Consider the following 144,179-nt stretch of genomic DNA (forward strand, 5'->3'; position numbering starts at 1 on the left):
AAAAATAGTTCCAAATGACACACACACATTAACATTAAATACTGTCAAATATTTTATTTACTGAGCATGCGCGATATGCTGTATCTATATTCAAAATAGTCGATTGTCTTCAAAGATATTTCTAGTCAAACAGCCTTTGCAACCTCTTGACTAAGACTAACAATTCACACCAACACAGCGTTGATATCAGCACCGGAAGATCTCTCCAAGGATGTGCAAATTTAATCATTCTCTAAATACAGACTTGGCAACAATTATTTTCTACCTCTTAATAATTCTAAGAGAGCCACAACTTCTTTGAAATCAAGTCACGACAATCTTTATTAGTAGACCACCTTGGAATTTTCTCAAAGAAAATGTTTATTCAAAAAAAGGGAGTGAAAAACATCGCTAGGTGGCGCTGTTTAGAAACAGGTTTCTGATGGGATACGTACCAATGCGTCCCTAGAGGGCGCTTCACGAATGATTTCAATAATAGAGATTTGTGGAGTACCCTCCCTCCACCCAAATTGAATACATTACAAGGTCACGTGTCGGGAATGATACGCAATCCAAGAATTCGTGAATCTCATTCACGTTGATTAAAAGTCGGACTTCGTTACCATTAACTCTGAAAATTCTTTTAGTAGAAGTTTTTATTGTGAAAGTGATCTTTTATTTAGAAAAAGAATCTTTTCTTTTAGCACTTATTATGGAATGTCCGATTTCCTTGATAGCTTGGGTAGCGATTCTCAGATTAGAGGGAAGTGCATCGCATGCTGCTACTTATTTCAAGTACCTTTTTTTTTGATAACTTCCTGTTGCCATCCCATTAAACAAATCATTAAGCCACAACTTGCCAGCCATTATTCACTTCATTAACTTTGCCTATTAGTGCTTCTCGCATCGTTCTCTCTTGATGACATTGCTGGGAATTGTAGGGACAGTTAGCGTGTCACGTGATGACCTTATAGTCGTAGGAAGTAAAGTAGCGACTGGTTATGACTCGTTTTCTTCTTCGGTAAATGAAACACTCCGATGTTACTTGCTTGTGTGTAATTATTGTTTCAGACAAGGAAAAAAAAGGTACAAATCAAACACAACATTAGATTGAAAAATAATTGCTGCCTTGCCATCTATTAAGCTGGGAGAAACTAGAAAGAAATATACACGGAATTTGTATGATTTTTTATTAATAATAATTTTAGACAGTTATGTGTTTTTAGAAGTATTCACCGCTAGAGGGCATACATCTACACAACGAATAGTCGAAATAAGTATTGTTGTTTGTCGTTGTAATGGTATTTTACACATGTATTTTTTATTTCAATTTTTATCCCCAGATTGCTGCTACTGCCCATTAAACAAATTAGAATATGAAAGATGAAATAAAATTGATTTTGCTGGCCGAGCAACAAGCTCTATTTAATCAAAGTTCCAGGAATTAGAGCTATAAAAAAAACTTCAACACAGACGTTTCTTTCAGTATCCCACAGTACTAAGACAAACATTGATTTTCCGCGGACCTTCTCCTGATTTAACACTTCATTCTCTGCACAAACTAATCGTCGACCTTCTTTTTTTCAGGCGATGAACCACGATTACTCTAACTCAGATCCAATATCGCATTCTCGCCATGTTTCCACCACTCTCTATTTCCAACTGCAATCACCCTACCAGATGAAAAATTCCTCGATGATGACGTCACAACCTCAAAGCGATTCTTTAATCTTGTGGATTCTTCTAATGTCTCTCGCATCATTCGTAATGTTTACGCCATCTTTGGCTGTACGGCAGGTAAGATGCTTTTTTTTTTATGCTGCTATTGGGAATTCATTTCTCTCAATATGACCACGTTCGTATTATTTTTTTGTGTGTGAATCTTATCCACAAACGGTTGTATATCCAAAATGCATTAGCGCTGTGGGTAGAATAAAAGGTTAAAAAATTCGAAAATTCTTCTCCAGAGACCAAACATCGAAGTTTTTCAGGCCGCTTTCTGGATGACATTTATTTCCACCTGATGGCATTTTAGTTGTTTATGCTACATTTAGATTCGAGCCCACACTTTTTTTGGGGGGGTGGGTGGAGAATCAGGCTGCTGTTTACTCAGCCAATCAGGATAGGAAAAAAAATTGACAACTTGCCACTCGATTAAATAAACGAACTTCTTATGAGTTCACATTTTCTTTGTTAATTTTATATTATTCTCTCCAGATGAGCCTAACACTGCCACGTATAATATAATCCAGCTTATCTACTTTATATAATCAGTAAATTAGCTTGTATACTAGTTCAATGTAGAAAGTTACAGTACCAACTAGAGAAACCATTTTAATCAGGATAAAAAAGTTCCATTAGGATTATAAAATCTATACACGTTTACACAATAATATTATTTAATTGTTTACTCTTTTAATACTTAGCGATATAACATCACGCAGCTCGTTCTATGTGTGAATGATCAATTGTTCGTACTCCACTTTGTTTTTTAAAACTATTCCTATGTAGCCACTGAAGATGGTCTGTAATATTCAGACTGAAATATTTGGCAAATTAAATAATATTCTTGTAAAAACGTGTATATATTTTATTTCCTTTACTTGTTTTCAAGTTGGTCAGTGTATATCCTTCCCATTTCTGGAAGTAATACGAGTATTTCAAATTGAAAGATGATCAAGCAATTTAAATGCTTGATCATCTTTCTATTTCGCGTCATCAAACTGGTAAAAGGAGCGATATATGAAGTTATAGTTCTCTTGCATATGCTGGCATGAAAACCAAAAATAATAATAGTTTCATTTATACTCTGTTTCCAATCAAAGGTCAGTTTATCCGGATTAAGGAGAGAATGAAGAACTCTTCAATTTACTAAATAAAAAAAATTATTTAGTAAATTGAGGAAAAAAGAAAGGAGAAAGAAAGAAAGGTCAGAAAGCAATGTTCTTGTGGAACTGCATGCAGTTTTTTTTAATTATTTTTTATTTTTGTTATTTCAGAGCAAACACCTACTGCAATGCATTTAATTACGAGTAACGATGTTGTTACTACACAGCAGTAATTAATAATAACAAATTAGTTAATTAATCCTGACGCGAGCTAAAGGATCGCTTACTTAGCTGGTGAAAATTCCACGGCAGACATTAATCACTTGCTAATGACCAACCGAAAATATATTGCGTCACCTAATATTAATGGCATCGTGATATAGAAGTTAAAGCCTTGCTGAATGTGTTGCACAAGAATTACCATTGAAATCGAGTCAAGTATCGATATTTGAGAAAGCATTAGTACTCAAACTATTCGTGAAATAAAGCGTCACCGATCTCCGTTTGATAAATGGACAGATTTTTCGTTCTTCCTAAAAGAAATATCGCGTTACGTCTTGCCACTCGATTATAAATGCGAGCATCTACTTTCAAACACAATATTGATTTTTTCTTCTCATATTGAAGCGTATACGAATGAACGCAGGTGGTCAGGACGTTTCTCGAACATTCAGCTGTTACAAAGAATGTACTACTGCCGCCTCCGAATACTTGAAATAAAATTTGATCCAATCCTGAACTTCGTGTATTGTTAAGATTCTCGAGATCAGTGCTAAGGTAACGCATGAAAAGAACTGAAAATAGCATACATAATAACAAACTAAGATTTTTAATAACACTACACAAAAGGCTTCAATGGCTCTGGCATATTAGCATTTAATAATACGCAAAATAGTTTTATTAATATATTTCTTAATGGAAGAATCTTAGTATCTTTCTTAAGGAACTGTGATAACTGTGTATCTCCATCAATGCCACTAAGTAGCAGAATAAATCCCCTTATAAATTCCATTCTCGTTGTGGACTAGTGGAACTTTTTCTGATCCTTTTCAAGCTGTTATCCGAGTTACCTGAACAGTGATTCAGATAATCAGGATTTTTTTTTTCTCCCGGAAAATCCGTGTTTTAATCCAACCGCAGTTCAGGAATGCTATCGTCAAACTCGCATTGTTCCAGTCTGTAATACTAGTTAAGGTCGTAAATTAATGTTCCTCTTTTATTTATGCGAATATCTCCCGCAGAATCGTTGTAAGCCTATTGCACATTCAGCACCATACATGAGCTAAACGTTAAATAATCCAAAAATTCTGTTCTAGAGACCACGAAACTTTTTTTTTGGCTACTTCAGGTCTCCAGTTATAAAGGGTGATAATCTCACATCAAGCATTTCATCTGCCATCCCAAGATATTCACAAACATGACAATATGCCCATAGCTGGATTCTAACCCGCAGCTTTTTGGTTGCAGAGCACTTGAACAGTCCAATGGATTAACTAATCAACTTTCGGACACCAATACCACTTTGTCTAGAAACAACAAATGTGGATAGTGAATAATATATGCACGTAAACACAAGAAAGATATTTAATTAACCAAATATTTTGGTCTGGAAATAGCAGACCATCTTCAGTAACACTACAAGAACAGTTTAAAAAATAAAAGACGGTGGAATACTAACAATAGATCATTTAAAAAAAAACAAGCCGCGTGATGTTATATCACTAAGTATTAAAGGGAATATTTTTAAGCAGAGACATGATTGAAATAAAGATATTAATTAATAATATTAAATAACATAAAATTAATATGCATTAATGAGTTATCCTGATTAGACTTTCCCAGATTTTTGATATAGATATACAGTCATTCCGATTCAGGTTAGGACGATGGAGTAAGGCCTCTACGCTTTCTTTGAATAAACGTTCAAATTTATAACGGGATCTATGTAAGAGGCGAGTTTTTGACCAAAGGATGTTGTGGTTAGTTTCAATCCCGTGCTGAGCCAATCCAGATTTTTCAGGTTTGTTGTGATGAATGGAGAATTGATGTTCTTGGATTCGTTTTTCAAGAGAACGTCCAGTTTGTCCAAAATAGGAGAGATCACAGTTGCAGGGAATTTGATAAACTCCAGGAAGAGATAAAGCTGAGCGTTTGTCTTTAGGAGAAGGAAAATGGGAAGATAATTCAATAGGTGAATACGTAGCTGTTAATGTCACAAATACTCTTTATGTCACAAGTATCCTATTTTGTTTCGTTAGTTCGTAGGTCCTTCGTTAAGAAATTATTGGCCATAAACACAAGTACTTGTGATGATTAAGAGGAGAAATTGTGACTCTCGGTTTCCAAAAGCCCTTTCTGTTCACCCTTCGATAAATGGAAGATTTTTAAAGGAAAATGTTAGTTAAAAGATACTAAATTCTCTTGAGCCTTTATCTCTAAAAAATATAATAATCAATTCCCTCGGTTCACAGAGTTATTTTTGACTACGTTAAAACTCAAAAAAATTCCACTGACGCCTTTTCCCCAATCGGAGTAGCAGAGGCCGTTTATTCGTAACTTTTGAAGACTGGTGGGCAGCCAATCTATACCCTAACCTAATAGGGAGAAAAATGCTACTTGCCAAGGATCAACTAACTTGGGAAACGGTTAATGAAAAGTCTAGAAAAAATTCTAATCCGTCACTAGAACCTAAATTCTAACGGTTTCTCTTCGAGCTATGAATGAAAATGGCATTTCCACAGGGCTTAACATATATGAAATATAAACTTCTGTTTATTATTCAGAACATTTGGTTTCAAATTATAAATAAAAGTTCAAATGTTATCATAAAGAAAATATAATTTACTCAGCTATTAAAGTGTGCTCTCCTCCCAAATTAAAAAAAAAAAAGTAAGAGCATTAAAATTTCCGCTGATATGCTGAGGAACTTGAAAAATTATTTGGATAATTATGAAGACGAGCTTGGTACTTAGATATCTGTTTATGAGCTTCAGATTCTCATTCTAGTTCTCTAAGAGCTTGTATGATGTATTTCTGCCTTAATATAATAAGAATCACAGACATATCTTAGTGTCGGAAACCCTGGCTAGGATGCGAGGAACGTTTTAGCGATTTTCAACTGAATATGCTATATTATATCAGGTCGAAATCGAGGGTCTGGGATCTTTTGTAAGCTATAGGTTTGTCCTGGAAGTACGATTCAAGTGTATGTTTGTTGTTCATTTAAGGTTTTGTTTGGAGGGAGTGTTCTTATTAAATACTCATGAATGCTGTTCAAATCCCTTCTAATACGAACGGTTTCTTCTTGTTGTTCAGTTGCAAGCCTTTGGAATTTTCTAAAATTCGGCTAGAAATTTTGTAGCTTTATGCTGATCATAATAACAATAAACTCGCAATGTATATTTAATATATAACCAAATTACAAATCGAAATGTATTTTAAAACATCACTGTAGTCCTTTCAACGCGTATATCCTTCCAGAAAGGTAAAAACATTTTGAAATGATTTTACACGCCATAAGAGGATGTCAAACAATTTTCAGTTTATACTTTGTGTGTGCTGGCAACGGTCTTTATAGAACAACTTTCTATAATGGGTGTTGATATTCTATGAAGTGGCTGAGCATAGCGTGCGAAAGTTCAATGGAGTCAGTCTAAAAACCAGAGTGCTTGGTGTTAAAAACTTTAAAATTAACCGCTCTGTGTTAATTTTTGATGTTATATTCTTACAAGTAATTACTGAAGGCGTAAACCAAGACAGAAAAATATACATTACATGTATGGTCTAATCAACAGGTAAGGAAGGGTCATAGTCCAATTACCTTTGGACATTGTATAACAGTTTATTTCAATGCAATCAAAATGAAAATCCTAATGTGGTCTGTTCGTATTGCCAGTGTGACTACTTTGTTTTAATTATCAGTTTGCATTCCATATTATGTATACTGAACATAAATCAAGCCATTCTCAATCATTTAGCATTTCTCAGTAATCTAATGCCTACAATGAAAGTGTATAGTCGTTCGTGAGTGCAACAGAAGTCACTATGGAAATATTCATAATAATAAATTATTGTTGCAATATTTACTCATTAGACGGCGCTTTGATGATGACGTATGATTCTGATTTCATCCATTTTTTACAGATGCTTATCAGTAGTGATTTTTGTCGTTTGCATTTCTGGCAGTCTTTACGTGAGTAACGTTAAAGCCAAAAACGTTTTAAAAAAAATGCTTTTGAGAAATATTGTTTGTCACCTTTGAAGTAGGTACTTTATAATTTATAGTGAAAGGCATACTACGCAATCTTTATTACTCTCTGAGAGTTCGTAAACAGGCAAGTGTAAATATTTTCTCCCTTTCAGACATTTGTCTGTTAATTTTAATGCAGTATGCTAAGTACATTTTCGTGTACTTTAAGTCCCAGTTGATTATTAATGAGAGTTAATTCTTCTTTAAGGAAACTAAACGGATTGTTAACGAGTAACTTCATTTGTATGCTTATACATGCAAATTTAACGGCAAAGCTTGAGCCCCGTTAACAACAACCGATTCTGTAGACTGTGAAGTCAATATTCATATCCTAATTTCTCTCCGAAATCCATATTTGCTGACATCAGTGACGAAACAAATATCTTAAGGCTACTTCTTATTTAGTAAGAAGTTCAATGACTCACTGACCTTGTCAATATCATTAACAAGAAAAATTAAAGATTTCTATTTAAAGCATTACTGCGATTGCCCGTGTGTGTGGTAGCGTGTAACTGATGTGTAACAAATCTTTCTTATACGTAGATACATAAACGGATGACTACGCAGGACTTACAGAGAATATTTGGTGTGCAGTTTCACAACGCTGGTAAGTATATTTGCTTTTTATCGAGTATCATTTTTCTTATGTTGTCCCAGAGTGCATGAGCACTTCTTTAAAAAAAAAAATTACCAATAACCTAATTCTACACCGCATAAACACCAATTAATTTCTCCTATTTCATTTTCCATGGGGAAGTGAAATTGGTGGACAGATCCTATTTCGTCAAGGTTGCAGATTTTCTGAGGACTTCATTTAGTTCATTCGCTCTATTACGCTTTAGGTATTTGCACAAAACAACTACCGCTATTTATTAACGCCTAAGACTGATGTGTAGAACAGTTCTCGATAGGCAAGTGAAAAAAGTGTGACAGGCTCGCCTCCAGTGTAGGGTTTGGTGAAATGCGTGTATGTGTTTATCGGTTATTATCTTCAGTTGCAGCGTGCTTCTCTGCGCCAGATGCGTTGTTGTTCTTAATGTGTAGGTAAGAGGGAATGCATTCTCTACCTCGGAAGAAAAATTCGTCACTAAGTTGTTACACTTAAATCGGAAAGAACCTTATATTTGGAAGGTGTGGCCGGGACTAACAATTCTCGAATGAAAAAAGTGTGGAATACTAGTAACCAGTGGGGAGTCTTGGAATTTTTAGCATAAAGTTTGGATAAATTCTTTTTTTAAAATAAATGCGTATCTGTGTGATTACAGTTGCTTTATAATTTTTGCATCTTACTATTTTTTGTGCATGGAACAGAGTGACAACTTTCGTTGTTTGTGGAGCAACAAATGGATCACGAACTGTTTCAACTGACCGATGGGATCTGGTTAATCTGAAAATTCTGGAGCATATTTCCTGCATTTCGGACAAGTGTACTGGAAGCTGTGATTTACATATTACAAAGGCACAATGGTTAATCGCTCTTTTTTGTATAATTTTATCAACCGCCAATCGGATAATTACAAACAACTTAAGCAATGATTTTGGAATTGATTGGCCCTGAAATAATATGCAAAAAGTGTAAATGCAAACTTAATTTCTTCCTCTCTAGCTGTTAATGCGAGCTTTGTAAATATCACTATGTGCTTTATACAATGATATCTTATATCGAAGTGTTCTACCAGTGACCTTTTCCGGGTAAATGAAGTCCCTTACTTATTGTGTACACCATTCATTATTATTCATCTTTACGAAAATAGATTTCCATATTGCTCTTACCTTTTATAATGAAGTATTGTCCAATCTAATTTCCTTCTTAAGTTGGTCGAAGTTATTTTTATTTCGAAAGGGGAAAAAATTTAATCTGCCTTTTCAGACAAGGGTAAATGATCTGTCCAGAGTTTATTTTCTCATTTTTATGGATGATAAAAAAAAACTTATGGCTTCGTTTTAATTCAAACATATTCCTGAATGCAGATGAGTATATTTAAGATCCAAAGAAACAGGGTATTGATTATATTTTTTAATGTCAATCCCATACACGAGAGGCCTCAAGACCTGTAATAAGACAGCGCCGTGGGGGCAAGTTATTAAAGAGAAGAAAAATTTTTTTAAATTTAAAAAAGCCTGTTAATGGGTTTTTGAAGAGGAGGTGGTTGGCTCCGAAACTCAGCTGATGATATTTAAGATCACAGAATAGTAGATGGTGCCGATAATGTTTTTAATATCAATTCCTCACACGAGAGGTCTCAAGACCTATAACACGACAATGCCGTGTGCACCTCTGGATGAACAAGTGATGTAAGAGAAGAAAAAAAAAATCTGTTAATGAGTTTCTTAAAGAGCTAATGGTTGCATTCATTGGAGAAAACGATGCGAGGAAGGCTGTTCCATTGAACAGAAAAAGACTGAATGGAGGAAGAGGATGAGAAGTTGGTTTATAAGTTCAAAGTGAACTGTATGAATTCTGACGGCAATTCCCATGTCCCTACATGATTAGAGGGGAGTGGAGGAATGGTGGTGGCCAGTTCAGCGGAGGAGCGTCGATGAAAATACTTATGGAAAAGACGATGCGCAGAAACTGTGTCTATGAAAAAGCTATTGCAGAGTCTAAGGGGGGGGGGGTCATCTATTAAGCGCACAACTCTTCTAGATACAATCCAAAGTGGATTGTATCTAGAAATGGGTTCGTATTCGAAATTCAAATGCGACAACAGTAATCCAAGGTCGCGTGGATTTGGGATTTATAAAGTGTTAAGAGCTTAGCAGAAGAGTATTATTTAGAACGAGAAATACAATTTTTTGTAGACTGAAGACGTTTTGAATGTGATATATATATATATATATATATATATATATATATATATATATATATATATATAGAAGAACTATGTAAAAGCCAGCTCAAGAAGAGAAAAGTGATCTTGACTGGAAATCGGTTCGTTAGCGGGAGTGAAGTAGGTCTTTCTTTCAAGTAATAAAGCAGGATCATATTTTTATAGCGTTGAAGCTCGCTAGCTTTTCACTCTCTTGAAAATGGACAGAGATCGGTGCTTAAACCATTTTTATAGATCTGCAGCTTATGTCATTTGAGCGTTACAAAGTTTTGTCAATGAAGAAGAGGAATAGAATGAACTGCGAATAAAACTATGAAGTGGTTTTTTTCTCCTACATATCAATGACTTCTCATTGATATGTAGGAGAAAGAGTGTATGTGAAAGCACAAAAGCCCTCAAGTATTCTAGTATCAGATGTAAAAATCTGAAGCCTGAACCATCCGTTAAAGCACCCAATGAACGACCAGAGACGAAGCTTAGGATCCACTGAGAGAAGGGAGCGAGTCCATAAGATGACAGTTTAGAAAGAAGACACTGCAATGCCACACGCGATCAAATGCCTTGGAAATATAAAGAGAGATCACATGAGTTTCTTCAAATCTTTTCGTGGACCATGTCCTAAGGTAGAATGTTAGCGAGGCTATGGAGCGAGAGTGGCTGAATTGGTGGGTCTTCAAATTAGTGAAACAGCTGCCGTTACTACGTTATTTTATTATATCGATATCTTATGACTGGGAATGTAATATTGTCTTCACTAAACCTAACGTGAAGTGAGAAGCACCAGAAATATCTGAAGTAAACCGATTGCCTCTACGATAACATGCTTCCATTAGTGTCGGTTTGATTTGTGTTGAGCCTGATGTCATCAGGATCTTAGTGATCCTGATCATATTGTTGGAAAAATGAATGACTCGAATATACACAAGAAATACATTTTTCTTTATTTTATGTGCGAGAATAACTTCACACATACGAGATATTTTTGCCTTGCACGAATTATAGAAAATCATAGAATCGATAGTCCGAATACCTGAGTGTAGAGCTCTTACAACTTTCAGCACCGAAATTTTAATAAGCGCAAACACCGAAACGTGCTGCATGAAAGAGTTTTTTGTTTACTATGTTTCCAAAGCCGAATTGTAAATACAGAGAATTGGGGGGGGGGGGGGCTTTATAAGACCGGTTCTAATCCAAAATCTACTTTCATTATAACATTCTGAACTAATCCATCACAGGATCTAATTAGTATTTGATTTTCTCAGTTCCAGAATATGATGTAGCTCACATACGGTTACTTTCAAAACGTGATACCACCAGTGATGGGAAGCAGATACATTTGTCAGCATTTGGCAAGAGCGTACAGCTGCAGCTACAGAGGAACGATGAGCTTCAGGAGAGAATGAGGTCGTTCAAAGTATACACAGCAGAGAGTACCCAGAATGGAGTGAAGTACGAGGAAGTGCCTGAGGTGAGTGCCTTGCATGTGACTCAATCCTTGTAACTTGCATTTTCCTTATTGGTGTGCACATTCTATAAAGGGACGCATTGTGAACAGTGCGCGCGCTAACGAATCCGAGTGTTCTGCCGACAGTATTTCCATTTTTGATCTGAGTTTCATCTCAAGATAATCCTAATGAAAGTTTCATTTCAGTGTCTCTGTTTGAATAACACACGCGAACTTCTAGTATTTTCTCAGAATTAATTATTCCGTTCTATGCGATAGTGTTCTAGTTAATTTTCCATCTCCTTGTTATTGAAACGGACTAACAGAATCAAAGCTACCCAAAAGTCGTAACGATTGAACAGAGGCAGCTGATTTGTATTTCTTGAAGTTCTGTTTGCTCTCCCTGTCTAGCCTAAAGCATTTCTTCATGGGGATTATGACTAGTTCCTTAAGTAATTTCTTCAAGAATAGTATTCATTTAGACCAGTGTTTTCCTCTTAAACGTGAGTCAATAAATTACACTGGAGTAACGTACGTTGCAAACACTTTGTACCGTTACCATTCTGATTGTGTCTTTTAAATGTACAAGTTCTGTATTCGGGGGATAAAACAAATTGTTTTATCCGAGTGTTCTACCTACAGCATTTTCGATTTTCATTTTAGCGATAAAAAATGTTTTATCGCCAGTAGCGATTATGTTTGTTTGGGATTCTCTGTAGTGCAAGTTCGCGGTGCAGTGTTAATCCTTTTTCTTTCTCCATAATACTAAAACCTACTGTGACGAAAATAGCTGTGAATCTATTTCTTCATTCATTTTCTTAATTTATATAGGTCTTATATATCAATAAAATAAAGTGTTCTGTTTGAAGACCTATATAAATTTTCTTAATTTATATAGGTCTTATATATGAATAAAATAAAGTGCAAATAAATGAAAGGGTCAACGAATCCATGTCTGAATTCGTATGTAAGTAGCGGTGGAATCCTTCAGTCCGAAAGCGATATTTCGTCTCAGTGAACGACTTTCACCTATCGAATCGACAGAATATCACTTCACTTTTATAATATAGAATCAAATGATAATTCAGTAACCAATTTTTCTCTATTTGTCCTATGACTAATTATGTTCGCCGTGACTAATTATGCAAGTTGCATAATTAGTCACGGCGTTATCTCTGAAAGGCATCGGAGATATCACGCTGGAATTTCATTCAGCTTGAGAACTTGAGATTTTATTTTTTTAAATAAAATAACTCCGAGGACTTTAACCTTTCACAGCAATCGCCAAAGAATAAACATTTTTTAAATCATTGAATTTAGTATCGAATTCAATAAAATATTTATATTGGAAACTGCTCCGAACATCAGAACAAAAGACTTTATTCCGAATAGATCCATTGAGAACAACGTGGAACATGTGAAGCCTAAGAGGAAATAATTGAAATTGACATGCAGATGTGTTTGGTCGTTTGTGATTCGTCGATGTAATTCCAACATCGACGGGTCACATAAATGACCCAACCATACCTCATAACAACTTAAATATTCCTCCACAGAGATGAGCATTTCAAAGACACTGATAAGAACGTGAGATTTTAATATTCCTTATTTTCTTTTTTATGCATTATCAGCCGCATCGCTTTAAGAGTACATTGTTCCTTTGGGATGATCATTTAGTTGCCATCACATTCGCTGCAGTTAGCAATCTATAATTATTAAAAGAAAATAGACTAAATATTTATTTTATAGCTAAGCAACAAAACAGCGATTGACTTGTCAGTCTGATTATTTAAGACAGTTTTATTAATTAAAAAAATCTCCCAATAATATCCTTTGTTAGCTCCATACAACCTTTTCTGAAATAAAGCGTTTCCATTAACATCCCACTTTACTCAAACTGTTGCTGATCTGATGAACTCCATTATACTAAATTCTTGAATTCTGTCTCCGCAGATCCTTCTTATGTCGTCACTTATCGTGGAAAAATAAAGCATTTCGAGCACTTCCTCTTCGCATGTAGCTGATATTTTATCTTCAAACTTCTTTCTACTTTCAATCTGTTTATTTTTGTTTCATTTTTCTCATAAACACGGTTGATCTGCGACTAAAAATCGCATCCATTTTTGTGGTTCCACGCTCATTTCGCAAATGCCAACAACCTTTGGACCATTTACGAAGGAATGTTCAAATGTCAAAGAGCTAGTCGTCTGTCTGTTTCCAGTAAGTGGAAGAGAAAAATGTACTTGGATCCATTAAAAATATCATTTTCGTCACATTTATTTGCAACTTTTTGCAATTTCAGAAAACTGACAATTTATTTTTTCCTGGTGACTAAAGCAACTACAGAAATGATACGAGTAGTTGCTTTAGCATCTCAGAAATTGGACATTTTACCCTACAAGCATCATATTGTCACGTGTTACAAATTCTCCGTTACGGAAGAGAATTGTATTACATGTTCCATCCTAAATCATCCATGGTAACACTGAGAAACAGCAATTAGTCAGAAAACGGCGAACTCAAGCCGTATTTTGGGTTCTTAGTTTTTCAATAATAATCAACTCATTGAAAAGTCTGTTCTTGTGGAAAATCAATCACGGTTGAGTCCCGCAGAAAGAGATCGATCACTAGCAGAACGGCATGTATTCGTTTTAATTTCTTCATCGTGAGTTAGTTCTTGCGTTATATTTTTGTAACCACGTTCGAAGGGAAATAAATACTCTGAGAGATATTTGTCGATCTGATCTTTTTTAAGATGATGTAATACCTAATAAGTCATGGTAGAAATAAATAAAAACTAAAGAAATTAGATGATTTCACACCTCCTTAAGTATTACTCAGCTGTACATTTGGCTTCCTCGAAAACCTACAGATGTGGACCCGTATTTCTGTCAGAGGGGTCTAAGTGGTAATGACCTGAAAATAAAAATGCTGTTATATCGTTGTGTTCAAAAGTCGAGTTGCATTTTAGCGACATTGCAATGCAAAGTTTATACGAACAACTTGACCAGGATCTTCCCGCTCCTGTATTACCTTCGGTCTGTATGATGGAAGTTTAAGTTTTGTAGGTTAAGGAGAATATTTTATAGGAAACCTTATGGATGCTGCAGACATGCGATCATAGAATGCCGTTTCTTTGCCTGCAAACAATAAAACTAAACTCTTGGGCTACCATTTAATTGCCGATTGATGTTTGGTTCAATACACTATTGCTTTATATTCTGATTCTCTGTAATAGGGTTTACAGGGAGACTATGAGAAAATAAGGGGGACATTACTTTCCTATCTAACTGCTCTGCATTTGAGATGGCAGTGCTCCATCCATGATCGAATAATTTCCTTGCCAGAAGGGGAGAGAGAATATGATGCGTCGATTTTTTTTTAACCTCTTCGATTTTTGCGGAGCTTCTTTTGAAGAAGGATCTTGTTTATAATTTTCGATTGCAGGAATATTATTTCTGCTATTGTCGCGGTTATAAAGTTGTTTAAGGGTCGCAACTACATATCTTGTAAGTAATGCGAAAAAACTAAGGTTTCTGACTTGCATCCATCCTCGCCTTCCTATGGTGAGATGACTACACATACTTTATAGTACAACATGATCAAATATCGCCAGATGGGGATTTCACTTCAGCAAAAGGAACAACTTCAACTCAGTTTAAAAATACATCATTTGACAACAGAAGCATCAATGAAAAAGAGGGTGGAACTAACGAATACCATGTCGACGTAATTAGTGTTATTTGGACTAAGAAGACTGAAATATTACATCCTTCTAAATAATAAGATTTATTCGACCACTAGAGATCAGAAAGGAATGCGTATCTCCACTATTTGACACTACATACTATTTGAAGCTGAACTGCTTGAATGGAAGTCACTTTTAACTGGAATAATGGGAAAAAATTTCGAAATTGGATTTACTTTTGCCTTTGGTCATTAGAAACATCAGTTGGCATAAATATATACATTCGAAAGGAACTTGACATTGCAAACATTCAAGAATGTAAGTAGACAAACTCTAAGATAATAGGCTCGCTTAAACAGAATGGGAAAGGAAACGTCAACAAAAAATGGCAGGAAAAGAAAAAGCCCTCCAGGAAGATCTAAGTGGATTAATGCACTTAGGAGTGCTTCGGAAAATCGAAATGTAAGAAGTGATCAAATCAGAGACTGACAGGTAAGACCAATTTGTGGAAGAGAAAAGTTATTTGTTGGGAAGTAGTCAGGAAGTGTTAGTGTCTGATATCTGGGCCTCCTCTTTCTTGGGGATATTCACCAGACAGTCATTAGGATGATTAAATGTTCGCATATTGATTCCCTGTTATTGAAGACGGCATATAAATGATTTGACTCGAACATTCTGGATTAATTAAGTTTTTCACAGCAAAAGGCTTCCAGTACGGATGCTATTAATTGAATAAGCCAAAATGGAAAACAACAGCCTAACATCGCGGACGTTGCAATCGCTTTATCCCCTTAAATATTAATGTCAATGTTTTGATTCAAATTTTAACGACATTAAACAAAGCAAATAACATTTGATAAAGAATTGTTTTCAGACAAATGCACTCGAATATTTACGATCACAGAATTTTTTTGACAATACTGGTTCCTTACCAAGGTTGTAAGAAGCAAAAAATAAATAAAAAATATTAAAAAAAAATAATAATAATAAAAGATTTTTTATAAATTCAGAATTTCTCCAATGACAGCTGATTGTAGCATCAGGGAGAGCTGCAACCACTTGGCATTTGATGACGGGGGATTATCTGAAGACACCCCGCTCTTTTAGTATAAAAATATGACCGAGGGATGCGAAAATGAATAATTACTATACTTACTTACTAGAATAATTACTATAGGGATATTCTGCATTAATTAAAAGAAATTAGTTTATAATTGTTGGCAGTTTTTATGAAGAAATCAAAAAGCAAATGTAACTATTTAAATTATTTAACTATTTTTAAATTGTAAGAGTGCCTCGCTTTTTATAACCCTGAAACGTAATATAAGCATATTTATTTATACTTTTATACTTTTTATACAAGATATACTTTTAAAACCATTATTACACTCGAAAATTAAAAATGTGGTTCATAATAAAGGGAAGAAACTACACACGGTGCCAATAATTAATAAAAGTTTCGCAGCTTTCATGGGTGGGAATCCCTCCCATTATTTCTAAGTTCTTATGAAGTTTTGCATTCAAAAATGGCGTCATCACGAACAAGAGCGAGCTCCGTTGAAAGCGGGCAAGGAATGAGCACATAAAAAAAAAAAATATTAGTCAGTGGTATGTGAATATCCCCCCCCCAATGCAGATCCTTTATATCGATGGCGATGCAGTTAAGTCAAGAACCTTTGATCGTCGCTGACTGCTTGAAATAACTTGCAAACAGTCCAACGGATGTGGATTTTAATGATTCTCTTTCGGCAGTGGTGCTTCTCTTTTGTCTTTTCCTCATTCCACTACTAGCGAGTGCAGCAGACCGATAACTTAGAAGCAAAAGAACGGTCTTATTAATAAGCTGTCTTCGTAGCAAAGGGGATACTTTTCTGTGTAGATGAGAAAAGCGAAACTGCTTGAATTGGTGTCACGAACACTTAAAGTAACATCCAACTAATCTTTCGCAAACCAACTAAACAAATGTTCATGTGATTGCAGGTGCAGTGTGAATTTTGTCTTTTTTATTCAACATTAACGAGCATAACGTTGTATAATTCAGTGTTTCGTTAATGTGTTTATTGTATTGTCATACCAAATTGACAGGCAACATTTTCTCAATTTTAGATCTGTCCAAGATTGGCTGGCATGTGGTTCATGGCTTTTATTCCTATCAAATAACTGAATGCCAAGTTAACAACAACCAGCCATACATTTTGAGCATTGGATTAGAACAATCCAAACGTCTGTTTAGCTGATATCATATTAGCAATCATAACTCGATGTCATAGAATATCATGGATCTTTAAGTAGTTCAACAGTGTAGTCTGAATCTACTTAAAGTGCTCACACTTAACATTACAAAATTTCTTCAAAATCTCCAAGGTTTTGTCACGTTCTTTAAATTTAACTACAAATGGATTCGTATTTAAAAAACATCTAGTCATAAAAACACGTTAGAACTTCGTAACCATTCTATCCACAAATGCAAGTCATTTTGGAAGAACTTTTGACTTTTATATTTCATAGTATTTTTTAAAGAAAGTTGCAACAAGACTTGGAACCTAATACCTAAAAAAAGATGGGATAAAATAAAGCCAAAGGATCCCGTCTCTGCTCCTATTAAGGAATAAAAGGGTTTCAGGAATGGAATTTTTCCCATTTTTCTAAAGCAAAAGAAAACTTAAACTACATTTAAAAAATTTTTCTTACTTTGTCATTTGCATTTCAAGTATTGTTTCAATCGTCTATTTTAAGTCTCAGGACTACATGTAAGTTTGCTTTTTTTTTTAATCTGAGAAAGCTACGAAAATTAATCCAACGCGACCACTTACGTTTGTCTTCTACAAATAAATAGCACGAGTCAATATCTGGATTTCCAGTTTGTCAAGATATACTTGACACTATAGGCTAAGAGCAACGAACGCAGAAATTCCCATTGTGACGAAAATTGTTTAGTTTTGAAAGTCATACTTTGACTTATTAATTTATTGTAATTTGTGTGTTCACAGCATATAATGTGAACATATAATCTATCATTTGGTAAACGTAATTGGATTGCAAGAGAATTTTAACATGCAGTTATGTAAAGCATGTGTTAATATACTACAGAAAGCATTCAAAACGGATATCAATTAAGTTCAAGTGAAACATAGCTGATGAATAACAAGATTAAAATACATAGTGGGGGCGTTGTTACAGACACCTGGTGGATCGGTTGCTAGCGATGAAGAAATGCATCACCAAATAGAGCGCGGAAATAGTCATCATAATGAGGGGGGGGGCTTTAAATATCCGAACATTGATTGAAATCGCTTGATAAGAATGAAACTGAATTTATCGGGCTGTCGCGGAACAACTTCCTCAAGCAGCATGTGACAGAAGGAACTCGTGATCAAAGTATGTTAGATTCGGCAGGGGGGAGGGTTCAGTCAACTATTCTGCCTCCGGTTGGTGACAGTGATCATGTGGTACTCACTTGGGAAGTAGCTAAGTTTATGAATGTTCATTCGGAAAAGGTTACACGCTGAACTACAAAGCAAAGCAGGAAATTATGATCAGCTCAGCAGTATATTGGGTTTTGCGACATGGTGTCGGTTGTTGGACAGAAAGGATATCGACAGTGAGTGGGAAGCATTTAAATAATACTTAAACGATGTGATAGCAGAATATGTCTCTAGTGTGCGAAGAATAAATAGAGTAGGAGTGAAGTGGTGTGTCTGATTAATCTAATTAAGCAAGAGATTCTTACGAAAAAAAAAGATGTGGAAGGAATACTGCGTGTATAAGGATGATGTCAGTTATTATAAGAGCAGGTCTGAAGAGTCAAGTGTTGTACGGAAAGCTAAGTCTTAGTACGAAAAGAAACTGTCTCTGCAAGTTAGACAACCCACAAGAATTCTATCATTATGCTCCAAGTAAAAGAAAGAATGAATTTGGAAGAATGAATGCAAATGCTATGCGTGTGACTGGTGCAGAAGTGATTGTTCAACTAACGAGCAGCCATTTTGCTAAAGGCTATCAACCTGGTGTATGCATCTTTGAGCTCACTGCCACCTCTTCACTGGATGAAGAAACTCGGGACTAATGTTAATGAGAAGGAGGTATTAGAGCTATTGCACAAACTGAATAAGTAATTCAGCAAAGGGGTCTGATGGGATATCAGCACGGATGTTAAAAGGGTGTCCAGCTGAACTGGCTGTTCCATAGTCACAGAACAGGGAAGATTCTGCAGGAGTGGAAAGAATGTATGGTAACCCCATTGCACAAGGATGGTGCAAAGACTGATGTATCTAACTATCGACCAATCAGTATGTGAGTGGTGGTGAAGATTTTGGAAAAGTTGGTTTGGACTCGTATTCAGAAATGGATTGACAGAGAATCTCAAAGAATAATGTTACCATTGATCTAGACAAGGGGAATGGATACACCATGATGCTTTTGGGTTTTGCTAAGACTTTTGGTAGATACAGCATGGAAGACTGTTGCACATAAATTGGAGAATATGAGATTGGATTATAAACTATTGACATAGTTAAGAGGATGGCTGACTGACAGATATCTAAAAGTCGTATACTGGGGAGGGGTGAATCTTGCAGATTCACTCCTCCCCAATATACGAGTTTAGTATACGACATTCACCCCTCCCCAGTATACGACTTTTAGACCCAGTGCCTCAAGATCAGTCCTTGGTCCACTGTTATTAAATTTGTACATTAATGACATCGGGGAGGTTTTGACATGTGACATACAACTATTTGCTGATTATGCAGAGATAAGGAGGGTAATCAGGAGTGCTGTTGATATGCGGTACTTGCAGAATGATTTGAATAGGCTGGAATTTTGGGCATGTGAAAATGGCTGTCACTTCAATGTTATTTAATAAATGGAAGATCCATGCACTTTAGTGTGATTAGATATCCAGTGTCGTATTATATTGGTGGGATTATGATAGAAGGAACTGATCAGGATTACGGATCTTGGAGTTTTAGTACACAGGAGGTCGAAAGTTCAAAGGTCATATAGCAAAAATTGTAGATACAACTCAGACTAATTGCAATGCTGAAACAAACCTTGACATGTAAAAATAAGGATGTAATTTTGCCTCTTTACAAGGCCTTGATAAGACCTCACTCGGATTGTTGTTCGCAGGTCAGGTCTCCTGGTTTCCGTAGTGATTCTGACACAGTGGAGAGATTGCAAAGGAGAGTGTTAAAATGACATCAGGATTGTGGAATGCTGATTATGAGGAGAGATTAAGAATTTGTAGGCTGCAGACACTAGCAAACAGGAGAAAGAGGGATGACATGATTGAGATTCAGAAACTTCTGTAAGAGTCATACGGGATTTCAGTTGATGGAAGTTTTCATTTTATGGATGGTTGGGAAATGATGAGATGGGATGGCATCCTTGGAAGCAAAGAATAAATGCTGCCTAGAAGGGGGGACAGGGCTAGAGTTTTCTTTCAGAGTGGTGCGTGATTGGAATGGATTGCCGTTGGATGTTGTGTGTGCAAGTAGCGTGAATGAATTCAGGAACAGGTAAAACAGATGGCGCGAATAGTATGGCCTCCCTCGATGCGTTCCTGACTCCCTGGAGGTCTTAATAATAATAAATAAATAAAATAAATAAAAATTGTTAAGCAAGATTATACATTTTCATTTTCTTTAAGCCTTTACTGACCAAGTTATATTCCTAATAATTGCAACAATGCAAAAATAGCGCCTGTTTAGAGAGCCACCTAAATGCAATCTTTAAATCATTTCGTTGTTTTTAATTGCTGTTTTAAATTGTTTCTCCGCCTTAAATAACGAAATGTTTATTTACTGATTTTGTCATTAGCATAAGTCGTGTGTGATATTGTAATTGCCTTTTATTCATAACTTATTTAATCACCTCTAGGAAGAAGATGCCGACCTAGGCACCCTTTATCATGATTCGCACAATATGGCCGCCTTAGTCATACGTGAGGGCGATAACGGCCACATGGAAATGGTAAGAGTATTCATAAATACACCATCCATTAGTGAGTAATTAAAAACTGGTTAAAGTGAATGCAAATACAAGAATATTTTAATATTTTGGAGCCGTGTCTTTTAAAGAGTAAATAAAATTATTATTGATGATTTATCCATAATATGGTTAAGTTTCCTTCTTTCGTTGACTTTTTAAGGTTATGTTGAAACCGCGTATCGTCTTCATTTTACAGGAAGGTACTGTGGGTAATGACTTGGTGATCAAGCCTGTTCCGCCATATTTGGTGCTACCGGAAGATGGTTTCGTTGATGACGAGATGTTCCTGGACGAAGATGAAGAATACGAACGTCGCCGAAATGCCACTAGAACTCTTGTCATGGATCATTTTGTGAACAGAAGTGAAAAAGGATCCTCTTTAGGCAGCCATATTGTATACAGAAGAGAAGACAAGGACGAAGGCTTCTCTTCTGACTACTGTAAGTGTATGCTAATAATGTTTGTTAGTTCTTTAAACATAGCTGAAAGAGATAAAAAGCAATCTTTCTTTTAGTTGTACGTCAAACGAAAATCTTTCCTCATTTGAGATTTTTAACGTTTAATGTCTCCCCCCTACCACCGATCTCAAAGGTCTTTTTGAGTTAAATCTTCAGTACATTTCTTCCTCCTTTAAGTTTCGAAAGTCAGTAAAACGATAAACCTACTCGGATTTAAAAACTGCAGTCTAGTGATTTCTTTTACTTGAAATGACAAAATGTCAAAGTATTATCTATCTACACTAAACATACCAACGTCATCGCACTAGGGAATACCTTGCCTATTAAGCCAAGTAGATCATAGGCTGCAGACGTTTTTTTATAGCGTATGCTATAGATACTCGTGTAGAAGTTGGATTAGCTAACAAAATCTCATTTTTGTTCCCTTAAGATATTTTCTGTACTCAATGAGTTATAAGCAGTTTTGAACAACGTCTTTGTTCCAAAAGAAATGCATGTAGAAAACTTTATTTTCTCTCATTTTCAATACCTACACGGAAAAGAGTTTGCTACTTCTCAGAGAAGGAAATGAAGTGATTGGAGTTAACTTTCAGAAAATGTGTTAATACAACCAATATAATCTGATCGTATAGATATTAATTTCGTCTTTAACTGGTTTTGTTTTTACTTTTGATTACACAGTCCAATACAATTTTTGCTGATTATGATCTGACACTTGTTTTTTACTAATTTGGGTGCGCTGATTTCAAATATCAAACCCATTTTTCTCTATCACGTCAGGTTTTTCCTCTATGGCATTTTATTTTTGCTAATTTGTAAGTTTTTGATAGTTTTAAGGAGGCAGTACTATTTAGAGGATCAACAAATCGATTTTTTAATATTATTTTCTGAAAGTATGTACTTTTAAAAATCTGTTCCTAACTTTTTATCAAGAAATTCGAAAAATTCCCGAAGATATAGCCTATTATTCAAAGCGGTGCGCAGATCAGAATCGGAGCGCTCACCGCTCTCGCTTGTTAGTAAACGAATAAATGCGTAAGAACCTGCAACAGCAAGTACTGGCGCTTTGAATGCGAGAGAGGCCTAACTAAAGAAAAATAGCAATCATCTACGTGATTTTTCGGTTCACGCCAAATCATTGGAATGCCAAAAGCTAATTTTTGGCGTTTTCCCTTGCTCCACTGTCGTAAATTTTCTACACATGACTTACACACTTTATTTGGAGCCCATGACTTGTCCTGATCTGCAATTTTTACGTCAAAGTATGCAAAGTACACTTTCTTAACGAAATCAATGATATTTGTCCTTTGGCTGGGAACAGTAAAGCTGCCACAAATGTAGCAGAAGGAATCTACACTATTGACACAATTTCGAGTAGTAGTAGACATGATGTATTTTCTTCACTGCCGACTAACATGCAATTAACAAGATAAAAAAAAAACAGACTTTATTGAAACGTTATAAGCGCTCATCATACTTTCACGATCGATTAACGATTGATTGATGTCGATCGTTCTTTGTCCGCTGTGACGCATATAGCATGCATTTGTTTTAGGCAGTTGTCATCGCCAATTTTTCATCACCTAAATGTATTAAGTCGGTTATCGGCCTCTCTCGCATTCAAAGCGCCAGTACGTGCCGTTGCAGGTTCTTACGCATTTATTCGTTTACTAACAAGCGAGAGCGGTGAGCGCTCTCAAATTCCCTAAGATATAGCCTATTATTCAAGCTTTGAATAATAGGCTATATCTTAGGGAATTTTTCGAATTTCTTGATAAAAAGTTAGGAACAGATTTTTAAAAGTACATACTTTCAGAAAATAATATTAAAACATCGAGTTATTTGATGCTCTAAATAGTACTGCCTCCTTAAAACTATCAAAAACTTACAAATTGGCAAAAAGAAAATGCCATAGAGGAAAAACCTGACGTGATAGAGAAAAATGTTTGATATTTGAAATCAGCGCACCCAAATTAGTAAAAAACAAGTGTCAGATACATTATCAGCAGAAAAAAAATATTTTTTTTGTTGGCCAATGTTATCATTTGATAATCATTTAATTTTTCCGTTGTATCTTGTTCAAGAGAAATATTTTTTCTTAAAAAATTTAAAGAAATATTTTTGATGTTTTCTAAAATAAACATTAAAAAGAGAAAAGAATTAATAAATCCTCTAACGCCATTTTAGCTGAATCCGTGATTATCCATGATCTTTAGATAAGGCGATAGTAATGTAGACAATTACGTCCATCTCGTAATCCTAACACTCGTACTGTCTGAAACCGTGTGAATATGAGATTAATAACCCGAGATTCCCGGAGGAAAATCTTACCTAAATCAAATAGTGACCGACTACGGATCCGTCTGAAAAATGGCCTGGAAATCTGTTAGTGCTGCAATACAAATTATAATCAAATAAAATTGAAAGCGTTTGTTACTGAAGGCTTTGAATCATTATCAGTTAATGCGTTTGTCTCACCTTTATCGAACTTAAACTCCAATGGATAGAATAATCGTACGAATTGAACTAGAGCATCTTGATAGAAGGTCTCAATAAAGATATCCGGAGGAACTTACTTTAACTGGTTGCATTTGTATAATGTGTTTTAGCATCGCTTTCGTTGCTGTAGGATGTTATAGATGTTGTATAATAGGATGCTATATATTAGAAAATTAATTTTAATTGCGAGTCCACATAAACAGTCTTATTGCTCACGGCAAATTCTTCCCATTCCAGTGTCCATGGATCCTGCAAATCCCGAGAACAGAACTCAAATCTTGGAACACAAAATCAAGAAGCGTGGCATTCCGGATACGGCATGGCCAGAGGTTTTGTTAGTGGTAGATTACGAGTCTTTCTTGATTCATCGAAGAGACAGTCAATTCATCAAAAGATATTTCATCAGCTTCTGGAATGGGGTGAGTAATTTGATTTGGCAATCCTGGTAGTCATTATTTAATATCATTACGAATACATTGAATATTTTCTTGTGCGCCCCCATGATAACAGAATTGAAGAAATGGCCATTTCTTCAAATCCGATTTTTGTTCTATTCTGATAGGAATTTAACACGTTAAATGTAATTGCAAATCTCTCTCTGGTAATTTGGTTTGCTGCTTCATCTCACCATTTCTGAAAGCATTTAACAGTGTGGTTTAACAACTGTAAATATATCACCTGACTCGATTTATATCTTGATTCGCAAGCTGTGGAAGCTTTTATTTTAAAACGAAATTGTGTCTACTTCTTTAGCCTGATAGACCAACAGCGCTTTGTCAATCAGAGAACTTATCTACAATTCTTCTTTATATATTTTCTCTTTTCACAGTTGAATTTCACACTCCAAATTAAGTTATTTTCTCTTCACTTATCGTCTTTCTTTCTTTAAGCAACTTTCCCCGTCTGTCCTGTTTATTTGCAATATTCGGTAACTTTATCGCGTTACATCCAAATTACTATTCTTTAATTTTCAAAACTTAAGAATACGTTTATTAATTAGAAATGCCCTGCTAAAATTTTTGGGAGTTACTAGGTATAAAACAGGATGTAAAGGGATGGGGGAATCAAATGCAAAGTGGGAGACTCGAAAGAAGTATGCACCTAATTGCAGTGACAAGAAAAAAGGTGTGTGTGGCGAGGAGATAAAGAAGTAATTGTCGCTAATTGCTGTCTCCGGAAATTCAAGATTTCACTTTAAGGAAACCGCAGTTTATCACATAAGGAAGACCTCTTTGTGTCATCGTGATGTATCCACACGACCTTCACCAATAGAATTCACTGCTGTGTCCAAGAGTGAGTGTCAGTCACGAGTTATCTCTCCTTACAATTTGCGTCCTTGACCAAAAGAACGGAACGCGATTTTTGACTGTTCCTTCCGGGAGGGATGAATTCGTGAAAGACAGATGCTCTTGCCATGGCGAAGTATTTTTCATGGTTATGGCATTTGGCGCAGCTTCAGCTAACTGCGCGTGTTTGAGCTAGGGGGAGGAAACAAATGGTTGTGTGTTATTTCCTTATAGTTTAACGTGTTCACACTCCACTGGAAAAAGTTTTTGTTTTCTGCCATATCCGAAGAGAATACTGCCTTTTTAGGCTTTCCATGTACCTCCCGTCATGACCTTCCTCCATCTCTAATAGTCGTCAGTTATTAGCCATAATCTTCAAGTTTAGTCCTAAGCAGGGAGTCATTTTAATTCGGTTCGTACATGTTTTTCTTTTTTATATGTCTTTCTTGGAAGGAATTCCTAATTAAAGATAGCGACACCTTTTGGTATCGTGTTACTGGTGAAAAAGATCTGGATTCGAATCCATCCAACACGAGGAATAAATAACTTTTTCAAAAAGCAATTAACATGTTTCATACGGAGCTTCCAGGATTTTTTTTTCTCTTCCAAAACGTTTTTCTCCTCTAACAGAAAAACCAGCCAGCCGGAGTCAATTGACACAAAGTACACCATGGAGATTCGATTAGCTGGTCGTAATAGTAATTAGGTTTATAAAAAGCTAAGAAAATTGACCTTTAGAAGTTGTTTGGCTTAGAAGAGGATTGGATAACTTTAAGAATGAATATATTAGTTTCCAAGTAAATTGTACTTGAAAAGAAATTACATTCTTGTTTAATCCTTATTTGTTTGATGTGAAGTCAATAACAAGTAGCCTAGTCATGAAGATACTTAAAGTGCAAACTTTGTTTGCTTACACTTATATAAAGCACTGAACAAGAATATAATTTCTTGTCAAGTATAATTTAAGTGTGTGGGGGGGATGAATCTACGAATATCAATTCATTTATACTTTTTAACCATTGCTTGTTCTTGTAAAGTTAACTCATCCTCTTTCCTAATCTTTTGATTATTTTATTGTTGAATTTATAATACTCACTTTTCTTTAACAGATCTCCAAATCAATAATGAAGAAATACAAATCGACATGACTGAGGTGTATATCTCACCCAACCATGTTGTTGTTGTAACATAACTATACGTGGTCTGTCCAAAAGGTTTCCGGATGTAATTTATTTAAAATATACACAAAAGCCTATGAGCCATAGAACACATCCCCCCCATCTAACTGTTCTTCTCCGGCCTCAGTGCAATGGTCTAATCGGAGTTTTTCCAATTTTGGGAAGCATCTCTGGAACTGTTCTAAAAGAACGGGGTTTGAGTTTTCTGTCACATTCTGTTTAATTTCATTTATGTATTGAAACCTTCGATTTATTATTATTTATTATGAGTGCTGATTTAAGTTTAGAGAATAAAAAGAAATCAGTCGCTGAATATGGTGGGTGAGCTACGACTCTGGCGTTCTTTTGAGCTAGGAATTCAAGAGTAGAAAGATCTGAATAAGATGACCGAGCCTTCGTCTCTAGGTCGTAAATTCACGTCTTATCACCAGTGGTGATACTAACAATGAAATTTGAATCCTGTGCAACAGATCTTTGAGCTCATAACAAATTGCAACATCTTTTTGGTCCAGAATCAGAAATCTCGGCACAAACTTTTCAGCAAACCTCATTTCATCCTACCACCAAATCTTCCATTAGAATTTCGTGGTAGGATCCAATAGTAATTCACCGATTGTTGCTGACACCAAATCGTCGGTACGATGATCTACGCTATGAACTTTCTGAACCACTCGGATGTCTTTGAGTTTCTTAAGGCATTATCCCGATAGCTATTGTAAGCATTTGATGAGTTTCTATGGCATTTTTTGCCAAACGCAAAAATTGATGCCCACAGTGGTTCGTTAATTCTTCACATCGGTATACTCAAAGAAAAAAAAAAAGCTTCTGTTCATTCATTCATTCATTCATTCATCAAATCACTGCGGGTCACTGAGGCAGTGGCGACTTGTACATAAGCGCTGCGACACTGCAGCACCCCCAAGGAAAAAATGAAAAAAATTAAAGTTTGTTTGTGTTTATAAATAAACAATGCTTACAACATTATATAAATGCAATATATGTTAAAGGTTACAGCTTATGTTTCGACATTGATTGAATAGTTAATAATTGGAATTGTTTGATTAACGCTTTAGATTACGAAACAAGTGTCGGAATTATCACGTTCGGTCAGTTGCGGCTAGACTTGCCGATGTAACAAGTGAATCCGACACTGCTCGTTGAGCAATGTCGCTACAGATAAATTGTATGCTTGCGCACGTTATTTCTGTGAGATACGAAACTTTTATTATTGGTGTGTGTACGTGGTGAGGGCGAAATATTTTTGTTAAACTTTATTTTATTCTGTTAAAAATAACATAATTATTTATTTATTATAGATGCAAGGCTGAATTATGACGCGTGTCACTGTTGAAAATATAAAAAGAAAATTTAGCAAATGTTTTTAGTGAAATAATTAAACTTATAAAAATTTTAGTAACAATTCCAATGACCACAGCAGAACCGGAAAGATGTTTTTCTACTTTAAAAAGGGTGAAATCATATTTAAGGAATACTATGAAGCAAGAGCGGTTAACAGCACTTTATGATTTCAATTGAGAAAAACATGATTTCGCAAATTACAAATTTTAATGAAAAGGTTATTGAAAAATTTTGTCAAGTCAAAAATAAAAGAATGGATTTTATTTTCAAATAATATTTTTAATAAAGCAATTTTTAATATGTAAATTTACTTATTAATAAATTGATTACTAATTAGAAAAAAATGAATTACACAGATCTGCGATGGAAAAGTTGTCCGAGAAGTAATAATTGATTCTTATAGATTTTTAGGTGCTGAGTTCAGAAAAAATAGTAAAAAAATTCCATCACCCACCAAGTTTACCCAATTTCTAATTTTATTGTTTTTGTTAGTAGTATTTAGATTTAAATTCAGCGCATCGGTATTTATTTTCATTCTCCTTTATTTACAGCTAATTAGTTGTATAAGTGCATTTTTGAAGTCCCTTTTTAGGTAAATAAAGAAATTTCCACTAAACTTCTCATTCTTAAGATAGGAGAGGGAGGAATGCAGATAAAATGTGCATGTGGCTACTTTGAATCTGATTCGGAAAGTCAACAGGAAAGTCATCCGAGATAACGGATGACTTTCCTGTTGTCACAGATACTTACCTTTTCTTGTGTGATTTTTTAGTTGTTGACTACTAAGGTTATCATATTTCTGAAAGGTGGCATGTTTTCTAAGTTAGTGTGAAGATTTAATTTAATGTGTTTGCTGATTTTTTTTAATGTTTTTACGTGGTGGCGTATAATAGTGTTTATATCATTCGTTAAAATTCGTTTAACTGTGTTTTAAGTGGTGCTTGTGATGGCTTCAAGAGGTTGCAAAAATTCACCTAAAAAAGAAGATACACCAAATACTCGTTTTTTTTTTGTGCGAGCGGGACAGCCGAGATGAAGAGCAACATTGGATCAAGAAGGAATGGCCAGAAAGAGTCACATTAGAACCTGGAAGTAAAAATGTGTTACACGAAACTGGTTGCTCGGGAAAAAATCCTTTTACCCCCACTTCACATAAAGCTGGGATTAACAAAGCCATTTTTCAAGGCTTTGTCGAAAGAAGAGTGTTTTAAATACATCTGTACAAAATTTCCGGGATTATCTACAGAAAAATTGAAACAAGGTATTTTTATCGGTCCGGACATCAGGAAACTTATGAAGGATAAACTGAAGTAAAAATGGCAACTGTTGAAAAAGAAGCGTGGAAAGCTTGGAAAGAGGTGGTGACCAAATTTTTAGGAAATCACAAGGACCCCAACTATAAAATGATTGTGGAAGACATGCTACAGAAATTCAAGGATTTGGGATGCTCCATGAACTTAAAAGTGCACTTTCTCAATTCTCATTTAGACTACTTTCCTGAGAATCTGGGAACTGTCAGCGAAAAGCAAGGAGAACGATTCCACCAAGACATCTACGTGATGAAAAGAAAGTATCAGGGCAGGTGGAATGTCATCATGATGGCGGACAATTGCTGGATGTCGCTCAGAGATGACCCGGGAAAAGAATTTCACAGAAAAAGTTCAAAAAGAAGCTTTGAAGGAAAAACAAAGACACCACAACGAAATATGAAGTATGTACTAAAGATTAATCTTTAATTACTTTAATTAATTTTTTTCCCAATACTTTCATTCCAAAAAGTTTACGGAAAATTTTCAATACTGTTATTTTATTTAATATAATGCGTTTTAAAGCTATTTTACTGTAATCCTTACGTGATAGAGAAAAATGGAAGAGATATTTGAAACCAGCGGTCAAAATAATTAAATCAGAAACAGCTAATAGTTTCCAGACAACTTTTCATGACTCGAATTTTGCAGCCCTGTGTTATTTTTCTTGTTTTGTATATGCAGCACCCCCACTTCAAATTTTCACCGGCCGTCACTGCACTGAGGTTGACGCAATGACTTTCGAATCGTTTCATGTTCCAACATGGCCATATACATATCTACTTTCAAACCAATACGTTAGCATGCCCAGTTCCAAATAAAAATTGTCCCCAAATTTTTTGAACAGACCTCGTATATACTATTTCATTTCTATGCATATACTTTTGTATATGCATAGAAATGAAACTTGATTTTTTAATTCAGACATTTTATTTTGCTTTTCACCAAAATATGAAAGCTATCTGCAACGTATGTACTATTTTGGAAGTTGGAATTCTACCATTAACATTCCTCAAGGTGCTCGTAGGACACATCATGAAAACGGTAGTGGATTATTTTTATTATTATTCCTGATGATCGTAATAAATTTAAGAAAGTGTAGAAAGGCAACTCTCAGAAATATACTGAGATCGTATCTTTCGATAAATAAAAAAACAACTCATAAAACCGTAAATAAAAGAAAGCAACAAACTAGTACGTTTGCTTGCCTCATCAGATTCCCTTCCAGTTCTGCAAATTCTCCCAGTATCTCGTATACTCGTAAAGGGTATGTATTACAAGATAAAGAGGTAATCGGATTACAAGAGCCGCTTGTAATGTGAATTAAGGTCACGTTGCAAACATTGTTCAGTCAACTGTTAGAGAAAAGCGTTTCCCGTTATAATTGCTCAGTAGGTGCATTTATCTGATATCGAAAATTATATAATGCGTTCGTTATGTAATAAGCACTCTTTCCCGTAAGCAGAGGGATAAACATGGATTCATAGCTGTCATGTATCCCATCTCATGGTGCCTTCCTAGATGTTCTGGATGAATGATTGAGGTCAGCCAACAACAGATGCAATTAGGCTTAGTTACGCCACCTGATTGTAACACTGAAGGACCGGGCGATCCCTAATTAGAATTAGCTGCGCGTGTTGCAATGGGTGCGTTACACGTCGGAATGAATCGTACCCAAGTAATTTGGTATGCGATTCCTTTAGAGATTTTTCTTTTCGATCGTGGATGAACGTTTGTTACTTGAATTTTATCCGTGCCTTTCAACAAAGACATCGGAGATCGAACATTTTTGGTGTGTAAAGTTTTGTCAATCGGTGCGACATCACTAGCGGAATTCGGAAGCACAATAAAACCATGTTTAGTCAACTGAAATATTCACGGAAATTATATCCAGAACAGAACGATTGAGCTGCTATTCTCTTGTGTAGTATTAATGATGTGGTTTTCCAAAAACATGTATTCTGAACACGGAGTCCTATTTAAAATAAGTATATATAGTCTAAGCCTAGTTTTCCGAACAAAATGGCGTCCTATGCCTGCAATTCATCGAAACTGACCGGTTCTTCTTCTGATATGCGCTTGTTTTTAGAGATGAATCAGAAATATTCAATGTGGAAAAATCTCACTAGGTCTAACATAAGTTCCAAGTTAAAATTAGACAGTCAAGAGGTATATCACTTCGCTCCAGATAGGAATGTTTTGTAGATCTACCTATTTTTAACATTATTCTACTCCCATCGATACAACACGACTGATTTTCTTATTCGACATCATATAAGCCTTCACTTATTCTTGATTCCTACAAAACAGACCCCTCCCCTGTACTTTGTATTGTTTCTTAATGGCTTTATTTTCCCTTCTTTTCTGTCAGGTAGACCTCCGTTACAAGCAGTTGTCCAGTCCAAGGATTCGCATCAGTCTGGCAGGAATCATCGTTGCCAAGGTATGAGCTTGTTTTCTTGGTAATGTACTCAACTGTGTGTTATCATTACTTTTTTTATAGAAATTAATCTTACGTTTATATCGTTTTCCTTGCATTAAAACGAAATCACAGAACGGGTAAAGGTATTTTTTTAACCTGACCACCTTTTCAAATAAAGTATTTTGCTGAAGCTAACTTAAAGAAATAACACATGTATAGCAGTTTATCTCAGCTCTTATTTATTCATATTTATTATGAATGATCTTGTCTTCCCCAATTAGCAACGATGCAGTCAACTCTCTTTCACTCCTGTTAATTGGAGAATGTATTGCATATTTATTATAGTAAGCACAAAACGCAAGTGCAACCGGTTCCAAGGGAGACTTGTATAGATCAAAAGTGTAATTTCACACAATCAATTCCGTAAAACTAGATTCGCGTTTTTGCATTCCATGATTGTCTTGAAGGATAATTTCATCTCGGATAGTTTATGGGTCCAGATGGTATTTTCGTGGAAATCGTATAAGTGTGGATTGTACATACAAGTTGCATGCAAATGTTTCTTGATTATGTTAATTAATATTTTATTAATAACCTGAGCATTATCATGATATTTATTAAAATTTTTAAGAGGTGTTGCATTATTCACCACTGGGGTATGGTGAATTTTTACATGAACGAACTATTTTGGGATCAGAAGTTATTACTGGACAAATGTGAATTATTCCAAATTAGACTGCTTTACGTATTGAAAATTGCCCTCTTTAATTTCTTTCCCTTAACTCTGTCGCTATTGGAGGTTGCAGTTGGAGGCCAAATAGATCCAGGTTGTCAATACTTTCCGATTGTCTAATTTTCTCTGGTGCTTAATTCTTTAATTCATTTTTCTAACGGAACAAGTAAAAGAAAACCCTTTCTCAGTTTTACCTTGAGACGTAATTCTACAAACTTTAGCGACAGTTTTGCTGGTTTCCGCAGTTCGTGTCTAAACGTTTCCACAATAATAAACGACAAGATTCCTCATTCGAGTCCTCTTTTGGGGCCTCACAGTGAGGCCCCAAGAGAACTGAAGTGTACGTTCAGCATCACGTGTTCGTCAAGGAGATGTCGGATCTTGCTTTGATGTAAACATAAAGCGATTATTTACGTAATCTTCCTGTTTCCATCCGGGCAGACCGCACGACAATTTCCACTCGGTTTTTAAATCGAGCTCCGTCTCGAAATTGGTGCTTTAATTAGGACAGAACAATAGCTATTCACGTGGTTCAATTGGGAGGCAGTTTAAGTCTGCTTTTCTACCAGAGCTTATCTTTCGAATGTGTGGGGGGGAGGGGGGGGTACTTCTCTTTCTTTACGTTCTGTAGCATGGCGTGAGATGTGTGGCTGTTCCCCTGTCAAGATAACTAGCCCTTAAAACGTGCCTGGATTTTTTTTCCTATCAAGTTGCACCTGTAATTCATTTCCTTTTCGGAAGGGAGTGGTGGAATTAATTCCCTGCTCAGTAGCCTTCGTCAGTAGACACTGACTTTTAAAGTATCGTTTTTTAAATCAGTAAGGTTTTTTTTCGGCCTGTTTTGTGCAGTGATTAGCATCCTAATAGTCCTGCTGGTTTTGTAGGAATAAAGTGACGTCCTTACTTTAGAACGTTGCGTCACTCCGTTGTTAAAATGAACTAACGCTAGACTTTCATTCATGTACTTGAAATCAATGGGATGTTAAATATTTACATGAAATGTAAATCGCGCGTCATTTATTAAGAGCGCGCGCGCTTAGAATGCTGTCAACCGGTTCATCGCACAAGACGTAAATAGGCAAAAAGCAACTGTTTAGTGAAGTAACGATGACTTACTTCACTAAACAACTAACTTCATTCGCACAGCAGAACGTCATGTTCTGCTGTGCGAATATCAGGTGACAGAGTGTGTTAGGCACGTTGTTATAAAATATACGATCAGCGCATCGAAGCTCCAATATAGAAACAAAATGATCAAATGAAGTGCAGCTTCATGGCGTAAACTTAAAAATCAATCTCAGCATTATCACGACCAACATTTGGAAATTATGCATTGCTTTCAACGGAGTTTGATTTTTTTTTTAATTTCAGTTTAACACCGACTTTGAACTTAATTAAGAAAATTATTTTCATATACGCATCTCTTTTAAAACTTAAGCATGAAGTATTACTAAAGGTAACATGAAAGAGCGCCCCTGTCTCAACATGAATTCTTCATCAACTACTTCTTAAAATAATGAAAGGTCAAACTGCTTGATACGACTTTTGATGGATTGCAATCTTCTCATTGTCAGAGCGTATTTCTTGTGATGTTCTCTCGATTTTAGAAATGGAAAACATTCTCTGAATCCCTTTCACGTCATGCGACATTACCGATATTTTCATCAAATCCTTAAACGTTTAAACCCTCAAACAGTAACCTTTGACTCACAAAGAACTTTTGCTCCGTGTTGGTTGAAATCTAAATTCACCTTTTGAGAAAAACATTCTGCTCATTCTTATTCCTTTCATGGATTTAGACTAAGTGATTTACTCAAGACTAGCGACATTCTCTCCCTCTTTCTCTCTCTCCGGCTTGCTTTATAATTTAATACCAGTAAACAATTCTTCTCTGCGTCCCGTTTTAAGGTGCGGCTTAACCGAGTTGACATTCAGCATATGTGGAGTATTTCGCTGCGGATTTTATGGTCCCCTTCATCTTAGAGATTTAGAATTTTGGTACTTGGAATCCCTTTTTATGATTTCGCTTTCTGAAATGAAATAGTTGGTTGTTGAGAATCTTGCGCAGTTATTTTTCTTATTTGGTGTTTTCAATTTTATAAAATTGCCAAGTGGACTGATTATGCAAGAACCGAGGAAAAATCGTATTGGTAGAGTGCGTAAACACTCGAGTTTATGCTCTTTCCAATATTCGTATACTGTCTGACCTTTTTTTAACTCTAACTTCTATCCGTTTTTCAGATTCATTAACATAAAGCTGTACAGTATACAACAGTATAGTATTTATCATTCGAGTGTGGTACGATTTTTAACATTGATCACGAAATGTCTAAGAAAAAGGATATTTTTTTCTTTACATATATTCTCCCCATGTCTATGACAATGTAGGACAGTTAAATACTAGTCATTTCTTTATTCTCTTTGTGTACATTTCTTATATTTCAGTACAGTAGGTTCGATTTCCTACCCACCCCCGTTTGTTTTAGATTTTCTGCTTCATGTTTTCAGAAAATTGCCCGCGAAACGTGTATCAGCTGTTCAACATTTGCTTCGTCCAACTAAAACTCAAAAATTTCCAGTAACAAAAAACTATGGCGTCATGCTTAAATGTTATCTCTATGAACTTTATTTCAAAGTTCTAATCGTTATTAAGAATACAAAGTCCCGATTTTATAGCTTGAGAACTTATAAAATCATCGAACACTTTTTTTCAAGTAAAAATATGGAGGATTAAATTTAATTCCCTTGAACGTATCGCACATTAAGTACCATGGGTGGACTAAGTGAGGTTCAGATAAGCAGGAAATCCGATTCTAGAAACAACAAACCAGTTTTAAAGGAAACCATTTTTCTGCTGCACACATTGCGGAGGACGTACTGAGAGTGTGTGGACAGGAGAAACGGGAGGTGTGATAGAAATCTATAAATTTCTATGGAAGGTCGTGAAACAACGGGGGGGGGGAGAGAAAGCATCCGTGAAAGTTTGTGCACTTCAGAATTGAGGCGAGAGCTAGATTTTCTCTTGCAGAGCGGTGAATGGGGATGAGCACATCTGCTGGAAACGAAAGTAAGAAAAGGTGGGACGATTGTCGTGGTGATGTGTGGTCTCCTCCGATGACTTGTTGACTCTCTGGAGGTCTCGGGTAATATGAAAAATATTAATTTTAGCATTCAAAATAATTATGAAGGAATGAGAAGTTAGTTTTGTTTGAAGCTGTGGATGTTTGCTAACATCTCTTCTTACAGGATTGGAGTATGAGAGAGAAAGAAGTCATATAAGAAGCGCGTTGCTCCTTTTTCTGGATAATATCAAGCATTTTGGAAACGTATACAAGAATTCATATAGTGATACCGACTGTGATAATTTTTGTTGTAGATGATCTCTCTCCCTCCCTCCCTCCCTAATGCATTCTTTTCACTTTCTCACATTCTTATATTTCTGCTTTACCTATGGTTATTTTCGTCGAGCTGTTCTGCCAAACTGGTCACCACCATTCTCCCCTTTGCTCTAAACATATAAAAACACGATTGCATTCACAGCTCAGCTTTAATTTATAAAACCAATTTTTCATCTTTCTCTTTCATTCTGGTCAGCCTCGGTTCTTTGGAATAACTTCCCCCAAAAGATCTTCATCTGTTCAAGAAACACACTGATCGGTTTCTTCTTTTTTATGTAGTAGTCAACTCGCATCGCACAAACGTTTCTATTTTTGACTTCTGTTCATTATCCGCAACTAATTCTTATGACCAGTTATGTATCCTTTTGTATGCCAATAAATGTCTTGGACCTAATAATTAACTTGAGATATCCTGGAACGTTTCCAATGGCTTGGAGATATTAATAAGGATGAAGAACAACCATCTTACGTAGTTATTGAAACATTTCAACATCGATATGTTAGACCTTTCATACTTTCGACAGAATATTGCCTTTTAAAGGATAGCGAATATCCTTACTACCTTGTAGGGAAATCGTGTCGCATTTTGTACGAAAGTTAAGCATAATTTCGTGCTGAAATTTGTTTGCTTCGTCTTTGGTGTGGACATAAAACAGTTCCTGGTGTTTTGGTGAATAATTTAAATAGCGTCAGGAGATGACCGACTTTATTTCATTTTGTTAAATTGCACACTAAACGAAGATGCTGTAACCCAGTTGGTATCGAACGACACCTTTTTGGTTGCAACGACCTGGGTTCAAATTCCGTCTAGACGAACATTCATTTTTTTTTCAGCTGAAGATGAATTAGCTGGTTTCATATGGAAGTGTCCCTTTTTTCTTCCGGAAACTGTTTTTTTTTATCCCACAAAACAGACGAACTGGCCATAAAAACGCACGCAATTTACAGACAGTAAACTGCAGATATTCATAATAACTCTCAGTGAATCAAATTTTAGCATGAAAATTATAATTATCTTTGGTTAAGACACAGAAAAGTTACTGATATAAATATGACGTAAATATTACTGCCCTAAAGCAGGAAGTGTAGCATTGCGCATTAGCTATAAACTTGAGGTGGGACTGAAAGTGCGGCAAGCAAACAAACCAGATGGGAGTGATTTGTAAACAAGTCACTCCAATGAAAGGCTGTTGCGAAAGAAGAAAATCAAGACTGTATACATCTGAGTGCTGACGTATTTGAAACTTCTGAAGAACAAAGCCATCCTCCAGTTAGTTATGGAGGATGGATAGGACGTTAGAGAATAAACAAGGGAATTGTTTTCAGAAGACGATTTAGAGATTTTGGCCTTGCTTAACGCTAATCCGCAGTTTAAAAAAAAACAGAATCCTGAGGCTTAAAGATACTGAAGTTGGCTTAAAGAAAAATGTTTTGATAAATTGCAAGAAGGGAATTGTTGTCAAGATAAACAGTGGAAATAAAAAGCTATGGGACGGCAGTCTCATACGGGGATGACCGACTTTTTCATCCCTCAAGACGACCGGAAACACGCACGCAATTAACGGACATCGGTCTTATGGTTGCTTGTGCCGTAATCCCAAAACAACGGTGATGCTTAGAAGATGCGATTTTGAACTTGACTCGTTAAAGTTGCACGTAACGGGAAGGACTTTGAAACAAAGTCCTTCCCACTATGAAAAATGATCGTTTGATCACAGTTGATGCGAAATTAAAAGGGAGAATATTTTCTATCCCGTGATCACGTGATGGCAATTATTCCCTGAGTATTAAAGTATTAATAATGAAAGATTTTAATATCGTCAATATGGATTGATAAATGAAAAACGTCGGTAAATAGAGTAGGCAATGAATAAGGATCGCATCAAATGAATAAAGATCTTGGACTTAATATTAACATGAGGAAGAAAATTAAAAACTGATCTCATCAGTTAATTCAACCTCTAAACGTTTAATTGGAATTAAAATGAAGGAGACGAAGCGATAAAGAAGCACCAAGGATGGAATTTTTTTTCAAAGCTGATCTGATTTTGAGGATATGCTGAAAGAATTAAAATACATAAATTGGGAATTTTAATCGAATTGGATTAATATTAATGGGAAACTTAAGACTGTCTTGCGTAACCAGTCTAAATGTACCCTGAGAAGTAGTTTAAAATCAGAACCGGAGTTGTTTAGATAAATACGAAAATCTGTTAAGGAGATCAAGGAGGTAGAAAAAATGTGGTAAACCTGCGTGTTTTAATTCTTCTAGCCGGTTTACCTGTTGGGAAGGCAAATGCATCCATGAATATGATATATGATTGATTAACGCTGATATTTTTAAAAGCCCAAGATAAAGATAGCCTTATTTTTATTATAATACAAATATATTCATAGAGTCCGAAGAATCATTGCGGAGGACCCAATCTATCCACTTTTATCCACCCAGACAAAGCACTCGCAACTGATTCTGACAACTTATTCCACTCATTCACAACTCTCCGAACAAAAAATCTAGTCCTTACACTCCAACTAACCACACCTTTATTCAACTTCCAGGAATGACCCTTGTTCTGGCCCCTCCAGCCAAGTGTTGAAATATTTCCCCTGCATCAATCCTATAAAACCCTTAAAGCAACTTAAATGTTTCTATCACATCCTCTTTTTCTTCTATCAAACAACTTCTGCAATCCACACACCCTCAGTCTATCCTCATAGAGAACATTCCACGGGCCACTCACCTCTGAATCCTCTTCATCTCATCCTCATCACCAAGAAATCCAGTGGATCACACTTGAGCACAGTAATCCAGATGTAAGCACATCAAGACCTTATAAAGAGGAATAACTTCCTTATCTCTACTTGTTAATGTGTTCTTCAGTAGCCAAGTATTCTTATAAGCAACCTTAGCAATATGTCCTCTAAACTTTAACTATTTGTCTACCACCACCCCTAAATCTCTAGCTTCATCTATTTTCTGGAGTACAGTGCCATCAATGTGATACACGCCTTGTAATCTATTTATCAAAAAGTATATAATTTTACATTTCTCGACATTAAACTGACGCCCGTTAACTTTTGCCAATACTGAGAGCCCATTCAAATCCTGCAAACTCTCCACATCACCTTGATTACCTAATCTGTCCAGCAGCCACTCTTTTATCCACTTAACCAGTGTCTTATCCATCCCCATTTGTATAACAGAGTTCGATGTGGTATTCTGTCAAATGCCTTTGCAAAATCCAGCAGAATCATTGTGCAGTCATTTCCTAGATTCAACTTTACTGTTACTCTATTATAAAAGGATTGTAAATAACTAAGGCATGACCGACCTTTCAAAAAGCCATGTTTCCCCTCATTCAGGATCATATTTTATCCACCTATTTCTGAAATTCTCTTTTTGACCAATTTTTCTAGTACTTTTCTCACCATACTTGAGATACTGATTGATCTACAATTTGCTACTGCAATCTTAGAACCTCCCTTATGCAAAAGAATAATTTTTCCTCCTTTCCACTCCCTTGGAACTCTACCAGAGCTGAGACTTAAATTAAAGAGCCTAGTCAAAGACATTGCCAGTTCCTTTGCACGTTCTCGCAAAACCCTAGCTGATATCCCATCTAATCCCACAGCTGTATTCGCATTAAGATTCTGCAATAGACTAAGATTATTAGTGTCTGTCACGTAGGTTAAAGCAGTAGCCTCACAAGGTTGATATACCCTTGCAAAGTGGTCACTCAGTAACTCAGCTGTTTTATCTGCTTCATTCTCCTCGTGACGAAAGAACGTTTGGGATTTCCTTTGGCCTGCTGGGCTAGATTCTTCTCACAATCTGATTTTGCCTTCCTTGCCATGCTGGTCACCTTTCTTGCCTGAGCCTTGTACTGTTCATGAGTTTGCTGGTCACCTTTCTCTTTATATACCTTCCACCGCATTTTCTTCTGCAGCTCGTGCTTAATGATATTACTCATCCGTCTAACTCCAGCCCGATCAACCCTCCTTATCCTCGGTATACAATTTAATACTACTTTCTCTAGATAACCCTTATCTATATATATATCCCATGATCCCATGCTACTAACGTCTTACCCTGCAGTGTTTTATGTTACGGCCCAGATTTAAACTCCTTCCTAAGCTTGTCTTAATCACATGCCTTGTTGTTCCATATATACTCCTTCTTGACAGACTATTCCGCAGAACTTGGTTATGAATAGCTTTTCTGATCCTATGACCAGGCCCTATATCCTTCCTTCCCTAGGGCCGTCCATCACATTCTTCCTTAAGTAATTATCCCTCAGCAGGTGTATAAATTATATTTCCTTTCTGCCATGTGATCTTTCTTCCTTCCAGTCTTTATCTACATAGTTGGAGTCCCTCCATAATAATTATTCGACTTGCACTCGTACTAGTTTGGCAATGCATGTCTTCCAGATCATCTGTGGAACTCCCTTGCCTATAGCAACAACCAACGATATATATTTTGTCTTACCGGCCTTAATCTCACACCAGATTGTTTCAAATGAACAGCCACCCTCCTGCCTGTCTCCTATTCATTTTGGTTGCAATTCATCTGCTGTCATCAGCAGTACTCCCCCCCCCCCCAATCCTATCATCTCTATCTTCTCTGAAAATACTAAACCCTTCGCATTCTATCCCTGTAACTACATCTGCTGTTAGCCATTTCTCACTAATGCTGACTTTTGTTGAAGTTGCACTAACTAAGGCCCGAAACGTCTTGTTCCTGATACTTCTGGCATTAGTATATAGAAACTGCAGCATCCCTTTAGTCACCCAACCACCTTTTACTTCCTGAATTGACTACCTACTCTATTCAGCATTTGTTGTTGAGAGGCTAGACTTCACACTTGGTAAAATCTAGTCTTAGTGGAATTACCTATTTGCCGGCGTATAAGACGCACTCTCTTTTTTGAATACATTTTTTAGGAAAAAAAACTTTCTCACTGAATATTATAATGAATTTACAGTATTTCAATTATAAAGTAATAAGTAGATCTACTTTCAACAAATACCTAATTAACTAGGAAAAAGTACCCACCTTTTAATCTTCTTCGTCAAAACCCAGAAATTCATCTCCAGAACTAAATGAAGCTTGAAGCACTTGAAACCTCTTCTAAATCAGAATTTGAGTCCTCATACAACAAATTGTCCTCTGTACCGTCCAGTACATTACTAATTCCACACTTCTTAAACGATTTAACCACTGTCTCAGTTTTCACAGCATCCCATGAAGCTTTAACCCACTCACAAACTTGCGAAATGCTAGGCATCTTCCAGCTCCCTGATGGCGTAACCTCAAAATCTGAAGACTGCATCCAGCTGTTTCACTTCTCCTTCATAAATCCCTTAAATTAATACAGACATCTAAAGGTTGAAGCTGCCTGGAATTACAGCTAACTGAGGTTTCAATTCCTGGAGTTTATTTTTAACATCTGTTCTGTGAGAGCGAAACTGATCCCATACTAGCAGGAAAGGCTTCTTCAACAGGGCGCCTTGACCAAATTTTATCTGTCCATAACTTCATTCCTCCTCCACCCATCCATCCAGCCTTTTGCGTGAACATGTACAAACACTCTTTTAAGCAGTGTTTCTTTGGATAGCGTCTTCCTTTTAAAAATCAAGTGGCGGAATTTGTCCCATCAGCACAGCAGGCTAAACCAACCTTGTAGTGAGTGTTTCGTGTTTTTTGATAACACTTTTTTGTGCCCTTGGAATCTATAGTTTTGTTTGAGAGCACATCAAAAGTCAGCGGAACCTCGTCCATGTTTCCTATTTGCGAAAGTTCAAAATTTTCTCGTTTCCTTACGTTAATGACGAATCGATGAAATTCAATCATTTTTTTTTCATATTCAGCTGGCATCTTTTGTGATATTTTGGTTTTAGTCCGCATACATAGCTGGTTTCTCTTCGTGAATCTTGAACACCCTGATGTTGATCCAGTAAAGTTGGCGATCCCTCTGTTAGTGGCTTTCGCTTGATGAATAATCATTTTTGTAGACACTGCAAGTCCCGCTTTTCTGTGGTCTAAAATCCAAGTATTCAGTTCTGCCTCACGTTCTGACCATTTTGCAGTTCACTTCGTAGGTTATGTTTACTGTGTTGGAGGTTTATTTTTCACTTGGTTAGACTATAATAAATTGAGTTTAATCCTTTATCCAAGTGTGTGCAAACAAAGTTTGCGCCTGAAAATATCTTCAGGACTGAGGTAAGGTGGTACATCCCTTGGCAACTCATAGCAAAGGTGAACCAAGCTCTCATCACTCCTTGTCTCAGTATCTCTCATGATGCAAAACACATCACCTTGTGGATATGTATACTGCTATGCATTAAGGGAAGGGCCACTACCCAGACCGGTTTCCTTTTGTTTAAGTGTGGTATACCATTCCAAAACTCGTAAAATCCCCCGGATCATCCAATAATGAGCGACCCGCAGAATCAGAAAGTCAGAAACGCTCATCTGGAAGGGTAACAGCAACAGCCGTGCCTCAGTTAACCTCACAGGCTACAGCATTGCCATTCATTACCCCACCACGCAGGCCCTGGGTGACAAGAGCCGAGCCTCAGTTAAAACTTCACGGGCTACAGCATTGCCATTCATCACCCAAGCTGCCAACTGGTTCGACCTTTATTGAGGTCTCGTCAGTGGGAGGAAGACCCAACCGTGGAGATACTAAGGCAAGACGTTGCTATAAGGGTGAAGCAAAATGCTTTTATAATCCCTGCTATCTGATAAGGTTGCTGTGTAGGGAAAAGTTTGAGCTAAGTGATCTGCCTGAGTGGGTGCGATTTAAAGATCTTCATTTGGAAGTAGGATGGCCTTGGGTGTCCTATATTTGGAGAAGTCCGTTTCATCAAATTTGCGGCTTGTTGCACTAATTCATTTGGATGTGAAGAGGATGCTGAGAAGAACTTTACTGCTGAAGACTGCAGGAAAGAGTAGATTTAGGGGATATTTGTATCCCGGTGGAGTTGGACATTTCTGACATACCATGGTGCGTTTAAGATCATGCGGAGACATTTGTTTTGCACTCTCTGTAGTTTGAGGATATTTGTACTTGAGGTGTGGCTCCAGGCTGGGGACGCATAAGTAATAATGGGTCGAATCATCAACTGATAAAGGAGCAGTTTAATTTTGGTATCCAGCTTGCTATTCCTATTGATAAGAGGGTAAAACTGTGCAATGATTTTTGATGCTTTTGTACATGAGGCTTTTATATGTGGACTGAAGGTTAGTTTTCTGTCCAGCAGTACACCCAGGTATTTGACTTCTGCTTTCCAGGGAATCTTGTTATTAAATAGGAAGATGTCATCTTTGGGAGATATTGAGTTTCTAGTGAAGAGCATGGCGATACTCTTCTGAGGGTTTACTTGCAATCTCCATTCCGAGAACCAGTGTTCTAATCTCTGCAGGTTTTCTTGCAGTTTCTTGGTGACAAGGTGCAGTTTAATAGATCTGGTTAGTATAGCTGTGTCATCTGCGTATAGGGCAATGATAGATGACATTGGATTGTGCGGAATGTCCGCCATGTAAATCGTGAAAAGTATCGGTGCCAGTAGGGACCCTTGAGGCACTCCTACCAAGATTCGTCGCTGGGTAGATAATATATCATTTAGTTTGACTTGCATTCGTCTGCCACTAAGAAATGGCTTTATAATTTGGACTAGATCTAATGGAATGCCAGCTAAAATCAACTTGTATAGTAGTCCAAAGTGCCATAATTTGTCTGTCTCCTTTCCTAAGCAAGAAAAACTGCTCCCAGTGTATTGGTGCCAATTGTAACTTGTGGTAATGAATTCGATTAGTCTATGAATTTGTTGGGTGGTACTGTGAAACTGACAAAAACCAAACTGTTCTGAAGGAAGGATGTTTAATTTTTTTACTGAAAGTTGAATTCTGGAAAGGATAGCTTTTTCTGCTATTTTGCCCAAATTAGATATCAGACTTATGGGACGATAACTTTGAGGCTGCTGAGGATCCTTGCCAGGCTTGTATATAGGAACTACGTCTGCCAACTTCCATGCAGAGGGAAAGTACTTCAACCTGAACATAGCATTTATTATTGTTGAAGATGGCCTTTCGGGGTAGCAGTTTAATAACTTTATTGGATATGCCGTCAGGCCCTGGAGCTTTTTTATTCTTTACGTTCTTTATAATGTCATACATTTCAGCTGGAGAAGTAGGTGTGAGTTGGCTGGTACAAGTATCACACTGTTTTAGTACGTATCTGACGTGGCGATGGATTTTATAAATATGATTGAAGTTCAGATTTTCATAAGATGGACTACACTGATTTTCTAAGTTTTTGACTATAGTTTCAACTTTTTCAGCAGCTGAGCGAACTATACCTAAATCCGATTTGAGAGGAGGAAGAGTTTTATTTTTATTTTTGATATTTCGTAACAGTTTCCAAACGGTTTGATCTCCGGGTGAAATGGAAGCTAATTTATCTTCCCATAGTTTGTTTCTGTGGGCCTTCAGTGTATCTCTCAATGCACTATTCAACAGGTTGAGTAACTTTTTATCCCCTGGATAAAAAGTTATCCAGGGGATAAAATTTGTTGAGTAAATTTATTGATTGCAGAATCAGTGTCTTCTTTAGAGTTAATATGAGGAACAGGACCAAAGTAGTTTGGGAGCACATTGGATAGTTTTTCCCAAGGTATTAAGGTGTGAGGCGGGGAGAACAGTCCCTTCTGATTGCCTAATTGGAGCAGAATAGGGTTGTGGTCAGAGGTTAATTCGTCAAGTGAATCCAAGTTGTACTGCAATTTGACATTTTGGAGGATAGCTATATCTAGGACGTCCGAGGAGCCAATTGGACTGATATGAGTTGGTATAGAAGGACCATCCACAGCTATGTCATTGGAACTTGAGTAGTTAAACAGTATTCGGCCATTTTTGTTGGTAGATTGACTGTTCCAGGCAGGATGTTTTGCATTTAAGTCTCCAGCGATGATGACCAGTCCTTTTACTCCAAGGATGACATCCAGATCTGAGGTCAACAATGTTTTTGATGGAGTGTTGTAAGCAGCAAAAATGTTTAGGTTTCCAATTGAGTTTGTGAGGACATTAATGCCTGTGATTTCGAGGTTGGTGGTTGTAGGGTTGGTTATTGAATGATGGTTGATATAGTTTTTGATAAGGGTGGCTGTACCTCTATAGTCAAGTCTGTCGTTTCTGTAAACCTGATACCCTCTGATTTTTAGATTGTCAGCAGGTCTCAGGTGAGTTTCATAGATATAATCCAGACATATTTCTAATCAATTATTGAATTCCTGGATTTCCAACACTGGTTTTGATACCGTTGGCGTTCCAAGCGATAATCCTAAGCGTATCTGGGGTGATTTTTTCCTATGCATCAGAGAGTGCAGATAATATGGATTGGGTTTGCTGTAAGAATCTTTTTGTAACACTTAGTGATGGATTTGAGTTGCTGAAATCCTGCAGCATATTTGCAAGAGAAGAGGTGATAACAGCTGATAGATTTGAATGTGGATTAGCCAGGTTCTTGGTTTCTACTATCTGTTTGGAGCGGGCCACATCAGCATATGTTCTCGCTTGATGTTGAAGATTCATTTTCTTAAGGGGCTCAGTTAATGGTGGGCGAGCACCTGTAATCATGTTCTCACTCTTGGAGGACTGAGAAGCCTGAACTTCAGGAACGTTCGCACTAGATGACCAGGTAGATTGATTATTTGGATCGTTCCATCTATTTTGGGGGTGATGTATACACCCTCTATAATTAGCAGGGTGAGGATCCCCACAATTAGCGCACTTAGCCGGGGTGGATTTTGGCTTGGTGCAGTGTTTGTGGGGTGATTCTCGCCACATTTTAGGCATCTGTACTGGGATTTGCATAGCTTCTGGGCATGGCCGAATTTTTGGCATCTGTGACACTGCCTAGAAAATGCTCTCTTTCTCAATGGTTCTGGGGTAAGTCCACAGATTGACTTTAAATTGTATATATCATTGCAAATATTGTGTATCTCAACCAGAGGCATAGGAATCGTATTTGATCTAAACAGTCTACTGACCTTTATGGGAGGTAGATCCTGCAAGTTGAGGTCAGTGACTATTTCGTCCTGGTCAATATCCTCGGAGCACCACTTTCAGATTTTTTTCGGATCATGTGAAAATGTATGATATTGTATTCTTCTTGCGTCCAGTTCCTTTGTAAGATTTCTATAATCAGCCACCGTGGCGAGCTGAATTTTTATGCCCTCATCAACGTTTTTAGCCGATCTAAAATTTATTTGCAAGTTAGCCATGGTGGTTTTTAGTGTTGTCGATCTCTGCTTTTCCCTTAGGATAATCGGTGGCACCTTTCCATACCAACATCAACTGTTGGTTCAGGCGCGAGAGTTTTTCACTTCTTACGAGCGTGAGTCTCTCCTTGATCAGAAGGATTTGAGTCAGAGACTACTAGATTGAGTTTTTCCTCCATTTGAGGAGAGTCTTCATTTTCCTCACCATCGTCCCCGGATAAAGAATGTAAGTTTAAGTAGCCCGGCCATTCTTGTTCAAATTTTTTTAGAAGCTTTTTGACGAAAGTGAGTGCTAGCCCTTTGTCAAGTGACTCAATGACGATGTTATCGATCATGTTAATAGGCCATTTCAGCTTGAACTTCTTTTGAAGTTTATTAATGAGCATGAGAGCCGGCTCTTCATCGAGCAAATCAGTGACGACATCTAGGTCAGGCAGGCTCATACCGATTCAATTGCGTATGAGTGCGAGTAGAAATCCCGCAGCCACAGAGGACTGCCAGCAAAACCGAGGGTTGGTTAAATACGCGAAGCTATAGCAGGTAAATTGTATCAAAAGTCAAAGTCTTACCTTGTGCTCCACAATCAGTCAGTCATTCTGCTTATCGACACGACACTTGATATGCATTCTTTTATCACTATGAGATGGCACATCAAAATCCACACTTCACCACTAACCGAGCACTGAGAAACACGTCTGTACTGATCAAAACCTTATCTAAAGGTAAAGCCGTCTCTAAAAATTCGGACGATCCCTAGGCCACTCAATCGTGGACGAAATACCGTCCATCTCAGTGATGGCCTTTCACCTACCACCACCACCGAGTAGAACCGCTCAAATTCCGAAGAAAAGCATTCACCGACAAAGCCTTCACCGGGCCGTGCCGGAGAACACTTTCTCCGAAGACTCGAATTGCTCCCTTAAGGCAAAAACCTTGAGAGATCGTACTCATATTAGCAATAGCCGAGCCTCGGAACTTCATTGGAGAAGTCATATTTACCTATACAAGTTGCCAACAGGTGTACCACCTTATTATTGAATTACTCTGGATTTAGAGAAAGATGTTGGAAGTTTATTTTGCACTTGGTTAGACTATAATAAATTTAGTTTACGCCTGAAAATATCTTCAGGACTGAGGTAAGATGGTGCAACACCAGGCAACTCCGAGCAAAGGTGGACCAAGCTCTCATCACTCCTTGTCTCAGTATCTCCCATAATGCAAAGTACATCTCCTTGCGGACATATATACTGCTATGCATTAAGGGAAGGGCCACTACCCAGACCGGTTTCGACCTTTATTGAGGTCTCGTCAGTGGGAGCCAGACCCAGAAGTGGTGATACTAAAGCAGAAGCAATAGGAGAGGTCATATTTACCTATACAAGTTGCCAACAGGGGTAACAACATACATGTCCGCAAGGAGATGTGCTTTGCAAAATGGGAGATACTGAGACAAGGAGTGATGAGAGCTTGGTCCACCTTTGCTCGGAGTTGCCTGGTGTTGCACCACCTTACTTCAGTCCTGAAGATATTTTCAGGCGCAAACTTTGTTTGCACACACTTGGATAAAGGATTAAACTAAATTTATTATGTTTACTGTGAGTTGCTTTTTTCAGATCCTCTTCGTGATTCCGCCAAGTTCTTATCATTTTCTCAGTTGGGGGTGGCCTGAAATGCCTCTCTGCAGCCCTGTTTCCATGTTCTTTAGCATACGCAATCACACGTAGCTTGTATGCGATATTGTAGCACTGCCGACATTTTTCAGTCATAATTTGCAAAGAAATTTAGAGAACATTTAACGGCAGAAATTTATCACCGTTCACAACAACCGCGACAACATTCGCATCCACTGAATTCTACGTAACTGGAATGTTCTCCCACACCGTAAGGAAGAAATCGCGTAACTCGGAACAGAGAAAATTTCCAGAAATGAAAGTAATAAAAAACTGAGTATCGGCGTATAAGACGCACCCTGTTTTTCAGACCTATTTTCAAAGAAAAAAAAGTGCGTCTTATACGTCGGCAAATACGGTAAATACCAAACCCATTTTGATGGTCCATCAGCACTGTACAAATCCTTTCCATCAAACACAGATCAAAAAATCCATTCCTTCTTCGTTCTCGCCCGTAATAGTAAACAAATTTTAAATTTATGTCAGAAATAATTGAACCGCTTCTGATTATTTTCGAGTTACTGAGATTTGCGTGGATAATAATGAATTCATAAGTGGACTCATCGTATAAAATGGAAAACTATAGACCTGATAAATGCGTGGGAGTTTTATTGATCAATTAAGAATCGTATGTACATCCACGATAAGAGATAATTGAGCAGTATGCGATTTCGTAAGAGAGTCGTCGATTTTGGAAAAAAAAAAAAATTGAAGATTGCGCCATTTGCATTTCTATTAACAGGTTCATATATGCAGAACATGTCAAAGGCCTTCCTGAAATGTAAATAAATCACGTCATAGCCATTGATAATTATTTACCTAAACGTATATTGATATTTAGTTAAATAGATAAGTAATTGGTTGACAAGTAAGTGTTTACCGAGGAAACTTCCAAGAGTTAGGAAGTTTTGGGACCTTAGCTGTTTTAATTACTGTTAAATTTTGAATGACGGTTATTACGATGTGCAATTCATATGCGCATTAAGAAAAATAATGGTAGTAATATGAACTTCTTAGAATATTTTTAAAAGTAATGAGTTAATTCTGTTGTCCACGTTGCATTGCTGCGTTCTCATTGCATACAATATATTTCATTTCTGGTCTTGCGAGTCAAACTGAGATGAACTTTTCATCCTTAACGATATTTTTGATGAAATATTTAAAATAACGTAAACAGTAGGAAACTTTGCTCATTAGTTTCACTTATTCTGTGTTATATTTCGTTGGCTTTAAAATGTTTAATTAGGTTGCCTTCTTCCTCCGTGCCTTACGCTTGCTCAATCAATTTGCTGCGCTAAACTTCAAAGGGACTTCAACTCTTTAGTACAGCTATTAGAGTGAATTTTTAAATACCATTCTGGCAATCGAAAGAAGATGCAAACATAATGGCATGGTCTGTGTGACACGATTAGTGATAATCCTAACGAGTATTTATAGAAATAGTCGTTAGGATTATCACGTACACTTGATAAGTACAAGTTGTGCTTGTACTTATCGAGTGTACATGCTTGTTGACTATTCCAGACAGTCTCTGGTGCAACTGATGGAATTACATTCAAGAAAGCTTTTTCATTTAGTTGTCTGAGCTGCCTTTTTTGTTATTATTATTAATACCTCCGCTCTAGAAACATGCGTTTATAACTTGGCGAAAGTCGCGTATAACGTTAGATTTAAATAAAAAAATATTTAGTTATTGTAATTCCTTAAATCGGTGATATTGTGTGATCGTAATAACATTTCGATGTTCTTTTAAAACAATAATTGAAACTGAAAAGGAAAGAAATTGTCGTTTTTTTTTTTTTAAATTTAAACATTTTAAAATAATTCTTAAATTCTAATAACTCTGGTTTCATGCAATTATGTTCTTTCTTCGCAATTTTACGATGCGCTGACTTCTATCATTTCCTCCTTAGAACCCAGACGCCATCCCCTATCTGGAGCAGAATCGACTTTCTCATCCCAATCACGATGCCATTGACGCTGCGGCTGCACTCACCGACATGGGCAAATATCTGTACAGAGAAGATCGGCTACCGTCTTACGATGTCGCCGTGGTCATTACGAAGTTAGATATGTGCCGAAGACAATACGAAGGAGGGCGTTGCAGTCGAGGAACAGCAGGTAGGGGAGGGGGTGGAGTGAAAGCCATTTCACAATCTTGTAGAATAATCCAACCATGGTCATGAAATTTCCATATAGATAACCACTTTTCTTTTTCTCCTGTAGGGTTCGCGTATGTAGGGGGAGCCTGTGTGGTGAACAAACGACTAGAAAAGGTCAACAGCGTAGCTATTATCGAAGACAGTGGAGGCTTCAGTGGCATCATCGTTGCTGCCCACGAGGTCGGCCATCTGTGAGTGAATGTAACTAATTTATAGGTTAAGTAAGCCTTTCCTGATTTAAATCTAGAAATGACCTTTGGGTTAATGTTCCGCCGTCACTTCAAAAGACCCTTATTGAAAGAATGTTAGTCACATGATTACATGTCTATAAATTCGTTTTACTATAAATGCCTGAAAGTTTGACTTTATAAACGAAATGTGGTAAGGGCTTTGCAGATTTAATGAGCAAGAAGAACTGGGGAAAAACAATTGCCAGATCTCTGAGATATCTTTCGATTTATTCCCTTTCTAAAAAATCAACAGTACGATTACGACAGATTCCATGCATCTCTAATAGAATGTTCTGGACCCAATCTAGTTTTTTTTTCTCGCTCTAAAGATTTCAGTATCTGATCTGATGTTTATGTTCTAAAACTGGACACGAGGCACGTTTTCCGATTTAGGCATTTTTCATATCTGGTTTTGTGTCGGAGATTTCTTTGTCGTTTTAGCAAACGTCACTATTACCGAAGAAGAATATTTGAGGATTTTGTTGAGTCACTTGATCTTTTGGCTAAATCTTTAATTCGAACTGCCCTCTTGCACGCGTTTGGGGGAAACAATGGTTTTGATATTATGAGGATATTATTTTATAGTGGTGAAGAATGTTGTGGTGCTGTACGAAAGGCATTCTGTAGGAAATAATTAGTAGGGATTTGTAGTCCCATTTATCGAATAGGTAAACTAACATGTGAAGTATATTGAAAGAGATGCTGATGAAAACTGTGGATTGGGTTGTCTTGGCGGTAAATCAAATTGTTTACTACACAAATGTCCTCGATTCATGTGAAATTACCCGCGTAGAACGTATTGATATTCCTCTTGCAATTAACTTCACACGCATGGCTAAATTCATTAGGGGGAGCCTGTGTTGACCACTGCTCTTCTTTCTTAGTTGCGCATTCTTGGAACTCTTTCAGCGCAACTGTTGTATTTCGACAAACATTCGCCATCTCCTTTTGATCTTTGGGAAAAATTTCTCTTGATCTTATTCTATCATATTCGTTAGGTGAAATACAACTAATTTCACAAATCTCCGTGTATTGGTTCTTAAAGGTACAGAGTTCTTTAAGATGCATCCTGTAACAATCTCCTAATAGCTAATATAAATTATCATTACATCGTGTCCAAGCAGTAGCTTTCTTTTCTTTTCCCTTGTTAGCGCTTTTGAGTCTTCATTTCCCCCAACCCTTTTACATCTACACAATTATACTCGTGGCTCTTACTGCTTGCATTTGTGGTTTTCATTATGATCTAACGTTTTTAAGAAAAATCGATATCCGGTATCGTATTACGGCTCTTCATCTTGGCACTCTATTTGGACACCTCTCAGTATGAAAATGAATTCCACGTGTCAGTCGTCAGACAGTCTTGCCCATCTCTCGGTTAACGTAGCTGACGGACTCATTTTGAGTGAGATGACCTATTTCAGTGTATCTTCTTACAAATAACGGTTACGTTTCTCTCTAGCCGAATACTTGGAACGATTTAGACGGGTCTTTATATTTAAACTTAGCAAGTGATGATAGAGTGTGCTCTCTGAACGGATTGTAAATGTGATGTAGTTTTGCTGATGGCAGTATATAGTGCACTTCTCTTGTTTGATTTAAAAAAAAAAAAAAAAACGTCTTATACGAAAATGTTCTACTCATATTTCGTAGACTGGCCGCTTAGCGTCATTAAAACTTGATGTGTTTTGATGTTAATGGTGTAAGTTCTCCATTGTTTCATGTGTTCTAGGATTTTCAAAATGTGGCAGAAAGTAAAGGGTTAGCATCGGAGTTTGTTTTAAGCTCGATAAAACCATTTGCAGTGTTAAACAACATTATCAGGAATAGTTATTTAAACAAGTCTGCGTTAAAAAATTAAGAGCCGACTATTTTTGTAGAGTGCGAAGAAAGTAGTCATCTGGATCTCGTTTCTGTAGGAACCATCAATTAAAATATTGCTTAAGACTTAAAGTCTTTACGGAAAATGGTGGCGCATGCCACTATTCTTGGCCCAAGAACAATGTGGCCATGATCGCGCACACCTTTTGGCACTTCGGCTCCCTTGGTTTATATCGCACTGCTAATTCATCCAACTATCAAAATTTGTTTTCCCATCTGAATTTTTCTCTTCGTTCAGAAAAGAGCAGTTAGGCTGATTAAACCTCTCATTCTTCAAAGGTATTTCAACTTATCCACATTTTACGGAAATTGGCATCGTTAATTGCCCTACGTTTCTAAATTTAAGGAATAGAAGCCACTCGTCACCAATCCATAGTCGAACTTTAAATTCTTAGTAGAAATTTTTCTTTGTTCACTACTTCTATTCTTCGGGACAGCCTTCCATTTATGTGTGTGTAGGTGAAAGCGATTTTCTATAAATAATAATAAAAAAAAAACTTCCGGTTTTCCTATCCAGTATTCACACTCCTGCATTAGGTTTATTAAGCGTGTTCTCCCATAAGTGTTTGTTTTGATGGAGAGAAAAGTCGCACCAGTTCCGTATGAGACGAACCTCATGTGCTAATCCTGACGTAGGGATAAAGCACAAAGTCGAAAACTGGTTTCTGTAATAATATGCTTGAGGTGCGATGTCAAAAATACTATTTCAATTAGGAATACTTTGGTTTGCTAAATGGTATTCGGATCTGTGTAAATGGTAGACGAGTCTTGAACCGAAAGGAGGGAACGATGGTGGCGATGACCAGTTTGCTAAACATTAAGGATGTCCGAAACTGATATCAGGACTTCTCAGGAACTGACATTTGAACTGAATTGGGCGTGAGTGTTGGCTAACAAAAGTTAGTTCAATAGAGCAAAAAAACATCAGAAAAGTGAAGTGTTAGAGTTCATTTATTTGAATGCGGTGCAATACAATCCTGAACATTAAACCATCTACTGAGAAAAATATGGTATTGATGAATTTTTATCCTGTTCCAGCATCAATTCGCAGCAAAAGCTGACGAGTTTAGCCGCTCGCGAACCCTTCATTAAAATAAATCAGATGATTTAAATAAATTTATGAAAATATAATTTATCGGATAACTACCAAAATTTCATCCTAAGAAAATGAATTTTGCTGCTTATTAGAATGTATCCCATTTTTTTTAAAATCGCTACTTAATTGTTTGTTTATTATTAATCTTTTTCAGGAATTGTGCAATCATCAACCATAATTTTATGCGGCTTCCACGCACGCAATGTTGTCAACGTCCTGTGTTGGCATTAATACGCTAGGTTTTTTTTTTTCTACTTTAATTTTCATTTTTTACATAATCCAGAAGGCCCTGTTCTAGAGACCAAACATGGAACTTTTTTTCAAGCCACTTCAGAATCCCCAATAAATGGGGGGGGGGGGGAGGTCTCACCTGGGACAATGAAATTCATCATAAAAACGCGAAGCACTTCGCTAATCAAGCTACAGAAATATTTTTACATTTTTTAAATTTTCTTGGTTGAAACTTTTAGGAATTTTATATGCTTGTTTTTATTCTATATAGAATTTTTGAGATGATGTGCTATTAATACGTTATATAGTATTTAAAAAAAAGGTAAAACGTCTAATAAAATGGAGTGCGTGCGTGCGGGAGGAAGATAGCATCAAGAGTATCTTATAGTTTCCTATTTCTGTTTCAGTCTTGCAGTAAACGGATCTGTCTGTTGAATTTGAAAACGATTGTAAATCATCCCATAAAACCAACCAGGGAACACACGCAAATATAAGCAGTTCAACCTGGTTGAGTTGGTTAATCGTAACCAACGCAGTCCGATCGAATCCTACTTAAAATCTTTGAGAATTACAATGCGCACCTTCAAGCCGCCTATTTCTTAAATGGTATGAAGATGAGAAATTTTGAATGAAACTATTTGGTTAACTACATGGCAAATGAAGTTAATACATGCATTTCTTTTTCGATAAGAATAAAATTGAAGCTGTTGAAACTTGCTTTTGATTCGTTATGCTTCTGCCATTACGAGATAAGAATATTAATAAAATACAGTAGGATGAGTTAAAATATTCCACAACCTGTAGTAAGAACTTTCTATGCGTGATGTTGAAACATAATATTTCAATTTCAAGAAGACTTGTCTCAAAACTTATTAAATGAGTAACTTTTTCCTCCCCTCCTATCACACGATACAAAATATGCATCTGCTATCATTCTTTTTTTTTTTTTCATAGTGAATGTGTTTGAGAAGATTTTATATGATTATTATGTTACATTATCGTATCTGTTTCTCCTCATTCCCGTTAGCTTAGGTTGTGTGCATGACGGGTCTCCACCTCCCAGCTACCTTGGCGGTCCAGGAGCTGCTCGTTGCCCTTGGGAAGATGGATTTATCATGAGTGACTTGCGCCATACGGAGAGAGGGTTCCAGTGGTCATCGTGCAGTGTGGAGCAGTTCAAACACTTCCTCAAGTGAGTACAAGCCTGTCATTAGATAATAATGATATTGTGGGAATCACTCTGCTTGAGTAGTTTCCGACGGGGTCGTGATAAATGCAGCAGGATTCTATCCGGCGATACAGCTCACTAATATAATTATCTACGTGAATTATATCTTTAGGATGTCTATTTACACGCTGTTCGTAAATGAGGCAGCCAGCATAACTGTGCGACGTCACAGTAGTTCAATTGTGTTTAACATGCAGTCGTAAGTGCAATCGACCGATCGGAAAACGGTTTAGCAATCAAACTTTGAGATGAAACAACTTGATGCTAAGTTGAATTAGATGTTAGAATAATGTGAGAAGCTGTTGCGTTTAAAAAATAATAAAGTCTTCCTATTTCCTATTAAAAAAAAAGAATTAGGCAGCAGATGGCGTGATACCGTACTATCGAAAACTGGAAATTTTTTCCCATAGAACGTGAAGAAATTTGGAATTATCTCAATGTGCCGACTACGATGGTAAATCGATGTTTGTTTTTCTTACAGTTTTGTAAACTTATAATAAATATAAGTTTTTTTCCTCAAAAAATGGGATGATCTGAACGGACAGATGCCGCATCCCTCAGAATTACAGTAACTAATCCATGCATGTGGAAGTGCGTTTCCTTTTTCAGAAAACAGAAAATCTGAAGTCGTATTTGTTGTTGGCCTTAGAAGTACGTTGTTGATTTATTGCTTCTTTTTTAAACTCGTCCAGTTATAAGAGACTTGTCTTGAATATGCGTATACCAGAGAAGGACAATAATATGAAATTCGTCGCTCTCTCAATGATTGTACGAAGCAAACATTTAACTTCTAAAAATGCGAATTATCTTAACGTTTTATGTGGTCCTTTCCAGTTTTGGATCAATATTCGGCATTTTGATATTCTTAATGCTGAAATTGATATTCTCAGTTTTACCGGATGAACTGAAAGATTAGTTGATTTACAGCTGGATGAGTTAGAGCAAGAGGTTAAGAGCGTGCTTCCTTCATAAAAGTGGCGCAATTGCCTTTTTTTGTGAAGTTTATTTGCTTCTTTCTTGTCACTTCAATATCGACTCATTTGATTTAATATTTCATCCTTGGATGCGATGTAAACCATGAAAATTTCTATTATGTGGAAAGTTTAAGAGAAAGTTTTCATTTTGCTAACAGCGAATTGTATATTTAATACTGGTAATATTCACTCGAGTGCTGCAAAGTTTAAGCGCCATTGACATATCACATACTGGAAACATTATAGATCTACTGGCTATTAACACTAAATTTGCAAAAGGAACGGTTGTGTAATGTACTGAAGATTGCTGTCCATGCCAGGAATAGTCTGACTGCGAGCCAACGGGAAAGTCAATCGGCTCACGTTTCTCTCGCCGAAGAGCGAAGCAACATGCGTCAAAGTTGGAGTCATTTTGCATCTAACTTTCATTTTCCAGGTGTCAACATCATCCTGTCACGAAGTAATCAGTTCATTTCAATGAAAGAATAGAACTGCTGCGAAAGATCACTCAAAAGTAACGAACGAAGGAATACACGGTGCCGAATAAAGCAACTCTCTCTTTCAAAATTCAGGAGAAAAGAGTTTAACGACTACGTTGGGGATGCGGTGCAGCGACTGTATTAGCTTTTACTGCAGCATAGCGGTTTCTGCTTGTAAGATGATAACAAGCAATTCTGGTCTAGAGAGGTAACGTTACTAGGATGACCTTGTGCGGTATTGATTTTTCGCAAAGCCAACTGGTGAGTTCCTCTTGGCGGTTAGATTCAGGTGTCGTGCAGTAGTTACGCAACTCCGAAAACAGATGCAGTGTGGAGAACGGTGGCATTCGCAACACGCTCTTTAGATCGGAACTTTACATTAGGAAGTGAACCGAGAAAAGCGGTCTCTTTGAAGCCCTCCTTACGGGTAGTAGGCGATAAATCCCTGATTTTCTATCACTGTCTCAAATGGGATGGATATTGGAGATTCTCAATAGTGTAGTAGTGAGTTTTCTTTCTTTTTTTTTTTATCCAATATGATGATTGACATCTAGACCGAAATTTCATTATCCTCAGTACATTCAGAGATAACGTGCACCAATTTCTAAAGGAAAAACCAGCATTTTAATATTCACTGAATGACAGTCTCAGCCCTTGAATTGAAATATAATTTTTGGAACCGATTAAAATGCAACCTCGTATAGATGACTTGCATATTTGGCCCCTGTTATTTCTTTACAAAGAGTTGAACAGCAAAGGCTTCATTCACATGGATGCTCAATTTTAGAACGAAACAAGAATAGGCATCACTCCAATAAAACGAAACCACTGGGATGTAACTCAGGGGACGGAATTAACTTCTGCGAGATCATACTGTAGACAATGAATATAAAGTCGAAAAGACCTACGTTCACTATAATCAAACGAATAGAGGAACTTTGTCTGGCCTTTTTTTTTTCAGTCAGTTCGTGAGTTGCTTCAAAGCTTGGGTAGGAAAGTATAATTTTCCTCCTGCAAGGAACTGACTTCCAATCGGGCAGGATTGAAGTCCAAGTTTCTTCCATTCGCGGGACATACACTACATATTAACACACAATCCTATTTAATTAGGATTATGATCACGAGATGGCGGCAGTTGTCTGAAGTATTGTACTAATCTTTTGGCGATGACCAAGGTGGAGAACGATTGATTTCTGGTACCCAATTGATTTCCAAAATGATAAGCCTGAAACGTATACTACCCGCTCACTTTTCGGTAATAAAAAGGCAGTTAATCAGAAAGAGAACTTTTATATAAAACCGTGTGAAATGTTTCTAGGCATAGTGTTACCTACTTTCGAACTTTTCCGTAAAAATATATTAATAGAAGAAATTTCATTAATTTTCTTTAATATTTATTTAATAATTTTCTGGTTTTCCTTGAGCTGATTTCTGTTTCAAAATCGGAAAAAAATATTTCAAATCTGCAAGCAACGAACCCTTTGAAGTGCTGAATTATGAATTCCGTTAAAAATGGAAGAATTTTTTTACGTGGTGTGAAAAGCGAACTGAAAGTTTCCGTTTTATTTCTCAAGGTCTGAACTGAGGTGCAACAAAACCCAAAGTATGATCGAAGTACTGAACAAGGAAATTCATTCCAATCCAATGAAGTTGCTGTGATTTATGAAGAAACACGCGAGTGTGTGTGACGTCAATCTCATTTGCCATTCAAACTGATGTCATCATTCGGAAACCAAGTATTGGTGGAGAGATTGCTACGAATTTAGCCTCAAGGAAATTGTTTTCCACTACTGTTGATAATTCCGACAGTCGATTTAGACGTACCTACAAAGAAGGCAAACAGACGTCTGATTTTCTAACAGAGAAGAAAGGGGTCAAGGCTGTTACTTCCGCTAATGACTTTTTGGATTATGTTTTTCAACGTGTAAACATCTTCGTTCTTGCCTTGAAGAGCATGGGGGTCAGGGTCGTCTAGACCACAGTTCCGACGATTAACCCATCTAACCCCAAATTCTTCACCTTGACTGCAGCATCTCTTCTTTTTTTATCTCCACTGCTGTTATCTTCCTTATGTTTCTTGACGCATTTCGTTTAACATCTTTTACTGCTTCATGACCTTGAGCACGAAAGTAAATGTCATCACGCAACTCAAGTCTCTCTTCATCCATCGACGAATCTGCTGACAGGGGGAAGAGGGGAAAACGCATTGCGAACGGAAGAGAAAAATTAACATTTTTCTTGATTTTATGAGCCTGGTGATGATATTGTCGAGTAAAAGGAGTAATGAAATTGGAATATATCTCCATCCTTTGGCTATTACGTCCACAAAGAAGCGATGGCCACGGATTATGTCAAGTCCTTTATTATTCTGATAAGTTCATTTTCATGTGAAAGGCTTTCCTTTTCTCATTATATTCGATGGAGCTCACTTTGTCCGAAAATGCTTTTTATAAACTTAAATCGCATTTGTTATTCAGATACGCTTTCATCTTCTGAACTCTCGGATCACGCAATGTTGTGTGAAGGTCTGTTTGCGGCTGAAAGAGAATACATTTCATGTGGTCGCTGATGTTCGTTTTAAAAATCAAAAGCAATCAGAGTACAATAAGGCTCGAAAATAATAAAAACCATGCAAAATCTTCATGGGTTTTATTATAGTAGATTTATGCTCTTCACCCAACTTGGATCGCAGACTGATTATGCGGTTTTTGTTTTTGGTTTCCATAGCAGATTTACTATTAAAGAAATTACCATGTTAATATATATATATATGTGTGTGTGAAAGTTTAAGACTATTTTTTGGTTTCAGTGGCGAAACAGCGGCCTGCCTGTTTAACTACCCTACCGATAACAAATTGTTGTCGAGAGAACTGCCTGGTTCCATGATATCCTTGGATGAGCAATGCCTTCGCGATAGAGGAACTCAAGCCTGTTTCGTAAGTACCTGTGCGCATATATTTTTTAAAGAAGAACAATTAGCGCACTGCAGTAAGAAAGTAAACTTAATGAGATTCTTAGGCCTGTTTTGAATTGTAATTTTGCTGCTTCAAAAGTGCCGCACCACAGTCTCTTCGCATTGCTACACATTTCGTAACAATGCAATGTCAAATGATTACGTAAATTAGTGCAGTAAGCGAGAAAAAACTCCGTTTGTGAATAGAATTTTCTTCCGAAATGTTCTTTGTAATGAGCCCTAATACGTGCACGAGTTATATCCAATTTTTGTTATAATGAGGAAGTTAATAAAAGCGGGTTTTTTTTAAAAAAAACGTTTCTAATTAGTTCGTTTTTTACCCCAGTTTGAGACAATCACGATGTTTTTCAAGTAATGATGGGAAAAAATATCAAATAGCATTTTTTTTAATTGCTTTAACTTCGCATGTCGGCAACTTAATTCCTTCACTCGTTAGTTCATGGAAAATCTGAAACAGTCTCGTGCAAAGGAAATGTACGCTTCTTAAGTTATGGAACAAGTGGAGCTGGTGCTTTCTACGGATAACAGGTTTCTTATTTCGGGATGCGCACTCCAGCAAAGCATCACGATTTCGTGTAACTAATACACGACCCTAACATCGCACTTTTTTTCATTTCTGGTTTTTCGCAATACCATTTTCCATTCCTATTTTAAGGTGATGGGCTTTAATAGACTTCTTTGCAACTCTTTTTTGCAGAAAGATGCTCGTGTGTGCGCCCAACTGTTTTGTTTCGACAGTGCCTCCGGATATTGTGTGTCTTTTCGTCCTGCAGCAGAAGGGTCTTTGTGCGGAGACAGCCAGGTAAGAAATTGACCAATTTCATTTATAAAAAAAAAAGTAAATTACTGAAGGTTTGTATAACTTACAGGTTTTGTAGAAATTCCTAGAAGGAGCGTTTATATAAAGACGTAGGCAACTTATTTTTTTCTTCACTTTAACTGAACAGTTGAATTAAAAATTGTGTAGAAATGATACTAATGAAGGCGTATGGGTGTCTTGCATTGATTCCCGATTGGCAATACGTGGATGTTTTTAATCTTTTGCTTTATTCAATGCGTACATTCATACCAGGAATATACGAGGGACCTGGAAAAGTCTGATAAACACCTAACACAAAATGGTGTCAAAGCAACTGATATAAGAACATAAATTACCTTCATAATTCTGCTACTAGTATGTTCTTTTTATTGGTTATGTCAGTTGCTTGGACATCATTTTGTGGGTGTTTATCAGACCTTTCCAGACTAACAATGAATGTATATGTCTGAAATCAAGTCGGAGAAACTCACAAAAGACTGAAAAGTTTGCTTTTCTTCAGTTTGGATTCTTGTTTTGGTCTTCTGCTTAAAAAAAAAAAAATTTGCACTGAATATTAGTATATTGTAATCAATTTTCATCGAAACTACCAGAATCCGAAATAGCTGCAAGCAAATTCATGAGCACATCCACAGCTAACTTGCATCATTTGGCAGTAACTTGTTAGCATTCCCGGTTATTTTATACTTAACTGGTTTTATCGCATCATTTCTTCGATTATACTGAAAGTGAGTGCTTTACAGTTGACCTTTCAGTAGTATCTCTCTCTCTCTTTGTAGCCCAAAAATTAGCTCGTATTCACCACATTTCTTAAAAAAGAAACAAACAAAAGAGCGAAAATGTTTTTTTAATCTACTTACATTTCTTTTCAGAGTAATTGAAAGAACCATTAATACAACTCCTACGCTACTTTCACAATCCTTTCATCCAATAAATAATTGTATGAATTTCGACAAGGCGATCAAGCAGACATCTTATTTCACTGACTTGCGACAAATGCCATGGAAAAGCGTGCGGAACTTCAAGAGCGGCTGCTTGTGATATTTGATATGGTTTTTACACAGAGGCCTTTAATGTAAGCTTCCACCACATGTTTTTTATTACTATTATTACGTCACACCTCCAAGGACTCATCGCGAGAGGACAATCTACTTCGCTAAATGCATCCCATCCTCTCCACTATCACTTAATTCTCCTACTAAAGTTTTTACTCTTGCGAGCTTTCGTTATGGACGGATATTGCAAGTGATGGTGCGTTTATCTTAATCGTCGAGCCACAAGTCTTTCCCTTCTCTACTCTTATCAGTTGCGCCTTCTCTAGTCAAACGCAATGCTGATAACAATCTACTTCACTCGTCTTTCTCATTCTTTGCATTATACAAATTACCAACTTCTACGATCCTAAACTCGATTCTGATAACCTTCTCAATTTCAGTATTAGTCATTTTCTTCTCGCAGAATAAAAAAAAAAAACTTAAAGCTTTTCTTCCAGTCTTATTACTTTTGTCAACACAAATCTCTAGACAAAACGTTTCTCGTCCTGGGATTACTCTGCTCTCGAATTCTACTTCTACTTTTCCTTCTTTGGGCTTCACATGAACATTACAAATAATGCTTCCTTATCATCCAAAAAAAAAAATTATGCGCCTGAGTCGTGACTTTATATTTAAGCAGCTTGACTCGATACAAATATTACAGTGTTCACACACGGAGAGAAAGAAAAGTGTCTCAAGTTCCTGGGTACAAGAAAAGAGCAGTTAGGTTGATTAATGAATCATCACTACCAATTCAGTTTTTGTTGTTCATTATGTTTTTCCAGGGTCATGGTTTATCAGAATTGGTAGCTCTGTCGGTATAGACGAAGTCCTTCGGTTTGAAAGGCCTCAGTTCGAATTTCGCCTACAGCGAAATCCATGCGATAACTGGCTGAGAGACACTTGCAATAATGCTTGAATAATCACTTGTGAAAAAATTGCAGTATCAGCTGATTAATAAATTTGGAATCCTGCGTGTCACTAAATGAGATCATCGCTTCAAGAAGCATTCGTTTCTCTTTCCCTATATCCCGTGTGATACAGTAAATTAAATTAAGAACTTGTTTATTAAACTGATGACAGCGACATTATTGGAGATGCTCTGTATTAATGACGGCCTTTTCGATATAACGTAATTATGTAATGTTACGGGCACTGCAGAATCGCCAGTAGAGTAACAAAGCGCAGCTCTTCAGGCAATGATGGGTAAGCGCAGTAGCGAGAGGATAATATAAAATAATCACCTTTGTTTTTGTTGGAAAGTGCTGACTCACCATGTGAGTGCCGTAAGGATTGTTGAATGAAATTATCTTTCTTAAAAATAACAGATGCAAATATGATGAACATTTCTAAGCAGTTGCGCCAATGGAATAAGACAATGTTCTAATCCTATGCGACACATTACATTATGATAGTTCTCTAAAATTAAAGTTAAAATAATAGATGATAGAAATCTATTATTTTTATATTTTTCACATAAGATTTCTCGTTATAGAAAAGTTTTTTAAATGTCTTCACCAGGATAAAAAAAATCACTCATTAATATCGCCTTAACTACAAAGCAAAATGCGTTAGTTTGTGTGGCTCTTGTGATGAGAGGAAGGAACCCTGCACTGTTTTAGGAAATCTGCGATTCATATTTAGTGTCGCTGACGTCAAATTGCGCTTTGGCATCTTGTGTGATATGCTGTAATTTTTCATCAATGACACTGTATAATATTAATTTGCGTATTTAATTAAAATGCTTACAAATAACTTTATTGTGCTTTCATTTGTAAGCAGCTGAAAACTTTATGGCAACTAGAATGCAATATTTTAGTCGGTTGCAAAAATATGCAACTTGAAAATTATTTCTATAACAGGCTTATTAATGACTGAGAAATCTCAACTACTGTAGATGTTACCAACCAATTTACGAGTCTGTTTGTTTACTAGCTTTAGACCGGTAATGACCTCTATAAAAGTTTTATTGGTTTATGCGAAGTCTTCTCATGAATATTCTTTAACTCCAACGTAAACAGATTTGCCTCTTCCTTTAAAACTTCAGTCTCTTGTGACAGCTCGAACTAAAAGGCGATTAATAGAGAATGCAACAAAAACGTTCATCTTCGATTGAGATATAAGGAACGTCGTTAGGAAATTTTGTATCTTTTTGATGTTCGAGGTCATCTTCGTGAATATTGGCGGATCTTTGCTTATCCCTTAAAACTCCAATAAATTAGTTTTCAGTTCCTTTTTGGCAGGTTATCAACTAAAACCAAAACAAACTGCGCCCGGTCAGAAAGCTTCTGTTTCACAAATCAAAAGAATAGTCTCCTTGTTACGATTATTTAAAATATTTTGGGGTAATTTGAATTAACGATAAAATTTTCCAACATAAATTAGGGAAGAGAATTGAAAAAAGTAACTTCAAAGAAGTTATTTTATGTTTCACACGACTTGAGTTCACAAGAAAAAAAAATGCTGATTAACGTGACAGCAGCTGTAAACTACCACTGTAGAAATTACGTTAATTTCTTATGTCATCGTATCTTCCCTTTAATATTCACTGGAGCTTTATAAGAGAAAATATTGTAAATTTAGCCGTAAATAAATCATCTCAATATATGTACATACGGTGCTGAGATGAATTCAACTTAGCCCCTTCTATATGTGACTGAATTATCCGCACGAAATATTTAGTAACCAGCAATTAAATTCCTGAATGCGAAAGTTTTTCTTCGCAAATAACTGTCCGAAACAGTTGATGAGACTGTTTTGGTTCACAATGCGTGCATGTATAAGAACTTAAATTTCGAAGACTCCTTACCTCGTTTATAAATTAAAATTATATATATATAAATTCTGAAGTAATAACGGATTCTCATAAATTACGTTAACTGTTTTATATTAATCCAGGTTCGAATCTGACGATGAATATCGCATTTTGGTGCTTCTATTTCAGGTATGCAAGAATGGCAGATGCGTTGCTGAGCATGAGAATATCATCCCTGATTATACTCACGTGACCCGTTCCTTTGCCAACCGGGTGGGCACAAACCGAGGCGCTCCAAAAATATCGACGATACGGCCGTTCACACGACTGCCCCCACTTCCTACTAGAAAAAACAGCCCAGCGTACCAATTTCAGCAAAGGACAACATCCCGACTAGTCTTCACCCCTCGTACTACGACGCCATCCTCTGCAGGAAACAGAGGTAAATCATGCATGTACTAAATGTTTAACGCAGTGTTGTTTTTGAAGGGAGCGTATTGTAGTGATAATAGCAAATGCTAAATTTCTGAAGGTCACTGTACGATCTTCGTAACAGAAATATTTGGCATAATTTTTTTTTGTTACATTTTAAACTTTATTGTTAATGGAAACGAATTTATTTTGTTATGTCTATTCTAGGTTGCATCGATGCCATCGACCAACTCGCAGGAGGCCTCACTTGCGAACAGTTTCTTCAGAGATATGGTTACCGATACTGCAAGCACAATTACATGAAGCAGAACTGTTGTGCCTCCCATACACGACTGTGTCACAAAGGGTGAGGAGCGTCGCCATTACCGCAGTGTTGAACGCTTTGTGTAGTGACTAATACGCTTTTTAACTACACCCGACGTTCAGAATGTATATGTGACCGTGCTCTCCTCGGCATGAGAACGCTGAGGAGAATTATATCAGCCGGCAATACTTATCCCAGTGAATTCCTAATTTGAAGATTTTCGAGCATCACGAAAACGTGAAACAGTTTTATTTTCCTCGTGCAGATCCGGTGGAGAGGGCAAGTACGATTGTATAACAACCGATTTAAAGCTCTGTAACTGATATTTTGATTGGTTTTGTTATGGCTACCACCTGTTGCCTGCGTGCAAACTGGACTAAACGTGTGGTGAGCCAACCGTCAGAATCAACATCACGCACATAAACCACCTTATTCCATAACCTCGGCATTTCCTACTCACCTGTCATTTTGAAATATAAACCGAATTGTATAAACACCGAAAAGGAAGAATTCCGGCGTTTTTTTTTTCTCGCAGACGGTAAAGTTTTTGTATGTAATTTATGTTCCAATGCAGCGCCTGTGGCACTTTCCAAATGCGCACCAGCCTTCATTATCATGTAATCATTGTCCAGCTATTCAATAAATGTAAATAAGATTGTGAGATCTGTTTCTCTTTACTAATTTAACATTCTAACTTCCGTGACAACGTAGTAGCAGAGGTGGCTCTTTATTAAAAGTATTTTAATCGTACACCCCCCTTTTGGTATAACATTCGTTTAACAACCATACCATCGGCGACTGGCGTACAAGAGATAAGTTACACTTCGTTTTCTAGTGTCAGAGACGTCCGATTCCTCCCCAGTTCACTTGCATTTGACCCCGTATCCGACCTGAACTGCCTGCTGTTATTTCGTCCTACGCGGCAAGTAATAACGTCTAACATTGACCTCCGAAAATTCTCCGATAAGAATGCATATAGTAACGGGTTGAGGCCGGCATTTAGGTAAAGTACGAGGGTGGTGACGATGGTCAGGATGGCTGAGGAAACGCTTGTTCCGTCATAGTCGGAGGACCAATATTGCCACATCTTTCTGGCATGAAAGGGAAGATTACAGAGGGCGAATATGAAGACTACGATCACCAGAAGACGAATGACCCGGCGACGGGACCTGATGATGTTCTCTGTGGCCCGTAAAATTCCTGTGCGCCGATCAACGGAAGGGGTTAACTCGACGCAGAAAACTTGGCTCCTATTAAATCCATTCGACTCCCGCGAAGAAGTCGAGCGGCTCTTGGCGAAGTCAAACTGGACGCATGAATTGCTGTCGGAGGTGACGAAAGGTTTTCTTGTTGAACCACCGGCTTGATGCGACAACCACAGATGCCAAGAGATTACAAAGTACAGAGCAGAGATGACCATCATCGGTAGCACAAAGCAGGTCATAAGGTTAACCAGGTCGTAGATCCTGGAGTCATACAGCGATCTCTTAAGGATGCAAATAGTAGTGGCATCTCCAGCGGATGGCATCTGAACAGTTCCGTACATGATCAGACGAGGACTGCAGTAGGCCGCACTTATAAACCACACACTGACACTCAACAGGCGTAGTCTTCTCCAGGTCATCACTTGTTTGCTCCACATGGGATGAACGATGGCTACGTAGCGTTCCACAGAAATCACGGTCAAAATAGCCACGGAAGACGTGTAGCTGAGGCTGTGAACGAAGTGGTACATCTTGCATAAAAAATCTCCGAACGCCCAGTGTGTGCTTAAGTAGATGGAAAGATTCTGGTAGACACAGAACAGGCCAACACACAAGTCTGCAATTGCAAGATTCGTCAATAAAAAATTAGTTCTTGTACGCATGCGTCGATGCACAATTACCACCGTTATTACCAAAAGATTACCTGAAATGGAAAAGGAGAAGATTAGTCAGAGAAGTGAAACAAAGTTAGAAAACCATTTCGCACGTTGCATTCTCTTAATATGATCCGAAAACTAAATTTTAATTTCTAGAAGCAGTGTGTATAGATAACCTGAAATTGATGAGGAATGCTACTATTAAAAGAAGAACTACTTCAACCAACCTAACTATTAATTTCAACAGTAGTGGACAATAATTGATAAGCATTACTAAGCAAAGAAATGTTGCATAGCATATTTAATATGCTGTCTTCTTCCACAATGAAGTTTCTTAAAAATGTTAGTGGTCATTGGCATTATCGAAAAACTCGCTCATTAAACAGTAAAAGTATTAACTCAATCAAAACTGGGAATTAGTTCAGTGGGTTATGGCCATTTTCCTTTCGGGTCTTGACATTTACAAAGACAAAAAATAAATAAATATATATATATATATTAGTGTTGGGTATGACGTAAGGCCTCAGAATTCAATTACTAACTTCAGCGTTTTGTTTTACGGCAGACATTTCCTTTTTTGTGAAATCAGTACAAAAGTAGAAAATTACATGCTTTTGGCAATAACGATTATTCAAAGGAAAAACTGACAGGTGCTCGTTAATTTTCCTTTTGCTTCTTATCGTTAAAATGAGTAATTATCGCAAATTAAATTTGTCCCTGGCTGTTTGCGTGTTCTTTACAAAGCAAATAACCTTTTTTTAAAAGAAAAATACTCCTCAAATAACAGCAACATGCAGACAAAGTTTTCAGTGTTTTTCGCACTACGCTAACGGCTTTGTGAAATACGAAGCAGAATAAAAAAACTGTCAATATCCAGTTTGAATGCTGTGTTTACAATGGATGCGCATGCGGTCTGGCTTTGATTGTTTCCAGCCCATCTATAAGTAATTAGACTGTATAAGGTTTAAGTTAATTCATATTGAAAGAAGTTGCCATAATTCGTAGTACAGCTTTAAAGGAAAATGCAATAAGGCTACAACCGAATGCCGAAATACTGAGCACCAAGTCGTCCAACGCGTCGGAACAAAATAGCGTTCTGTGATTGATTGCGATGCATTTATTTATCCCTAAACCGCAAAGCTCTGTCTGACAGTGAAGGCAGATAACAAAGAAAGATGATCGTGTACCGATCCATGAAACAGTCTTATTACATTCTTAGAATAACCGAACGTACGTAATAGTTTTATTTATTATGGACATAAAATAGGGAAAGGGAAGTCTCTCACATGGCCGAATTTAACCTCTTCCAAGGTCCCTCCCCCCACCCACCCGTTGTAATTATTTTAAATCCCTCCTAAAGAGTGTAAGTAAAGTTTAGTGTAAGAATTCGGATGTAAACCCCAACACATGCAATATTCATGGGGAAACAGGAACTTGATTATTGGTGCTCCTCTTCTGTAAACTCGTTATATGAGCGATAATTATTTGTTACTTAACATATCAGGGATCAAACAGACTGCTGTCCAGAGACGTCTGCAAACGATCGCCGAAAACAAGAGGACGAACACTTGTCACAGTTTCGTGACAGTGGAAAATGCATCGCCGCTTAAACAGAGGACAATCATAAGTGTCTTATACCTAAGTCCTAATGGCATCGACAAAATACATCAAAATGTATTCTATGAAAATTAATGAGTCTTGCTGCTAGGAGATGAAGGAAGTTTGTGTTTACTGAGACATTGTTCCGGAATAAACAAAGTAAGGCAACTGGATCTGTTAAATGATCATTATTTTCTCTTTAATCTTTTCTGCGAATCAAAGCCTCATCGCCAGTTCCAATTTTGTGTGTTTCTTCAAGCAAGTCAACCGAACTGAACTGTGATGTTTCTGTCTGGCCAGCTGTGCATGCTCACCTCAGTTAATACTGCGAGTTCAATTTATATGGAATGGAAAGAAATGCCATGCGTTGTTTCTCTCTCTTACTTTTCTTCTGGCTGTCAGGATTTGATTCATCTTTTTTTACATGAGCTACTTATTTTATATAATCTTCGTTGTATGAGGAATTTTTGTCCCACTGTATTACAGAACTGGAATTATTTTTCTATGTACGAACATTCCAGTCACGCATTTTAACTGGGAAAATTTCATGACAAGAGAAAAACATAATAAAAGGGACTAAGATAAAGGCTGAAAGAAAGAAGCATATTGTGCGTGCCTTTCTCCTTTGACAACAGAAAAAAGAATTAAATATAAAGTTCGGTATTGAAAATGACGCGAAGAAATTGCAAACCTCCAAACGCAGTGCGCTAGAAAAGATAAAGGCCAGCGACTAAGACGTTTCCAAGTTATTGCTGATAATCCTTCAAGCTGCAGCTTCACCGCATCCATTTGATGCGGCAGATTTATTGCGATTAAAGACAGCCATTTCCTCGCCTTAGGCGGGTGTGAATAAAAGTTATTGTGATACCGTCTGCATCAGATGTTCAATACTGTATCTCAGCCTTCTCTTATTTATTAACCATCTGATGATGCACGTGTAATTAAAGGTGTGTAAGAATTACAGCCCAAGAAACGGAGATTATTAGTTCACTACATTACATATTAATTGCTATATCTTTCTTTGGGGGATTTCCCTGTTGTCAGGGATGAAAACGAAATGTTTCCGCTTAGAGAAACGATTCCACCTCCATATTAGACCCAGCTAACTCACCTTCAGTTAAAAAAAGTTCTTCTCCTCCAAGACGGAATTCGAACCAAGATCTTTATCTACAAAGCGTAGCTTAGACTTCAATACTGACTGAAATACGAAGGTACCAAGCAAGAGAGAAATGATTATCCTCTCGTAGGCAACTACTTTTGATTACCTTTCAAACGATATATTAGTAGTACTCAATGTACACATTATTCATGTACGAAGTCTCTACTCTCTTTGAGAGTAAAACAAAATTATTTCAGCGTAATGTTACATATTGAACAACTGGAGATATATAAAACAGCTATAGACGTATGCAAGTAGTTTTCGTGTAGACTCTTTCCCTTTCAGCGCGTCTTTTCATTCCAAGTAAAGAACGGTATGATTTTATCATGAGCGTCTTCTAATATTCCGGTAAGGATTCACTGTTTCATTTTTTCGGAATCTAAGAAAATGCTCGTAGCTTTCAAATCAGTTATGACTTGCAGAAAGAGAATGCCAGATTTTGAGAGGAAAATAAAAGGCAAAAGAGAAAGTACTAGCAGGAAAGAAACACCGCGCACACGTCAACAAAGATTCTGATAAATGAAAGATGTTAACAGGTAAGCAACTATTGCAGAGAGTAGTGACTAGGAAAGACAATAAGAAGGTAATTAGGCACTGCAAGGATGTATGAAGCTTAAAATGTATTTATTTTCGTTTAACTTTTTTTTCCTGAAACGTGTCCTTATTAGGAGACAAGCGCTTCTTTGCAACTCATATGCATGTAGAGAATGTCGTAGTTTTCCTTTGTGCGATCTAAGGCAACACTGCAGTGACATCGAATATGAAACCAGAAAAGTTCATGTTGTTTACGTGCAATTATGAAGCAAAACTATTCATCTTCAAATCGCTTTTCATCCCGCAAAACCCACGTAATTATTACTAGCTGATACACTGGCGTCATAGTTCTAGTTCCTTCGACTGTAATAATTCAAATCAGCCAGGAGGAGTTCAACATTCGAATCCCATGGAGGAATGAAGGCGAACATTATGAAAGATTTCAGAGAACATAAATTGAAACACATCCAGGATTTCCTGTTTTAGCGTACTGGTGTTTCTTTAAAAGATTAAAGTGCCAGACGAAATTGGATAATATAATCAAAGTAGATCTGGATACTCAATTCAAACTTTTGAGACGTTTCAGAGACCTCTGGTATATTTGATAGCTGTTTTAAGTTCAAAACGGAGTTAGATGGGTGGCTTTTCGTGTAATCAAGAAAGCAATTCTTGATATATAGCAATTATATATATATATATATGAATAAAAACCTAAATATTTAGGATGTTTTCCTATCACAGCAAAACTTTGCTTGGGGTTCAAAAGAGAAAGAAATGAAGGATGAAACACACGCGAATAAACATTAACAAGCGCAGATGTGTGAAAAGATATTCCAATAGAAAGTTGGAATGAAAAAAAGAGGAATATCAATAATATGATGGAAAAGGGAATCAGATGAGAAACACAACAGGAAGTAGTTTCGCGCTATGAACAGCGTTAAAAGAGGGAAGGAGCAAAACCATCACTAGCGGCTATTAAAAAGGCACTCAGTAAGGAAGGTCTGTCCCATACAAACTGACAGTTTACAGGACAAAATCAATCGTCGGAAATTATGATAAAGCTTTCAATGGCGTTGTCAACTATGAAGATGAGAATCTAGACGTACATTCTGATATCAATAAAAGACACGAAACTTGGATTTGTTTGTAGTATACCGAGACGTGACTGCATCGATGCGATGAATTATCAGCGGGTGCCTTTGGCATAGAGCCAACTTTATTTCGGTTCTCATCGGACTTGTTGGAGAATTAAAACAGCAATAAAAGTTAACTGCGCCAATATAAATCTTCGCATTTAATTACTTTCCCCCTGGATAGCTCCTACTATAAACTGTGATGATTTACGTTTCACCACGCAGACATACGCATGAGCATTTATTTTGCGATATAGAACATTACCTTCGTAGATCCTTCAAACACCGCTTTCCTAATATAACTTCAGAGAGTTTCAGCGAAGCAACGTATACAGGGGTTACCAAAGACTAGCGTGCCTTGATATCGGACAATACACTGCATCCTTATTAGAAGCAAAGCCCGCGTACTACTTAAGTGACACGTACGTAAGGGTGGAATTTAAGTAGAAGGATCTAGGAGGAGGTGAAGATTACTTCTTTCCGCAAACTGCATAAGATTTCAGTAAGAAATTATAATTTTCTTTGGACGTTTTTGTGTGTGAATTGCGAAGCGAGGTTGTTTTCGTAATTTAAATTATCCGTGCGCCGCTGATGTTTAAGGAAACACTTTGGACACACAACCGCTACGCTACAATAAAACACTGACGTGGACTTGATTTCCTGAATGCCTCGTAACTATTCTGGAAAAAGGGTTTACAAGTTGGAACGTGGCCCAATCATAACGATTACATAAACGTTTTGTGTCTAGCTCCATAATGAGTTTTCTAAAGAGAAAGTGCTTTGCACGAAGCAGTGCATGTCCTTTAAGCATTCGACTTTTTCTACGCAGATTAAGGGAAAATTTATTTCCGTCAGAATTCACGCAGGCCAAACTTTTCCCTATCCGCGCTGCTCGATATTCATTCAATACTGTGTCCTCTAAAATAATTAAATATTTAATACAATTAAAATTTTCTTACACTCCTCCATATGAATATTGAAGAGCGCACTAATAACATTCGAAAGATCTCGCTCTCTCGTACACGCACTACCGGTAAGTAGGGGAGAGAAAGTGCTGACAAATATCCCTCGAGGCTCTTCGTCATTGTCAGCACTTTCTTGAAGGACGGTGTGAACCGGAAGCGAAAATGACTAAGCAAGGCCGTCAGCAAATTGACTTCTTGGGAGTTTGTTTCTGTTGAACGTGGCGCTGAGTAGATTGTTCAGCAGTCTCGGATATAATTTTAATAACGCGGCTTGGAAGTAGAGAAATTCATGTCGACTCCGGTGTACACAAACGTTTTGAAATACACACTTTGAATAATTTTACCCCTAAGATAATATTAAATTGGATATGTATTTTTTTTTCTTTCAATAGCAAGACGATTCTAGTTATGATTTTAAGATGTGTGGTAATACATAGGCTTAACATTCGGTGATCTTCGCATGCTTGCCTTTTTTTTTTTTTTTTTTGAAATTGCTAACATAATGCTTTTCTCAAAATCTGTTGGGATTTCTCCAGTTGTGTACATTTGATTACTTTATGTACTTCACTTCGTATTTTGCTTCCTCGCCTAGTACTTGTAAAGTTTCTCCTGCGATTTGGACTGTTCCTGGTGCTTTAAAATTTAAGAGCTTTTGACTTTAAGAGAAGTGGTACTTTCTCATTTTCCTCTAAGAGCGATTTATCTAATTTCTTTCTCTCTATAAAGTTCTTTAGTGTACAAACAATACAAAAACTGAATTGGTTTTGTACATCGTTGTATGCCCTTTCGGTGTTCTCTACTCATGCTTATATCGATTGCCACACATGCATATTTATGTTTATCGATCCCTTTTTCTTTTGCTTTCTTGGCTTCTCTCTGTTTACCATATTTCTTTATTCCTTATTGTTTTTTGCGCTTTATTCTTTGCGTCATTAGCTCTAATTTCTCCAATGATTCATGGCTCATATTTTTCTTTTCTCAGAATGTTTTTGTGCAGATTTTTTTCTCTTTAGATTCCCACATTTAATTAATTTCTTTTCCATGTGGCTTGTGGGAACTTTTATCATCGTTATTTTATTTTAGATATGTTCCACTTTTGTATGGTTTACTTACGCATGATTTCTTTAATCGTAAACGACTTGTCATGATCACTGGGATATGGCCAGTGTTCACATCTGCTCGAGGATAACATTAACATAGGTTCACCTGGTTACGATTATTTTCGGATGATTGCATAGTCTAATTGTTTAATATTTGACCGTCATTACTGTTAAAATGTAGTGTTCTTTATACGTTTTAGTGATTCATCTATAACAAGGCTACCCTCGCCTACAACATGAAATGTGATACTCCGCTGGGTATTTTTTTTTTATCACGCATTACTATAGTATTTGGAGATTTTGTAGCAACCATTTTCTCGACTTCGCAAATACGTTTTCCGAATTGGCTCAAATAGAATAAAATGCAACGTGTGTGACTATTTATTCCGATTACACCTGGGAAAATGTCCCGTTTTTCTTTTCTTAATTTCAGTTTACTTTTACACTGACTTCGCAATAGTCTGGTTTAAAAAGTCGAATTGTAATCGATACTCTTATAAGTGCGGTGACAACTGATCCTATTTCTGAATAAATATTTGCATCCATGACATTATGCCGATACCTAATTAACGTTACGCGATGGAATATCGCTCGCATTAATATTCAATCAGAATACCATTTTCATTGAAACTCACCAAAAAAACAGCAACAGAACACGAACGTGTAAGCAAGGATTAATCCCAGCTTTATATCCAACCTCGTAAATATTTGTTCTCCTCGTTTGGAATCGTTGAAACTGGACGCGGCATAGCTTGTGAAATTAGACTCCTCCGACAGTTCATTATCGCATGGGTCGAAAGTATCATTATGGACGTCGTACAGAAGTTGCTTTTCTTCGCAATCTTTCATGAATATCTGCAAAGAGAAGAAGTGGGAGGGAATATATTAATACGTTTTAATAGCTTTAATCAGATTCTTAAATATTAGTGCGTTATGATTATTACACAAGCTTCACAAAAGAGTGAGCAGTAAATACTGTAGATGTGAATGGTAGTAAAGTTAATTTTCACAAATGAAGCAATAAATTTTAAGACGAGCACTTTAAAAAAATAATCAGAAACAGTGCTACTGTTTGATTTTTTAAGGAATCACCTTCGTAATCATTTATTCCTCTCTTGTTCATTAAAAATCACGTGTGCAGTGTCAAATCACTAATTGACGCCATGACAAAGATATTTGGAACAGACTAAAAACAGCGTGCTTTAGTACGTGGAGAGGAAGATGCTCGCGCCAACATTCCGCAATCTCTCTCTCTCGAGTAACGTTAAAACGGACTCTAAGTGCTCGTTACATTGTGACACTCCAATCATTCAGATTAAATGGTGGATTATCAGTTTCTTCATTACGTTCCGATTTTTTTCCAGCTGCTGGAAACAAAATAGCTTAAAGGTTTCAGTGCATGCCAAATGTATCCCAACAGGTTTCGATTTTTTTTTATTGCAATCTAAAGTAAACGTTTTGTTATCGCACGGGGATAAAAAAAAAACACAAAATACTTTGCAATTGCTACAATATATCGATTGTATAAGATTTTCAGACTTGTGTGCTAACGGCAGTTTATGAAAGAAAAAATATGGGGGATAACCATACTGCTATGAAAACAAAATCATGCAGCATAACTCGTCACTGAAATATATTGCATTGGCTAAATGACCAAGTTACAGACTTCACGCAATAAGAATACTATGGCATTAAGCGGGTTTCATGATTTAACTATCTATCTATAACCAACTCGTCTTAGACAACATCCCTTTCAATGGACTGTATATAAATTAACCTCTGATTGATCAATAGCCTTAGGTACATCTCAAATAGCTGTAGAAATAAAAAGGACCCCTTCTCCGAGGTTCCTTTGATGTGAGAGCAGCTATTTAAGCAGCACGGGAAATTATAGTGGTATCCTTGGGTGATGAACTGCGATCCTCATGAGACCGATGTCGGTCTAAACACAAAGTAGTGACTGTTGTACTAGTTAAGGCAGTATTTGTCAAACGATCATGCACGTCACCGCAATTACAAACATTGCGTTGCTAAAACTCGTTGTGGATTTCGAAGGAATGGAGTTACCAGTGAGAGGTGTTACGTTTTAACAGAACATAAAATGGGAAAAGCTGCGAATGCTGTAGTATAAACTCATCAAAAATCGATGAGTATCTTTATGTTGCCAAACATATCTAGATCAAAGGGCATTCGCAGAAAGATATTAGCTCAGTAAATACTTCCATTCAAACGTGTTTATTTATTTTCGTGAGAAAACAGAATTCCTATCTACATTAGCACAGCAAACTGCGCGGACGAATGAAAGACGGTCGACGAGCTTCAGCCATCCACACGATCCATCAGGAAAGCATAAACTTCGGGAAGCAATATTCGCTTTTCCGACTGGCTGACAAGACTAATGAGAAGCGAGTGTGGAGTTCGATATTAGCCGTCAGTTTGTTTTAATTATCGTACACGTGTGATGCCCAGGAGTTCATAAGTTTCATTTGCTATCGTAAATTCATGTACATTCTTGCGTAGAAATAAACGTATTGGAAATGGAACCCATTTATTTATATCAGTCAAAATTAGGAAAAGGAATGAAATCATTTCAAAAGTATATTTTTTTTCCTCGCCATTTTATTGCTTATGTCCCGGATACTACAAACATATCTAATCATATCGAACTGTGTTTTATAACAAATAATTTGAGCTACGTATTTATTAGTTATTATTAAAACGGATTTTCCAATCTTTTAGTTATTTGTGATGCGGAATTATTAGATAACCTCGGATAATCTGTGTGACGCATAACGTGAGCACCAAACTTAGAGTTTGCAATACTGCATTCGGTACATAGATCGTCATTTCAGCTAAATATGTAAAGAGCAAATTTGTTTTTTTTCGCCATAATTAATTATATTAACCTTAGTCTTCTGTTAATCTTATCGAGTCATTTGTTTCTCTTTCCATTGCATTCGTCTTCTACCTATAATGCGGAAGAACCTACAACTTTTACGAGCTACTTCGCTGACAAAAGAGCTTCCAAATTGGTTTCAGTGACGTTTGTGAAAAATACTAATTGATGAGAGAGCGATCACTAAATGAAAATATTACCACAGAAGTTGTTTCGTAAGAATTAAGTTGCGGCTGCCCTAAACATGTGCGATTGTTTACAGGGATCGAATTCAATCAAATCATTCTTTCTTTGTCCGATCTTGAATGAATAAAGATCTTTAGGTTTCGTAATCACATCGGTATCCTTTGAACTACGTTATATGCGATAGTTCATAAAATATTTTCCCCTTTCATGAAAGAGCAGTTGGTAAACATTAAACAAATGCTGTCTCTTTTAATAATCAATTCAATTAAGCATCGGAATTTATTCACGGAGTACTTGAGCTACATAAAAGAATGCTGAGAGTTTGAAATGAAGGTATAGATTCAAAAATTAGCGAATGTCATAAGTATCTCTTTGTGCATTAATGTTGTTTATCACTAAGGCCATTTCTTTGTGCAGCTGCTGCATCGCTATATATCTGTGTGTGTCCTCTTATACCCAGCTGAGTTGCTCTTAAGCTATAAAGAACTTTTTGTACATTGAAATTGCATTCTGGAATAAATTTGTTTATCACTGTTATTCATCCCCCCCCAACACACACACACACCTTCTCTGCTCATTCTTTATAAAAAGTTCGATGCTTCAAACATGACTCTCAAGATAACGAGAAACTGGTGGCATTGATGGTTACTTTAAAGTCAATACTGTTCCAAAGAGCTTAGAGAAACTAACACTCAAGGAAAGTTGTTACAGTACACAGAAAATTCATTGAAATTAGTCTTCTGAGGTAAGGTTTTAATAATTAATGAGCTCTCCTGATCAAAAGCAGAATTATGTTGGATCCTAATAATGAATTTCTAACAGATCAAAAATTCACTGCGGTAGGGGAACTTAAAAGACACGAACGTATCGATAACATCATTTCGCACTTCTGATGCAAAACTGATTGCTAAACTAGAGAACTAAGCACAACTAATTAAACTACTGTATTTCAATAATATGCTTTTTTACACGTGGATAAACAATTTATCGAGTTAATCAGCAGCGGCTTTTTATTGTTCTGTAATAATCGATGTAGAATGAAGGAGGCCTTTAATTATCATTGCTTTATCACATGAACGAGATGCATCTTGACATTTAGCGATAATTACTTGGTATTATCCGGAGTAATTAACATCCACTGTTGCACTTCCATCACCAATTGATTACCAATAAAAAGCAACAAGAAAAAATTATTACACTGCAAAAACGACGTATAAATAAAAAATAATTAAAAAAGCAAACGAAGAACATAAAAATGATGTTCTTGTTGGTTATTTATTCGTCGTCCAATTACCAATAAAAGATCTCCAGGATTGATACCAATGGTATCATATAGCAGTCAATATTTGCTATTAATTAACTGCAAAACTACAGCCAAATAAAAACATTCTTTGCAACCTTAAATATTTATGTAATTATAACAATAAAAACACTCAATACGTTTAAACATGGCGGTAAGAAACCGATAACTCTGCCTTTGCCTGCAGAACTGGTCATGCTACATAAGCGGCAATGGTATACAAACTGGGATCGGATGACACTAGGCAGATGTTCATAAATCCTTTGCTTCTTCCTTTCTTCTCCGAGAGTAGGGATAAATAAGATAAAGTAGGATATAAGCCCTCATCTCTGAATTCTGATAATGACCTTTGAACTTCCTTAATCATTTACATCAAGCTCGTAGCATGCGATGAGTTCCTCCTCGAACTCGGATATTAATTCTGACAGCGCAGCCAAATTAACAAATAAATTGAGCTGTATGACATTTAGGGCAGCGTTAGACAAGTGCCAGAATATTAGAAGAAGGGGCTCAAGCTTACAGTAGTTGTTTTGTGCTTCACACAACACCAATTAATAAAAGAAGGAATTCTTTCAGTGTTTAAGTGGGAGAATTGACCGACTTCCGTCTGATATTAATGACGCAACAATTGCAAATGGTAACGCAACCATAATTATAAAAACAAAACGATCAGGTTCTTAAAATCATCTCGTAGCCTCCATTATATATATTTATTTAAAATATATGAATACATTTATTCGTTAATAACTTGTTTGATGAAATGGTGTAATCCGTGACATCACAAAATATATTGACTAACAAGCAATAAAAAAGTGACTGATATAACTCTTTCTGTTGCAATCCACAACCACTTTAGAAAGGAGCAATTTCGTAGAATGAACTCGCCATTACTATTTTAATAGTGGTATTAATCTACACGGATGAATTAGTCCTTGTTGCTCTCGTGAAGGCTCATAGTAGTCAACGTGTTTATGTATGTCGCAATCAGTATACATATTATGAAATTCAAGTATTTATTTTTTTTTAAATTTAAGGTGCTTTAAATATTTATATTTTTAAATTCGGTGGCAGTTTCATTGATCACTTGAAATGTCAAAACACAACAAAATCGTCATATAAAAAACATGGTTTGTATGCATAAACCTCTTCACAGGGACGGCAACACATAAATATACTCTCTATGTTCTGCATCTCGAAATTATCAACCTAAAAAGCGAAATGTCATTTATTTCAAAAAGGTATTTCCAGAAAAATCAAAGTTGTTTAGCACAAAGCGCAAAAATAAACTAAACAAATCGATACGAACTTGTTTATTTATTCAAATTTACAGGCATAATCACTAGATATACATGTCCGTTATTGTAGGAAAATATAGTCTTCTTGAATCTCATTTTACTGTAATGTTAGTTCTGATATGTGCAGAAAGCATTCCAGAAATTTAAGTACCATTCCTTCTACTCGTAAGAGGAATTCCTTCAAACATTATGCTCATGAGTTCTGAATTGCATGACATTACTGTGATTAAAATAGGTTTGAATTTCTCTACTAGGTGGAGCTATGCCGAAATGCTTACAATAGTTAATTGACCAACCTTTCATAACTTTGGAAAATAAGCAGTGAACTATTTAACCAAATTGTTTTCAAATATTATCCAGATGATGTGCAGGACATGGACTAGGAAAAGTTAGTACAAAAGACATTTAAGAATTCTCCAGTAACGCAAAACAATGCATAGAATCCTGAATTATTATAAATAAAATTTAGGCAAACCAGTTTGTTTAACATAATCAAACATCGATATATAATACTTGCAATTATGGAACCGAATTCCATGATGGGATCGAGATTGGATTTTACAGGGTCGTCAGAATGTTATAATGCAGAAGGTAGTAGCTAAGCCATTGTGTGAATACATCGCGTTTAAGTGCATTTCCCACTGGCCGTATTTTCCGAGGAAAATTGTCGGAATGGATTGGCAGTCAGAATAATTCGTGTGAATCCTACTCACGAATCGCTGTGAACTTATCGCATATAATAAGTGTAGTGCGTAAGTTATGGATTATATTATTAGGAAAACATACTCTGGAGAAACATGCAAATTTTATAAGCCACTTTAGGCCTCCGATAAGCAGAGTAATGACCTGCCACTCGAAGGAAAATTATCAAAACATTGCGGAAATTATTCTATTTGGATATTACACTAATATTCGAAAACAGTAGGAAACTTTACAGCAGTGTAATTAGCAGAAAATTATGAACGACAATTGACATCATGTGAATGGGGGCTCACATTTTGAGGTAAAATGCTAAGTGATTATTTGCTGGCCTGATTGCAGAGCGCACCCGCTCCAACCAACAGGTCGCGGGTTCGAATCCTGCCATGGATATGAATGTTTGTGATTCTTAAATGGAAGATGAATTTCATCGCCAGTATGGAACCACCATCCCACTTATTGGAGATCTGAAGTGACTTGAAAAATTCCATATTTGGTCTCTGGGTTCCGGACTTCGTAAAATAAATATAAAAATATATATAAAACTGATAAAAATGAGGAATCCTTAGCCCAGAATGAAATATATAAGTGCTATGAGTGAACAGTAGCAATCAGATTCAGGAATTAGATCGCAGGTAATTAGCATCGTTGAACACTGTGGTATTTTGTGTGCGTGGAAAAAGAGTCTTAGGAATGATTCCATCAAAAAGCATAAAATCGAACTCATTTTAGAGTCCCAGTACAAAATAGGAACTGTTGGCATCCTAAGCAAATTTCTTGAGTCGAAGTGAAATAATTCTGTAAGACTGCTGTTGTTTGAGATTATAACCGAAGCGACTAAGTCCGATTATATCTAAACGATTATCGTGTTAGGAATATAACAGTTGTCCACTATACGGTAGACAACTGTTAATACTAAAACCGCTAATAGCCTTGGCTGGCAATTGATGATCGACCACTCATTTTTAGACTTGCACTTCTCTTGTGATTCCACTTTAGTTGTATACGAAAAATGACAAATCTAGGAGTGACACACACACACACACAGTAAGTGAAGTACTCACCTAGAGATGAATCTGAATCTAAATCATCCCGGAAATATCCCCTGATAGCAAAAATATAATTCACATTCCGTCAATTTTATTTTATTTAGAAACGTCTATAAGAGCAAATTGAACAAGCGAGTAGAAACTTCCAGAACCATGCTTATGCTGATGATTCATCGATAGCAACGTCCGTTTTCAATTGCATCGATCATTTATTATGTAAACGTACTGAGCAAAGAGTGGAAAATGTATCGCTTTCGCATAGGGATTTGGACAAATCTGCCCAGCTGCTTTCAATTTCTGGAAGATTAAAATCCTTTTCACGATAAGTCTTAGATGCCATAAGTCAGTCTCCAATAGGATGTTCTTTTGGCAAAGCTAATGCTTCGTGAAAGCATTAGAGAGAGAGAGAACAAGTGTGCCAGCCAATTTGAAAACTATGAATAAATCAACACAAAACAAGTAGCGTACAAGGACGTTTCTTATCTTAATGGACTCAAACATGGTAAATTTCGTTGCAATATGAGTCGCCATTACTGGCGACTTCTTATATTCAAAATATAAACTGTTTTTGTTCAATTTGATAAGGAATGTTTCACTTCGCCATAATGCGAATCGCGCTTTTAATTAATTGTGCTTCTCATGAAGCACAATTAATTAAAAGCGTGATTGATAATCGCATTATGGCGAAGTGAAACCATTACTTATCAACGATTGAACATAGACCAGTTTTGAGCAGTACGTCTGTAAATAAAATTTTGTTTGGCATAATTTTGCAAATAAAAATGCCCTCTTGAAAATTTTAAACATTTTTCAATTGTCATTCTAAGTACGAAATATAATTCCGTAAAGGTAGAGGAGAATTATTATTCAGACAATTGAGTAGATATTCAACAACTTGGTTTGAAAAATACCATTTAAAACAACGACATTCTTTTCTGAAAAATTGTACATAAAAGCATTACTTTTCCTGCCACATTCGTTTTGATATTTATCGAAATGGGAAGCACGTACTTGTTTATTACATGAAGAGGGAAAAATCCGTTAATGTGGAGACCTATTAATTTGACAAGGAAATTTCTCCCTGCAAACAAACAAATGTCGTTCGCTTCGTTCATCTTCACAAGATCAACAAAACTTAGCAATAATATAAGATTTATTATTCTCGGCATATATTTACAGTCTTCGAAGGAAAAGTTAGTACAAAAGACATTTAAGAATTCTCCAGTAACGCAAAACAATGCATAGAATCCTGAATTATTATAAATAAAATTGAGGCAAACCAGTTTGTTTAACATAATCAAACATCGATATATAATACTTGCAATTATCGAACCGAATTCCATGATGGGATCCTCACAACTGCATCTTCTCCTATTGCATATGATGCTACATCCTCAATCAGTTTTTTTTTGTTCTTCAATTCACATTCGATCCCTACTAAAATTTGTCACAGGAATATATTATTTAAAATTTCAGTAAGATCGAGTGATAACTGGATAGCAAGAATCGTCAACATAGGCATCAAGAGCCTGATTGGCCCAGTCGTAAAAGCACTCACTCGCTAGATTTTTTATGGCAGCGGATTTGAATCCGACGGTGGGAATGAATATTTGTGATTGCTTTTAGGTGCGAGATGATTTTATCTCCCCGCTTATTGGAGGCGCGAAGTGGCTTGAAAAAGTTTGGTCTCTCTAGAGCGGGGGTTCTGGACTATTTAAAATATAAATAAACAAAGGAATAAAATTATTAAAAAATTCTCTGTCCATGATAATGATGCACTATAGGTTTGCAATATTTCGTGGGTGAGACATTAAAAAATACCTAAACTGAACAGTGCAGACAGAAACTATTTCTCTTAGCCTAGAGGTACTTTAGTGCAACTATTTTTAAAAATTTATTCATTCGCGTAGCAAATATTTTAAAGTAAGGTTAAGATCACCATCTTATCAACTAAGCTATGAACTCGCGCTTGTTCCGTTCGCAGAAGACGTAAATAGTAACGCGTAATGTGGATGTACAAGGATATCTACTGGTGGCGTGGAAACATTACGACAGATACTATCATGATCGATTAAATCCAACTATTCAACCGTAGTCTACAGAGCTCCGACACACAGCTCTTAAAAAGTGGCAAAGGACAAAAGTTATATTTAAAAAATGAAGAAAAATTACAATGGCTATCCACGTGTATTTTCCTTTCCCTCTACAACCAATAGGAAGTGGTTTCAAATCGCGCTACAGATACGGATGTTTGTGAATGTTCTAACTAGTAGATGCTCGATGCCGAAAGACCTTGCTGCTTATTGGTGGCTTAAAGTGTCGTGAGAAAGTTCCATGTTTTGAGCTTCCTAGGATTCACATTTCGAATTCAAATGTCGCTGACTTTTGCCATTTGACCGCCAATTTAACGTACGTTTTTTTAGAAAAAAAATCGTTCTTAGTTCAAATTTCATTCATTTATATAACAATATGTTTATCTTGTCGGGCTCAAAGGCTGGGGATCCCTCGTTCAAACTTTGCAGTAACAATAATGCGAGAACTCGGAAAAAACATAAGTATCACATGTTCATCATTCGCTTTTTTTAATATTCACTACAAGCTTCTTCGCTTTCTATTCTAGAAAAATAGTGGTGTGTCGTGGTTTTTCCTGGAGGAAAACAACAGCACGCTACTGTACGGAAATAGCTAACGCGACCTTTAGTTGAAAATCCTTACACGCTTTTCACGTCCTAAACTAGCAGGTAGGTTACAGTGAAATGACAACGGCTTACAAAGGAGAATACCCACTGCCTCTAAACATCACGGATGGGATGTAGAGATGAACGAACTCCTCCGAATTTCACTTCCAGTTACCGATAGCAACGAGCAAAACACCGACAACACTGGAGGAATCGGAATGCCACATCCTACCTGATTCTGCCAAGCAGGGGTGCAGGCCTTCGTACTAGGAATTTAACTGAAGTTCTTCTGGCAGCTAATACAGATCGCTCAAGAATGCTTCAGGGAACACATCGATAACTGGTGTACACTTGATTTCTAAACCACTAAATCATGACCTAACTCATTATTTGTTAGGCGAAGAATAATAAAGCTGTACTCTCCAGGATCCGTATCAGTTTGAAGTGCAAATGCAGAACACTATCGAGTGATTTGTGGCCTGTTTCCCTGTCAAGTACTTTTGGCACCTCCTCTGAAGTGCTGATGCGATTTCGAGGAAAAGAAGGAATTAATAGTGGGTGTACCTAATAAACTGGACACTGAGTGTATATTTAGATTTGACAATTGCTGTAATAATTAATTATTTATGCAAGTGAATATCGCTATTTACAAGCACCGTGATTAAAACCAGTTAGCTTAGTGGTGATACTGCGTGACTCAATGTGACCATACTTTGAAAATTCTTGCATCTTTTTCATCCCTTTATGTGTCATAAGATTAATGAAGGTGGCGATAATTTTTCCTGCCTTTATTCGTGTATCGATTTTGGAATTTAGTTGCATTTAAACTCTAGAGTACATAATACTCTTATAGATGGTATAAATGTTCAGTCCGCAAGATGTTTCGTTAAACTTTTTTCAAGAGCTTTCTAAAGGGTTTATCATAGTATTTTTTGCTGATCAACGATAGCACGTACCGAAATCTATTGTGATGCAATTAGAACTGAATATTTCATATGATCAAACGAAACGTTACAAAACTACAGAATGAAACTAGGCATGCAAATGTATTCCGAACATATATTCTTAACAGCATCAGTCAAACGGTCTGAACAATGTCTCAAAATTCTGACTATACGTAGCAAAGTTCTCTATTATTTTCTTTCAAGATATGCTAGAATAAATTTTCCATGCTTTCAATTGTATTAAAATACAGAACTTAAAATGGATAAAGCTTACTTGGATCCATTTACTGATACATTTCAATATCGTTAAAGCTTTTCACACACAAAATTTAAACATTGCCAACTAAGATAGAAAATAAGTAATTTAAATAATGAATGACAAATCTGGAACACTTTCTAGTCACAGTACAACTTTCGAGAACTGGAAAATCACAAATGCAAATTTTTAAAATTATTTAACTTGTATAATAAATAACATTTTACATTTGGGTCCCTAGTTTTCTTCAAATTCGAAAAAACAATTCCTGTTTTCCAAGGCAGGTTTGGAGCTAGTTTGCTCTGATGACAGCAATTCTTATGGACTCAGAGTGGCTTGTCGGATTGTTCTGAATGCACAGCTTTTAACAAAGAATTGGAAAACAATACAATTAAAAGCTATCAGTAGGTGACCTTTCCTAGTTTACAATGTCTGATTGGTGTAATTAATATTTCAATATTATTTTCGTAATTCTATCATTACTAAGATATTATGAATGACCGAAATGTCATAGTTAGAAATAATCTGTTTATTTAATTAGCTAAATTCGTTAACCTGTGGATAAGATACCCGTTGCTTTTCTTTAACTGTTTTAAAATAACTGGCACCTATCACATGAACCGCAGGGTAATTTCAGATGAGCTTCAAGTCAATTCTGCCGAATAGTTATCCTTACATTATCCCTATCTCGTTCGAGAAAGATGCTGATGTGCATAATTATATACAATAACTAAGTATATAATTATGCGTTAATAACGCGTAATTATATACTTAGTAAACTGAAGGAACTCATCTGTGCATGTTTTATATGATGGATTTGAAATAAAAGAAATGCAGTTTTGCAAAAAAACATTACCTGGTATTGGGCTATCGTACTTAAACTGTAGTCATCTAAATCATCCATGAGTGCCAGTTTAATCAGAATATGTTATCCCTAAAGCACAATTTTCCATTGGAAATATACTTCAACAATAGTCGAAGCGGGTTAAAGAAGTATTCAACAGGTCATCATCTGAAACTCACACACGCGACTGACGGCTAGCCACAGATGCGCGCCTAAATGAACACCGAGATGCGTTTCCTTAGTAACGGAGTGAAAATGTCCACATGCGCCTTCTGACGGTTTTTGTGAGGCTGCATTTAAGTTGACTAAAGAAAATTGTCATCAGAATAAATTTACCAAAAACAAAAAGAGCAACAAGGGCATCTAATAATGGCTAAGCCATTAAAATAAACTTCATTAGAGAAGACAGTTATTTTAGTACATTCTGGTAAAACGCCACTTAATCTGGCAAGTCACTGCATGGTGCAGTAAAACGTCATCCGATCCTATTATTAAATGACAATTACTGTTTTTTAAACAGTAGCGTTTAAGCAAGCATTTTTTTCCTATCATTTATGAGATGTCTGGAGGTTCTATATAATTAACGATGGCAAGAAGACGCATTCGTTTTTGATGTTTTTCATACATATTTGCGTCTGTGCGAACTATTTCTTCCGTAGCAAGAAAAGAAACAAAGCTATTCACATAAATTAATTTCTAATCGCAAAAGAAGAGGCAGCTAAGTTGTGAACTGCAACAGAACTCATGAGCTAGTTCTAAGCAACCTCTGGAGCTCTGTCTCGTCACTTAATATAAGTGTTTAACTTTTGTTGGGGGTATTACAAAAATCGTGTTGTTTTTTAATGTATTTACAAGAAAGATTCACTGACTTCGGTCAAGTGTATTAGCGAAAACAAAGGAAGCAACTTGTTTAATTAAAATTTTGAGGTTTAATTTAAATCAGAAAATTACATTAAAAAAAGGGCGACATTCGCGACATTGTGCAAGCACTTCAGGGGTACCGTAGCATTAAAAGAGCTGTAATGAAAGAATGAATAAAGAAAAGTAAGGAGGACGCAACTACTTTAATAGATAAAGGAGCTAAAAATAAGCGAAATCTCTGTCAGAGTACGTTAGAATTCGATTCAAGGGGTAGTTCAAATAAAGTATAAGATTGGTAGTCTAATAATTGATATTTTCACAGATCATTCTGTGTTGCTTTTGTGCACAATGCATACATTCCATGTTTCGTTATCCAGTGTCGAATACACATTATAAAAAAAATTCAATACGACACCAAATGGGAGTTTTCAATAGTAACGTCTTTTTAACATTAAATACCTATAATTATAAATTCATATTTATGTTCTCTCTCAAAAATTTCAAATACCCAGTTTTCACTTGCATATAAATTTTAAAATATCTTGACGTCTTTTCAGCATGAGAGGAAGAAATGGATATAATTCTTGAATTAAAATCGTTTGTGTGTACCTCTATGGCTTGATTAAAGAAACCATTGGCATGATTGCGATTAGAATCCCTATAACAAAAAACGAAAAGAAAAGAAAATTTGCGGGAAAATGTTATCACTTTGATTACAATGTAAATAAGGTTTTTTAAATAGGAAGATTGTTAAGGAAAGACCAAAAAAAAGAGACTTGGCTGAAAAAGGTTTTGAAAAGAGGATTAAAAGCACAAAGACTGCAAGTCGGATGCTTCTAATCCATTCTAAAACGACGATAATGTAGTAATTCCTATTTCCTTGATGTTCTCGCAGAAAACCTGAAGGCTTCTGATAGAATGCTTCTGTAGCACACTCGCGACACCTGTCCTTCGGTTTGTAAGACCTCAGTTCGAATCCTGCCTAGCTGGCCGGCTGAACACAAACAGCTAACAGATATAATACATAGTTGCTTCGACTGCAATTCAAACAACCTAACCCCAAAGCAGTCAGATATATAAAGACAAAAAAATCCAAGACAATGCATCGCCTAAGTTTCTACTCATCTCCAAGTAAAATATTTGAAGCGGCCTTATATAAATACGTAAGAAATATTTGTATTAATAAGAGATACTAGTAAAAGAAAAAGACCAACGAAGAATAACATCAGACAAAATGAATTTTTTGAGAACAGCAGCATGACATTAGGTAAGAAAAGTAACTTAACAAATTTTACTAGGATTACAACAAGAACCAACTTTGCAAATAACACAAAATAAATTGATTCAACATTTGAATAGAATATCACTGAACAGACAGACTATCAAAAATATACTTCAAAAGTAAAAGAAACAGGGAATATCCTTAAGTGTGACGGAACACGCGACAACCGATCTTCTATCTTTTACAGTCTCCATTACATCACGTGATTTTACTCTTGCTCCATTGCCTTCGTAAGGTAAGACACTAAAAAGCAGAATGGGTCCAACATGTTCGCCACAAACAGAAAAATTTAGATGGGTCTCACTGACGAAAGTATCGATCAGGGGTTAGAATAGTTCTCTTTAATCAGTTATTTTTTTGTCTGAGATTTGTGATTATTAAAAATATTTTCCAAATTGGATATCGAACGAAATTCGACGACTTTATAGATTTAGTTATCTAAATTATTTAGTATTCGTAACTGGATTTAAGCTTGAGTTTCTTTTTAATACAGGGCAGGCTGTAGGCACTAGCAAAGCAAGCTCCTGTTGGAGACATTCCATCTCTCTCTCTCTCTGGTCTTGCACTACGTGTAGGATCAGCTAGACTTGCATCACTTGCAGGCGCAAACTTGACTTGTTGTCTGTTTGCTTACTTGGGAAATGGAGTAAAACCAGGTTTAAAATTGCTTGGTATTTTTAACATACATATATATATATATATACATACATACATACATACATATATATACACACACACACACACAAAAAAAGAGGCATTCAACAGTAATCAATCCTTCTGGGCACCTCCGATCCATTTCTTCCATTCACTTGGTTTGAATTACGTTAGATTTCTTCTAGGTAGGATAGGTGAAGTTGGCACTACAAGTGCATTGGTCTTTGCAAAATCTACAAGTCAGCGACTTACGAGTAGTTAACGGTTATTTATAGGTTCACGCGCCAGAACAGTTGAGAACACGAGGACGTTCTCAACGCTGGTGACCACATGCCATTGACAGACTGCGTCTGTCAATGCCATGTGGTCACCAGCGTCTTATCTAGTAGGGGAAAAAATGTCTCTGTCAGCTCTCTTTAAGAAGTAATTAACCCAGTTCGGGTGAAAGACCTAGAAAGTGATGAATCTCGAGTCCTTGGGTTTCTCTAACCGAAGAGCACGTGCCGTTTTCGCGGTTGCGACAGAAAAGCGTCAAAAAAGCAATATCGAAGTGATGCGTTAACAGAGAGACAGCAGCTAAACTTGAAGTTGAATTTACAACGAGTTTCTTTGAGTTGCATTTAAACAAAAAAATACAAAGTTGCTTTAATATGAGTCCTGAAAGGTAGACCCATAACAACGGGATGAATACAATTAGACAACATTATCAATTTTTACAAATAGAATCATTCTTTATACCGGACATGCCAATAGCTAAGCATTGTGTACACTGCATGACAAAGGATAAACGAAAGTCTTATGAAACATGAATATAGGAAACTTAACACTGAGATGTAACGACGAAAAGAAAGCATGATCGGATGATAAATGCCAAGAGACTGAAGACGGACAGCAGCCATAACTCAGCAAAATGCGATAAAATGAACTCGCCGGAAGGTGAAAGAATAAACAATGCCAATATAAAAAAAATTGAAGTGAAGGGATGCGCTTTCAAAGAAACAAACAGCGCCTGAACATCAAGACAAAGATGTTCAAAATGTACATACGGAGAGCAGATAAAACCTTCAAATAAATGATAAGAGAAACGAATCCTCATATCTTGACTGAAGTAAGAAAAGAAAAATAAAGCACCAAATGGTATTTTCGTTACGAAAGATGTTCCAAAAATTTGAGATAAAGCGATGATATCATTCATTAAAAATCGCGTAAGAATTCTATACTATATTCATTCACTTTACTATAATCATTCAGATAGTGGAAAAGTCAAGCTCACTCGGATGTTCAAGTTTATAGAATAATGTCCTGAAATTATTTCTTAGAATAATATTTAAAACATCAAAATTTCCTAAATAAAATAACAAATACAGAAGTGTAAAAAACCTAAAGACATTCAAAAATTTAAACCTCAATGACATGCGAAATAATCACTGTTGCACAACAGCAAGTCTACATCTGCTTCACAGATTTCGTAAACTCTCTGATAAGCTTATAAAGACACACTGAACTAAAGATTCAAGGGAAATAAAAAAAAAATGAAATCGTTAATCTGCAACGTACATGCACGATACACTTTCGCAATGTATAGACAATAGAGGAGCCGATAAGGATTATGTTGGGAATCTTCTCAGAAATTGTCGGTCATTAAAGCTTACTCCTTTGTATAATAGATAACGTTTTTATTAAATTCTAAATAAAAAAAGAGGTATCCTGATCAGGAAAAATAAAACTTCGCAAAATGTTAAATGGGATTTATTTTTGGTTTATGTAGAATTAAGGCCAACGAAACTCAAGCTATGAGGCCAGTGTATTATGTCTGTTAATTGCGTGTATTCTAATGGTTGGTTTGCCTGTTTTGCGAGATGAAAAAAAAATGAGTTGCCAGAGGGAAAAATCCTTCCATCTCCGTATGAAAACGTCTAACTTGCCTTCATTGGAAATGTCTTGATAAAGTTCTTTGCATCCGAGATAGGTGATGCTCAAATCGGTGATGCGCCTAATGTACGAAGGATTGTTCAGTCCAATGGTTGACTGGATTAATTTTAAGGGTAATTAAGGCTAAAATCAGGATCAATTAGAATTAGTACCGAGACAAGCAAGAAGTATCATTGCATCCTGATGCGCCGGCGCTGTGTGTTCATATGTTCGCTGCCTGTGTGATTTGAAGAGAAAAACAATGAGCTCTTCATCTGTGACTAGCTAGAAAAAATTGACAATGCTGGAATCGAGATGTTTCCTACCAAAAATCCGTAGCATCTGTTAGGTAAATATGATTAATTTTAACACCATCATGCCATATCTTATGTATCTTTAGTGTCCTTCGTATAAAAAATAGATTTTATCCCGTAAAGCCTATTAGTCAGCCTGGCTCATTTTTCATACAGCCATACGTGTAGAAGAATATGGATATAGTTCAAATAACAAGAAAATGATCACTCCCATACATGTTCTCTTTGACATCCCACATGAGCAGTGGAAACATGGAAGGAAAACAAATTGTAAGACTGCAGAATACGAGCGGGTAGGCATATAGAAGATGCTGCTGACCCCCATTATTAATAAGGGAATAGTCATGATTGTTAAGCAGTCGCTCAATGATACTTCTTCCAATTTTGTTGGCACTACCCCCCTAAGAATATTGTCCATTAAAGACACCAATGAGAAATATGGGCTGATGCAGTTGCAATATAAGATTATAAAGTTCCATCTCATTTAACTCAGCACCCAGTAGTAAATAAATTGAACATACTGTAATAAGAAATCCCACGGATACGCGGGCTGGACGTGATGGAAAGGAGTATGATTGCCCACTAGGATACGTACTCCACCATGAGTTGTTCATATCCTTATGAACAACTGAAATTTCGTAAGCGGGGTCCTCACTGGATTTTAAATGTTTCCAGCAGACAGAAACAGAAAGGCTTGTGTTTCTTTATCAAAATCTTGATATTGTCAATATTCTGAAGAAACTCATGACATTTCCATTTTAACATTTTGTTTTGTCTTTGTAGGCTTGTCAAATCTTACTTGTTAGGAACCAAGCACGAAATAAGCCTCAATATCGGACTGTACAAGATGGAACTCGACCTGTTGCTTGGAATAAAGGATTACGATTTGGAACGTGGAATGTCAGAAGCTTATATAGGGCAGGTGCACTGCAAACTTTAAGTGATGAACTCAAAAAATATGAAATGGATATAGTAGCAATTCAGGAAACTACATGGATTGATAGTAAACATAAATTAGGAGATTATTTGTTATTATATGGTGGAAATATCACAGGAAGACATGAACTAGGAACAGGATTTATGATACAAAGAAGGCTATGGGAGTCACTCAAATTTTGCGGCCATCAACGAAAGACTCAGTAAAATAAGACTGCTAACAAAAAAATTTCAAAATAACATTAATTAGTTGTACATGCACCCACAGAGGAAACTGATCAGGATACCAAGAATGAATTCTATGATACTCTGGAAGGAATTATTGACGAAATACCAAATAATTATACCTTTAGGAGACCTTAATGCAAAAATAGGAAGAGAAGAAATCTATAGATAAACCGGAAATAATAGCCTACACGAAATCTCAAACGATAATGGGATAAGGTTAATAAATTTAGCAATATCCAAGAATCTGATAATAAGTAGTTTATGAGAAACATTTATGAGAAAAGACATCCATAAGCAAACATGGACATCACCTGATGGATTAACCCACAATCAAATTGATTATATTTTAATAGCAAAAAGATTTAGAAGTAGTATTCAAACTTTTAGAAGCTATAGAGGTGCTGATTTGATTCAGGTCATTATTTGGTGGGTATGATCGGTAATGAAAGTAAAATTTAACAAAATCCATTTCAAGAAAAATAAAAAAACATCCTAAACTGAATATTGATAATCTGAAAAACAATAACATAAGATGTTTTGTTAAGGGTAGATCATGCCTCAGTAACTTTCTCACGTTTTATAATACAGTGACGGCTTAACTGGATAAGGATAATGGATTTACAGTGATACTGCTGGACTTTGCTAAGGCCTTTGAGAGGATACCACATGGAATTCTAATCAGTAAACTGCAGCACAAGGGAATGGATATATGGTTTGTGAGATTGATGGGAGGATGGGTGGTTGATGTAGAGATATCAGAGAGTAGTTTTTTCAGGAGAAGTCCAAAAGAAGGCCTGTTACTAGTGGTGTGCCGCAGGGTTCTGTTCTCGGACCATTGCCATTTAATTTGTTCATTAATGATATAGGAAAGGATCTGAGAGGAACTGTTCATTTATTTGCTTATGATGCAAAGTTGGGTAGAGCAATAGTGAATGCACATGATGTCAAAATTTTGCAGGATGATTTGGATAGATTGGCAGTCTGGGCTAATGAGAATGGATGCCAATTTAATGTAGCAAAGTGTAAGGTTATGCAGTTTTGGGTGAAAAAATTAGCAGCAGTATATCACATTGGTGGAACTGTACTCCAGGAGGTTGAAGAAGCCAGAGATTTGGGTGTGTTGGTGGATAGGGAGTTGAAGTTTAGGGGCACATAGCAAAAGTGGCTAAATCGGCTCATCAGATCTCTTGGTTACTTTAGAATACTTTGACGAGCAGAGATAAGAAAGTTATTATTCCTCTTTATCGAGCCATGATAAGACCCCATCTTGACTACTGTGCCCAGATCTGGGCCGCTGGGTTTCTTCTTGATGGGGAGGAAGTAGAAAGGATCCAGATGATAGCTGGTCTATGTAATGAACCTTACGAGAACAGGTTGAAGATCTGTGGGTTACAGAAATTGGTTGATAGGCGGAAAAGGGGTGATATGATTGAGACATTCAAATTACTGAAGAAATTAAATTTGGAGGAAAATAATTAACTAATAAACTGTTCACACTATTTAAACTCATATGAAAAAATGAAAAACTGACAGAAGACTGGAAAGAATCAATAATAATCCCCATCCACAAAAAAGGAAAACTATAGAGGCATCTCACTTTTAAATGCTAGTTACAAACTCCTGTCTGATATTATCCTAAAAATAATTATACCATATGCAGAGGAAATTCTTGGAGAATATCAGGCAGGATTCAGAAGAAATCGTTCAACCATTGATCACCTTTTTACCTTGAGATAAATTCTAGAGAAAAATTGGGAATACAATAAAGAAAGTCATAATCTCTTCATTGACTTCCAAAAAGCATATGATAGTATACATCGAGAAATCTATGGAATATCTTAAAGGAATTTGGAATACCAGAAAGACTAATCAGATTGATCAATGTGTGTGTACAGGAAAATCAATGTAGAGTCTTCGCTAACAACATATTGTCAGAGCCATTCAATGTCTCCACACATTTTGAACAAGGAGATGCGATATCACCTATACTATTCAACATAGCCTTAGAAAAGTAATTCGAGAAACAACGAAAAGTACTGTCATGCTCTGCATCATTCCTGGGGTATGCAAACGATATTGATATTATAGCAGAAAGTGCAGATGATATAACAAACTTTTATAAACCGTAAAACCTCTTCATAAAAAATAAGTCTTAATATTCACCAAAATAAAACAATGTTTAAAAGTATCTAGACATAATGATCTCAATAAGCCATCAACTATTCAATTTGCTGAGATGATATTGAAAAACTCGATACAGTTTAAATATCTAGGCTCTATAATAACTAACGATAATAAGATCCAAACAGAAATAAAGATGAGAAGCAGGTAATAAATCATATTTCTCACTTCAGCACCTCCTCTCATCTAAACATCTGTCATATGAATCTAAAATAAATACCTACAGAATGCTAATTAGACCAGTCGTATTATATGGTGCAGAGACATGGAATATAACAAAAGCCGATGAAGATCAACTGCACGCTCCGAAAACAAAATCTTAAGAAAAATATTTGGTCCGGTGAAAGATCCTGTGACAGGTGAATGGAGAAGGCGAACGAATAAAGAACTCCATGAACTTTCTAAGAAGCCACTAATAATAAATGAAATCAGAGCTAGTCGCGTGAGATGGTCAGGTCACCTGGAAAGAATGGAGGATAACAGGCTAGTGAGAACCTTTTCACATCATCCAAATGGAAGACCTGCAGAAGATAGATGGATAACATTGAAATGGACATGAAACAGCTGAAGCTGCGAAACTAGGAGTTGGCTAAAGATAGGAAAAAATGGAGAACTCTGGTGCTTGCAGCTAAGAACCTTAAGGGTTCATGAAGCTCAAGAAGAAGGTTTGCAATCAAACTAGACAAGTTCCATTGGATAAAAATTACCTTTCCTCGCCAAAGCAAATTTCTATCATACGAGCATTTTGAGAGCTAGAATTAACTTTAGATTATCGCAAGATATTCGTGCAGACAAACTTTTTCCCACGTGTACAAACTCAATCAACGAATTAGACAAATGGCGTAGTTGACTTAATGCGTAAAGTAATTTAAAGTAATTTCACGACTACAAATGAATAAACTGAATGAAAGACATAAATGCTTAAGAAGCATTTGCACTATCTAAAACGTTTTACTCGTTAGACATTCTAACGTAACTTGAGATGTTTGGTTATCTCCACGATCGAAGCCTACATTAATCTTAATGCTCAACACAATTATAGAAACACTTCTGCGCACACGTGGAGCAGAAACTAATTTCCTGTGATATGTGCTGGGAGAAAACCAATTATCATACGAAGTCAACGAGATGTTCCGATGTAATAGGCCGAGTTTGAAAGATAATCAATCGTCTAGTCTATAGTATAGACTACGAAACAGCTGTACAATGAATTTAATTAACAACGCTTTGTGCTCAGAGGCTTAAGAAGCATTAACAGCGGTACGAGTTTAAAATTTAAGACACTAAATAATTTCTCCAAGTACTAACTTCAGCCTCCGTAGTTCAGTCGACTTCGAGAAAGGCGTCTGGTTGGAAGGACCCCGAGTTCGAATTGGGGAACAAAGCATCTTTATCGGGGATTTTCAAATGAGGGTTAGTCAGTTTCATACGGGGATAACAGGATTCTTCCTCCGGAAACTCCGGTTTTTTCAATCCCGCGAAACAGGCAACCAAATAATTATCATAATACAAATCATCTTATCCTAACGATACAAAATTAATAACGGAAAAAACTCACGTACAAAGATTATTTAATAGTATAATTTTCGCCTGTGTGTCACAGGCATCTTCAGTACATTTTAAGCTCAAATTAAACAAGAACTGACAATTTCCAAAAAGCACCACCTAAGTAGCTGGTGTAAGATAACTAAAAAGGTCAATAAATTTCCTAAAAAAATTTAAAATAAATCAATACAATAAAAAGTTAGGAAAGATTAGCTGATTTGTAAAGTACTATCTCCCATAAGGGGGATAGAAGTAAGCCGTCGGATCTGTTTAAGTTAGGAGAATGAAGTAGAGTTTCACATGTTTCTTTATAAAGGCGTTCCATGAGGAACTGACTTTTGTGAAGAACTCTTGTCTTTCTCCACTGAACTCTGTGTCTAGTGAAGATGGCATGTTCTGCAAGTCCAGACTTTTCAGGTTTAAAGTATTCAATATAAGATTGGTGTTCTTCTAGCCGAATAGAGGCAGATCTTCCCGTTTTTCCGAAATAAGATAATCCACAAGAACAGCGAATCTGGTAGACACCTGGAAGATTAAGATGTGGAAGCTTGTCCTTAGAAGAAGTGAGAAAGGTGGAGATTTTTCTAAACGGTCGAAAGGCAACAAAAATATTCAGTGGTTTTAAAACTTTTGCTATACGTTCACTGATGCCTTGTACATAAGAGATAGGAATGCGCGTTATTTCTTCTGTGTTTGAAGAGGAAGACATATTAAAACTACTCAAAGTTCTTTTAATGAAGCAATTCTTATAACCATTAGATAAAAAGGAAGTTATATATTGTAGTTCTTTCTGTAAAAGATCGTCTGAAGAACAAAAGGAGCCGATGAACCAGTGTTTTAATAGTTCCTGCCTTTTGACTGGGATGGTGATGAGATTCCACATGGATATAATGGCCTGTATGAGTCTTCTTTCTATAAACTGAGAAATGTAGGTTACCATCTGGTTGGAGAAGAATTAGAAGATATAAAAAGGCTAACTGCTTATTTGATTATACTTCTAGGGTAAACTTGATCCTAGGATGGAGTGCGTTTAACTTAGTGAGAAATTGTAGAAGTTCATCTGAAGAACCATTCCATGCAGCAAAAATGTCATCGATATATCTGAACCAATGATTAGGTCTGGGAGAAATGTTGTCAAAGATATGTTGTTCAAAATGTTCCATAAAGAAATTGGAGATAACAGGAGAAAGAGGATTGCCCATTGATGTTCCTTCAATTTGTTGATACAACTTATTTTTAAAGGAAAAATAACCAGAATGTATTACAAAATCAAATACGTTTACAATGTCTGAAGCAAATTCCTGTTGTAGTAATTCAATGCTTTCAGAAAGAGGCACATTTGTAAATAAAACATCTAAACTGATCATGATATCAGAAACGTCCAAATGAAGATCTGAAATTTTATTTTTGAAATCCAAAGTATTTTTTATATAAGTATCATTTCTTCTAGTTGAAGAGGAGAGTAAATTTGATAAAAATTTTGAGATTTTGTAAGTGGGGCAACCTATACAATCTACGACTGATCTTAACGGAATGCCTGGTTTATGAACTTTCGGAAGACCATACAATCTAGGTGGACTACCGAAGAAGGTTTTAAGTTTTTTCTTTTGATCTTCATTCCATGTAGATACATTATCTATAAGAGAATTAAGTCTCTTCAATTGACTCCGGGTAGGATCCGATGTAAGAGGCCTATAAGTTGAACAGTCGCGAAGTAAAAGAGACATTTTTCTCTCATATTCCTTCCTATCTTGAATCACTACAGCCTTCTCCTTATCAGCTTTCGTAATAATTAAATTATTGTTATTCTTCCGTGATTTCAATGCTTTAAACTCAGAGTAAGAAAGATTAGGGCGAGGAGGCTTGGCATTAAAAAGAATTTTTGCACATTCAAAACGTAATCTGTTGGGTGTTTTTTTAAGGATCGAATACCCCTGTCTATGTTATGAAAAAAATCCATAAGTGGCACCTTATTCGGCGTAAGGACGAAATCAATAAAATAAAACGTTCACAGTCTGTTAGTGGACGTCCGGAAACATTCATAACTACTTTATCTATATCAATAGCATTATTACTGGATCTAGGTAGGCTGACCAGCGATTCAAATTTGCGTTTTAGCTTGTCACGAGAATCATTAAAGTCATTTAGGTAAGAACTCGAAGATTGCGCATTATAGTATTGAAAGTTTCAACTACTAAAACAGATTCCAGAGCGTTTTTGATGTCTATAATTTCTCTATTTAAGAGGGCAAGAGATTTTTTAGCTTCGTGTAGCTGATTATTTAAAAGAGACTTACCAGCTTTGAAGTAGATCCGATGAGCTTTTGGGGACCTAAAAACTTATTTTATTTTACAACAGGTTGGAATAACCTGGATCATCTTACATCGTTTAAGGAATATTAATCTGTTAATGCATTTGGCCTTCTTTACCAATACGTTACCGTATCTAGCAGATTGTTTGGAAATAGACTCTCCGTGAAGTCTAGCAATAAGTTTTAAAAGAGGTATACCGTGAATAGACATATCGATACAAAATTAATAACGGAAAAAACTCACGTACAAAGATTATTTAATAGTATAATTTTACGTGAGTTTTTTCCGTTATTAATTTTGTATCGATATGTCTACTCACGGTATACCTCTTTTAAAACATCTTATCCTAAATTTATGGGTACGAAGGCCAAACCGGGTAGGTTATGAACATTAAGGGCCTAAGTACTGTGGATTATACTCTTACCAACTTCCTTGCCCTTATACGGGAAAGAGCAGTAGAATTCAATATACTATCGTTATTCATAGAAATTATTATTCACAATATATTGAAAAAATTGGACACAGAATTGTAAAAAACTTCGCATGTTTTCGCTGGAGAAAGCAATGATCTAAGATTAAAAGTGTATAATGAAACAGTTTCGGCTTAAGTCTTCGCTTTACATATCGACAGAACGGTTGCAGAAAGTAGCTTCGTGTATAGTATATGAGAATGGCTTTAGGTTTAATGAAATATTTTTGTTAAGCTAGCATGACTACTTTAGTAATTAAATATGAGGTATCGTATTTCTGAGTAATTATGAGGTCTCGAGAGAATATTTGCGTTGGTTAAGTGACTGATTTGGTGGGTATTCGCAGTTCGTTGATCAAGTTACAAGATTTTAAAAAGTTCGCTATAGTGAAGCAGTTGTTTGTTAGAAGAGCTGAATATCACGTGTTCAGAGTGATTACGCTTCAGGTATATTTAGAAATGAAATATTTCAAGAAGAATGGGCCAAAATATTTATCAAATATCTAGGTTTTTAATACTTGTTCCTTGAACGTTTTCTCGCATTAAAAAAAGTATTCTTCATTATTTAAAGGAGACAATGTCTATGAAAATTTTGAAAGTTAAAAAAAATACTTAAAACCTTGTTTTTCTAACAATGATTTTTGTTCATGAGACGAATGTGACGTAATGTTTCAATGGCAACAATGCTACGTCATCAAGAACTAAGATGCAAAGTGATCGATTTTTCAGGTTTTTAATAACAGCCTATTACCAATAACACCTAAACATCTAACTTCGTTGAGAATTAATTAAAAACGCAGGGAATACTTCATCACGGTGTCAACTATTTCTTGAACATTTGTTGATGCTAAAATAATAATAATTTCTACGAAATAAATATCTACCTATAAGAATAGGGTTTCTTTACACACAACAGATCAAATCCTGCAATCCTCATGTGGTCGTCTTAAAATTCTGATCTATCAATCATGAATAAGTAAAACATTCAGTACTATCTGAAATATTCCAAGACGGTCCTCAAAATCAGAGAGAAGTATCATGATATTTCCAGTCATTTCTAAAATAAATCAGGATTTCATTTTCATAGTTAAACGATATTATGTATTCGAGATGCAACTGACTGAAGGTAAAAGAAAAATATTAATTCGTGATGAAAATATGACAGATCACAATATGCAGGTTATCTAACGAAGTTTTTTCCCTTTTCCTCTAGATAAAAACAGACTTCACAAACGGAAAACTTTTCAGGTTATGCATACTTTCACGGTTTCCTTAGCTACTCGCAGCACGCTCAGCTCACGTACTACTACAGTGGACTCCGTGGTCGATGTCAGCTCATATCGATAACATTTCTACGGTCATATTCATTTCCTTTTCTCCGATCTTGTAGGCGCAAATATTGCTTGGCTTGCTGACTGTCATACGATGATCCACGTACTTAGTAAACCATCCAGTTCGTTTATTTGGCGATCGCTCTAATAAAATGAATGTAAGGGATCTCGTTCTGGTGTGACCGGTCCCCTGCCAATTGCAGTCAACGCGCGAAGTTGAGTAGTCGCAGATGTGAAGTCATGGGTGAGTTTCAGGACACTCCCTGTTCTCCTTCACGTCAACATGTCCATAAAGATCAGTCGAATTGCGTTAAGGGAAAGAACACTAAAGAATTACGGTCTCCACAAAATAATCTCTTATTTCTAGTTAAATACAGTCCATATTTAATCCTGTCAGACAGGGATTAAAACAGCCAATACTTGGTATTAGTTTCCGTTGCATCTTTCAAGTTATTTTTCTCGCAAGACTTTTACAAACTTTCAAAATTAATTAACTTTGTGGATGTCGGTGTATATCGTATACGCTGGGGGGGGGGAACTTCCATTCCTTCCTCCCTCCACTAGGTTACTTTCTCAATCTCACATTGGAGCATCTAGATAAGATCCCGTTTAATTAATTAAACTGATTAATTTGTCTATAAATAATGGTAACTATTAGCAAAGGAACAGTATTCTGATAATCTAAATGCACAATACCAAGATTGGGAAAAAAAAAACATTGCGATACTTAGGGGGGAAAATGTTATTTCGCACGTCATAGAAATGTGAGTATATTCAAACGTCTACGAACGTCAAGATTAAAATATGGTTGTGTGAGGGCGATGTGCAAATGATCAAAGCCTACCGCAATGGTGCACAGGTCCGAATACCTTGGGGGGGGGGTTTCTCGGGTGTAAATTAAATGAAAATTGGGAACACCTTTCGAAGATCAAAGTGGAAGGGAAAGACAGGATAATATTAGTGAAAGATAGAAAATAAATTAAAGAGTCAGCTTGATCTAAAGAGATCAAAGCAAAATATTAAGTGGACGAGATAAGAAAAAGGGGTGACACTAATTTTGAAAGATAAAGATTAGGGTTATGATGGAAAGATAAGGAAATTGAATAAATGGTTCATGAGTACGATTCTCCTCGTTATCTGAAAATAAATAGGTAGTGTAGAAGTCTTCGAAGCAAATTAAAAAAAAAAAATTCATTCATGTTCGAATGTGCACTGACTTGTTATGCTTAATAAAAAAAAAATTTTTTTAAAAAAGGCCGTTTGTTTGTCACTGGTTAAGACGTTGTAACAGCTTCAAGATGTTCGCAAAGAATGTAACCATTCAGCTCATTATTAAGTAAACTTTTCTGTGTTACAGAGCGAATCTCATCCATCTCTTACGAGAAACGTCGTTTCTCATTTCTCAATAGTACTTGTCCCCAGAAAATGTTCTCAACAACACTACCAATCAAAAAACAAGTTCTTATCTGAAAGTAAAAGGGTCACTGCACCGAATACCAGCTCCGAAACAAATAACCGCAGAAACCAGCAAACTGATTTCTTATACCAATATCATGTCAGCCGTGTTTGTGGTAGCGCACCGAATGAAATAGGCGAGTGATTAAAGCAGGAAGAGGTCACTGCTCCTCGCTGTCACTCTCAAGAGATCTCACCTCCGTGAATGCACGAAGCCAGGCGGCTGGATACCACACAAAGATTTAAAACAGCACTAAACTCATTTCAGAGTTCGGGACATGAATGCACACTAGGAGGCGACATAAGACAAATGAGAGCAGACTATAATCATCTGCTGAAATGGCTTCGCCAATAAAGAGATGAATGCCAGGTGTAAAACCTCTGCTGTGATGCTGAGTATCAAGACATCGCAGGAATTTATTTCACTTAAGTTCACAGTTTCCTCTCGATATAAATTAATCACGAGCCTGTGTAGCTCAGTGGATGTGGCGTTTGCCAACCACGGCGCTTGGCCGCACGAAGGAAGACTTGGTTTCGAGTCTAGTCGGCGACTAGAGGAAATTTTTCTGAGCCTTTTTTCGACCGGTTCCCGAGTTAGTCGATCTCTGGCACGGGCAAGCAGGTTTTTCCTCCCGGAAACTCGGGTTTTTCGTCCTGTAAACTCAAGAAAATCGACCGTAGAACCCACATTATTTCAGACATTAAATATATTGTGTTAGGGTTAGGGACCACGAGATGGCGGCACATCTGAGCCGTCTCTCTTCACCGAGTACCGCTTAATTAGTGATAGCCTTGGGCCATCTATCTCTGATTGGTACCAGTGGAGATTGAACTGCCCACTCAGTCTCCAAAAGTTAGATAGGGCTAAATAGCCTCGCCTACTCCCCGTATACGGGAATAAAAAAAGACGTTAGCTGATATAAATTAATCGATTAAGCTTGATCGTGTAATCTGTCAGGCGAGATAGGCATTCTGTTTAACATGTCGAAAGACAATCATTTTCTCCCTTCAAATGATTGTCCAGAAACAAAAATCTCACTTCATATTCGCATTGCTATCCACGTATGAACAATAAAAAAGTAATTTTAACTCTTACAAAAACATTCCAGATCAGCTTGGAGAACAATAAAGTCTACAAAATCAATGTCATTAATAGAGAATAATAAATTGCAACTATCCAGCTCATTATTTCGACTGGTGATCGCCATCTTTTGCTAACAAGACGTCCTAGATACTTTCACGTAAAATCTTAAAAATTGTTTAAAAATGTAGTGTAGTGTTTTAAACTAAGATAGTTTTTTTCTCACTTCTTCCGTCCCTGCGAATATACACTTGCTTCGCTTGTTCTTAGGCCGTATCTCTTCTGCGGAAAGAAAAAATCAAACTGCCAAAGAAACCTACTGCGTCCCTATATTTAAAGCCCAGTTGACATAACCTAGCATGAGAAAGTGGCCTGGATTCAAATCTCAACTGCGGCAATAGTTGAATCTATTTCTGTTTTTAGGCAGTTGACACGTGCCAAAAGCCACTTAGCCACAGTCCTTCCTTTTTCTCCCCCGTCCCAACTGGGACGAGTTGAGCCCCCTCATGGGGGGTTAATTATTTATGGCTGTAGATCCGTGTGTGTTCACGGGGCCGGTTTGCCTGCTTGCGGGATGAAAAAGTACTGTCCGCGCCCAAGACCAGCTAACTTGGCTATGGCTGAGGAAGATCCTCAAATTCCTCACGTCTTCGATGGGAATCGAACCTGGGACACTCCTTCCCCAGTCATATGGTTGCGAAGCGCAAAGCCACTACGCTAACCGCGCGGACTTAGCCACAGTGGCATCCTTGTATTCGTATTTCAAAGTTAGAATTGGTTATACCTATTAAGTTACTATAGTTCATTCCTAATCTTTAACCTACGACTAAGAGTCTAATCCTAATCCGCTAAACGACAAACAAGCTTTCTTATCTGAGATTTCAATAAAAAAAATGGCTTAAAATTATATGCATTTAAGATAATCTCATAAACAAGTAATTATTTCATAAGACAATAATCCTTTCATAACAGCATAATTATTATAACAACTGATTCTTCAGCCTTCTTTAGTTTAGGTACTCTTGACAGTTCCTTTTTCAATCGCTAGCAACAAATTTGTGGCATTTGGAGTTGGTATACCTCAGATGGAATGAAAATAAGAATACGTTAAGACAATAATGACAAAATGCATGCCCCGCAATAAAACATGCAAAACTGCAGTATCTGAAGTTAAATAATCTTTAGCTGACTCTTCTATTTTCGTTTCAACAAATTTCCTGACTGTGTTAATATCAAACAATCGATGAAATGTTTTTGACATAACAAAAGTAACAAATATGATTCTTTAAAAGGGGGGGAAAGGCCTCGCCCAGTTGTACATGTCACTACCAGCACCTGTACGTGGCCCCTAGTGTGATTTTGAATTGTAAAGATCGCTAACATTCCCCAACAGATACAATTGTTTGCCTGATAGCGAATTTTTTTTTTTTTTTTTTTTTTTTTTTTTTTTTTGCTGTGCGATAACAGTTCGCTACCGCCCACCAGGGAGTCCTTTCAGTAAACGATAAACGGCGTAAGTAAATCTGTACGTTTACCCACCTACCGAATTGAAATGTGGGTGTCTCTGTTCTATGTGATTGTGTGTATTTTGTTACGGTGGGGATTCATATTTCAAGTAGCAGCCCAAGGTAAGATCACTTCCTGAAAGTTGTTATAATCGCGTAAATATAAAAATCAGTCGTGAGAAATGCATTTTTGACGTTATAACATCGACTGTGGAATTACTTTTATGCAAATAAATATTAAATTCCCTATGACCTATATTTCCATTTATTCGGTAATTCTGTCCCTTGAGATGGTTCTGGATTAGTGTTTTTATTGCTTTCCGAGCTACTCTAATAAATAAATACGCTCCTGTTTTGATTTCAACAGTTTTACCTCACAATTAGCACTAAAAGAAACAAAAATGTTTTTGGAATCAATTAATGTTAGAATTGTTTTAAAAAAAATCAAAATACAGTTTCATTAATAGTCACCCGTCATTAAATAAAGCGAAGTCATAAAAATACTTCGTGTTAATTACTGAAACTAGGATACCGGGATCATTCCCTGATATATAGTGTATAGATAATTATTTTTCCTATATTAATATCATTAATACTAAAAGCAATAATTATTTCAAAATTCATTCACTTCTACTGTAACACTGTTCTCAAATTTTGCGATAAAAGGGAGTTTCCGTACTTTTCTTCTCGGTGCACATTGTTATCTGAGCGTTAATCAAAAAACGGATCTTTAACCACGCTACCAGCCAAGACGTCAAGGTTATCATGGATGCGAAGTGCATATTAAAATTGTAATATGCATTGATACGAAGCGTATGAGGATGCGTATTTGATTCATAATGGCCGGTAAGGTGGTTAAATAATTGTGACGCCGTGGAATGTTTTCAGAAAACATTTTTGCTTTTGTTTTCATCGCAGAGCAGGCAAACTGGAAAGAATGCGAGTAATTCACATAAAAGCCGTAGTTTCTTCGTAACTCAAACCCTAGTTGCATTTGCAATGTCTCAGGACTCATGAAGATCGAATTCAGGTCATCTCAAGTGCATGTCTCGTCACTTTTCGAACTGCTCTAGGGAGACATAATAATCTACAAAACATTCGTTCTTAATAATAAGATTACTATGGGTATTCATTCTTCATTAATTAGCGGTCACATACGAGGGTGTGCCGAAAAGTTGTGATAATCACCATGAAAGAATTGAGGTAGAACCTCAATTGAAGTGTTTATCAGAACTTCTCAGTCCCCCCCCCCCTCCTAGTATGTGATAACTTTATAAAAATCCACCTCATAGTTGTTTATGCCAAAGCAACTTACATTTGAGGCGAATTTTAGATACGTAAAATATATGCGTATAGGGGTTGTGGAATGAAAACCTATGAATCCAGTAGAATTACGTAAGTCACTCAGCTTTAACATAAAACTACTGAGAAGGAAACCTGTTCTTTCATATTCATTCGCGTTAATGCGCGTGAATCAAAACATTGTAAAAACAGCTGGAGGCTCAATTTTACCATTAGCACTTGCCCTGTTGTCAAGTGAATATATATGGTTAATTTTTGTAAGAATATCCTACAACAGAATGCTGTGGGAGAAGCCGTTTGGTGGTCTTGTGATTGGTGTAGTTAACGTTTTCCTCATATCATAAGTTTAAGTAGTAAGGAGTTTGATGGCTTTTTTCAGCGCACGAAATACTAGTCAGCAAATGAAAGCGATGTTTTTCTTTTCGAAGACAAAACTTTTCTACAAAGTTTAAATCAAAAACACTGGTATTCACAATCCTCGTGAAATTACCAAGCTAAAGCAATAAGTAGTTGTCCTGGCTCATTCCCCATTATATGAGTTAGTGTTGAACTTTCTTCGGTATTTCGCTGGAACGCCTCCGGCAGTTATTGAGTTTATTATTAACTGTGGCATGGTGGAAATCATGCATTCTCTCACAGTGCTGTTGTTTACATTTCTTTTAGTTCTCGGTGCCTTTTTCCCTATTGATCTACTCAAAATGCCAGCATTTCTTAAAAAGCAAGATCCTAGCCGTTTCCAGGTGATGGTGAGAGAATAGAATATTAGTGGAATGTGCAAAATAAAGTGTTCGTTGCACCTTCCCGCTTGACTAAATGTATAGCATTTTGCTCTGCAATTAAACTACGGATTCCTATCCCACCGGGGTATAGATGTTTGTGTATTTCATCTTCGCTCATTAAGATCATCATACTTTGGAGGCCTAAAGTAGTCGTGTACCAAACGGTTCAATTATGGATAGTGGTAACTTCGTCTTTTCAGAATGGAAATGTGGCCATCGGCTTTGCACCTCCCTTGCAGGAGATGCAGTCAATCAATTGCTGATTAGAAACGTGAACCTACCTTATCTGAGAAACAGAAAAGTCGACATCTTATCCGAAAAAATTAGTGTTTCACTAATGTAAATTCACTCAGTATGCGTTTTTTTTTTCCCTACACCAACCAATCGATATCTGATACCAGTGATAATCGTCTCAAATAGTGGTCATGGTTTTTATTAGATAATCGCTTCCTTGTGTTCTCTTGACATGAGTTGTTTAACGATAGACGCAATACTATAATGATGGTAATCCAAATTTTTGCTAATATCCTCTTGTGAATCTCTTTCCTAACGAAGCGTAAAAGCAACACATTTTAAGCGATGTTACTGATGTCAATCATCCAACCTTCACAATCTTAAATGATGCAACTAATCTGTAGATAATGTTATAAAAAATGTATTTACAATCCACTGCTGTTATCACAATTGTGATAGCTACTATCAAGTGTTTTAATGTATCCAGTGAAAGCGACATCTACACATTTTCTAGGTGTTTCATATTTTTAGTAGTACTATACACTTTATGATCCTATAGGACATTTGAATACAGTTGTCCAATCCTTAAACTTCAGACACAAGTAATTGCTGGCCTAGTGGATAACCTTCGTGATTTCAGCACAAGAGACTGAATTTGAATCCAACCATGGGCATGAATGGTGCGAATAGCTTCAAGTGCTAGATGATTTTCGCCGCTGAGTGTGAGAGCATCATCCTGTTTACTGAAGAAGTACTTTGAAAAAATTCCATGTTTGGCCTCAAGAGCAGGGTTTCTAGATTGGCTTAGTCCGCCAATGTTGTTAAAAGTGGTTTAGAATCTTTTGTAAGATTTACATGATAAAAAATTGAAGCAAACTCATGCTTGCTGTGAAATTTCATAGCAAGCATGATCATAATATGAGATTTCATTCATAAAATAAAACAAAATACTTACAAAGATATGAGAAAAGAATGGATCTCTCTTTATTTCCGAAGTTGGTATTGATGCTGGAGATAACAAAACAGCCAATCGTCTAACAGAAATCGATTATGTTAAAACCTTAAAATGCATACTAAACACATCGCTAAGAGGAGTGTTCGAAATGAATAATAAAGAGAGAAAAGCACAATGGGAAGATGACATCGACTACATTTGGTTTCAATTAACCTTACTACCTGAAGTCTAAGAAGCTAAAGTATCTTATTCCAAGAAAAAATGGTCAGATTCCATTAGGAATATTAATTAAAATATGTTGGAAACTGTTTGATAATGGATTATGTACGATAATAGAAATGTAAAAAGTAAATTTGTTTCATGCAACAACCTTTCGTCAGTGAATTCACATTTAAAAAAATGGAAGTTATTTCAACAATCTTAAGTTTTAAATAATTAATAACAAATCTTTGCAAACTGTTGTTTAATTCGTATTACTGAGAATAATAACAGCAAAAACAAATATCATTCTAAATTATACGAGTATATGATGATTTTTTTCTGGTAATAATGATCAGAAAAGAAAGAGTAGCTAATAACAGATAAAAAATAAAAAAAGATAAAAAAAATCGCAGCCCCTTTCAAGTTGCGTCATGTTCACAAGTTTCAAAATAATAAGTTGGACAACACTAATTTGTGCTTATGAGCTCACAGAAAGCTCTAGTATGGAAGAAACAGAAGAAATGTTTGCGTCATTAGAGAAGGTAACTGACAAAGAAAAAAAGCTGGTCCTTGGAGATAATGATATCAATCTCCAGCAGCAAAAGTTAGAGTTAAAACAAAAGATACTTATTCCTCTTTGTGAAATTAAAACGAAATTATGACTTAATAACTGACTAAGTTGTGCAGAGACCGATGGCAACGTTGCCCAAAACTCGGAATAGACATGTTATGCGACTACAAATATTAAGAGCTTGATGCGAGTTTCTGAGTATCACGTGCTGGCTTAAAAGTGAAAATCTTGAGTTTAAATTCAGAATTTCTTTCCTATGTTTGCGTACTTTTTCTCTTCCTTAATACCAAGTTAATCTGTTTTGAGGCAATTGTACGAGCAGGAATCATACTCCACCCACCTCGCATAAAGAAAACGACCAAAGATACAATGAGGAAACTAAACTTGACAGTACCCTTGGATTTATTTGCTTGTCAAACAAACAAAATTTCAAACTATTTGATACCAACAAAACCTTAACTTATTAAGTAAATGGCAGGCATAAGTAAACACAAGAATATCAATTTTATTGATATGAGCCACAGCAGAGAAGCACACCCATGTTGACTTTTGTTATATTAAAACATTATTTAGAAATATCCTATAAGCAGTATTAGAAAATATAAAACGATTATTCTCTCAAGAGTGGACATTGTTTGTCCATTTTCACAATTAGTTCTTGCTTTTGTTTGGTTATTTATCTTTATAGTAAAATTCTATTTTAATGTTTATTTATTAACTTGTCATTCTTAATGGTTTATATTGTGATACACTAATTATTACGTATAAGGTTGTTATTTTTTTTCCTATTTAAATAACGAAGTTAATGTATTTTATCAAGGGTATAATATGAGGTCAGAGATCAATTACTATCTGTAATATTTAGATAGTATCGTGCGCCACCTGTAACATCTGATTTCGTATTTGGAAGAACTTTCTGCTCGAGATAACGCTAAATGGATGTACAATAAAATTAGTCGTATAAAAATATTTAAAGTCGCTGTTCCAAGTACTAATTAAAACGCATTCATATTCCATTTACTTCTAGTTTTTGACTAACCTACTAAGGTATATTACTTGGAGGCAGATGGCATAATGTACGAGTTGTGTTACATGGGTTGTGTGGTGTTGAGTGTTCTCCGCAATGAGTCTTCGGATTCCATGGAAGTGTTACGTAAAAAAATAATAAATAAAAAATTAACTCCATATGACACCAGCTAACTCCTTCATTGAAAAGATCTTATGGAAATATTCTTCACGCAATAGACGGGATTCGGATGCTAAAATGTGAAGTGTTACTATAATGATGTTAACGTTTACTCATGATTTTTCTCACTAACGTTTTTAACTAATCCGTAACGAAGTTGGGTATTAACAAAAAAAAATTAACTTTTTCATTTCTTCTGAAGAAGAAATTGATCTGTAGGTCAGTTAAGGTTTAAAAATGGTCCAATTTCTAAACTGGGTGTTGCTGAAAGTTATTACTTATTGCCTTTTGTATAGGAGAGAGTGAAATGGATGGATGATGAGATTTTTTATAGGAATTACAGTCAAGTCCAATAAGATCTTAAGTATATATATTATGAATGTTGATGCATGCGTTTCTTATTTTAGTGTTTCTTCAAAGTGGTAAAGTTAATTGTTAACATGTGGTTATTCCCCCCCCCCCTTCTCCAAAACACACACACACGGATATGGTTTTAGGCCAAAAAAGGGAACTCTGGTTGAGGTTTTGATGGGAGATGAAAATCTCCAAGTTTCTGATAGAAACATTGAAGTTGAAACACGCTAAACAGTATCTTGTACTTATTTCACTCATGAAAACAAAAACTCGTTAACGGCGTACCCACCTTCCAATTTGCCAGTGGAGAAAATTCTCTCACTTTTATCTTCCCGACCAGAATAACTTGGCCCTATCTGAAAATGGCCTAAGAACTACTCCCAGTCGTAATGAATAGGATTCGATCCCATATCCTAATCAGACATTTCTTAAAGAAACTAATCAACCACAAAGATGCTGTCTATTTGAGATCTAATCAGAGATTTTTCCCCGTAAGAACAGTCTAATTAGCGTACGTGAAAGAACAGATTTTTTTCAACTGAATTTAATGCTAGCGGATTGGCTAAGATTGTAAACCATGAAGCTAAGTGATTAATATACCACTGTATGCGGTGGAAACAGATTTTGTTTGGTTTGGTATAGCAGAATGAGCAAATAATTCCAAATACCCTACAGGAATTAAGCCAGAAGGAAAATTCATTGGGTGATTTTGATGTGTTGGATTTCTTATGCCAAACAAACTACCCTAATTGGAATAGTGGTTGAACAAAATTAAAATATTTAAAAAAATGAATAAATAACTGTATGCGAAGCACAGAATAAAGGTTAATTACGGCTAGATGTTTTACGGAGCTTATGTGTGATATTTTCAAGCCGTTCATAATGTGTGTGTGTGTGTGTGTGTGTGTGTGTGGAGAGTGGAGATGGGGGGGGTCAAGGATGGGAATGTCGGAACGGGTGAGAATAACTTAAATATATGAAGTTTACCATTTTGAAGACATGCTAAAAGTAGTCTTAAATATTTTTCACCCTTGTTTTCTTTTATTCCCAAACATGTTTTGGAATGGTAAACGTTTTCTACTCTCATTATTTACTGATTGTTTTTTATTTTCATAATATTTGATGTATACCCTCAAGAGATGTTTCGTTAGAGTGTCACATCTGATTTACAATTAAGATTTTATGACTCATTTACAATCAACAACTTTCTTCAAAAATTTTACTTTAAACACTTGTGTTTAAGATGTCATACGATCTTAGATCAGCAGCTTTACTTACATTCTTTAATATTAAGAATATCAAATTATTTTCCGATAATTTTCTTTTCCAAATTCATCGAGACCGTCGCGGCATTTGTCCTTCGGCCGGAAAGACTTACGTTCAAATCACGTTCGAATCATGAGGAAACCTTCCATAAGGGCTTGTTAAATTTAAAGCGAATTAGCGTATCTCAAACGGAGGAGTGAAATTTTTTTTACTAAAATCTGGGAATTTTCATTCCGCATTTACCAACCACAGTACGCTGGTCTCACAGCCAAACTTCTTCGAAAGTATTTTCAAACAACCCAACTCTCCTCGTGTCAAAGTAATTATAGCATTTTAGTTTAGCTCTACTTCCCCAATCTCGAATATGAATATTAATGCCATTTTAGTAAAGAAATTTAGTGTTTTTAAAAATCTTCATTTTAATATGGTTCCGTCATCGATAAGTGTCTTAACTCCCTTAATTATCCTGAGAATTCCCACATCTGTGCTCCCAGTTTTCGCAACTGATTATTTTTCACCCGGTTTTCAGAACCAGAATTTAAAATTGGTCTCAAACACATCTTTGTATATTGCTAGCTTGGTATTTTGACTGATTTCTCTCTCTTTCCCCTTGTTCCATATAAATCTATTCAAACTGGCTTCTCACAGTATCAGCTCTACTCTTTATCTGTGTTTAACTATTTATCTATGTTCGTGTTTAACTTGACGGCGGAAAGAAAATACATGCTTTTATTAGACTATCAGAGAGGATTAACTTTCTATCATGATATTAATTAGGTTTAAAGGGAGACAAGTTACTTGGACGCGACAGGCCATTGAATCTAACACGTTAATAATAAAGTAAGGTAGTCCATTTTATTGACAAGTTGCATACCAAATTCGTTACAGAAGTTAACTAAAGATTCTTGAAAATCTGTATCAGATTTAAGAGAATAATAATATCTGCCCAGAGTCAACCACAAAGTTAACGTATCCTATTTGAATATCTGGTTTAATATAGTTATAAATAAAAGAACAGATGAAGTATAACCATGCCTTACAACTGATTTAACATCCATCCATTAACCCATCTTTCACTTCTGCCATTTATTATTGGCTAAGATCCTTCACCATACAGATTTAGTTTTATTTCCTACTTTATACCAAAGAAAAATCTAACCATTGCTCTACTAATTTATTCTTCGGCGATTCGATATGGAATACTGCATGTTATTCTTAAAAGCACACATTTCTTTAGAATTTTATGAAACTCTTCATATTAATATTTTATTGATAGTTCTATAAAGCGCACACAGAAGTCATATCCTCTGAAGCTCAAGAAAATCAATGCCTTATACAAAGAAAATATTAAAGGTTTCAAAATAGTGCTATTTTGTACTAAAGTTTTGACCTTTCTTGTTACTAAGAAACATTGTTAATTTTTCAATACCTCTTGATGTTATCGTTACTACAAAATTTTTGCAAATGTTTATTTCAAAATCTAAAGAAGTAAACAGTTCGTCATTATCAATGAATCAGAAAAATTGTAAAATAACTGTTGCAGGTAGTTTCCACCAGAATAAAGATTTTTCTGATTCATAAAAGCTTAAGAGATTATTTTGCATACATGTCGGTTTCGTGGAGAAGAAGAGATTGGCGAAATGCAGTAATGAGGTGGTTTCTTATGCGTGATATTCACAAAAGTTTCATGAAGATCGGCGTCGAAAAAATGCAAAGGTTATTAGGATGGGTGACACTAACGATGAATTAGTAATCAGATAAGATCACCTTTATTAATTGAAGCCATCTAATAACTAATAAATAAGCAATCGCACATTTAGCTGACGAAACAGTTAGAAAGTTTATTCGTTAGCGCAGGAAAAATTATTTCTACTGAAGACCTAATAATTACTGCTGCCGTATATTGCATACACGTATTCTTTAAAAATGTATTTTGTACTTAGGCAACAAAGTTTGATTACTCTAAAAGAAACGTAAGTACAAGTATATCCACAACGCTATTCGAAATTCGTTGTTGATCATTTTATATCCCGATTTTCAAAAAGGTATAAAATGATTAAGCTAGTTTCGTTATGAAGTTTTGCTTATTTGAAGTGTATCTCACGCATTTCCATTGCGAATGTCCCCTCTACTTCTCGGAATAGTTCGACGATATCTGTCACGTTTAAGTAGGTTTATTGACTTATCTGGTGTGTAGTAGAGGAAAATCTTTCAGGGCGAGGTTGATTTGGATTAGAATGTGTCAATGTTTCTAGTCATACATTTAAAGCAATAGAAAAAGCGTATCTCCGTGAAGTACTCCAAGAGGAAGGGAAAAAAAGAATATCACATTTTGAAAGAACTTATTGTGGTCGAAAATGGTTTTGAATGAAGTGGAATTATGCCAGAAACAACTAACGGGTGAGACTAGTATATTACATCGGTTACATGAGTAAATTCTTCTGCCTATTTTGCGGAATGAAAAAAAAACATGTTTACCTCCGTATGAGAACAGCTAATTCACCTTAATTAAAAATTCCTTATAAAGGTTCCTCGTGTCCTAGACGGGATTTGAACCCGGGTCTTTCCAGGTGAAAAAGAAATGTCGCGTGGTCCTCACGATTGAGCTACCAGTTAAAGAGGGAGGAGATAAATGATATCTTAATACTTATATTTTATAACTGAATCCATAAAAATACCAGATAGGCAACACGATATTAAAACATTAAAATCAACTCGCTAATCTAGACTTTCCGTAGGTATATATATTTGGTTCTGGAAAAGTCTCCAATCAATCATCCATGTCTCTTAATATGAAATATCCATGAAATAACACAATTAAGACATCTTAAATGCTGTGTTTTATAATTTAATTTGTATTTTTCCTGTCTCTTTTCTTTAATCTATTTGATCCCCAGGACTTCCTAAATTCTTGTTATGTCAGTATACAACAACCACAATATATTAGGCTGTAACTAACAAAGTCGTACATTAACGAGATAAGCAATGTTATCTGTTTATCTTGTAAACACAGGTGGGCAATTGGAACACTCCAAATGAGTTTTTATTTTCTGCTGCATAAACGCTGTAACGTTTAGTAGCCTCGAAATTTCGTAGATGGATTTCTTTAGAAAGTCGTATTTTTCGCTATTTTTATTGTTGAGTTGTCAAAACTAAACATTATTGTAGCAACTAAAATATTGCAAATCGCCTCGAATGTTCAACTGAAGAAGAACGACCGAGATAGTCCCTTGCATTCAGAATGCGTTGTGCTATTTTTACTTCGTTTTATTTCACAAAAGTAGTTATTTTTACTTTGACAAATACTTCTCATGAAATTTAAGTAACTGTAGAACAGTTTCTAAAAACTGTTCAAAAATTAACAAGGTGAGTTAGCCGGAGATGGGAGGGTTTTCTCCCAGAAACTAGTTTTTCTAATCCAATCCCATGAAGCCGTCAACTCGGCCTGATTCGTAGGATTAGATCAGAAAAACACTTTCAGTTTACAGACATCATATACGCTTGCCTCATAAGCTGGCTTTGGCCAATACTAAACTACCCAAAAATAATTCTTAAGTGACAATATTATACGACATATTTCCATAAAATGTGAACTCCTACAAAAATATTAAATGTAATTAAGAATCCTGGGTAATGTTTCCTTCCAGCAAAACTATAGTTTTCGGGAAACTCTAAAACACATTAAATTGCTCAAAGATGTCAACAGCAACCTGAATACACGTTCCAACTTATTAATTCGTCGCAATAGTTCTCCGATATTGTGAAATGTCAAATAGAAAGCTGTGCGACAATCGTAGAGAGAAAGCATTGCCGCACCCTGGACATCGTAGACTACCTGAGAGGCATGTTGCTCATAGCTGCACCCACAGAGAATGCAAAACACCCACTCAGGCAACCAAACATGTAATATACAGGCCGGTAATGAAGTAGAGAAGTATCGAAATGAATACTGCTTAAGAAAATGGAACAATGATCATGCATAAGCAAAAATCCAGATGCGAGATGACGATACACGTTAAAAGCAAAAGGATTTATATGCGAGTTTCACGGAAAGATAGTGATGTCGTCAATCTCTTCAATTAGTTCCCATAGCATCCATCTACATGCAATAACGACAGCAGGAACTCCACACTTTTGTTGGAAATGGGAGCTTGCTCACAGTCTCATGCCTAAAGCTAACGACAACCGTGCGAATATCTTGATACAGCGGACGTCGATTATCACATGCTTATGGCAGATCTAGCTAACTGTTGTTTGGAATTACGGCTGAAGCAACTAAGGCTATGTGGCCATTGGATTACAGTATTAGTATTATTTTCAGTACTCCATGGAGTCCGAAGACATCGCGCGATGCCCAACACTCACAACTATCACAACCTTGCCTTGAATATATTCAGTGTTGGAACACTCAACACCTTCCACCCATACAAATAAAAAAGAAAAAAAAAAGAGAAAGAAAATGCCTTTTCACTTCCTTACAACACTTGCGTACAGTTTCTAGGAATAACCCTCGTTCTCTCATCACTCTATGTAACAATTTCGTCGAAATAGTTCTCCGAAAGCTGTAAGAGTCGAAGAGAGAAAACACTGGCCCACTCTGGACATCATAGCCTTTGTATCTGATATGCTCTTCTCACCAACTTATACGTCTCAATCATATCACCTCTTTCCTATCCTCAAAGCTTTGAAAGAAGTGATATGATTGGGAGGTATAAGTTGGTGAGAGGAGCATATCAGGAAACATTTGAGAGAGAGAGAGAGAGAGAGAGCATAGATGAATAAAGCTGTCTCATGACTGGAGGGTCCAGTATGAAGATATATTAATGGACACTCCATTCCTGAGACAGCCTTAGTTATTCACCAAAGCGCTCTCTCCAATGTTTCCTCAAAACTTGTAATACAGCTAGGTGACCAGATAGATCTCTGCAAAGAAATCCACATGAAACTTAATTAGCGGCTTACACAGTGGAATTATCACCTCCTTATCCATATTGTGAGGGTAGATACTTCTCATTATGGCAGAAATATTCTGGGTAACACAACTTTCGCGATGTGCCCCCCCTGAGCTTTTCTCTATCCGTCAAGATTTCCAGATCCCTCACCTCTTCCAATGCAATAAACCTCATTCCATCTTCTCTGGCCAAAATGCATCACCTATTCACTCTGCAATATCATATCAAAACTTATGACACGCTCTCTAATGTAACATCATCAAACAACTGGATCTCTCATCTCATCCTGAATTATATCACCTATGGTACTCCACTCCACCTTTTTTTGGATGCCGAAATCTGATACACAACTCGCTTTCTCCTATCCCTGTAACCAAGCTACCAACTGACTATCCATCCCCATTCTACTCAGTTTTAACATTAGTTTATCACGTCGTACTTTATCAAATGTTTTAGTAAAGTCTAGATAAGTCACTATATAAGCATCTCCATTACACTACTCTTCCTATTATAAAAAGTAAGTAAGTTAATAAAGCAAGATCTCCCCTTAACAAATCCATGCTGCTCTCTTGAAGAAGTTCCATTTCATCAATCCAAATTTGTATTCGTTTCTCTCTCTCTCTCTTTTGAAAACAGTTTTATAGTGATTTGTTAATTTATTACTTGTCTGTCAGTATTTGCATTTCACACGAGTACAGTTATCAGCAGCATGCGCACCTTGATGGTTCTATCCAACCACGACAGTAATCCCGACCACTGTCTATTCGACTCTCACAGATAACTGGAGTCTGCGCACATAACGCTATAAAACGTCACCAATTCTTTATTTAAAAAAATAACGAAATATTAAAATTAGTTACTAAAGAATAGTCCATTCCTTTAATGCAATTTAGCATAAGCTGTACTCAAACGCAGAGCATTTGATAATGGCAAGCATCTTACCACTGTAGTACTGACAGCTCCCGTCTGTCTTTCTTAAAGACGAAGTATGTGGTGGTGGAAATTATTTGACCACGTGCAATTTAGTACACACTACACACAACTAGAACATATTTCTATGAAAATACACTGAAACGTAGTATTAATATTCATTTTGCAAAAAAATAAGCTATTATAATACACAGAGGCAAGTCTATCTGCTTGAAAAGATTCTTACTTATTAAGAAACCAGCTGCCTAACTGGTTCCTTATTCTTCTGTAATACTTGCCCAAATGCGCCATGCATACGTTGTCTGGTCCCTTTCTGTTTTGCGGAAGCAAAAGTTTAAGATACTGATAAAAATTTTTTAATTAAATTAAACATTACAGTACGGTATGGGAATAATTCATCTTCACTTAATTAGTATCTACACACTGTTAGTCATTTTTTTTTCTTTCCTTACATGCATCCTAAATAAGAAGCGGGGGTGGAGAGAAACACTTCCTTTAAAGAGCGTCACTCTTGTTACACGCATAATCTATTACCATTAATGTCATTAATGAAGAAACGTCTTTCGAAATTATGCTGAACGGTTGCTTGTTGCATAATGGATTATACCGTAACCTATATGACACTCATTAGTCCTTGTCTATTGTAATAAAGACATCTTACGGCGCTTATCAGCAAAAAAAAAAATGTAGGAGATATAGGATGTAACAAACATTAACGAAACACGTGAGTGATAATGCTTTTTTTTTCCGAACTTTATCTTATAGCACTTCATTAAACGCAACGCTGCCATTTTTATGTACGCGAGGATCAAGAAATCTGAGAGGAAACTTAATATTATACAGGGGTGTTTAAACTCTGTACTATTGAATTTGAGGATTACACTGGCTTAGAAAATTCTAAAGCAACAAACAAATAAGGAAAACAGATGGTGGCAAAAACTAATAATACTGGATTCTTGACTGAAATGACAGCGGTGTGTTGTGCCTATTAAAACTCCGTGTGTGTTCTCGCTGGTTTTCTTATTTTTTCAGGACGAAAAAAAGAGGCCAGTTTCGGGAAATATCGGGCACAAATTCTTTGAAAACAGAATTTCCAGAAATAATTCTTTTCAGTTTTACGAAATAAATTCTCAGTCATAATAATTGGGCAAAATTATCGTGAATAACTGCCAATCACTGTGACCAACAGATGTTTCTCACAATGAAAATATTGTCAACAGTTCATTGAAAAAAAAAAAAAAGGCCAAACGAGTATGCTTTCCGTAATGTGGTATACTAAATGTACGCGCAATTATCTTCTGAAAAGGAGGAGGCAGAGCTAAAAGGAACAAAACAACCGGAATTCTATTTTCATCGTCCAAACACTCAATGAAGCAAAACTCACACGGGTAAATAAAACACGGTAAATTTCTTTTCCTACAGTTGAAATTTAAAAACACAGCGTGGCAAGAACAAGTTTTATAAATCGCTGAACAAAAAATATGATTTGACGGGTCCTAAGTGAAAGTTTTAGTCCAAAATATTCATATATTTCGCTTTTTGGAAGGATGGGGGTTAATCTTTCCCGAGTTTTTTCGTTTCCAAAAACTTTATTTTAGCAGATTTTACCATCCCAGAAACATTTGCGCATCTGCAGCGAACAAAAACAGAAACAGTAATAAAATATCATGCAAACAGAAAATTAGCATGTTTAAGAAGCTTTAGTAATAAAAAAATGCACTTATTGGCATCTTTCAAAAAATTAAATGAAATGGTTCCATTAGAAAATGTCTTCCCACACTAAACTGCGATCTTCCAATTCCCTAAAGGCACATAAACCAAATAGCTTAAAATAAAACACAGACGCCGCTCTTCCTCAAACTTAGAAATCCCCAATTACTGCAGTTTACGCTTTCTGGAGTTTCAACAAAACATAACGAAACAAACAAAAAAAAATGTTTTTGTAAAACACTTCACTGAAAAACAGCTAAATATGAACGCTGATTGAAGCTTCCGCAAGATGACGTCATTAAAGGCAGATAAAACGGTAATAAACTTCACAACACTGTTCTTAGATCTTACAAAACATAAAACGCACGCACATAATAAAATCCTAAGTAGGATGTGTAGAAAGCCTATCATTGTTCATATACAGCAAGAAACTGTAGTATAGTGAAGAATATGTAGTTGAACTCGGCATAGAAAATAAAAACTAAAAAACACGGAACAAGGACAATGTTTTTGGTTTTTAGGATCTAAGAGGAAGAAAAACTCTCTCTCTCTATTCTTGATATGTATATAAAAGAACTTTGTCTATTTCTCTGACGAAGAACAAATGTAATGCTATGCTTTCATGTTTTTAAGTAACAACAGGTGATTTCTATATACATTTCAGTGCCTGCCCCATAACACTAGTATTAAACTTAAAATCAGGATTTGAAGGCTATTAAAAAATAGTAAATTGGATGTAAGAAGCAAGACTTGCATAGCATCAGTAGGGAAAACAAAACAAAAGTAAAAAAAATAACCTGAAGTTTGCCAAGAAACAAGATACGTCCACAGTGAGAGAGAAAAACTATGCCCCCACACCAGCTGACTTGACGAATTATGTTATTTATTGTTAAATAATGTACAATAATTCCTACTAAATCTATTTCAAGACTGCTTTTATGCGATTTTTACTGATATACTTTATTCAAATGCTCATTTCTTCCACTTTTCTTCTCAATAAATATTCATTTAAACGGAGTTTGAATAAATGCTTATTGAAGCAATTTATACGATTATCAAGCAATTTAATGAACATTAAAAAGTGTGCAATTATCTCGGCAATAGGTTTTCCTCCCGGGTATATACTCTCGACGTGATGTTAAATTGTTATTTTTTATATCCATGCTAAATTACAAGGGGGGGGTGCAAAAACTGTAGTTCATTAGTGTTAAGTATTAGAAAGACTTGAGGAGAAAGAAACCCACAGATGTGCAATTTTGAACAGATGAAGGTTTGCGTCAGAGAACAGACGGGTTTTTGCGTATGTTTGACTATAGTAGATAAGCTTAGATTTTTTTATCATTATTCACCCACTTTGAAAGTGGGTGAATGATAGTATCCAAGCGGATCGTATCCAAATTTTTTTTGGTAGGCTTTTGGTGTATACCACAAAACCGATGCTTTAAAATTAATAAAACATATCTAAGTTGTTAAGAGCAGCCGAAAAAGAATAATTTTGCAATTTCATCAGTAAAAGAAAGTTATTTTGCTTTTTTTATTGTTTTCATTTTATTCATTACATATTTCATTAATTAAAAAAATGTTAAAATATATCGCGCTAAATCACTAAATTATTAAAAAAAAAACAGTAAACAAGCAATTTAATTAGATATTATTCATTGACAACCAGTTACTGCATAAATGCTCAATTAAAAATTATCCGATAGCTTCTAATCATAATACTAGACAGCGCTAAGATATTATCATTGTTCATATTTTTGCGTATTCAAAATCGTTAACATGAAAACGAGTTGATTCTCCAGCGCTAATCGTAAGCAATGAAAAACAAAGACTCAAATTGGCAGCTTGAAATGTTGCAATTAAATGATGAGCAACTGAAATTAGTAACAGATACCTTGAATAACTTAGAATTCTACAGAAAGTTCCATTAACAATGAGAGAATGTACAATCACATCTCGAAAGACTACGAATAACAGGAAAAAAATGAAAATATACTTTGAAAAAAAAAATTATTACTTTTGATTACTAATGAGGGTTACCACTTCTTAGCTCATTTTTTTCCGCTACCAGTTGTTCATATCTTGATTTCGTCTCCGAGAGAGAGACTCCTCTATGTGTAAGAATTCTTATCCGCGTGAGAAGAGTTTATGCCAGCGTTTTCCCATATTTTTCCTACGACAGAACACTTTCACAAATCCTGAAATTTTAACGGAACACCTTAGTTAGTCGACTATCATCAGTCTCGTATTCAATGTAAAGCTAAGCGCACACTATCGCCGAAGCAGGCTGTATCGCATTGCGAAAATGCGACCGCGCACTCTACAGGTGTGCCGGGCTGCAGCGCACTGCATTGGCATTGCTTGTGATTGCACGTTTCCTAGAATAGATACCTCCGTACTTCACTCGTGCTCGGAGATGGCAACAATCGCGGGCGGCTGTGAACCAGCGGATGAGTCAATGCCAGCTCGTGCTGGCCTTAACAGCACAATCCAGACGCAAAATGCGGAGCGCCTGATTTTCAAACATGTCTGAACTTGTCGCAGCATCTAAAACCATTCCATGCTCATATTAAGTTTGATAAATTTTCATGAAACACCTATTCACTTTCTGCGGAACACTGGTGTTCCAAGGAACACAGCTTGGGAAACCCTGGTTTATGCAAATTGTTTTATGAATTCTGTTTACTCATGATTTCGATACATTTCATAAGCGACAAGCTTTCATCATTTTGTGAACGGATCGCTAGGGATTTAGAACACTAAGATGTCAATTCTCTAAAAATCCTTAGTTTTTGGCGAAAAAAATCATTTTGGTCAAACCACTTGGCTTTTTTTTTTTTTTTTTTTTTTTTTTTTTTTTTAGGTCCTTATACTCGTCCCTAAAGCTAGTGATTGGTTAAGAATTACTTGGAAATAGGCCATTATTTCTCAATTTACTGTCTCAGTTGATTCACAATTTCACGTATTGTTCGCGAAATGATGAAAAATGAGATAAAAACTGATTTACTACTGGCAAGTGAAACAAAATGGCGTCGATATTATGTTGGATAGAAATTTCACGAGAAGGAATTGGTAGCAGTGAAGTAGAAGAGCAAAACATTATTTTCCGATTACTACTCTAATGCAGTTTAAATTTAATGTATGTAGCATGTTTAAGGTGCATAAGCAATTATAACTTTTGAAGCCAATTATATACTTTAATTTCGAATGAAGAATCACCGTTGCATGTTTTAGAATTACGGCCAAGTGCACTATACTATGTCTGTTTTGTGGGATGAAAAAAAAAAAACAGGTTTCGGAGAAGGAAAATCCTGCCACATCCATGTGAGACCAGCTAACTCACTTTCATATGAAAATCCCTTATAAAGCTTCTTTTCAGACAGAATTCGAACTCAGGTTTTTCCAACAGAAGGGAACAGCATTTTGGAACATCGTCGATCCCGACTAACTTGGCAGAACTTCACTGTTATGTTGAAAAAATGAAATGACATCAGCTTTAAGTTAGCAATAAGACAGACACGGTGGAATATTAGTGAATATTTCTCAGAAAATATTCACTAACTAATATTCAATCCGTATCTTTTATCATTAGCTTTTACGAAAAACCATTATCTTATAAAAAAAGATAACTCAATTTTAAGAAAACTAGCTCTTAAATGGAGTAACATCATGTTTTCTAAAAGCTAATGTTATCCCAAATATTATGTGGTGAATGCATAATAATAAAGACTGTACAGTAAGGGAAACCAAAAGAAAGCGCATCAAGCAGAAGTTGTATTAAGCAAATAAACATGGAAAATGGCAGATGACAAATCATTAAGAAAACCGAATAATGACAAATCATTAAGAGCGAGACCGAATGCACTGAAGACTATAAAAATTTAACGCGTTAAGAAGATATTCAAAAGAAGAGGAAAACGAAATATATGCAAAATGAAAAAAAAATGCGAATGATGATGCAAATGATATGAATGAACGATAAAACCATATAATGGAAGGCGCAATTATAAAGTGAAAGAAAATGTTTCAATTCTTAGGAAATAAAAATTAATAAGAATGGCATCCAAGTAATGGATAAGATGAAGATTTAAAAAATTATTAAACGTTAAGTATTAAAAGTATTAAATTGATAAGCATAAAAGTTAGATCAAATGGATGCGTTTTTTTTAAAAAAAAACTTTTAATAAATTCCTAACAGAAAGCAACATCCTAGACAGATGGTGCTTGTCTTATAAACATCATAGTGTGATGCCCATAGCTGTCCCAACTACTGGGAACACGAAGTTAATGAATAACACTGCAAACGTTGGGATTAGATAAAATCCGCTTGTTAGTATAAAAAACAGTATTGCCATTCTTTCCTCCACCCATTTCTTGAATTGTTTTGAACTGCTCCAAGGCAACTTGGATCACTTTCATACTGGTAAGAAAGAGTGTGGGAATGTCCGTTGCTTGTATTTACTAAAGCGATTTAAATATTCATATGTTGAAATCGAGCAAAGAAAATTAGGGTTGGGTTTGTAGTAGAAGCTTCAGCTATCTTTGCCGGGAGTTGCTCCCTACAAGACCATAGGATTCAGCTCCAGACAAATGTGACTTCGCAAATCCCCCTCCTTATAATTTCACTTTTATTTCAAATTTGATTTAGCAATTGAATTAGAATGTTAAAGCATGAATCTACTGACTCCTTTTTATTCTCAGAAGGGAACAAGGTGGCTCTCTTTTGACTCACACTTTCTTGGAAATCGGTAGGTAGTCAGTGTCAATCTCTCACCATCACCTAGATAGAGTGCCTTCCCACAGCGTATGCTAGAAAAGAGGCGACGTTTTTTTTTTCTTAATACAAAGTATTTATTCTTATGTTTTGTGTATTCTAATGTCGATTTTATTGAGTTTTGGAATAAAAACCGAATCGTTTTTCCAGAAATAAAATAATATTGCCTTTGCCAAAGATGGAGCTGGCTAAAAAATTATCAAATAAACTTCTTTAGTTGTTTCATTAATTACCAACTCCACAAACGAGAAATCTCAGGACCTCTAAACTCAAAAAGTTCCGTTTATGAGGTGATTAAAATAGATATAAAAGTCTCTTTCTTACTCAGAAGAACCACGGTTATGGAATGTTTCCACAAATAAGGTAGGAAATTGCAGGTGAAATGCCACATTCAGAAAGGGGAAAGAGATTGCAACAACTGAAGATCAGCGCAAATCGATTTCTGAGGATTTTTGAGTGTTAAGAATATCTCATGAGATATTAACACTCAAAACTCATCACCAACTGAAAGAAATGTATAAATCAAGCATGTCAAGATAGCGAGTTTGTATTAGCTTTGGCTAACAAAAGGAATGTCATTGCTCAAGAGCGCAACATGCATCGGTCGTGATCCACAAGTTTATGGGTACTGTATGCCAAAATAATTCACAAAACTCGTGCATTTTGCATGATGACGTACTGCACAGCGCTGATTAGGGCACTAAGACAGAGGATTTGTATTATTCGCCGCACGATTCTGATTTTGTAAGATGTGTAATTTCCATAGCTTTGGACCACTGAAGAAATACTAAATTTGGTAAATACTTTGAATCTGACCGCGATCTGCAGCTGTTTTTCCGTAGTTTCTTTGTAGACAAATATATAAAAAATTCGGCGATTATATTAAGTGAAATACACTAACTTATCAAAGGTTAAAGATATTCCTCCGAGATGAGTGGCTCATAAATACAGATTTTGTGGTTTATAAAGGAGATCACGTTCGCTCCCCGGAAGTCATTTCGATCTTGTATGTCAAACCATGAGTACACGATGCGAGTTTCAGAGGGGGGGGGGGAGAATGACTGTCAAGTTATTTGGAGAAAATGTTCGTACATACTAGTGTACAGCAAACAGGAATTTCACAGTCCGGGTAAGCCCTACAATTATGGCAATTTTATGGTATCGGTCCCTATATCCAATAGGAGTAGCCCTTCATGTCACAAATAAATTATAAATGTGGTTTGAAAAAAATAATATCGGAAACTTCCGCGGTTGATCACAGGACTGAAACCGAGACATCTGAGAGATGAAGTGGAAAGTAGAATTAGGACACAGCCACGACGATTCTGTTCGTTAGTGAAACATTGATGCTTGAGAGAAATTAATCCCACTGGCAACTGTCCATCAGAACTGTCTTCTGCGAAACATTAAAAGGAGTTATGTCAAAGTTGTGACGTTATTAATTTCTCCCAATAAAGATGTTTACTTATTTGTAAATCTCAGCGATTTCTGTATAAATCACATTTATAAATCAACGATATTTGCAAAATACATCTTTTCTTTAATAATACAGGTTTTATAGGTTAATCCGGGCACTGTGACAATTTAATTTTGATACTGTAGGATTAATATGGGAGAAAATTAACGCTATGCCCTTTGAGTTTATCAATGGGAGTGGCTTATACAATATATTTCAACTCTGGCGTTAATGAATAATGTGAAGACATTTCAGTGTCTCAACAAAAAATACTGAACATCAAATACAAAATTAAGAAAAGAGAAATAATTAATACAGAGAAATCTCCTTTTATCATCGGAACTGCAAGCAATGTTTTCATATAACTTGATTTTTTGTTGTTGTAAACGATTTTAAAATTAAAATATTTAGCAGCTTAATATCACTAAATTTCATGGCAAGAGTATAATTTCGCAAATGTCAACACTGAGATTCTGAGCAATAGACAGCGAATCAACTCTTGCGAGTATATGGTGTTTACTGAAAGTTAGCTACTAATTTGAAGAAAAAGAAGCCAACAAATGTTTGTGCAATGTTTTAGTTGTATTACTACAGGCAATAATCTTCCATCCATTTCACTAATGAGCCATTTAGAATAACAAGGACGAGCATGTTATTTCAGCTGATGCCGTTTATAGTAAACATGACCATTGCCTTAATACCTTCAGAACTTTCGACATATCGTTTTTATTTGTAAATAAAAAAACTTAATATATCTACGCTTACAGTCACATTCCTTTCGAAATCCTCTGCCCCAAATCGCTTTTGGGGTTTCGAGCGTTTACTATTTCAATCGTCTGAACCACTCGAAACAAGCATCTAAATTGTCAAGCCCCTTTGGCTTGGGCATTTAAATACAGCGGCATGTAGCGAAGAAGGCATATAAGCGCAAATCGGCCTATGTGATATTCTTTCACTTTAGTGCAGTCCATTAGCTCACGACACTGTTCGCATGGCGTTCTTGTTATTACTAAAACGCATTACTTTATTTTTGCTTTAAAAATGCTCGTATATAGTAAGGGTATAATCCATATAAACAGCTTCAATATAATTGCCATCGGACTTCTCTCTTCTGTTTTTTGTCATCTTATTTTTAAAATAAGGACCCTTACACGTAATTTACGATGCGCAATAGCTTCTGAGGTGCTATATCTGTCGGTCAGAGGCTGTACCGAGTGGAGATAAAGGGAAAGCCACTGACGGTGAACGGAAGTGGCTTTCCCTTTTACAGGTTTCGTAATCGTGGAAGTGGTGACACGAGGAAGGCCAGTACGAGTATATCTGGTAACTTTTTGTATTTTCTGGAGGTGGGGGGGGGGGACTGAATATATTAAAAGAAAATTCTCCCACCCTTATATGATGCTCAAAATGACAGTCAAGGCCACAGGGATTAATTTTCTTCAACTGCGCGTGTTCTGTCCCTTTTTCTAAGCTCAAACCCTGATCATCATCACATCCCTTTAAGCAAATTTGTGATCATATTCCTGTTTTAATGTATATATCTATACAAAGTAATAAAAAAAAAGTTATAAACTTTTGTTGAGTAGAAAAATGAAAGTGAAACTGATGTTAGCATTAAAGAAATCAATACGTAATAATACGTTCGTCGATACAATCATAAATATATATTAGCTACGTGGTATAATCACCCGCATCTTACCAGTATAATCGTTATAAATACACAATTCTTCAAGTTAAAGAAAACGCCACATTTAGATAGCTGAATGGGCATAGAATTCACCAAGCAATTTACCAAGAGTCAAAAAAGGTGTTATCTGTGCAGAATAAGCTTAAGATGTTTAAAGGGTTCAGACTTGTTTATTCACTGAACAGGGAAAAAAAATGAACATTAAACTCCTGTGATAAGTCTTTTCAGGTCAGTAAACAACTGTTATTTTTGAAGTTTGTGTAGATTATATACGACTGATTAAAATGTATCTCACAATAATATAATACAATCTTTCGCTCTTGTAAAATGAGACTAGAATAGAAGTATTTTGTAGCGATCTATAATAATTAATGGTAAAGTAATTTGTCGTTCGTAAATGAAAGGAATCTAATCCTTCAAAAGAAGACAGGCAGTACCAAATGCAAACCTCTTGGTTATCCTGATTTTATATATGAGCAGCTCATTTGCCAAATCGATTTACTCCAGAAAACAAAAAGTAGAGGAAATTGATAATATACATTCTTTTTTAAAATTCCTTTTAAAATTTAAATTCAAATAAACATTGTAGAGTGTATTATTACCGGCGTAGCTTTTATCTAACGACATAAAATATTATATCCTTGGAATGATAGTTATTTCAACATTTTTCGCATAACTAAGGGAGTTAATCGATTTGGCGAAAATAACTCATTAATACATTTAAGCGCCGTGTTGATCACGGACAATTATTTTCCGTTCAGGCCGCGTCGGTCATTGGTGACCGACGATATAAAATGTAATAAAATTTATTATATTTTATAATATACTGATATTAAAAATTAACGCAAAGTGACGCAATTTTTGAGGCTTATTTATAGTATTGTTATTTATGGTTTCTCTATCTCGACAATTCGTAAGATGAGTAGCTAATTTCTTTTGAAATTCTGTAAGAGATATATTTTTTGGTTACATTTTTAAATAAAATGTGTGCGGCGTAAACGAAAAGGTAAACGAAGTGGGCTTGGCGCTTAAAGCGATAATTGTATTTCTTTTTTTGAAATTTTACTCTTTTTTTTTTATGATGGGATAACGGTAAACAGTTTACCGTCATTGTCTAATATACACTGTTGCATTAAAAAAATTACTTAACTAAATTCTTATAAGTTTGAATTGCATACTTAAGAGTATGGAGTTATCACGCTGACTTCTGAAATAAATTATTATTCGACGGCCAAAAAATTGTCATTTAGTGGTGTTAAATCTAATTATTTATTAACGAAATTTATTTTAAATATAAAAAGATAAGCATCAATCAAGTGCTTTGGCACTAAAATTTTTAAAGAAATTCAAAAGGTGGAGGGAGTTGATAAGCATCAATCAAGTGCTTTGGCACTAAAATTTTTAAAGAAATTCAAAAGGTGGAGGGAGTTGATAAGCATCAATCAAGTGCTTTGGCACTAAAATTTTTAAAGAAATTCAAAAGGTGGAGTTGACCACTTTGGCCTGTGAACGGTTCATATATATAAACTATCTGCACGTTTTAAATTAGAAAAAGAAACCAGAAGGTGGCTTTTATCCTTACGAAATAAATTCAGTCACAATGGAGATGATATGTTTGTATCTCTTTTCACAGAAAATAAGTTTATCTAAAAAAATAATTAAATCAAAGATATTTTAGGCACTAATTCGCTTTCCAACATGGAGGGGAGAACAAAAGTACAAATTTATTCAGAAATAAATACATGTAAGCACAAATAATTGTGCAGTTAAGGTGCAGAAATTACTTTGATGCGTAGTTAATGCATTTTAATTATTACTTTTAACTAAAAAGCAATAAAATAAGAATATAATGAATTCGGATTACATAATTTCCAAGTCTGACACTATGTCGATTCGGTGTCGGCACAATTTAAAAGTGCGAGAGGTGGACTGGGCTCTGTATACAAATCACTTAGCACAAACATCAGCTTGCCAGCCTGATGTTTTATCCTTATTTTAAAGCAATTTCTTAGAAAGTTGCGGGTGAATTGAGAGCCACAGTTCTTAAACAATGTTTATGTGCCTGAAATTTTAATGAACCTCTTACACTAGAATCCTCTGGGAATCGAATAAACAATGGTCTGTTTTGTTTTCATACTTTGATAATACGCTTTTAATCAGTTTCACATTTCTCCATTATTCCTACACTAATCACGAAACCTTCATTTTTAGCTAGCTCAAAGTTATATATTCAGTCTTAAGAACCAATGTACGTAACACAGGTATGAGCATCTGGGAGCATTTGTTTTCTTAGAACTAACTAAATTCTAAGAAATAACTAAATAAGAACACTATATTTTTAAATAATTAGTATTTTAATCCTTAAATCCCATGCGAGGATTCCATGAATTTTATTCTTTCTTCCTACTAAAATTGTTGAGAATTATTAGCGTTTTAGTTTACTTGTTTACTTTCAGATGGAGAAATTCTAAAAAAAAAATAAAATAAAAAATAAGTGCTTAAGTCTTGCGTGTTTCGCTTACAGTAACAGTAAAAAAAAAAAATTTACAAGTCCTTAACAGTAAAATCGAAATTAAGTTTGTGAAAAAGGAGGATTAACTATAAACAATTTTATTATCCAAAATGTTACAAAAACTATAGCAAAATCATTCACAACGTTCCTTTCTAATACACGAAGTGCAACCCAAAAGTTCAGGAAATTTGAATAGCGCTTCCGAACCAGTTGTATAGCCTTCCACCGGTATAACGGGCGAGCAGTGCCCTTTGTAAATCAGTATGCCGGCAAGCTTAGGGGCTGCATTCTTGGGTTACGTGCATTTCTGTGCTTCGGCAATTTTCTTCTCCAAACGAAATGGCGAATTTTAAGGAGCCAAAAAACAGCAGCAAATTTGCTCTTCTATCTCATAAAAACTATTGAAGAAATCCATTGAATACTTAAGCGTTTGGTGATAATGCCAAAAGGCTGGAAAAAAAAAAAAAAAAGTCAATGTTGAGTTGTTGTTTTTTAACATCCAAGGCATTCTTCCTCCCCCAGGTCAAACTGTCAACGGCAAGTTTTACGAGATTTTTTGAAGCGGCTTAGTCAGAGCATTAGAACCAAATGTTTAGGCAAGTGGAAGAACAACGACTGGATTCTCCACTGACTCGTTTGACAGTTACTGGCTTCCAAAAGCATGACGGTCAGTCCCTATTCCCCTCCCCTCGACCACTCTTTCTGCGATTATTTTGTTCTTTAGAATGCAATTCCGGAGGAAAGGGCGTCGTTTTGACCCTACTAAGGAGATCTAGGCAGGATCGCAGGAGGTGCTCAACACACATATTTGAAGGGATGGATGGAATCATGGAAAAAACGCTCAAGGGGACTCTTCGAAGGAGACGGTGAAAACTAGGAGTTAAGTAATTTTTTTTTGAAAGAGAGAGGATCACATTTGAGACTACATCCGATCTCAAAAACAAATTCACACCTATCACTTATTTTCACGCAATTTTCGTGGCATAATTAGATGTAATAGGGTATTTTACAGAACAGTAGAGAAGTATACTGGCTTCCAATGTTTTACAGAACAGTACACTATTCGACTGTAAAATACTTTGATCCTCGTCAACTAGAGATAACTATTTTATTTTGTACTCTTTTTGTAGCCGCAATTAACAGACAAAAATAGAATTAGCGACCAGACGTAGCGCGGTGTGCAGGTGGCGAATATGAATTGGTGGACGACATAGAATAGATGGAGCATTATGCAGTGTGTATAGAGTGTCCTCCCGTTATGACTCGTTAGATTCCATAGAGGTACTACGTAATGATGATAATAATACCAGTATTGCAAAGAACAGAGCTCAACTGCTGAATGACAGAAGAGGAAGAATTGATTAGCTTGGAATAAATATTACAATAATCAAAATCCCTATCGGCCGACTGCACTTTTTCAACCCAACGAGAGTCGGATTAACGTAATACATTAAGGTGCCTATTCCAAAGATAGTTGGAGGAGGACGAACGGATAAAAGGTTATTTGGGGGAGAGAGAGCACAGTATCACTGAAATCTAGAGCTGGATGACATATATTCTATTGGATTTATTTGTTGTATGCGCTATAAAATATTACTCACTTTTATATTACTGCCATAAAGAATTATCTTGAATGCATCATCGATGACTAAGTCCTACAGGACTAAAGTAATCTCATAAATGACAAGATTTCTATATGCTGAGAATAAATCTAAGACCACTTTCACGTCCCCATTACTTTAATGCAGCTCGAGGTGTAACATGTAATTGAGCATCCACTTAATTAACTAAACCCTATTACGTTATTTCACGCCAAAGAAGACCGAGTCTTCAAAGTTTTCTGCAACTGCTAACAGTCTCAGAGATGTTTAAACAATGCGGAGATGTCCTTGAAGAAAATAACCTTGAGAACTTATCTGTACAACAGGTCGCCGTTCTTAAATTAATGAAGAGTACAAACTGACAAGAGCAGTCTGCATGCTATCGGTGTATATTCTGATGTTATTGAGACCGCAGTTATCTTTCATCACATGAGATTTGTGGACTTTAACCCGATAGCGAAAACAGATGCCGAGAAGACGGATCGTTCTGTATAATTTCAGAGTTCTTTTCTTCTTTGGTACTCTTAGTTAAAATAGCTCAAGGATAAGAAGCTGGAGAGAAAAAGCCGACATTATATAAAGGTTTAGGCTAGTTGTTAACCCGGGAAATCGAGGTTTTCGCTTTGCTTCAAGCAGCCTTGAAATTTTTCAGATTGTTTTTTGTTCGATGTAATAAGGTACGTCTAAAACAAAGCATCGGTATGTAATACAAACTACCTGCGGTCATTTTTAATAGAGATGCTTGTGAACGGAGCTCCTTTTTTTTTTTTTAACATTTAAGTCTGCTTGAAGACGCTCCAAATTCAAGTTTTACTCATCGATCAAATTATCTTATTTTTCATCTAAGCAACTAAATTTATGAAACTGGTACATTACAACACAGAAATTTTCTTAAACTGAGTTTCGGGCTGTTCATGTGATAATAATGGAAATAGCAAACTTTATTGGATGATATCTTGTCACTTCCTAAAATTGCACTACAAGGTATGTCTTTTTAATTAACCGTAATATATTTTACATTTATATTAAATGTAGGTAACTCATCAGTCGGCAACCCGCGATACATCTTCCTCGTCATTATCAATAAACATAAAATGCTATTATCTTTGTAACTTTAAGGTATGCCTCAGTTATATTTCTGTAAAATTTAGCAATGAGTAAGTAAATGTATTGTAGTATCCTTACATTATATGGTACAGAATCGTATTATTCAGATATATTTAGAAACAGTCATATAATTGTGATTTAAAATTATGTAATAAAATATATTAAATGTGTTTTTTTAAAATAGGGCTTCGTCTTATTTTAATATCACGGTTTTAATATCCGTGAAATTGCGTGTCAGTTGTAATGTCTGAAAATAGTCGCTTTACTTGTAAGTGCAAAATTTGCTTTGTCATTATTATACAGGACAAAATGCGAACAAAGTCATGGCTTCAAACAGCATCAAACGTATTTCTGGTGTATGAAATGGCGGACGAAGTAACTAAGGCTACGAGAGTCCAGTGAATAAAGTCTGCTAATGGCAGCGCATTCTTCTGGCTGGTTTGTATGTTTTGCTGGATGAAAATCCTAAATTCAGAAGAAAAATATTCCCATGTGAGATCGAGAAGAAATGAGCGGAATCAGTCATGTCTTTTACAAAAAAGAGTTTTCCTCAGTGTCATATTGACTGTACAAAGTATGTTTGTTTGTTTTTAAATAATCATGTCCACACAATGCACGAATATCTTCGAAGGTGATACAATTTAGAAAGCCCAATCATGATTAATAGACTTGAAAAATCGCAACATACACCAGCTCAATGTTTGACTTAACCAAGAACTGTGATCATCGGCATTCATATCACCTATGAAGAATTAAGCAGTGATCCTAGAATTAAGATACTTGCAAGTTCTTCTGAGTTAATTTTGAATTTAACAGCATGATTAAAGCTAATGCTATTTCTACCACAGACCAACAATTTATTGGTTCATTCTCTAATCGATTAGGAGCCAATGCTGCGAATTACGAACCTCTATCCGTGAAACTGCGTGTCAGTTGCAATGTCTGAAAATAGTCGCTTTACTTGTAAGTGCAATAACGCTAATACGACACTAGAAAAAATGAATGCAAGTACTACAAAAAACTCACAGAAATAATGCTCAAGGTATACGAATTATTACGGACGCAGCGTTCCTATTAAGCGATTATAGAGCACTACGTATCTAATAATCTAAATTATCTGTATAGTATTTAAGGTGCTAAGCTTGAATTATCCTTAAAACAGCAAATTAATTAAAATCCTTTCAATTTATTGCAGATTATTCCTGCGATGTGGAACCAGATCTTCCAAGAACGTTCCAGGTTAAAGTCCTGGGAAACATATCAGGCAACTTGATACAGGGAGCGGTCTACTATGACCAAAAGAGAAATGTAGGCGTGGTTCAACTGGCAGCAGAAGGCGAATGGAAGACACATATATATAATGTCGATGCCGACACACATACGATTATTTCAAGTAGGTATCCAAAGCAAGAAAACCCTAATTTTATTTAACCGATGCTGCAAAAAATCATATGGTGGCCAATTTTTTTCCTCGAATATCGTATAGCAGTAACAAACCACGTGTCTAAAGCAAGGAATGCGCGCTAAGTGAAAATGCTGGCCTGGTTAGCCCAGTGGACAGTGTGTGCTCCAGCCAATAGACTGCTGGTTCGAATCCCAGCATTTACATTATCTGTGCCACAAGTAAAGTAAATGTCTAAGTGTTAAATGAGTTTCGTCGTCCAGTGTGCGAACAGTTTACTTTTTTTGAGATCTTAAAGGGCTTGAAACTATACCATGTTTAATTTCTAGAACCTAGAGTTAGATAATCCAGAAGCATGCACCGGTAGTGGCTGATTATTATTAGGTTCTTATTAAAGGTTCCTAATTTTCTCCTACGATCAGATACGATAGTATAAGATCTATCTAGGCGTTCGCCAACATAAATTTATTCTCCATTCCTTAGATTATTCCTAACAATCCTACATTCGGACCATGTATTATAGCAGACTCATTATACTCCTCGTTATAGGCCACTTTGTTTGTGGAGGAAAAATCATCACGAAAATTATGATACCAGCTAACTCACATTCAGTTGAAAAAGTCCATTTATCAAGAGAGGGATATGTCAACTCATCCATCTCAATGCATTAGGAGCTATCCACAGTACTAATGTATACGCTAGGATTACAACATTCATGGATGAGAATCACATAAAGAAATGGCTTCAGCTATGCAATGGGGACTCAGAGTTAACTGACTTCGGTGATGTGTTACCAGGCTGCCATAGTTATCAATTAGTTCGAGCGAATGTACCGAAACTACTTTCTCCAGAAAGAGTTTGGACGAATACTTCTTGTAAACAAGGAAAGGAAACATTCGATGCTTTCATTTTAGACACGTTGTCCAGAATATTACTGATATTCTGGATAATCTTGTCTACGAAGAGATGATCCTAAGAAACGACTGAACTGAATGTCAACATGAATGTCATACAGCAAGGGATCTGTCAAAATGGTTTCAGGAAACGGAATGTTAATAATCATCTATGGACAATTTGCAATTATTGCAGAAGCAAATAAGGCTATGAGGCCAGTGCTTAATGTCTATTAATTGCGTGTGTTCTTTTGGTAGGTTTATTTTAAGAAACGAAAAATCCTACTTCACCAGTAGGAGATCGCTTTCAGTTTGAAAAACCCTTATATAAACGTTCTTTGAGTCCTAGACGGGGTTCGAACAAGAGTTTTTCCAAATATGTTTGGAAAGAGTTGGAAGAACGTCAATTGAAGAATTTGACACGTCCACTGGAGAAATGACCATTTGAGTTAAGGACCAAAATTTCTGTTTGTCAATATTCTATCCAGAAGCGCGATATCTGTAATGGGCATGGAATAGCGCTATTTTGAGAATGGTGAAATAAAGGTTTTTGTGAAATACTTAGATGGATGACGTTATGTTTTGACAAAATAATATGCATGCATAAAGATTTTTTCCCAAGAAGTTCCATAATATTTTTTAAATTCAGCTACTATAATAAAATTGCTAAAATTTATGTATTCCTTCCTTTAATCATCTTAATGCAAAATGAAATTTTGACGTTTCTTAAAAACTAATTACAAGCAGAATGTGCTACGGCATTCACTAATATTTTCTTTAAAATTCCAGATACAGCATGTGAAGTAAAAAATCTCACCCTGGAAGGTGAAAGATCTTTTTTTGAAATTGATGAAGATGACGACGGGAAGAAACATTTGCCACCTCCTAATGAAGTATTTTACTTCTTCAAAAAGAGTGCGGTATGTACAAAAAGCTGTTTAAATATGATAATTGAACGCATTCCTCGGGGTTTTAAGATTCAATGAATCGAGAATACGGAACAGTCCTATGCTCTCTAAGTAATTTATAATTCTTCTTAAATTAAATAGTATTATTTTGTATATATACAAAAAACCTAATATATAATATATAGGTTTACCCTGCCCTAATTGGAGGAAATGTCAATTGTACCTCTACGCGATGGATGACCATCAACAGGTAAAACATTACTTTGATTACAGGAGGGCTGAAGCGGCAGTTGCCATGTTTGGTCTGAGGACCAGCCTCCGGTTTATATTTCTCCTCCTTACATGTAGTGCGGGTGACATTTGCAAGGATCTAGAAACTCTTCCCCTTCTGGTGTAGAACTAATAATGGGCGGTCCTGTAGACCAGTCAATAGCACACAAGAATATGATGGCAACGCATCAAGAAGCTTCCCTGCCATCGAGTGAATAATCCATATGCCACTTAATCTGTTCAGATTTTATCTGAAATTAGTCTGAACATAGCAGTATATGGGAAGATGGTGAGCTTATGCATGGACTGAATACGGAGTGCTCTCTATGGAGACAAATTTCCATCTTTCGTACCTGTATGAAATGGTAGTGTTTATATTTCATATAAACACTACCATTGGTACCATGGGTTGGATAATAGTTAAATATTCCGTAACCCTGTTCTAGAGACTGACCATGTAACTTTTCCAAGCCACTCCATTGCCTCCAGCAAGCAAAGCGGTGGTTTCACGCCGATGGACACGTTTGTCTGCCACTTAAAGATGCTCACAAACATCCGTAGTAGTAGTGGGATTGGAACCCACTACTGGTTGGAGATCGGAGACTGTTTACTCGTCCACTGCTTTTACTCGTTACTGTATTTCATCAACAATAGAATACTTCACAAATACAGTTAAGACTGCAAATCAGAAGCTACCCTCATAAAAGGGACTCAAAAAACAAATCCATAATAAAATATATTAAAAATGCAAAAAAAAACATACAAAAACAACACTTTAGCTTCAACATTTGTGGTCTGAACACACCAAAACGTGATGTCCCCACTGTAAACTCCCCCTTACAGAACATCCAGTGGCGGCTCGTGGCTTGAAATCGTGAGGGTGCTGCAACTTTCGAAATACACACACACACACACACACACACACTGTAAGTACAGTGTATACGTGTTTGGATAAAATATCAAAATTATGGTAAAAATTTAAAAAATTAAACATGAAAAAATATTGTTTATTATTGATAAAATTATACAGTTTAGTATAATTCAAAATTACTTAAAAATTCTGAGGTCATAATTGTCAATAACCCCAATAATAGGTTTTAAAATAAAATCTATTATCATAACCCTAATAATGTTCTAAAATAAAAACTATAACAAATGTTGTCTTTAATTGTAATGTCCAAATATTTAAAGAGACGGAGTAAACACGATAAGCACTACGAACACTCTACTGTCGACGCAGTGGAACTGCGCGACGGACAGTGCCGCATTACGCTAATAGCTCGTATCTCACTATAACGTGCATATGCTTGCGCGCGTAGCAATATGACACTGTGATAAACAAAGTGCTGCTAGCGTCCTTCGCCCTCCTAAGTGCTACAAGATGGATTTTATTATTTTTTTTTATATAAAATAAGAGAATTGTATAGGAACGATTGTTGACGATAAAATTAAATATTACAAGCAAATATAAATAAATTAATAAATATATTTATGTATCGAGAAAAATTGGGGGTGCTGCAGTTCGCAGTGCCTATGCACGAGCCGTCCCTCAGAACATCTAAAACCAGCTCTGTTATTTCTCACAGAACCTAGCTATCATCCATCCCAACTATTCGAACTAGCCACTGCATGATTTCTTTGATGGATGAATACCTAATACTAAAACGTAGAATTCCTACTTTGATCTGTTCAGAATTTCTTTTTCGCATTGTTCTAATTATATGAAGCTAATAGAAATCCTTTGATGGACAGATTACTGTAGAAATTCCAATGAAAAACTAGCCTGACCACAGTAAAGATTTTACTGTGATATATTTTTTTTCGGTTGTGTATCACAAATCGTTCTTAGCGAAGAAGAACAAAACAATGGAAAAATTCAACTGCAGCAAAATTCAAACTATTTGAAATGTATTTCTGAACGCTGATCTTATATCCAAATGATTAAACGTTATAATTCTGGACCTGCAGAAGATGGAATTAATAACACTGGATCCTTTGAAATGATCTTAAAGTGCTGAAGTTCATCATTCCAATCTTAACGATGGGAGTCTGTGCTACAATTTTGTAAAAATTTTATTAGCAACCGTATTTTTGAGGTCCTAATAGTCTGAATCCTCGCGATTGCACCTGACAATATAAACAATGGCTAATTATGCACGTAGTTTTCATTTTGTTGTAATTGAATTTTCCAGTTTTATTCTTCAACACTGAAGTTTATGTATCACATTATGATACACAAATCGAAATCCGTAATTTAACAGTATATTTTCAGTAAAATCTTTACTGAGTTACGTGTTGGTTTTTTTTATTATTATTAAACTGGAAGAAACGCCTTTACTATGAGCGGTGTTCCAACACAAATTGTCCATCTACTTCCTCAGTGGAGTCAAGGAGGAAACGACCATGTTTTCTAAAATCAGAAAGACATCTCGAATCGTGTCTAGGAAGCAAGGAATCTTTATCAAGGCTTTTCATAATGAAGTTGAGTCATCAAGTTTTATACGAAAATATCAGGGTCTTTCTTCCTACAAAATGGACAAACTCACCAGATAATACAAGATATGATCTAATGTCCTCATAACCTTAGCTGCTAGTTAATATTCATATGCAGTTCTACTCTAGACTCACTGATCCAACTGAAGTCTTCCTTCTTTCATTACCTGTGCCTCTGTTTATTGGAACAACTCACCTCATGCTTTTACCAACCTCAAAGCAGAACATCAGTAAGTTTTTTTTTTCTTTTTTCCTTTACCACTTATCTGCACATAATGGCACTGAAAACCAAGTGTGTGTCTGTGTGCGCATGCGCAAAAGAAACGTTTCTTCCATTATTTACGTGCAACACAAATGGGCTGATAAAGCAAACTATTTCTCCATATTAACTTCGCCTTCTTATTGGCAAATAGCGTCACTTCTAAAGTTGTGCTCCTTACAGTGAACATAAAATAAATTTAAATAAAATCCTTAGCTCGCTCGCCCATACTCATGTACTATAGATTCCTACCTTCCATGGGTAGGAATCACACACACACACTTCTGATCACAGACACTAAATAACGAGTCTTGTTTAGACCATGACATATTGTAAAAGAACACAAAGCCGCCCCAGTATACTAACTAGAAACAAATTTAAGAGCGAAGAAATAAAAGTTATGACACCCTCTACCAGTAGTATTTATTTTTCCAGATGAAACACAATTTTTCTTAAGTAAATGGGACAATATTTATATTTTTTTATCAACTGGATGTGATAATTTTGCAAACTGTCATGTCCAATTCAAATATTACTATCTTATAGGTCATTTCGCGCTTATACAGGCGCAGCATAACGCACATGCAAGAAGTAGCATGAATAATTTCATTTTTTGTAAAACAATGATTTTATCATGAGTTAAAAAAAGATAAAATAATTACACTAAATGTATCAATTTTATTTAAAATTGTAGTTCGATATTAACTTTCTTCGATTGCAAAGTATTCTTTTAATGCGAGGAGGGAAAAAAAAGGACGTTCGCAAAAAAACTTATGTCAGCCTGGTATTACTAGAACGACAGATGGCAGCACTATCCCTATCAAAGAAATACTGGTAGAATCCATATAGTCCAAAGATCGGGAAATCACGTTGGATCAGTAAAGCATGACTTATTACTATAAGGTTTGGTTGCAGCAATAGTTCACCGTGACACTCATGTAGATCTTTTCTTACAGAAGATTCCACGGAAGGCATTCGCTTTCCAAATCAGATTGTAACGGAAGCATCCATCTACTTGAAACTTCAGTAACAAGGTGAAGACGATACTAAGCAGTGAATGCATCAAAGTGACGTCGAATTCTGACGTAAGGCCTTAATAAAAACTAGCTTCACAGAGAGGAAATACCTTAAATCAAGGAAATTACATAAGAAAAAAAAAGTGATAAATTAGGTTTTGTCTGATGCAAAAGTAAGCAAACTGATAGTCGTAGATTGAATAAACTACATTTCTGCAAGGACTCACGCTTTAAATTCCGAAAAACCTGCCTGTTGCAAGAGATATTTTGCTAACAGAGCAGACGGCGATATTCTCTAATCTGGTTCTACAGACAGAGGATTTTAATGTTCTATAAGTAAATTAATGCCTTTCAAAACATTTAAAGAACATCTGCTTTCATGCCTATACAAAAATCTGCGCATTTTAACACATATTTCAAAAATATGCAAGAAGTACTTTCTCCATTGTTCATCAACATTCATAAAAGTAAGTTTAAAGGATGGTGGGATGGAATTGATCAATGAATATAAAGTAACAACAAATAAATCAAGGAAAACTTTTAAAACTAAATAGTGTAATCAAATTAATGATAAATTTATGCAAAGGATAAAATAAAAAATGAAATATCGTTCTATGCTTTCTTGGAAGCAATAAGTTAAGCAGAGCTTATTGCCATGGGAGTACAACGACGTCATATTCGTCTTTTATATACATCGATCCCACACAAGAGAGGCAGACGACCCTACAGCAAATCAGTGACGTGCGTAGGTACAGGGGTGGAACAGTTGGAGATTTGAAGGTTGTAGTTGGGGAATACTTTGAGAAAGGCTATTCCAGAGGAAAACATTAGGCGGAATAAAGAGAAGCAGTTCGGCGTGTTTGCAGTTGAAATGAGAAAAGGTTGTGGGTGTTGCTGATCTTGTTTTAACAAGCATAACAAAGTGAAAGAATAATAACTGCCAGTTCAGAGGTGCAGTGACCGTGGAACAGCAGAGTTGAAATATTGTCTGTGAGATTAACGTGTCTATAAGGAAGGATCATCTGAACCGAATTTCTCTTCTCTGGACAGCATTAAGAATTGTTGGGAGGTTTGAGTGCACCATCGCAAACACGTGAACAGTATTCTTTAAAATGGGTGGATATGGCATTTGTAGAAAATTGGGTATACAGGTGAAAAGTCGCATCTTGAGCGGAACAGAATACCTAGGATTTTAGAGACTCAGGAAACTACTGATATGCGTTTATGCCAAGAAAAGCCTGAGGAAAGTGTCAGTCCAAAGAGGAAGAGATCTCATCCTGTCTAATAATTTGTGTATTATCAAAGGTAATAAGTGAGCCGAGCAAGACTGCATTTTTCACAGCACTGAAGCAGTGAGGCAATGATCGCAGATTATCTTTAGGCTTCGGATGTTTGAGCAATGCATAGTTCATCGAATAAAATTTACTATCAACAAAGCTGTGAATATGATTTTCGGTAAGTGAGTGTAGGTCAATGTGTAGGGGGAAGAGGTAGGTGACAGAAAGAGCTCCGAGGTACTCCTGCATGCATGGTGGAGAAGAAGCCATCCACCATAGCAAGCAGTGAACGACTAGAGAGAAAGCTTAATGTCCGGTTAGAGGGTGGCGGGTAGATCGAAAGATAGCAACTTACTAAGAAGGCTCGACGCAAGACATTATTAAATGTTCTGGAAATGTCAAAACCAGCATGTTTCTCCAGACCTTTTCACGGCATGTGGAGTGATAAAATCCAAACTGATAGTCGTAGATTAACTAGTGGGTCTCCAAGGCTGTGAAGAAATTGACTGTTGATTTTCTTGATTATTTTGAAGAATTAGTGAGGGTGAGACGATAGGTCAAGTAGTATGGCGCAGACTTCTCCCTTTTTTACGACAGCTTGAATATACGCTTACTTCCATATGATAAGTTCCAGCTGAACATAAAACTGATAGTATGGAGCACAATGGTTGAATACAATCGGAAAAATGCTATCGCAGCCAGAAGACATTTTTTGTGGTGTCTGAGTTGTTTAGCATTCCTCTGTTACCTTTTTTTTTTTAACCGAAAGACTACAGAAAGCTGAAGTTTTTGGTATGATAGATTATTTGCTTGGTTATCTCTGCAGGAGTAAGAGAAGTGACGCGACGCCAGTTCCCCTTTGAGCGCTGTAACAGTGGTGCTATCTGGATGAGAAAGAGGTGGACGCACAGGTGAGCAGAAGTTGCGTCTGATGGTTTTTGCAAGGAGTGAGAGGGAAGAAGGATTTAGTCAAAGTGAACATTGATAGAGCAGAAACTGAAATTTCCCATTCTAGTATCAGATTTTAATCTGCGCTATCCGAGTCCCCAGAGCTCCCAAAAGAAGTACTTCAGATTCTAATACCGATATGCGATTTTAATGGGAAAAATTGGTGACAAAATATTTAAAAAATTCACTACCGATGTCTTCTAGGAAAAAAAAAGTCTGTAACCCTAAGATTTACAAATCAATCACACTTAGGAACACTTTAAGTATATTCTTATTATCAAAAAAGTTTTGTTTTTATCGATGCGCATTAATCTATCTGGACACTAATATTTTACAGAAGAAGATTCCATTGAAATACCCAAGTCAGGTGCAGATATGGAAAGATCGTGCATTCGTCAATGTTTACAGCGCCGAATGTCCACTGGAGTATCGATTTACAAGTAAGCTAATATAGAACTATTACATTATTTTGGAGTTTATTTTTTAAATTAATATTCTAGGGAAAAGTGCACCGTCTATATTAAGATGAAATATCAAATAACTGCTATTCCCTCCTAGTTCGCATATGCAAATACTACCATATACCATTAGGATATATCTTTTACGGTGACAGTTTTACAAAAACGTAGAAATGCTTTTGTTTCAAAGTATAAATTTCAGTCAGTCAGTTACGCTTATTAGGAATTATAGACACGTTAACACAAGAATATTTTAATATTTGCCAAATATTTCAGTCTGAAACTAACAGACTATCCTCAGTGACTACATAGGAACCGTTTTTTTTTTTGACAAGGTAGAATATCGACAATTGATCATTCAAAAGTAGAATGAGTCGCGTGACGTTACATTGCTAAGCATTAAAGAGAGGAATTTTTTTTTTTTTTAATCAGAGTGATGACTAAATTAGAGCTATTAATTCATAATTTCATATAATAATTTTAATTTATAAATAACATTAGACTAATGTAGGAATTAAAAGTCTCAATTTAAAAAAAAAAAATTCATGTGTTATCCTGATTAAACTTTCCCATATTGTTGACAAGGATATACAGTCATTTCGATTCAGGTTAGGGCGTTGAAGTAAGGCTTCAGCACGCTCTTTGAATAGGCGTTCGAATTTATAGCGACATCTGTGTAGAAGGCGAGTCTTGGACTAGAGGATGTTGTGGCTTGTCTCTATGCCGTGCTGAGCTAATCCAGATTTATCGGATTTGTTGTGCTGAATGTATGATTGATGTTCCTGGATTCTTTTTTCTATAGAGAGTCCTGTTTGTCCAAAGTAGGCCAGATTGCAGTTACAAGGAACTTGATATACACCAGGCAGAGACATAGTTGAGCGTTTATTTTTAGAAGAGGGGGGGGAGGAAATAGGTGGATATTTTGTTAATAGGTATATAAGTAACTGTTAAATCATATTTCTTCAGAATTCTTGAAATTGGTTCTGAAATCCCGGAAATATATGGAATTGGAACTCGACGTATTGATTCTTTTTTGTTCTGGATTGGATTGTAGGAATCGAACAGATGTTGTGTACTTTTTTCACAGAAGCTTTTTTGTAATGTTTGATAGTGGAAAGTTCTTTCTGTAATTCATGAGGAGTTGAACAATTAGTTCTAGCTCGTCGGATTAAACATTTTATGATTCCTGTTTATTGATAAAGACAGGCTTATTAAAAACTGTTCTTATGTAGCCATTGAAGATAGTCTGTTAGTTTTAGACAGAAATATTTGGCAAATATTAAAATATTCTTGTGTTAATTCCTGATTATAATGTCACAAGTGTCTCAAGAGTAAAATAACGCTTATTAATAGCAAACATTTTATGTAAATTAACTGTGGTTCTCATCAATCTTTTATATTTAATTTGAGGTGTTGATAGCTTCAGGCCACATTATAGCTGCTGCGTAGAGATGACAGGTAACCCCAAATTTACAAAACCAATAGGATGATATCGTAGGCAATTATATGAAAAACTTATACGATATCGTAAACAATATTAAAACGTATTTAAAGATGCTCCTGAATGTAGAACTCCTAAAGAGAATACAATTATTACTGTTCTCGGGAACTCCAGGTTCGTCTAAGTCGAACTTTTCTAAACAGCCAAATTATTCAGGCTAAAAACGATGTTTTCAGACTGAATTGCATAAATGGGACTATCCTTCAGAAATATTTTTGTAAAAAAAAAATACAAATTCACCTTTAAGTATACTGTATTTAATTTCTATTTTGAGTTCCTCGGCGATCGTAAAGGTTCAATTGAACAATAATCAGAAGTGCTGATGGGAATGAAGGGAAAAATGGGGCTATAGCTGCCGACGTGTTTCTGTAGCCTTCCGAAAACACGCTTGATATTAAGTTCTTAAATGTCCTCGGCACGTCTCAAAATATCCTTGAAGCCAAACTGTATCATTTTATAAAACAGATATTGATATATGCGCTGTTTCTTTGAAAAGAGACTGATCGATTTGGTCCTTATACTCAGACGTAAAACTGAGTGTCAGATTTACTTATTATCTAAGTGGGCAATACGTCGATGACACTTATTACAAGAAATCAACGGTGTTATTTATAACCTGATACTTTGTAATTGACGGTTAGACTAATTTTAATAAGAATGCCTACGAAGGGACGAGATTATGAAAAGCAAGAGGGAAAAATATTCTTTTTAAATGTCACTGTACCCAGAGATAATCATGAACGCTACAATGAACTAAATTAAACAATAACAGCAGAAATAAGGATGTTAGTCGCATCCTTTTTTCTTATTAGTATGATAAGAAAAATCGGCTTTCGTAACCATTTTTATACCGTCATCTAAATTTATTTCAAAGGCTTTAAGTTTGAAAAATGAACTTCCTTTCTAAGCTTGTGCATTATCTTAAACTAAAATATTAATAACATTAGTATAAAACTAACAAAATCAAGTTTTAAATTTATTCCATCCAGAAAAATGCTTCCTTAACTAAAAAGGTTGTCGGTTAAACTTAAAAGATATCAACTCCATAATCCGAACAAACAATACTAGCAGACTGAATTTCAGAGCAACTACATTAAAGTGACGGCATGATTTAAAACCACCTATGGGCTTCGTTTGTTTTCATGTAAATCCAATTCAAGACTGTCGAATTTGGCCAGTAAATTTTCTTAATCTGAGATTGTTAGCATGTTTGGGGAAAAATCATTTGTTGTGTGGTTTCTCACCCAGGAAAGGTTATTAGTAAACGTACGGTACATTTCTACCGTGGGTGGTATGATATGATTTGTTTTGTTATTTTTATTGTAGAACCAAGAAACAGTCCAACAGAAATTTGGCCAAATGAAATGCAGTTGCACAATCCAAAACAAATAATTTTAGGTTCTCTGAAACATGGATGGCATATATTTTGCACATTCGTGAATATCTCTATATGTTACTACCTGTTGATTTGATGAGATATTCTGTGGGAGGCTCGTTAATGGCATTTTCCGCTTTTTCATACCCCATTACCTCACTCACCCTACAACACATATAGACTCCGGCCTACGCTTAAAAGTCGATGATTTCTTCTCTTTGAAAAGGACCCACGTTCAAATCTCGTCCAGGACAAGCAATCTTTATCAAAGCTTTTCACAGTCAAACGTGAGTCATACGCTTCCATATGGAACCGGCAGGGTTTTTTCATAGCATAAATACTGACTTCATAACCTTAGTTACCTCATTTTTAATTTAAAAAAAAAAAATCTATAAAAGTATTTTTTTTTTATCGGCAGCCAAGAGAAAAGGATCTAGAGTAGGTTAATTAGAAAAACTCTGGGGGAGAAGTGACAACTATGTCGTTACCGCAAGTCACAGAACCAGTAATAAAACATGGATTGCATTAAAACACTTTTCAGAAAGAGAAACGTTAACGACTTTCCATTTTAAATAATTATACTAAAGCTTATAAATCTTCACATGCAGGACGTTTATTTCTTATCAAAGTTGGTAGCAAATGAAAAGTTATTAATTTAAAAAAAAAACTGCTGGTATATTAAAATCACCAACATTTTTATCGTTTATTTTTTGACTGAGAAAGTCCTCAAAGAAGTAGCCAACAAATGTGCTTCTAGTCACCTCACAATACAGAAATATACAAACTATGTTAAGAAGAAATTTTGTTGCACTACGTCAGAATAACGACGTCAGCTCTTGGCAAAAGCAAACAATCATCTTCAACTGGCTGATTGTGTTTCTTCATTTCCAATGAAAAGAAAATATAACAACTATGTGCGCGTGTAAGAAAGAGACTTATGTAAATATATTATTACAAAAATGCTGTAAATAAAAAAAATACATAAAAATGTTTCAGGTAAAACAAACATGTTCAGTTTGCAGATGCAGTAATCATGCCTCA

At 36.0% G+C, this 144,179-nt stretch overlaps 1 protein-coding gene and 1 pseudogene across 2 annotated transcripts; one reads left to right on the plus strand and one right to left on the minus strand.

Moving 5' to 3' along the window:
- Positions 1–7,611: 7,611 nt before the first annotated feature.
- Positions 7,612–64,244, plus strand: LOC150100991 (A disintegrin and metalloproteinase with thrombospondin motifs like). Its single transcript, XM_090401957.1, has 13 exons — positions 7,612–7,663; positions 11,150–11,355; positions 20,900–20,992; positions 21,171–21,450; positions 24,205–24,386; positions 31,469–31,540; positions 49,518–49,725; positions 49,831–49,957; positions 54,229–54,393; positions 58,692–58,818; positions 59,554–59,658; positions 63,652–63,904; positions 64,102–64,244. The coding sequence occupies exons 1-13, from the start codon at positions 7,612–7,614 to the stop codon at positions 64,242–64,244; spliced, it is 2,013 nt and encodes a 670-aa protein (XP_090258083.1).
- A 671-nt stretch (positions 64,245–64,915) lies between these two features.
- LOC150100992 (trissin receptor pseudogene) lies at positions 64,916–73,273 on the minus strand (annotated as a pseudogene). Its single transcript, XR_016549160.1, has 2 exons — positions 73,185–73,273; positions 64,916–66,106 (listed from the first exon to the last, which is right to left on the minus strand). The product of XR_016549160.1 is annotated as a trissin receptor pseudogene (transcript).
- Positions 73,274–144,179: the final 70,906 nt, after the last annotated feature.

Source organism: Typopeltis vanoorti, chromosome 12 (assembly GCF_054136105.1).
Source record: "Typopeltis vanoorti isolate ZY-2024b chromosome 12, IOZ_Tvanoo_1.0, whole genome shotgun sequence".
Classification (NCBI taxonomy): Eukaryota; Metazoa; Arthropoda; class Arachnida; order Uropygi; family Thelyphonidae; genus Typopeltis; species Typopeltis vanoorti.

Excerpts from the sequence above, each read along its gene's own strand:
- LOC150100991 (XM_090401957.1), top strand. The coding sequence starts at position 7,612 with ATGACTACGCAGGACTTACAGAGAATATTTGGTGTGCAGTTTCACAAC. Across the intron at positions 11,356-20,899 it reads AGTACGAGGAAGTGCCTGAG|GAAGAAGATGCCGACCTAGG; the intron begins GTGAGTGCCTTG and ends AATCACCTCTAG. Across the intron at positions 24,387-31,468 it reads TCATCAGCTTCTGGAATGGG|GTAGACCTCCGTTACAAGCA; the intron begins GTGAGTAATTTG and ends CTTTTCTGTCAG.